The 138356-nt window shown below is 37.7% G+C and overlaps 3 protein-coding genes and 1 non-coding gene across 5 annotated transcripts in view; 1 reads left to right on the top strand and 3 right to left on the bottom strand.

The window, feature by feature from the left end:
- RAB33B (RAB33B, member RAS oncogene family) overlaps positions 1-6158 on the bottom strand; it is a 16093-nt gene extending 9935 nt beyond the window's left edge. Inside the window, exons 1-2 of the mRNA XM_049632196.1 lie at positions 6078-6158; positions 5567-5834 (exon numbers count right to left, since the gene is read on the bottom strand). Coding sequence (XP_049488153.1) covers positions 5567-5815 — 249 coding nt within the window. The 5' untranslated portion in view covers positions 5816-5834; positions 6078-6158. The remainder of the gene's footprint in view (positions 1-5566; positions 5835-6077) is intronic.
- Positions 6159-32868: 26710 nt separating this feature from the next.
- LOC125924083 (U6 spliceosomal RNA) lies at positions 32869-32975 on the bottom strand. Its single transcript, XR_007458268.1, has one exon. It is a non-coding gene; the product is annotated as a U6 spliceosomal RNA (small nuclear RNA).
- Positions 32976-44113: 11138 nt separating this feature from the next.
- On the bottom strand, positions 44114-128133 carry NAA15 (N-alpha-acetyltransferase 15, NatA auxiliary subunit). 2 transcript variants are annotated; one of them, XM_049632165.1, is made up of 20 exons: positions 127774-128133; positions 93503-93587; positions 91459-91563; positions 87938-88095; positions 86994-87128; positions 85388-85541; positions 81955-82074; positions 80256-80351; positions 80003-80109; positions 78104-78176; positions 74920-75089; positions 73543-73695; positions 72849-72977; positions 71544-71757; positions 62189-62382; positions 57676-57784; positions 55679-55777; positions 49860-50003; positions 48400-48497; positions 44114-46918 (listed from the first exon to the last, which is right to left on the bottom strand). In XM_049632165.1, the coding sequence occupies exons 1-20, from the start codon at positions 127825-127827 to the stop codon at positions 46718-46720; spliced, it is 2598 nt and encodes an 865-aa protein (XP_049488122.1). In that variant the 5' UTR covers positions 127828-128133; the 3' UTR covers positions 44114-46717. The 2 variants fall into 2 exon arrangements, with proteins under 2 accessions (XP_049488122.1, XP_049488121.1); XM_049632164.1 differs by having other exon boundaries at positions 49860-50006; positions 127774-128132.
- Positions 128134-131928: 3795 nt separating this feature from the next.
- NDUFC1 (NADH:ubiquinone oxidoreductase subunit C1) lies at positions 131929-136911 on the top strand. The gene is made up of 4 exons (XM_049632200.1): positions 131929-132039; positions 132390-132493; positions 134257-134336; positions 136760-136911. The coding sequence occupies exons 1-3, from the start codon at positions 131973-131975 to the stop codon at positions 134314-134316; spliced, it is 231 nt and encodes a 76-aa protein (XP_049488157.1). The 5' UTR covers positions 131929-131972; the 3' UTR covers positions 134317-134336; positions 136760-136911.
- Positions 136912-138356: the final 1445 nt, after the last annotated feature.

The raw sequence follows: 138356 nt of genomic DNA, 5'->3' as shown, positions 1-138356 counted from the left end.
CTCTGTCTCTCTCTGTCCCAAAAATAAATAAACGTTGAAAAAAAAAATTTTTAAAAAAAAATAAAAAAAAATAAAATAAAAAAAAAAATAAAAGTTGGAATTTTACAATATAGTGGAGAACTACCCAGGGCATCTGAGGCAGAGAACATTAATCTCCCTAAAGTGCAACACTAGTCTGGCATTTTGGCAACAATGTATAAAACAGGTTCACTGAAGACTGGCCATGGGAGATGAGTTGAGCTGCTACAACAGACCAGAGGGATTTTTAAAACTAGGATTTTGAAGAAAGGATGGATTACAGAATCATGCATGTAGAGACCCAGCTGGATTTAGGGAGCAAAAGAAAGGGGACGAGGCTGCGAAGATGAGGAGGGATGCCATCATGACAACCTAGGTGATGTGGGGAGAAACAGGATAAACAGATTTGCCAGGGAAGATGAACTCACTTCAGACATTCTAGGCAAAGGAGAGATTATCCAAATAGCCATGTCTAGAAGACAGTAGGAAATGCACAGTAAGACAGGGAGAGAGGTGGGCTAGACAAAGATTTGGAGGTTATCTCCACGGATGTGACAGCTGACACTGAGAGACTACCAAGGGAGAGAATGTAGATAGAAAACCAGGTCAGGGGGCAAACTGTATCTTATTCTAGATTCACTCTCAATTGCTGCCACATTTATCTTCCTAAAACACCTGGACTTTTTGCCATGCATACAAAATAAAGTCTAGACTCTTTTTTTAAATAATTTTTTTAATGTTTATTAATTTTTGAGAGAGTCTGTGTGCACGCATGCGTTTGGGTTAGGGGCAGTGGTTGGGGGGGGGGGGGGGGGGGGGGGGGGGGGGGGCGGTGGGGAGACAGAGGATCTGCAGGCTCCGTGCTGACAGCAGAGAGCCCGATGCGGGGCTCAAACTCATGAACTCTGAAATCATGACCTGAGCCAAAGTTGGATGCTTACCCGATTGAGCTACCCAGGAGCACCTGAAGTTGACTCTTCAGCTTTCTTTTTCAAACTCTTCACAAACATTGCTACCAATACCTGCATATTCTTCTCACTTGCCACCTTTCCACAAGAACCTCTGATCCCACGGGAGCATCCTGCTAATGGTCCTTATCAGAAAACCCGCCCCCCCGCCCCCAGTGGGACTGCACCTAGCACCCCAAGCACAAAGGATTCCTCCACCCACACCCAAACAATAACTCAGCACTCACCTGGTTTTGCTGGTCACCTTTTTAGGTATATAAATCTTATCCTAATCTAGGACAGTAATTCATTTATGCACTATATCAGGGTCAGCAAACTCTTTCCGTAAAAGGTCAAAACAGTGAGTATCTTAGGTTGTGTGGGGCTAACATCTCTGTCACAACTACTCCTCTCTGCCACTGGAGCACAGAAGCAAGCCCAAAATGCAGACACGAGCATAGCTGTGTTGCAATACTTTGTTTACAAACTCTAAAATCAGAGTTTCACATAATTTTCACCTGTCATAAAACCATATTCTTATGATTTTTCCCCCCAACCATTTAAAAAAGTAAAAATCGGGGTTAAGCGTCCGACTCTTGATTTCAGCTCAGGTCATGATCTCATGGTTCATGGATTCATGCTGCTGGGTTCTGTGCCAACAATGCAGAGTCTGCTTGGGATTCTCTCTCTCCTCTCTGCCCCTCCCCCGCTCTCAACATAAATTTAAAAACTTAAAAAATAATAAAATAAAAAATAAAAAAGTAAAAATCATTCTTAGCTTGCAGGCCACGTAAAAATAGGCAGCAGACCATATCTGGCCCTCAAGCATAATTTGCCAACCCCTACAGTGTATCATAATTCTTGTGACTAACAAAAATGTCATCTTTCATGCAATCACTCATTAAATGTTTGTTGTACCAATGGGGGAGAGGTACTGGTTATTTTCCTTTAGTTAATATTAACATCTTGTATTTAACATGGCAAAATGTCATACCTCTGTAAAGTAAGCCATCCCAATGCTCAAATAGAAACTGCTACCCCCTAGTGAGAAGATGGACCAAATGCAACATGAGGCTTTAATGATTCTGCTGGTGTCTCATTGTAAAATGCTTGTATGAAAGGAATACAGCTAGGTATGATGGGGATACACATTACAAGGATGGAGCATAAGGATTAGGGTTGAGTCTTAATTTAAAAATCAAATGCATTTTTATTTAAGGAATTCAGTTTATAATTTTATTCAACTTCAAAAATTCTGCAAACAAGATTCTGCTCTTCCAACCATACATATATAGTACTTAGGAACAGATTAACAAATATAGACTTTGTTACACTTCACAAAACATTTTAACTGAAAGGGCACTGCCATAAGACACACTCTCTGAAAAATTTCTAGTCCGGAATTAGAAACATTCAACACAATATCTCACTTTTACCAAATAAAAATGTCTAGAATATCATTTTATCAGTAAAGTAACATAAAGCTTTCCAGCTTTCGATTGAAGATGAAAAATGAAAAGACATGTCATTTCAGATCAGGCTAAAAATTTTCCAAAGAGAAAATACGTATGAACATTTCAGCAGCACTTGAGATGTATTGCAGATTAACAAAGAAAAAGCAGGAGCAGCACATGACATAATTCTACATTCACTTCAGTTTTTTTTAAGACACTAAAACAGTTTTTTAAAAAAATGTCCAATATATAACATATGGCTGGCTGCTTTGCAATGTCTGTGTTTCTTAAAGCTTTGGGGAAAAAAATGTCCAATATAGTCCTATCCTTTTCTACTACAGAAATCTCAGAATATTTCTGTAAGGGAGGCACCTGGGTAGCTCAGTTGGTTGGGTGTCCGACTTCAGCTCAGATCATGATCTCAAGGTCTGTGAGTTCGAGCCCCACATTGGGCTCTGTGCTGACAGCTCAGAGCCTGGAGCCTGCTTCAGATTCTGTGTCTTCCTCTCTCTGCACTTCCCCTGCTCATGTTCTGTCTCTGTCTCTCTCAAAAATAAATAAACATTTCAAAAGCATTTTTAAAAAGAGTATTTCTGTAAGAGTCTTTTTCGACCACAAAAGAAATCTTTCAAGTCTTAAAAGTTGGAGGTACAAGTCAATGGCTAAGGCCTTAGAAAGAAGAAAAAGAAACTCAGTTTCCAGGCCTCCACCAACCAAACAGGTTAAGCTGAAGCTCAGGAGGAATAATCCCAGAAAAAAATGTTTTCTCCTTATTCCTCTTTTTTTTTCCTTTAATATATATATATATTTTTTTAAATATGCTTATTTATCCTTGAAAGAGAGAGCATGAGCAGGGAAGGGGCAGAGACAGAGGGGGACAGAGGATCCAAAGCCGGCTCTGTGCTGACAGCAGTGAGCCCCACGTGGGGCTTGAACTCACGAACCATGAGATGAAGAACCATGAGAACCATGAGCCGAAGTTGGACACTTAACCGACTGAGCCACCCAGGCACCCTATCATACTTCTCTTAACCAGAAGAATAAACTCTTGCTCCCAGATTCATCCATTTATGGTTCTGGTTCACTTATGACTGCCAGCACTTACCCCAGTAGTTAAGTATTCAACTTAGACACTGGACATGTTTTGTATTTTTTCAATATAAATACCTCTTAAATTTGCACCTGATTCATCTGAGATGTTAAAGTGCAAATGGCAACCCAAAAGTAGGTAAGGAAGGAAATTCCCAACTCCTCTCCTGCCTCCATTCCCTCTACTTATTTCTTTAAAATCATGCTTTTGGGGGAATTTCTCTCACCTTCTGCATATGCCCTACTTTATCTCTGCTTCACACTCTGGATGCACAGCCACAAAAATGATTGTGCCAAAGAGGAACAATGATGTTAAGCCACCAGAGAAGAATCATCTTAAGATTATCAGTTGTAAATCAGGTGCTTCCTATAGGTTCTCATCTAATCTCATATGGCATTATCCCAATTTTTCAGAAGAGAAAATGGTCTCTGAAAGATTAAGCAACCTAAGGACTACAGTAACCAACCACCCCAGTTCGCCTGAGACTGAGGAGGTTCCTGGGATGTGGGACTTCATTTTAAAACTGGGACAGTCTTGAGCAAACATGGTCACCCTTCTGAGGACACATAGCCCATCCTTACCCTTTCATAGGTTCAGATCTGAGCCGAGCCAGTTGGGCTCCAAAGCCCATGCACTCTCTCCCAGGACTTGTTTTTCCCCAACTAACCTCTCTCTCAAACTTCAGAAGCCCCAATATCTTCCTCACCCCCAGGCTTCTGGGCCCAACCTAATTCTGATGAAAAATATTCAGTCTCTTCTTACCAGGTCTTTTCCTCTGTAATGCATACAGGTCTTTCTTAACTCCCTATTACAGTATACCCAAAGGACCACCACTGGCAACCTGAATGGGATGATAAAAAATTAAAGTAAAAACTAAAAGGCAAAAGGACCTATAGAAGGCTGATTTCTTGGGGCGCCTGGGTGGCGCAGTCGGTTAAGCGTCCGACTTCAGCCAGGTCACGATCTCGCGGTCCGTGAGTTCGAGCCCCGCGTCAGGCTCTGGGCTGATGGCTCAGAGCCTGGAGCCTGTTTCCGATTCTGTGTCTCCCTCTCTCTCTGACCCTCCCCCGTTCATGCTCTGTCTCTCTCTGTCCCAAAAATAAAAAATAAAAAATAAAAAAATAATAAAAATAAAAAAAAAAATAAATAAATAAAAAAAAAAAAAAAGAAGGCTGATTTCTTTTCAATCCAATTTCTCCTTTACATCATTAGCATTTAAACCCCTTTGAGGATGGTGGGGAAGGGCAGTGGTTAGAGAACAAATAAATTGTTCTCTCCTCAAGGATGTGAGGGAAAGAATGAAGACATGAATCTACCCCCCCCCAGGGGGAACGAGGTAAAGATGAACATCTTAATTTAAAGCAAAAAAGTAAATGCAGTATACGGAAGGCAGATCTTTTCCTGGGGTCTGAATTAAGAACTGAGAGAGGGTGGCACCAAGAATGCGCTTTTGGCAAACCATGTAGGAACTGTCATGTATAGAATGTTTCTGCAGGAAAATAGATTTTTCTAAACAAGTCAATGTCATACAGAAACTTCTGTGGCAAAACTGCATGCAAGAGAATACCTAACTACTTCCACAAAGGCAACAAGGTTTTACTTCCACAATGTCTAGGGCACTGCTCAGATGCCTGTTTAATAAATAACATTTATTAAACGACTTTTCCATGCTTGAGAAATTTCATTTTTTCCTTCGGTCTTACTTCACTGACTCCCAACACAGGAGACACTGCCAATGGATACCTTCTACACTCTTGCTTCTCAAGGTATGGTTCATGGACTAGTTTCTGCATCACTTGATTCCGTACCGAATTAGAATCTGCATTTTTAAAAAAACACAAGTTGCCCAGGTAAATCGCGGGGCATTAAAGTTTGCGGAGCACTGCCTTATAAGTTTGTTATAGATAAATCCTTCCAATCCCCAACTCCAATCTCTCCATCGGCTTGAGAAAAAACGGAGCGCACACCTCGCACACGGCCAGCGATCAACCCACAGTGGGGTTGGGAACTGTCACCCCAGGGCGTCCTTCCTCCCTGACAGTCCCCCATCCGCTCACCTTGATGCGCTCCCCATCAATCTCCACCGCTCGTTCTCGGAAATCCACCCCGATAGTAGCCTCGGTGCGGTCCGGGAAGCGCCCGGCGCAGAAGCGGTAGGTCAGGCACGTCTTGCCCACATTGGAGTCACCGATCACGATTATCTTGAAGATACGGGAGCGAGCCGGAGGCAGAAATACTGAAGCCCCTGACACCGCACCGCTGGACGTGAAGCTTGCCTCGAGAGACGACTCCATCTCCGAAGCCATTCTCCGGACCCGCCCCAAACTGAGGCGGAGGAAAGGAGACGCAGAAAGGCTGAGAGATTACGCCACCGCGAGCGAGCGCGCCCAGCCGGCCGGCTCGGCTGCGCAGCGTCGCAGGAGCCACCGCCCTCCAGCCCGGCAACGCGCGTGCGCACCTTCCCGCCCCGGCCCCGCGCAGGTGTGGCGCCCACCAGCCCGGGCTCACTGCTCCTCCCACCTGGCCCACGGCTCCACCCCGCGGTTATGCGGGCCGGGGCCAGTCTACCTGGAAAGGCAGGGGACCGGCCGGGAGCTGGACGGCGGGTGCGGAGGGCCAGCCAAGCGGCCAAGTGAGCGGAGCGGCCAAGCAGAGCGCCCCAGGCCCGACAGCCAGGCTGGCCCGGCCCCGCCACGTCCAAGGCTCCCGCCCTCCGGAGGAAGCCGCGCAATCACTCTGGGGGCGGGGAGAGAAAGACAGCTGAGGAAGGAGGTACCACCAGGCACTCTCTCGCGAGAGGGCCGAAGAGCCGCCTTCAACGGGTGCCTGGTGAGGGGCTGTGAGGTCTTCGGAAGGCTGGGATGGCGAGTTCGGCGTTGTAGTCGACGTCGTTGGGGATTCCCCGGACTTGGAGGTGGAAGCGAGTTCCCTTGGCTTGCAGCTGGGAGGTTGTGGTGTCGGATGTACCCCCTGCCTCCTCCGGACTCTCTGGACCCCGCGAGTTGGGACAGCGACAAGGACTGGAGGGGGTGGGGCGTGAGGCGCCGCCGAGAGGCCGCCCGTCGCGAGATAAGCTTGGGGACGAGCTCCCGGTCGCTTGGGGTATTGCCGCCTTCCGTCGTGGCTGGCGCGTGTTTGGCAGTGAGCAGGTGGGAGTTCGAGGCCGCCTGCCGCCTGGGCACAGAGGACACCCCTTAGGCCAAGTGAGGATATCCACGGGACTCTGGTGCCCTGGGCTCGTTTGGCTAATGCCCCAGGTCCAGAAAGTAGAGCAGATCCCATGCGGGCCACTTGGGGGTATTGAACCGGGAGTCTTCACCAGACGCCCTCTCTAGCGAGAGTAAAACCCATTGTGCCCTAGTTATGTCTTAGTGCCTGCATGTCTGTAAATATTACTGAGTGCACGTAGTTGTCTTCGGCACACTATTTAAGGAAAACATTATTAGATGGGACCACTCAACCTTAAAGAATCTTCTCTGGATTACTGTGAATTCTTCAGAGGAAACCTATCATACATTAACAAACACAAAAGGCCCAAATGTGCGAACTCTGCTTTTTGTGAAAAGTTGTGTTGTTTTGCAAAAACAAGACTGTATTTTTTTCTGTTTGAGCAAATGGTTATGTTCGTTCGTAAAGTCAGGGGCTATGGAGAGGAGGACACGGCAGGATTTAAATAGAGTGAGAGGAATGGTAGAGCACTCCAGAGTTTTAGGAAAGGAGATAAACTGCTTATTCTATTAGATTACATGAAAATGTAGTCAGAAGAAATTAGAGGTAGAACCCGAGTGTGCCCAGAATTAACAGGAATTTGCAAAAGCCTTAATATATAGTAATTTCTGTTGCAGTAGAAAAACTATCCAGTCACTAATATGCCAAGCTATGTTAGCCAGGGAAAAAAGTTTACCCGTCTGCTTGAATGTGTATGCCAGTTACATTTATTCAGTTTCCTGCTAGAGAAATTTTCAGATTCGAATTGTTTATTTGTGAGGTTGTTATCACGAAAATTAATCATTTCCCAAACTATTAGAGGGCCTTGGAATATATTCCTCTCATTTACTCTACCTGTCCCATTCAAAGGAGAGAAGCTGAAGATGTAAGACAAAAAGCAGTTGAAGAATTCAAAGCTGTGGATAATCAGGTAATTTCAAAGGATGAGTAAAAAAAAAAGCAGCAGTATCTTTGCACCCTAAGACCCTTGCTCTTTTATATTCAGACCTTTTCAGTTTAGCTCTCGCTAAACTATCAGAAATCCCTTTTCTTGTTTGTTTTTCCAAATCCTATTCATATTTCAAAAGTTTTATCTCTGTGAAGGTTTTCCTGATTCCTTTGGCTTAGAATGTTCTTTGCTTTATTCTAAAACTAGTACACTTTGGGGGGTATTGCTCATTTGGTCTTTGAAACTTATTTTCACTGTTTAAGTTTTGTAATTATGTGTTGTGTCCTACCAGCCAGATTGTCAGCTCTTGACTACTGACGGAAAGCTCATTGTTATTCAGCAAATGATGAATAAGTTAGTGAAGTGAGAAATTTCTTGCGTGAAGTTTGTCAATTTGAGCCCTTTACCAATTATACACACTTCAATACTACTTAAACAGAAGAAAATACTATAGACACTTGACATTGTTATCAGGAGTTTTGCATTTTCAGCCTGCAGTTTGAGAGACTCTGTGTGACTGAGGTATATACCACTCTTAAGTGAATAATCCCAGACCTTCCAGGTTTGATACTTGGAGATTCTACTATTGGGAAGAGTGGATGGATTTGCAGCCGTATTTTCTGAGAATTCATTTTGTCCTTGGAATTCTTCACTCCTTGCTGTCACGATCACCTGACCTCAAAGTAGAAGGATGTAACTTTTTCTTAATACTTTGCTACATAGCTGAGAAGAGACTAAATTTGAATCTTTAGCAGTCCAACTTAATCTTGAACAGTATAAATGGTTTAGGGTATTTATTTTGATTTATAGATTTATAATTTATTTAAGGTATTTGTTTAGATATATATTTAAAAATACTTTTCTAATAGAAAAAACTGAATGAGTATTAGAAACATAAAATAAGGGGAACCTGAGTGGCTCAGTGGGTTAAGCGTCCAACTCTTGATCTGAGCTCAGGTCTTGATCTCAAGATTGTGAGTTCAAGTCCCATGTTGGGCTGCATGCTGGGCGTGAAGGCCTACTTAAAAAAAAAAAAAAAAAAATAAAAAAAGGACGACGAAGAAAAAGAAGAAACATAAAATAAGGGTAGTCTTCAGCATTGTTTTGTTTTGCTACAGAGATGTCACCTCCCTGTGGCAGAGGCCACTCTTAAACTGATCTTAACCAAGGAATAGCTCCTAGACAGTTTCACTCTTCACTTCAGGCCTGAGCACAGAGGACAAAGGATAGTTTTCTTGCTTGCCTAGTTAAGGGCTTTCAGTCTTGGCACTGTTGACATTTTGAGCCAGGTAATTCTTTGTTATGGGAAGCTGACCTGTGCATTGTGGGATGTTTAGCAGCATCTCTGGCTAGTACCAACTACATGCCAGTGGTATTCCATTCCTAGTTGTAACAACCTAAATCTCTAGACATTACCAAAGCTCTTGGGGGGCAAAATTGTGCCCCCTCCCCACTCATGGAAAAGCATGGCCTATATAAGGGCCCTTCTCACAATTCTGATTACCTGTACATCCTGACTGATAGTATGAGTCATCTCTCTCTTAAAGACATAACTCTAATTCCCCAGAGAAGTACAGCATTGGTCTTATTGGCCTCCACCAGATTACCATGATATTTATGTAATATCATAAAAAAGATATTACAGTATAAGTAGCAGAATTTAACTTTAGTACCTAAATAGTAAATTGCCATTATAATTTTATAGGTTAGCTTACTGAGTTTTAGAATTAAATCCAGAAACACAAAACAGATCAAAAAAGGAAAGGGCTGGTTCTTCGCAATGATCAATAAAATAAATACGGCAAAATAAAAATAGCAAAGGTTTTTAAACCAGAGAGAAGATGTTAGGAAGGAAAAAGGAATTAAACTCAGATTCAAAGGGAATTTTATTTTAAGTAAGCTCTACTCCCAATGTCGGGCTTGAACTCACAACCCAGAGATCAAGAGTCACATGCTCTGCTGACTGAGCCAGCCAGATGTCCCCAAAGGGAATTTTAAATATAAAAGAATACAATGTATAACTCCATGTTCTCATAAAAATATTTTATTGAGCACCTACCACATGAGAGAAAGGCACTATATGAGTTGCAAAAGATACTATGGTTAACAAAAAGACCCAATTTGTGGAAATTATTTAACAGAGTACCAGAGAAGAAGGGGGTTGTCACCTCTAACCCTGCATTGTTCAAGGTTCCACTGTATATCTTACATTATATGTGTTGTAGTATGATAGTACTTGGAGGTAGATTGTGATAAATTAAAGATTCATATGGTAAAACTTAGAACAAAAACTAAAATAATAAAACAAATAAGCATAGCTAAGTAGCCAGCAGAGAAATTAAAATGGAATACCACAGGGGAGCCTGGGTGGCTCAGTTGGTTGAGCGTCTGACTTCAGCTCAGATCATGATCTCATGGTTCATGAGTTTGAGCCCCATGTCAGGTTCTGTGCTGACAGCTAGGAGCCTGGAGCCTGCTTCAGGTTCTGTGTCTCCCTCTCTCTGCCCCTTCCCCACTCATGCTCTGTCTTTCTCTGTCTCTCAAAAATGAATAAACGTTAAAAAAAATTTTTTTTTAATTTTTTAAAAAATGGAATACCACAAATTAGTCCAAAAGAAGACAAAAGGAAAAATAAACAAAATGTAGATTGGGCAAATAGAAAACAATATATCAAAAATTAAATTAATTGTAAATGGTCTAAACACTATGATTAAAAATAAATACAAAAGCAAGGCCTAATTATGTACTACTGACTACAGAAGAAAAAAGGCATCATCAACATAAAGACACAGATAAGTTCAAAGTAAAATGATGGAAAAAGATATACAAACAGAATAAAGCTGGAATATCTACACTAATACCAGATAAAGTTGAATTCAGGAAAAGGAATTTGGCCCATCTTCAGGACAAGAGATAAAGAGGGACACTTCATAATATAAAAAGGTCAATTCATCAAGAAGATACAGCAACAAAGCTTAAAATTACATGAACTAAAAACTGACAAGACGGAAAAGAGAAATAGACAAATCCACAATTATAGCTGGATTTCAACATTTCCTTCTCAGTATTTGATAAACGAGTAGATTTTAAAAATCAGTAATGATAAAGAGGATTTGAATAATATTATCAACCAATCTGACCTAATTGGTATTTAGAATTACATCAAACCATGGCAGAGTACACATTTATTTCAAAATGCACATGGAACATTCACCAAGGTAGGCCACAAACTGGGAGATTTTTTTTTCTTTTAATTCACAGTAAATTTAAAAATAGATGAAAATTGTATTAGGGTTCAGCCAGGAAATAGAAACTACATAGTAATTTGGCCATGTAATGTTCAATAATTATTAACTGCGATGGGTTTGAGATAAGGGATTTAACTAGTAGAAGATAAAGAGAACTCTTAAATATTGTAGGGATATCAGATATAAGAAGTAGTTAACTACCCCTAGGGCTAAGATAGACTCCCCAAAGAACACATACACACCTGCTGATCCCAGCTCCAGGCTGAGATCTAGACCTTGTTATAGCGGAAAAGACCCTGGCTTAATGACTGTTAGAGAATTTGCTATGGTACTGTGCCAGTGAAACATGCTGGTAATCCACCCTTTGGAACTTGCTGAAAGTCCACCTGCTAGGGTGCCAGAGAAAGCTGTTCATGGGTAGGTATCTTGCAGAAGCCACTCTGCTACAAAACTTGAAGGTGGGCCTGGGGAAGCTGCTGGGTACTGGACAAATTGCCCATACTGCAGGAGCCAGGCAAAGGATAGGGGGTGCCAGAGAAGCTATGTGTATTGCAAGTGACAGCCAAGCAAGCAAGCAAGAACAAGGAAGGAAAATTCTTACCAGCACCCTCTACTGACATAGCTTAACACCGTGCCAGCTGGCAAAGGAAAAATGTTTAAAGAGCTTAGTTCCAGTTTTAGAGCAAGCAATGAATCTAGGAGATAGAACAATTCTTAATAAACAGCTTAGAGAAGAAAAATCTGTCATTGTCTTTACAGATGCCAAAAAGATATCTGATTTAAAGTTTAACATCCATATCCAATTTAAAAATCTTTGGTAAATTAGGAATTGAAGGATACTAGTAAAGAATATCAGACATTTTCCAGAAGTATGGCTAGTAAGGTTCTTTGAGGGACCCTCCTGCCAAACAGCTATAATCTGCATGAGAATGCTCTATGAGGCATTATTGGTCCCCAAGAGATTGAGAATATCCTAAGGAATTCCCACTACTATCACATACACACAAACCCTTAGCCCAGGCTGATCAGCAAGCAGATAGAAGAACATGTGTCTATAACAACTGGAATCCAGATACAGAGTCCTAAACTAGCTACCAAGTGGAAAAGCCATACATAGGAGGTGCTCATTTTGAATTAATTTGAAGTCTGTGTTGTTCTCTGGCTATGAGCAGAAAAAAACAAAACCTCTCTGGAAGAAAACATCCCAACTTAGGTCAAGAAGACTTTCAAAATTAAGGTGAAGCAATAAGCTCACAATCAAAGAACTCCAAGCACCAAGAAGCCAAACTATTATGAGTATCTGCAGGAATAACATTCAGTAGATATGTAACTCCAAGGCCATAGATGGTGGAATTGACAGAGTACAGAATATCTATGTTCCATATGTTTCAAAAAGTATAAGATGTAATCACAAAGATGAGCAAGAGACTACCAAGAATGAACAGGTATGCTGGGAGGCATGTAGGAGAGGAGAGACTTTCTAGACATTAAAAATACAGTTGTCAAAATGACAAAACTCAATAGAAAGGTTAGAGAGCAAATTAGATACAGATAAAGAGAGAATTAATAAATGAGAAGATTACCCGAAGAAATAATCTAGAATATACTATAGAGAGACAAGGAACTAAAAATACGGAAGAGATATTTTAAAAAACGGAAACTTGGATGAGAGAGTCTATCACATAACTAATTGGAATCTAAGGAGGATAGAATAAAAGACAAACAATATTTTCCCCCCAAATTCTGTAAAACTTCAAACATACAGAAAAGTGGAGAAATTGTACAGCAAATATTTATATCCAGCATCTACATTCTAGAATTAACATTCTGTTTCATAAACTACATCATTTACCCATTCTCCTTCCCATCCATCAATGCATTTTATATATATATGTTTATTTTTGAGAGAAAGAGAGTGCAAGCAGGGGAGAGGCAGAGTGAGAGGGAGACACAGAATCTGAAGCAGGCTCCAGGCTCTGAGCTCCTGATGCAGGACTTGAACCCAGGAACCATGAGATCATGACCTGAGCTAAAGTCCAGGGCTAAACTGACTGAGCTACCCAGGCCCCCCATGCATTATGTTTTTTTATCCATTTTAGGTAAGTTGGCAGATGTCATACTTAAAGATTTCACTATGTTTACCATTAACTAGTGTTCAAATTGCTTTATAGGTTTTTTTCCCCTAGGTAAAATTTATTTGTTTGTTTATTTTTAATTTGAGAGAGAGAGAGGGGAAGAGGGGCGGAGGGAGAGAGAGAAAGAATCTCAAACAGGCTCTGCACTCAGTGTGGAGCTGGATGCAGGGCTTGATCTCACAACCTTAGGATCATGACCTGAGCCAAAATCAAGGTTCAGATGCTCAGTCAAGTGAGCCACCCAGATGCCCCCCCCCCCCCAGGTACAATTTATGTACAATAAAATGTACAAATCTTAAATGCACCATTCACTGAGTTTTTACAAGTGCATATACTGGTGTAACACAAACTCCTATCAAAAAATACAACATATCCATCACCCCAGAAAGTTCTCTCATGTTCCTTGTCAGTCAAGCCCTGTCCCCTACCTCCCACTGGTAACCACTGTTATACGAGGCAATATTTAAAGAAATAGTACCATGACTTTTGCAGTAATGATGAAAAACATGTACCTAGGGGTTCAAGAATCACAACATAACCAAAACAGGATAAATAAAAAGAAATACATAACACACTGTAAAGAAATTGAAACACACACACACACACACACACACACACACACACACACAAATATCTTAAAAGCAGCCAGAGAGAAAGCCACTTGCCAAAAAAACCCAGCAATTAAAATCACAGGGGCGCCTGGATGGCTTAGTCAGTTAAGCATCTGACTCTTGGTTTTCAACTTAGGTTATGATCTCATGGTTCATGAGTTCAAGCCCCACATCAGGCTCTACACTGACATTGCAGAGTCTCTCTCTTTGTCTCTCTCTCTCTCTGCCTCTCCTGCTCTTGCATGCTGTCTCTCTTACTGTCTCTCTTTCTCTCTCAAAATAAATAAACTAAAAAAAAAAAAAAAAAAGAACAATGAGGGGTGCCTGGGTGGCTCAGTTGGTTAAGTGACTGACTTTGCTCAGGTCACGATCTCACGGTTCTTGGGTTCGAGCCCTGCATGAGGCTCCTCCACACTGACAGTGCAGAGCCTGCTTGGGATTCTCTCTCTCCCCCTCTGTCCCTCCTCACTCCCTACCCTTCCGTCTCAAAATAATACATAAACTTTAAAAAAAGAAAAAAGAAAAATATTTTTTTAAAAAAGAAATGGAAAGGATCATTAATTTTTTTAAAAAAAGTTTTGTTCACCGGGAAGATAAAATAATTCCTTATTTTTTTATTTTTTCATTTTATTAAAAAAATTTTTTTTAACGTTTTTTGAGAGACAGAGAGAGAGCACGAGCAAGGGAGGGCAGAGAGAGAAGGAGTCACAAAATCCAAAGCAGGTTCCAGGCTCTGAACTGTAAACACAGAGCCCAACATGGGGCTCGAACCCATGAACATGAGCTCATGACCTGAGCTGAAATCGAACACTCAACTGACTGAGCCACCTAGGCACCCCTATTTTTTTATTTTATTTTAGAGAGAGTACGCTGAAACTGGGAGAGGGGCAGAGAGAGAGAGAGAGAGAGGGAATCTCAACCAACTCAAGCAGGCTCCACACTCAGCATGGAGCCCGATGCAAGGCTTGATCCCATGACCCCCAGGATCATGACCCAAGCTGAAATCAAGAGTCGGACACTTAACCGACTGAGTCACCCATGCACCCTAAGATAAAATAATTCTAAACCTGTTCGTAACTAATAAAAATGGGCTTGGAATACGTACAGAAAAAAAAAAAAAAAAAAACTACAGAGGGTGGCGAATTTCCATGCAACCTTCTCAGTTTTGATAGGTTAAGCAAATGACAAACCAGTACACTGGCCTAGGCACTGAGTATACTGAAGACAGTGAGGCAAACCATTGCCTTCATGGAAAACCTGTATGCTAGAGGAAGAGAGAAACATTTTAACAAGAATATAGTGCAATTTTGGTTAATGATAAATGAAAGAAGAAAAACAAAGCAAGAAGTGACAGCATGCCTGGAAGAGGTGGTTATCTTATATGGGTGGTAAGGGAAGACTTCTTTGAGAAACTAGTATCTAAGCAGAGACACAAATGAGGTGAGGTAGCAAGTGATGTGTATATATGGGGTAATGGTTTTGCAGGCAAAGGGAACCACAAAGACCCTGAGGCAAAAACAAAGTTCGAGGAATGCAAATACATGTATTTAAAATTTTAAAACCTACTTAGAATCAATATATATATTTTTACATTTCAAGTGAAATGTAGAATTTTTACATTTCAAGAGGCCCACACACCCTCTCCTCTTTATGTTAGAGTTGTCATCAATTACACCGACGTGTGTGGAAAACTCCCTGAAACACTGTTGTAGCTTTCGCTTTCAACGTCAAACATATTTTCAAGAACTCGGGAGGAGAATTCTCTACTGTACTTCTACAGGCAATTTACCATTTCTGGTGCTCTTCCTTCATTGCTGGTGTTTCAAGTTTCCTTCCAGGATACTTATCTTCTGTCTGAAGAATTTCCCGTAGCAATTTTTTTAGAACAGGTCTACTGGCAATGAATTCTTTTAGTTTTCTGCATCTAAGAATGCTATTATTTCCACTGAATTTCTGGAAGATATTTTCACTGGATTATGCTGTTACGTGTTGACCATTATTTTCTTTCAGCACTTTAAAAATGTTGTGCCACTTTCTGCTGGATTGCATGGTTCCTGGTAAGCAATCTGCAGTCAAATTGTTACCCTGCAGATAATACATTGTTCTCTGGCTGCTTTCAAGACTTTGTCTTTATTTTTCAGCATTTCAATTATGATATATTTGGGCAGAGATTTCTTTGTGATCATTGTGTTTGGGCTTTGTTGAACTTCTTGAATCTATATTTATGTCTTTTGTCAAATCTGAATATTTATTCAAAAATTTTCAGCACCTTTTATTATTGTCCCACAAGTCCCTCAGATTCTATTCACTGTTTAGCCAGTATTTTTTTCTCTCTGTTGTTCAGATTGGATAATTTCTATTGATTTATTTGCAAGTCACTGATGCTTTTCTCTGTCATATCCACTCTGCTAATGAGAGTATACATTGAATTCTTAAATTTTTGGCTACTATAGTTTTCAATTCTAAAATAACCACCTGGCTTTTCATTGTATTTTCCATTTCTTTGCTGATACTTTCTATTTTTCCACTGGTTTCAAAAGTGCATTTGATTGCTTATAAGAGAATTTTTTATAATAGTCAAGAACTTTGTAGGTCTGAGGTTTTACCTTAACTTGCAAATTAATAAGTTAAGCCACCATAGTTTCATGGATAATGGCAGAAGACATGAGTCTCCTGGGTCAGAAACAAAGAAGAATCTATTAGCCATAGCAGTAGCAGGAAGCAGAATTTCAACATTTATGCTAGATTCCTAAGTCCCAGTTCCCACAGAGGACAAGGTGATCCTGTACATGAAGTGAGTTGCGTTATAAGAAAGGAACTCTATGGGAAACTCCAACCTGTAATAAGAGGCTAGCAAACCTATCCGACTGTGCCATGAAAAGAGATGATCTTTTTTATCCTGGACAGCAAACAAATTCACCCTTGTCCTCACAGGAAGATATTATCTGTCTTCCAAGGATATTTAAAGTACAAGCATCCCTGAAAAGATAATCCAGGAAAAAACCTGTTAATGCCTTTGCCCAAAAGACTTGTGGAAATACAAGAGATGAATGGAAAATCATCTCCCAACAAATAACTGCTTTAAGGCCTTTTCTCACATAATTCTATCATCTCTCAATCCTCTCAATGTTGGCGTCTTTTTTCCCCATGTAAATTGTGACTTTTCTGGTTCTTAGTATGCATAATAATTGTGGATTGTATCCTGGACATTTTGAATATGCTGTTTTGAGACTCAAGGTCTTGTTTAAATTCTGTCAAGAATATTGATGTTTTTATATTAGCAGACAATCAACCTGGGTAGGTTTAGAGTAGCATTCTGTGGGTAGGAAAGGGCATACTAATATAAATATCTACCAAAAAGAAACAAAAAAACAAAACACCCCACAGTGTTTATTACATTCCAGAATTATAAATCTAGAAATGCCTTTCTCTTCTCCTCTAGAGGGAATTTGCTTACATTTCAAGATAGTGAGTAATCTCTCCTGAGGGAGGAATGATCCAGTAACCAGCAGCCTTGAGAAAAGCTTAAAGACTCCCAAATTCAGAATTATTCTCCTGTAATGCAACCCACTGCATGTACATCTGGCCCTCATCCTATCACCTGCGGGAATTGGGGCATGAAGAATTGACACAAGATATTGCTATAAATGCTATTTGCTGTGAATATCTAATCTTCTATGCCCCTAGCCCAGGAGTTTGGTGACTTCTGTCAGTAAATATGTATGAAACTATGGCAGGCTAACCTGCTAGCTCACTAGAAGAATACACTCTCAGACACTCCCGTTTCTGTCTTAAGAGTGGCAGAATCAAGTTAAAGTAGGCAGAGACCAGATCATGTAGGGCCATAGATCAGGTACTGGATGGACTGTTGATGTCAAGAATAATGACAGGAGTAGCAGTGGAGAGAAGGACAGGACATCACATGTTGAACTCTTTTGTGATAAGAGCGAAGGACTACCAGGGCAGCAGATGACTGAAGAAGAGAGAATGAATGATGTAGCATAATGGTACATGCCTAAGGGTACAGGATTTTAGAAAGGAAGAGAGAAGGTGTGGAATTGCCAATAGGGAGAAAGCAAGACACCTCGCTCATCTGTAGGCCCTTTGGTTAGGGGAGTGAGGGACTAAAACCCACACATAACTTGAAAGTATTGCAGAGGAAGCCATGTTTTCAGGAAATGGCTGAGTTTTTGGTTAGAGTAAGAGGATAAAGGGAATGTTTAAAAAAATGTTAAAGATACAGGGAATTTGATCTCAGCACAATGGAAGAATCAAATAGATTAAAAGAAATGGGAAGTTAGGCTAGATTAGAGCAAAGCATTGTGGGATTAAGAATCTGTATGTGGGGACCCCTGGGTGGGTCAGTTGCTTAGGACACTGACTTTTGATTTCAGCTCAGGTCATGATCTCGCAATTCGGGGGTTCGAGCCCCACATTAGGCTCTGTGCTGAGAGTACAGAGCCTGCTTGGGGTTCTCTCTCTCTCTACCCCTCCCCTGCTCTCTCTCTCTCTCAAAAAAAAAAAACAAAAAAAAAAAAACTTAAAAAGAAAAAAGAATCTGCATATGAACTTGACCTGTTAAAAGAGGCAAATAGGAGGTACCTGGGTGCTCAGTCGGTTAAGCGTCTGACTCTTGATTTCGGCTCCAGTCATGATCTCAACGTTTGGTGGGATCGAGCCCCATGTTGGGCTCTGTGCTGTGACAATGCGGATCCTGCTTGGGATTCTCTCTCTCCTCTCTCTGCCCCCACCTCAAAATAAAGAAATAAAACTTTAAAAAAGAGGTAAATAGACATATGAGATATGATGGGGTTATATCTCATTTTTTTAAGGGAGGTATAATTACAGTTTGTTGAGATTGTTCTTTAAGCAGTTTGTAGATGTAATTTAGTCCCTTGGGATTGTTCTCTTAGGCAGTTTATACTGATAAAGTAGGAAGACGTGATGGGGTGGCGGGAGTGTGGAGGGAGCAGACTTACCAGGAGCACACTGAAGTCTGTGCCTCTAAAATCCAGTTGGGATTTTGGCTGAAAGGATCTGTGGAGCCATTATTTAAATCCAGGAACTTTGGGAACCTTGGAGGCTCCCTTTATAGACAAAATCCTTGGTCTTGCTGCTGGACTATCCTCCAGGGACATGGAAATCCTACTGTAGATGAGAAAGAGCATGATGATATAAAATATCTACCTGCAAAACCCAAGAAAAGCAACATCATTTTAGGTCTTTCCTCAGACTCGAACTTCTCAGAGGGTGCTTATTTGAACACATTATCTGAAATAGTATTTTTCACGGTCACTTTCTGTCCCTTATTATGCTTCCCCCAACTTCTTAGCACTTATCACCCTGTCATATGTTTATTTGTTTAGTATTTCCTTTCGGGAGGGTAGAAAGATCTTTTTTCTTTTTTAACTTTTTTAATGTTTTATTTATTTTTGACAGAGATAGAGCATGACATGGGGAGGCGCAGAGAGAGAGGGAGACAAAATCCAGGCCCTGAGCCCACACAGAGCCCGACATGGGGCTCGAACCCATGAACCACGAGATCATGACCTGAGCCGAAGTCAGATGCTCAACCGACTGAGCCACCCAGGTGCCCCTATAAAGATCTTAAGAACAGATTTTTTTACTTATTTCCAGGACCCAGAATAGTGCCTGGCACACTGTAAGTACCCAATAAATATTTATAGAATGAGTGAATGGAAACATTGAAGAATATTAGGACAATCAAATGAGTTCAGTAATGAGACCAATTATAAAACCACAATAGTATTTCTACAGATAGCAAAAGCCATTTGAAAAATACAGGAAAAGATCATAATTATAAAAAACAAAAAAAAATAAGATATCCAAAAGTAAATAACATTCAAATTTTACTGACAAAAGAACTGAATAAATAAAGAAGTATACCATGTTGTTGAATGGAAAAACATATTGTAAGAATTCCCCCTAAGTTAATCTATGAAGTCAAAACCCTAAAGTTTTAGGGGAAAGGGGGAAGAAGACTTGACAAAAAGATTTTAAATGTCATCAGGAAGAATAAATGCTGTAGAACAGTGAATTAAATTCTGAAGAAAGGTACTGATAAGGGACCTTGCTCTACCAGACACAAAAACGTAGGAAAAGACAAATTGGTGGTATATATCAAAAGCTTTAAAAAAAAAAAAAAAAAGAAAAGGATATACCCTTTAGCCCAGATGTACCATTGCTAGAATTTTTTCCTGAGAAATAGACAATATGGCAAAACTGTTTATTAAAGCAGTGTCTGTAATGCCAAAACAACAGGAACAATCGGTGTTTCACAAGTAGAGAATGGTTCAAACCAATCATGGCTTAAACAAATACCTGTGGAATACCATGGAGCTTTGAGAATTATGTAGAACTACATTAATTGCTATGGAAGGTATTCACCATATATTTCTATGTTTGTTTGTTTTTTAAGCTGATTATAAAACAGTGTATCTAGTAGTATCCTCATTTATGTAAAATTTTTAAGTAATAATTTACATATATAGGTGGAGAAATAGCCTGGATGGAAGGTTATACATCAAAATATTAACAGTAGCTCCCTTGAAATAAGAATTAAGGATTATTAAACAGGTTTTGTTTGTTTTTTGAGTTTGTATACTGAAAAACTAGTTTAGTTCCCCCAAAATGGGATGACATTTAAGTTCTTCACTGTTGCCACCTGGTGGCTACCACAGAGAAGTTTCTTATTTCTTTGCTATCACCTTAAGAAATAATACACGCAACATCATAATTCTAAAATTGTAAAGAAATCTATAGTATCACCTAGTTCTATTCATCATTTTATAGCTAAGGAAATAAAAGCAAAAAATTTAAGCCACTTGACTGAAGTCACACTGTTGGTAAAACTTATTAATAGTAACAAACATTTGTTGAGCCCTTTTTTCTAAGTACTTTATATGGATTATCTCATCTTATTCTCATAGGAACCTATGAGGTAGATCCTATTTTTACTCACATTTATCCCCATCTAACATATGAGGATCCTGAAGCTCAGAGAAAGGTAAGTGACTTACCCAAGTTTGCACAGGCAGGGCAGAGCCAGGCATTGCGAGGTCCACCTCCCTCTCCTGAACCTTCTCTGTTGTGCCATCGTACTGTATGCCAACCCCTCTTCTTTCACTGCTTTTGGTGACAATTCTTGGCATATCCCCAATGTCATGTTCCTCATGGTTGGAAAAAAAGTATAAACATTTACTGAGAGGGAAGCGAAATAACTTTACTCCCCATGCCTTGTAAGAATCCCGTCCAGGTAAAAACAGACTTACTTTGAGTTGTTCCAGGATCCAGACAGTAGAGACTCTTCTGTCAGAGACTTGGGACTATGGATAGGTTTACTTGGGTTCCCCTGCTCCAGTTTTATGCTATGCTCCCTGCTTAAGTTTTTTGATCCCAGAGCTTAGAGTTAACATCACTACATGCACTTATTCATGAACTACTCCCACCCCCCTCTCTCTCTTAGCTCTTGCCCAAATTCTCGGGACAATAGTCTCTGACTTTGCATCTCTATCCTTGTGCCTCAAAACCAAATGGTGTAAGTGCTAATAAATGTAAATCCTGTGCTAGGGGTAAATCTATTGGAAGTGAAATTAGAAATCTGAAACAACTAGTGGCTTTACCCTCTGAAACCCTATGGAAACCCAGAAAGTCTTTCAGAATTGCTCCCAAAATGAAGGCATATCTTTGAATTATCATCTAATTAAAGCTTTTTCTCAGGTACCATCTTGCTTGAAAATAAATTAAATTTTAAAATGTATACAAAGGGGCAGCTGGGTGACTTAGTCGTTTAAGCATCCTACTTCAGCTCAGGTCTCATGATCTCACGGTCTGTGAGTTCGAGCCCCATGTCGGGCTCTGTGCTGACAGCTCAGAACCTGGAGCCTGCTTCAGATTCTGTGTCTCCCTCTCTCTCTCTGCCCCTCCCCTGCTCATGCTCTGTCTCTCTCTGTCTCAAAAATAAATAAAAACATTTTTAGAAATGTATACAAATATTGTAAAAGTGTTATTTTCTTTATTTTCCAGCTTTATATTTTTAGAGGACACTGCAAGCATGAAAATACCTTAGGTGCTAGACAGTCTTGAGTTAAAATTCACATATTAGCTATCACACGTTAGGTATGGCTTGAGTAAATTATTAAATTACATTTTCATTTAAACTTTTTCTTATCTCTAAAATTAAGGATCATAACATCTGCTTCTAGAGTCTTCCTTTCCCCTCTTCCTCCCTTTAAGAAGAAATGATGATTTTTCCTGTCTGAGATTGTCTCCCATATGTCCTGCCTCCTTAAAGATCTTGACTTAGCCTTTTCATAAGTCTCTCCCATTTTAAATAAAACTGAAAAGAAGAAAAAAATTCCTCTGTCTGCATCTCGAGTCAGCTGCCCATCTCTCTCTCCTGCTTTTTAAAGTCAAACTTTCTGAAATACAGTAAAACCTTGGTTTGCAAATATAATTTGTTCCGGAAACATGCTTGTAATCCAAAGGACTCCTATATCAAAGCGAATTTCAAGAACCATTGGCTCAGTTGTGATCATGTGACATTCGGTGTAATGTACTACTTGTATTGCAAGACATTGCTCATTTATCAAGTTAAAATGTATTAGAAATGTTTGCTCGTTTTGTGGAACACTCACAGAACAAGTTACTCGTGATCCAAGGTTTTACTGTACTTCTTTACCATCTTTGCATTGCATCACCTCTCATTCATTCTAGTTTCTCCAAAAGTCCTTAGAAACACCTTACTCCTGCTTTGGTAATTTTCTTCCCTAAATTTTTCCAAGACGTACTTCTTTTATTGTTTTTCTCCTACTTCCCTGATTGCTACCCTTCTTGTCCCTTCCCTTAAAGTTTGTGTAACTCACTTTCTGATCTGGGTTCTTCTTATTCTACAAAATCTCCCTTGGCGATCTTTCCCATGTCCATAGCTTCAATTACCACCCAAATCCGTGTGCCCAGCCCACATCCCCCTCTGCTGGACTCACAGATTACATGACCTAGTGCTTGCTTGATTCCCACTTGGATTTCTACAAGTGCCCCAAAATAAAGATGTCATCTTCCTTCTCCAAACTTATTTCTCCTGCAGTGTTACTTATTTTTTAGTGAATGGTGCCGTCACTTAACCAGGTGTTCATGGATTTTTTTCTTGGTTTCTCCTTCTCCTTCAGCTCCTCCCACTCCCAGTCCAGCTAATCATCATGTCCCATTAATTCTACTATATTGGATTAAATTGTGTCCCTCCCTCAAAAAATACATCTAAGTCCTAACCCCCTGGTAACTATGACCTTATTTGCAATAGGATCTTTGCAATGTGATTAAGTTAAGGATCTCAGACAAGATCATATGACTGGTATCCTTATATGAGAAAGAAGAGGTGGAAGGAAAGGGAGAATTGAGACCCAGACAGAGGGGGAAAGGCCTTGTGCAGGCCCCTGTGATGGTGCAGGGAGCTCCTGGAGTGATGCTGCTCCAGTCCAAGAAACACCAAGGACTGCCAGCCCTATCAACACCTTGACTGCAGCCTCTGGCCCCCGAAACTTTGAAAGAACAAATTTCTGTTGTTTTGAATGTATAAGAGTGTGGTAATTTGTTATGTAGTCCTGGGAAAACGAACATAGCTACCTTCTAAATATCTCTTGAGATCCATCCATGTTTCTCCATCTTCACTGCCCCTATCTTATTCGGGCCACAATTAAATCAATCTTCTGCCTTGTCTCCCTGCTGCTAGTCTCAGCCCATCATTTGCAAATGCATGAAATCTCCCTTACTATTGACAATCTGTGAGTGGTTTGCCAATGACTCCTGGATTGAGCCTGAATGCCTGGTGTCATAGCTTACAGGACTTCCACTTTGGTTTCTGCTTACTTGTGTAGCCTTATTTCTCACCCACCCTCAATTCTACGCTCTAGGCACGGTAATAATTTCTGATATTTATGGGACACTTATTCTGTGCCAGACACAGCTAAATCTCACAACCACTCCACAAGACAGGAACAAGCTTCTTTCAGTGTCTCAGCCTTTTTTTCTCTTGTCTCTGGGACTTTGCACATGCTGTTCTCTGCCTAAAATAATCTTACTTCCTCTTCCCTTGTTCTTTGTCCCCCTCCTCATCTAGCTAATTCACACTTACACCTTAGGTCTCAGCTCATCCAGCACCCCCTCCATGAGGGATTCCCAGACCTTCCTAAATCTGGGTTATGTGTCCCACCCCAATTGCCCATATTTGCATTACACCCTGCACTTCTCGTATCATCATATACAATATAATTGTCTTCTATTTCTTTTTTTTCTTAGTCCATTTGGGCTACCATAAAACATCGCAGACTGGGCGGGGGGAGAGGGAGCAGTGGGTATAAACAACAGACATTTATTCCTAACAGTTCTGGAGCCTGGAAGTCTGATGGCAGTGTGCCAGTGCCGAGGGTGGGTGATGGCCCTCTTTTGGGTTGCAGCCTTCTCTTTGGAACCCCACATGGTGAAAAGGGTAAGCAAGTTCTCTCTTCAGCTTCTTTTGTAAGAGCACTAATCCCATTCATGAGGCCTCTACTCTCATGAGCTAATAACCTCTCAGGTTTCTCTTCGTAATCTATCAGCCTTGAGGGTTAGGATTTCAACATGTGAATTCACATGGAACACATTCAGACCACAGCAACGGGCCTATATCTCACATTGTGTTTTATGCTTCCTGTGGACTGAGGCCATACCCATGTCTTGTAACACCATCCCTGGAGTCTAGCACAGTGCCTGGCACATAAGAGATGCTCAATCAATACATGTTGAGTAAATGAAAGAAACTTGAATAAAGATTGCTAATAGTATTATGCTGGTCTCTAACACCAGCTAGGGTGGAAAGGAATGTACCTCCAGACCAAGTTGCCAACCGTTTCCTTCCTCAAAATCCTGATGCCTCCTAGGCCTTTGCTTGGGCCAGTTCTCAAACCTCATTGCAAAGGATTTCCCTGAGACCTGAGACCTGTAGGGCCAGTGAATCCTCACTTCCCTATCATGCTCAGCCCCTCCCCAATACAAGACTTTCCAGGTGGTCCTCTTCTCCCATTCTGCTCTGCAATCCTACCAGACCCTTCTTGCTCTTTTTCCCTGGGCCCTCTGGCACTCCAGCCTATTTGAAACAAACTCACCTATATTCTCATCCTTGTAACAAAATACTCCTTCTACCTCCTGGCTTTAAACAGAAAGCCTTCTGCTTTCCCTTGAGAAGACTACCTTTTCTACCACCACCTGGGGTGGTTATGTTAACCATACTGGATTGATTATTCTTTTAGAACGCTAGGCTGTAATTCATCGGGTTCCTGAGATTTGAATTTAGTTTTGACCATTTCCAAGTATTGGCTATTACATAATAGAAGAATTAGAGTTTCTAAAAGGATTTGAAAACAGCAGTAAAGATGTTTATTTTGGAAAGATCCTATAACCATGAATTGCTTTAAAAATGTCACTGGACCTAACCATAGCCTCTGAATTTGTCTCACAACTACCAAATTCAAAATGAAAGTACAAAACAAGTGGCACCTGTACCTTGGAGACCTCAGAAACACTACATAGGCTACTGATACTGCTTCTTACCAAACACCGGGTTTCCTCTAGGCTGTAAGATCCATTGCCCATGAGATACAGCTACTGCAGGTAGGGGTGGGGTCTTATCAATTAAATGTCTGACCTAGAGCAGTACTCATATCTTGATTTAATTTCTAATGGCCCAGGACTTTGTGGCAAATGATAAAAATCATTAGCTTTTTCTTTTATAATTTTTCTAATTTCTAACCTGATGCAAACTGTTAGACTTTCCAGCTGTTAGGCTCCAGCAGTAAGGCTCCTATAGTTCAAAATGCAAATTGAAATATCTGGTGATTTATTGAGCACTTTCTGGTCTCTTACTCTGGCTCACTGAGACATCTTCTGACCTAAGACTTGTTTAAAGAGGATTAGTCACTCTGTATGATGACCTTTCTTGTGGTAAGTTAATACATTTAAGCCGGCAGTCTAATTTATTCAGACATTTGTGTGAACTAATCTCCCCTAGCTTTATTACCAGTGGATAAACTTCTAAAACAGAGTTCCTGAACCTGCATTTTAGCCACATTATTCCTGTTGTCTAACATAATATACTATTACTTGAAGCAATCCATTAGCTGGTCATATGTAAAAATCATGTCAAGTCATATGGAAATACAAATTCTTTGTTACCTTACAGGCTGATTTTGATTATGGAAATTATCCACCTTGTGCTAATCAAATTAAGGGCATATATAAAGTGTTCATAACATATTTCTAGTTGAGATAAAACTCATTCATTTAATAAATATTCAGTGAGGGTCACCTGGTTGCTTCAATCAGTTAAGCATTCCACCTTCAGCTCAGGTCATGATCTCAGGTTCATGAGTTTCACACATGAGGGGTGTGAGGTGTTCACGAGCCCCACATTGAGCTCTCTGCTGTCAGCACAGAGCCCACTTCAGATCCTCTTTCTCCCTCTCTCTCTGCCCCTCTCCTGCTTGCACTCTGTCTCAAAAATAAATCAACATCAAAAATAAATGAATAAATAGATAGATAAGTAAATATTCAGTGAGCTTTCCTTTGTGCAAGGCTTTATGGTCAGGGTAGTGAAGACTATAAGAAAAATATATGGTCCCAGGTCCCAACCCAGTTTGGGAGCAAAGATCTCTCTATAAATAAAAATGCCAAGTAAATCAAGAACTAAAAACAAATTTGAGTTGTCACAAACATCAGATGTTCTCATGTGAATAGTAAGATAGGAGTTGAACTTCTAGGAAGGGGGCATCAATCACTGTGGCAAGGGGTGCTTCACAAAGAAAGTGAAAAATATGTTGGGCTATGGAAAGGAATGGGAATTATAGGGTGAATTCCATGCTACATTAATGAAATGAGCAAAAGCTTAGATTTTACAGATTGGTCTATGAGTCAGTTTGGCTGGAAGAGAGTTTTGTCTAGAAGAATTGTGGGAAATCGGATTGCAGAGGTAAGATGAGGCTAGACTATGCCACTAATGTCAGATATGTGTGCCAAGCATGAAGATCCATTTCATGTTGGATGAATTTCTTTTATCTTACATGCCCCTCACATATCAAAAGCGCCCATTCTCATATTTAGACTACAAGCCTAGAACATGGTAGAGCACAGAATCATGGTAACAATCCTGATTTCTAATTTTGGTGGGGCCATGTGTAAAGCTCGCATGGCTCCAAACGTATTTAAGTGTTCAATGAATGCTCCCTTTGAAATCTTAACACTATTCTCAAGTAGTCAAATCATGGAACTACTTACAATTTTCCTGCTTCTTACTGGTAGATTCATTCACTCATGCAACAAATATTTATTAAATACCGACTATGTACAAGGCATTTAGTATACACCATGGCAGGTGTATTTAAAGACGAATAAACTTGACTTCTAACCTTAAAAAGCTTCTCACCTTGAACAACATGGAGGTTAGGAGTGCCAGCCCCGACACAGTCGAAACTCCAGATGTAACTTTTGACTCCCCCAAAACATAACTACTAATAGCCTACAATGTTGACAGGAAGCCTTAATGATAACATAGTTTGTTAACATATATTTTGTATGTCATGGATTATATGCTGTATTCTAACAGTAAAGTAAGCTAGAGAAAAGAAGAAAATCATGAGGAAGAGAAAATACATTTATACTCCTGTACTATAAAAAATCTGTAGGGGTGCCTGGGTGGCTCAATCAGTTAAGCGTCTGACTCATGATTTTGGCTCAGGTCATGACCTCACTGTTCGTGGGTTTGAGCCAAGTGTCGGGCTCTGTGCTGACATCTCAGAGCCTGGAACCTGCCTCGGATTCTGTGTCTCCCTCTCTCTCTGCTCCTCCCCCACTTGTGCTCTGTCTCTCTCTCTCAAAAATAAAATAAACATTTAAAAAAATTTTTTAAATTTTGCATATAAGTGGACATGCACAGTTCAAACCTGTGTTTGTTCAAGGCTCAACTGTAACAGTAAAAACAATAAGGTAAATATTCAAAGTTTAAGATAACACACATATAAAAATGGTTACAAGAAAGATGGAATGTGCTATGAAAGATCAGAGAAAAAAGAAATTCTACTTAGCTGAGAAAAATCTTAAAAAATGGGCAGAACTGGCTTAGTTGGTAATAGAGGAAAGAATATTTCAGAAGAATAGGAAGTATGAGAAAAGGCTTGGCATGGGAAAGCATAGGAATGTTTATAGAATGGTGAAAATCTTTTATTTGTTTGTGCATAGATAAATGTAAAAGTTTTCCAGCTTTTTTTTAATGGATCGTTTCATTTTATTATTTGCCTTTTCAAAATTTTTTTCTAAGTAGGTTTCACGCCCAGCATGGAGTCCCTCTGGTAATAATCAGTTTGTTCTCTATAGTTAAGAGTCTGTTTCTTGGTTAGTCTTTTTTCCCTTTGCTCATTTATTTCTTAAATTCCACATATGGATGAAATCATATTGTATTTATGTTTCTCTGACAGACTTATTTCGCTTAGTATTATACTCTCTAGCTCCGTCCATGCTGTTGCAAATGGCAAGATTTTGCTCTTTTTCATGGTTGAATAATATTCCATTTATATATATACTTACCACAGCTTCTTTATCCATTCATCAACCAATGGACACTGGGACTGCTTTTATAACTTGCTATTGTAAATAATGCTACTATAAACATAGGAATGCATGTATCCCTTTGAATTAGTGTTTTTGAATTTTTGGGGTAGATACCCAGTAGTGTGATTACTGGATCATAAGGTACTTCTATTTTTATCTTTTTGAGGAACCTCCATACTCTTTTCTACAGTGGCTGCACCACTTTGCATTTCCACCAATTCAAGAGGATTCCTTTTTCTCCACATCCTTGCCAATGCTTGTTGTTTCTTGTGTTATTGATTTTAGCCATTCTCACAGGTATGATATCTCATTATAGTTTTGATTTGTATTTCCCTGATATTGAGCATCTTTCCATGTGTCTGTTAGCCATGCATTCTTTGGGGAAATATCTGTTCATGCCTTCCGCCCATTTTTTAATTGGATTATTTGGTTTTTGGGTGTTAAGTTGTATTAGTTCTTTGTATATTTTGGATACTAAACCTTTATTGGATATGTTGTTTGAAAAAATATTTTCCCATTCAGTAAGTTGCCTTTTACTTTTGTCTGTTTCCTTCGCTGTGCAGAAGCTTTTTATTTTGATGTAGTCTCAATAGTTTATTTTTGTTTTTATTTCCTCTGTCTCAGGAGATATATCCAGAAAAATGATGCTATGGCTGATGTCAGACAAATTACTGTTTATGCTGTCTTCTAGGATTTTTATGGTTTCAGGTCTTTTATCCATTTTGAGTTTATTTTTGTGTATGGTGTTAGAAAGTGGTCCAGCTTCATTCTTCTGCATGTTGCTGCCTAGTTTTCCCAACATTCTTTAATGAAGACTGTCTTTTTCCCATTGGATACCCTTTACTGCTTTGTTGAAGATTAATTGATCATGTAGATTTCCAGCTTTTTAATTATGATGTGCCAATATTCTATTTGAGAAAGACTTTGTACAACAAGAAAGGAATGCGGCCCTTTCTTTTGTCTTTCAAAGGTCGTGTTCTCAGTAAGCAGCCAATGTGGTCCTCTTGACCACATAATCTGTAAAGTTAACCGAATGTTCATGAGCAGTAATGAAAGAGTACCCAAGGCACAACATTAATACAGACTAATAACCTTATTTGGTCAGAAAGGTTCATTTAACTGTTTAAAAGAAGTCCAAATGCTTCATAATACTTTCTTCTCTAACAGGAGAAAGCTCAACATTGGTTTTTCTACAGCATCTCTAAAGGGATAGTACTCAAAATATAAAGGAATTAACCATTGATATATGCAACAAAAGTGACTCTCAAAATAATTATGCTGAGTGAAAGAAATCAGATTTTAAAAAGTAAATACTGTATGATGTCACTTATAAACCTCTAGAAAATTCAAACTAATCTATAGCTATAGAAAGCTTTAGTTGGAGGCTGGAAAGGGTAGGAGAGAGGGATTACAGAAAGGCATAAGGAAACTTTCTGGAGTGATGAATATGCTTACTACTTGGTGCTGACAATTTCATGGGTGTGTACATGTACCCATTGTACATTTTAAATACGCAATTATTTTCTCTTAAATACAGAGAAAAACTGAAGATTGATGGTGGGAGGGGTAGGGGGCAGGGAAAATGGGTGATGGGCATTGAAGAGAGCACTTGTTGGGATAAGCACTGGGTGTTGTATGTAAGTGATGAATCATCGGAATCTACTCCCAAAGCCAAGAGGACACTGTATACTCTATGTTAGCTAACTTGACAAAAAAATTATGTTAAAAAAAAAAAACACTTCCCCGGGGGGGCCTGGGTGGGTCAGTCAGTTAAGCGACCAACTCTTGATTTTGGCTTAGGTCATGATCTCATGGTTCTTGAGATTGAGCCCCACATTGGGCTCTGCGCCGAGCCTGCTTGGGCCTCTCTCCCTCTCTCTCTCAAAATAGATAAATAAATAAACTTAAAAAAATGCACTTCCCTTTGAGGACCAACTTCATCCTTTATACCATTTTATGCCAAATCTGAGTAAAAGATTAGTGTAAAGTTTTAATAAGATCTGTGCGTGCATGTGTGTGTGTGTGTGTGTGTGTGTGTGCGTTTTAATTTCTGGACCATATAAGGTAATCATGATAAAGACAAAATAACTTGTATAATTAGTTATACACTATTATAGTTAAAAGAGTAAGTACCTTGCATAATGTAAAATGGCCCACAATATCTTATTCTATAGATTGAAATTACTTAACTTTATTAGAGAACAAATATTAGGGAATATTTAAATTCAGAGTATAAGTAGTTAATGGAATAAATAGTCCTGTTACTACCTCATGTAATAGTATAAAAACAGGCCATTCATTGACAGAGAAAGTTTAATTTTAAACAACATCTTCATTTAGATGTAAACTATAGAGACAACATTGCTACCTAGTTTTTGAATACTGAGTATATTGTTAAAACATTCTGGGATCACCTGGTTAAATGTCTGACTCTCAATTTTGGCTTGGGTCATGATCTCACAGTTCATGAGTTCGAGCCCTGTGTCAGGTTCTCTCTGTCCCTCCCCCATACACTGTCTCTCTCCAAATAGATAAATAAACTGAAAAATAAATAAAATAATCTGGATGGTGTTTAATTTTTTTTTTAATTTTTTTAATGGTCATTTATTTTTGAGAGATAGAGACAAGTGCAAGCAGGGGAGGGGCAGAGAGAGTGAGACACTGTATCCACAGCAGGCTCCAGGCTCTGAGCTGTCAGCACAGAGCCCGATGCAGGACTCGAACCCACGAACCTGGAGATCATGACCTGACCCAAAGTTGGACGCTTAACTGACTGAGCCATGCAGGCACCCCTAATTTCTCTTTTATGGAGCTATTCAAAGAACATATAGAAGGCCCAAATCAGTTACATTACAGCCTCAATCACAGGCAGGTGATTGTGTATCCTATGACCACCTCATCTTAAAGGCTCCCCTGTACTACACACACACACACACACACACACGGAAAACAAAAATAAAACAACTTGGTCTCTGCCCTAAGGAGATTATTCTAGTCAGGGAAACAAACACCTAGGCATTTTAATACACTGTACTGGGTGCTCTGGGGGCAGGGGTACAGAAATGATGTAAGCTCCGAAGAGCAGTGGAGCAGCTGGGGTTTAGGGAACACCAGTGGAAGCAAGTTTATCTGGTGGAAACATTAAATAAGAGGATGACAGTGATGAAATGACGAGGTTGGAAGTAAGGCAATATGAGACTGCAGTGCCCTGCCAACTATTTTATTCTAGAAGCAATGGGAAGCTTCTGAAGGATTTTAAGCCAAAGAATGAAATAATTAGATTTGTATTTTAGAAATAATATTCTGGTTGCAGTATGGAGAATAGATTAAAAGGAGATAAGATTAGAGGCAGGGAGACCAAATAAAAGTTGTTGGAGTAATTCAGGAAGAGATGATATTAAAGTAGGGTTATAAACATGGAAGTGAAGAGAAGTGGGTGCACTTGAAAGATGTCTTGCAGATATAATTCATGTGACTTGCTGAACACTAACTGTGGAGAATTAGGAAGAGCAAAACAATAAAGATGTTGCTGAGTTGACAACTGAGTGGATGGCGGCACCCAAAAAAATGCAGGAGCAGGTTTTGAGGAAAAGACTATAAAATTCAATTTTAGCTCCTGTTGAGCTGGAGGACTCACGGTATACCCAAGAATATATATGCATTTGGCAACTGGATATATGGGGTAATGTTCAGTAGAGAGACCTGGAACTCTTCAGCACTGATATCATGGGAGTAAACAAAAGCACACTTGGATATATTTCAGGAAATGGGCATAGAATGGAAATAGACATGCACATAGAGTGGAAGGAAAATAAACAGAGAAAACAGAAGAAATAGCCAGGAAGGCTCCCTGCCTTCTCAATCCACCTCAGGCAGGCAGCCTGCTAATGATTGCTCCCTTGGGCTGCCACTGTTTTCCATCTATGCATCTATCAAGGCACTCCTCATCTGTCATTGAGTATATTTATCTTTGTCTCACTTTTTACTGAACTGTAAGGATCTTTTTTGTTTCAAGTTTTTATTTAAATTCTAGTTAGGGGCACCTGAGTGGCTCAGTCGGTTGAGCGTCCGATTTCCACTCAGGTCATGATCTTGCGGTTCGTGGGTTTGAGCCTTGCGTCAGGCTCTGTGCCAACAGCTCAGAGCCTGGAGCCTGCTTCGGATTCTGTGTCTCCCTCTCTGTCTCTGTCCCTCTCCCACTCAGTCTCTGTCTGTCCCTCCCTCCCTCAAAATAAACAAACATTAACAATTTTTTAAAAATTGTAGCTAGTTACCATATAGTACAATATTGGTTTCAGGAGTAGAATTTAGTGACTCATCACTTACATATAACACCCAGTGCTCAACACAAGTGTCTTCCTTAATACCCATTACCCATTTAGCCCATCCCCTGCCCACCTCCCTCCAGCAACTGTTTGTTCTCTATAGTTAAGAGTCTCATATAGTTTGCTTCCTTTTTTTTTCTTTCCCTTATGTTCATCTATTTTGTTTCTCAAATTCCACATATAAGTGAAATCATATGGTATTTGTCTTTCTCAGATTTATTTTGCTTAGCATAAAAAATATGGAAGCTTCATGAATTTTCATGTCATCCTTATGCAGAGGCCATGCTAATCTTTCCTGTATCGCTCTGATTTTAGTATATGTGCTGCCAAAGTGAGCACTGAACTGTAAAGATCCTTTTTCTCTTTTTCTTAATATTTATTTATTTTGGGAGGGAGAGAGAGAGAGAGAGAGAGAGAGAATGAGAATGAATCCCAAGCAGGCTCCACGCTATTAACACAGAGCCCCACATGGGGATCAGTGTCACAAACCATGAGATCATGACCTGAGCTGAAAGCACGAGTTGGACGTTTAATGGGCTGTGAACCACCCAGATGCCCCTGAACTGTAAGGATCTTTAATTTTTTTTAATGTTTATGTATTTTTCAGAGAGAGAAAGAGAGACATAGTGTGAGTGGGGGAGGGGCAGAGAGCAAGGGAGACACAGAATCTGAAGCAGGCTCCAGGCCTGCCAACAAAGAGCCCGATGCAGGGCTCAAACCCGTGGACCGCAAGATCATGACCTGACCCAAAGTCGGACGCTTAACTGACTGAGCCACCCAGGCACCCCATGAACTGTAAGGATCTTAAGACAGAGATCATGTCATATTCATCATTAGATTTCCAGGACTTAGTACAGTGGTGGGGTCTTTAATAAGACTTTTATGAAATAATTAATAATGGGAAAATTTTTATTGAGTACTTTTTGCCTTAGGTACTTTATATACAAAGTCTATTATTATAATAACCATGATGTATTAAGACTCAAAAGTTAAATAAATTGCCCAATAAGCTTCCAGGATTCAGAACCAAGTCTGTAAGAGACCATGCTTTTTCCACCGTATCATACTCTCCAAAAGACTGATAGAATGAAAGCTATATTTTTGCAAAAGCAGAAAAGAAGGCATTGCATCTTATGTGAAGCACAAACACTGGCCCTTATGCTAAAGAGGCGCAGTGCTATGGAGAAAAGTCCTTGCGCTCTGTCTTCTGGGATGCCTGCTGCATGCCATGCCTGCTAGAGAGTGGCAAATCAATAGCTGCATGTCTTAAACCATAAGGAAGTCAGGCAGAGATTAGACCATATACTACCACACTCAGCATTTTGCACAGCAGTTCTGGAAGGATCCAGCAATTACCGCCACACCATGAATCTAGAAACATTCCTACAAAGATAAGTTCAGACATTGCCTGGGACCACCAATTTATCAGTTCTGTTTAAAACAACAGGGCCAAAAGCTGAGAAACTATAGCTCCATCCAAACTTCATCCCTGTTCACTGTTCAGAAGACAACCCTCTCACCGATCCATCACCTTCCTCTCATTTCTTGTCTCCCAACTGCTGTGTACCTGACAGCATTCCCTCTTGAGGCCTCATCCTCACCTTTCCCACAATACCCTCCTTCAACCCTATCCAGGGTGGGCTTTGGCAACCTATTTCACTATAAACAAACTCACCTATACCCTCAGCTTTTTAAATGAACATGTCTTCTATTTCCTTGATCTCTTTCTCAAAGATCTTGCTTCCTTTGCTGTTTCCTCAAATTCTACATATCACAAGGCTCAGAATTGGTATTGGTATTTTGTCCCATAGTCCCTTTTAAAACATTTCACTTTCCTGTAAAAACCTTCATTCCTTTGAAGTTCATTCCATCCAATTTTGCCACCTTTTACCTTCTTTTGTCCCTAATATCCCTTAACCCCCAGGTCATTCCCCCACAATAACATTATACCTGGATCATGTTAAGCCTTTAAATCTCAATTTACTTCCTAAGGTATTTCAACATTCCTGTGGATGGTCTGTCAAACACCCAAGAATCACAGTTCCAAGGCCACCTCAACCCATTCCCTTGGCCATGCTCTCTACTTTGTTATAGAGTAGCTCTGACTGATTGCAATACCCTTCTCTTTCCATTCATATTACCTCCAGTATGCCCGATCCAGAATCTCATCAAGAGCTCTATTCCTGTAAGACTGCTTTTTCTTCCAATTTATTCTTGGTCCCATTTCCATATCTGGCCTAAATCTCTTAATTGGTCACATGACCTACTCTCTCACCAATGTTTTCAATCCCCTTCCATTTTTTTTCTTTTCCTTTCCTGGTATTTCTTCCAAATCACATTCTTAGAACAGTGCTATATTCTGCCTGGCATCAGTGCCCTCAATCCCCTTCATCCTTGTCTTTCTCCTCTGTCATCCAACTCACAATTCTGGATCAGTCCTATAATATGCCTGGCCTATAAGCCATTCAGCTGAGATGCTAGAAATAATGATAAAGCCACTATACTTTCATGATTTCCAAACTCAGTTTGGTGGTTAACACCACGATTAATGCCTTTGTTTTTAATCTACTGTCTATTCCAGACTGTCTCCATTCCCTTTAAATCCCTTTTTTACTCCCTCCTACTCCACAAATTACATCAGATATTTTCCTACTTCACAAAAAATATTGAAGCCAGATAGTAAAAAAACCTCTCCTCTCACAGCTATAAATTTATTTATAACCATTCCCTTATTCCCTTAGTTTCTGAGAAAAGGTATTTTTTTTCAAGGCCCACCTTTTGTCTCCTTTGGGGCCTGGTCTGGCTCCATCAATTTTCCCTCTCCTTCTCTACAAGTTCTTTTTCATTCAAATTACAATCATGCTCAGATCTGTCAACTGTCATGACCCTTTGTTTTACCCTTATTTCCTTCTGGTTTCTTCCCTCCATCTCTCCTTTCCACCTTAATCTCCAAAGCATCTTGAAAAAGTGACATTCTCTTGAAGTCTAGGTCTTGATCTCCCATTTGTTTAACTTGTTCCCTGTCTTTAATTCCCACTGCTCTGTGGAAACTGTTATTACCAAGTTGATGAAGGATCTCCTCATGGCAAAATCTAACAAACTTTAGAATTTGTGGGTTTATCATAGTTTTCAAGAATGGTAATGTTTTCCCTCATTTTACCTAGGAGAACTCACTCTTTGGCCTAAAGTAGAATATCGTGGTTGGGATGAAAGGTAAGAACAGATAGACCCTACTTTCTTGGTTTCTAATTATAATACTTTAGCAAGAAAGCTTGGCAGTTTCTGATAATCAATACATCTATAACATACAGCTCTTGGCCACTTCACTACTGGTATCTTATCTTCTAGAGTAGTTTCTTTCGCAGGACGCTGTATTTCACTTAAGGGAGAGACGGATGATAGTTTCTAATTCATGGAATTGGTAAATGATCTTAGACAGTTACCTTCACCATCTTAAAGATGTAGTTCCTCATTGCAAGAGGAAATCCCAATGCCAGCATAACAGGGGTTTGTGGGGAAAAAAAAAAAAAAAAGAACTGTCAGCTTAAAGTATGTTGTATATATCAAAAGGGATATACAAATACTGTATAAAAATGCACAGTTTAGAAAACATCCATAGTTCAACAATTCTTTCTTCTAAAATTCTAAATAGCACAAAGCATTTAACTTCAGTAATAGTTCTCTGGGCAAAACAGTAGGGTCCAGGAACACAGCATAGTTTAGCCTGCCTTTGAACAAAAAACTTGGGTTCAAGTTCCTGCTCTAACATCTACAGGTCTGTAACCTGAACACCTAACTCATCGCTCACTACTACCAGCTGGGTGCCTTTAGCAAGTCATTTAACATCTCTGAGATATACCTTCATCTATAAAGAAGGGATTAATACCTACATACGAGCACTTTGGAAATTACAAAGGGTAGTAATGTTTTAGATATCATTGGAGCCACTTTTCCTCCTAAAAAGTTGTGTCACAATCCCTTAATTCTCTCATCATTCTTGGTAAATCAGTAAAAATACCATGTCATTTTGGAGAGTATACAAACCCAAGAAAACCTTGTTTTAATTGTAGATGCATTTTTATCTAGCCATTTTTTTTAGTAGGGTATAAAATATAATAGTTTTATTGTTTTAACTTTAAAAAAATATCCTATATAGATCCAAAATTAACAAAGACATCAAATCTTAATTAACATTTTGCCACATTTAAGAATGTTTTTTAAGGGGCTCCTGAGTGGTCAGTTGGTTAAGTGTCTGACTTCAGTTCAGGTCACGATCTCATGGTTTGTGAGTTCAAGCCCCACATCGGGCTTTGTGCTGTCAGTACGGAGCCTGGAATCTGCTTCAGATTCTGTGTCTTCCTCTCTTTCTGCCCCTCAGAGTGATCACACTCTGTCTCTCTCTCTCTCTCTCAAAAAATGAATAAACTTTAAAAAAATTTTTTAAATGTTTTTTAAGAAATAAAAATTATAGGCTACCAATGTGCCTCTCCCTCCTATAAAGAGAACCTCTGTCCTGAATTTTGTTTTTGTAATTCCCAAACCTGTTTTTTAAGCCTTTATTTATTTTTTAAGATTTTATTTTTAAAATCTTAAAATATACCCAACATGGGGCTTGAACTCCCAACCCCGATATTAAGAGTCACATGCTCCACTGGCTGAGCTTGCCAGGCACCCTTTGAAACCTTTACTTTAGGGCACATGGGTGGCTCAGTTGGTTGAACGTCTGACTCCTGATTTTGGCTCAGGTCATGAGCTCACATTTCTTGGGGTCGAGCCCCGCATCAGGCTCTGTGCTGACAGTACAGAGCCTACTTGGGATTCTCTCTCGCCCTCTACCCCTCCCCTGCTCACTCTCTCTCTCTCAAAATAAATACACTTTAACAAACCCCTTTACTTTAAATAAATGTATCCATAAACCACACACTATTGTTTTACATCAAAAACTTTACATACAAGAAATGAGGCCATTTAACTTGCCTTTTTTTTTTTTTTTTAAATAACCACCGTTTTGGAGGGTAATTCTTGATTCACTTAATGCTGGCTTATTCATTTTAACTGTACAGCATTCCATTAAATGAATATAGCACAACTTATCCATTCTTATGTCACAGACACTTTATTTCCAAATTTTATTATTATAAACAATACTGTGATGAACATTCTTGCATGTCTCTGGCAAATATGAAGGAATGTTTACAGGGCATATATATGTGTGTATATATATATCCTAGTGGAATTGCTGGTTCATAAGGCTATGCACATGTTTAATTTTAGTAAATAAATACTACCAACTGCCCTCATAAGTTATACCAATTTATACTCCCGAAGACAGTGCCTGAGAGTTCCTATGTTGTTTTCCAACCTCCTTGCCAACATTTGATATTCAGATCTTCTAAAATGTTACCACCTTGACGCAGTGTCTTGATTTTGACCCTGTTGATCCTCCTCTTTGAAAAACTTTGATTCCCCAACAGCATTATTTTCTAATTTTTTCTTTTAACTAATACTATTTCTTGGTCTCTTTTGCTAGCTTCTCTTCCTCTACCCGCTTCTCTTGGCATTTGTGAGTTATCACCTTTGTTTTTTCCCTGCGAGTCTTGTCTAGGCCACACCACTCACAACTAACTCTTCAAGATTGACAAAAGTCAGCTCTCTTCTAAACATCAGACCCATCTGCCTAGCTGCCTACTAATCTTCTGGGATTTACATGTCCTATAAACGCCTATAATTCATTGTGAAATGACCTTTTTCCCCTCAATTTCTTTTTTCCAACTCTGTTTAATGATGCTGTCCAAAGCAAAGTGTTTTACGTCCAAACCCTGGATGGACATCATGAACTTTTACTTTTCCTTGCATTGCCTTCTGCCTTCCAACAAATCAGCTGACCTATGTCCTACCTTCTTAACATCTCTTGTATCCTTGCTCTCCTCCCCATACTTAATGTTGTTGTCCTTACTACTTTTTGCCAAAGGTTACATTCATCAGAAGCAAGCACTTTGGAGTTAGACACACCTGGGCTTGAATGCAGATCTTTGTCACTTATAACCTATGTGACCGTAAGCAACTATGATCAAGTTTTCTGTTAAATGGGAATGATCTCTTCAAGGATTAAATCAGCTAACAAATGCAAAGTGCTTACTACATTGCCTGGCACATAGCAAAAGCTCAATGATGGCTATTATTAGCTCAGCTTGAGTCATATTACTAGTTCTGATGATTGGAAGCAAGCTTCCAATCTTGTTCCCCATCCTCATCATATTAATAGAATTCTCTCACTTATCCTTCCCTATTTCTTCAATAACTCTCCTTTGCTTATACAAAGCCAAATCCAATCTTTTAGTAAGTCATCTAACACTCTTTATTCTGATCCCCAGCCTCATTTCCCATATTCTATTCACACTAGTTTACATGGTCCCTGAATACATGTTTCATGTATCTGAGCCTTTAGGTACATGCTACCTTCTATCTGTCTAGGAAACTGGTTTTTCTCTTTCCAAATTCAAGTGAGCATTCTGTTAAACTTATCTTAGTCCATCCAAACAGAAATGTGTACCAACTCCTAGGAGGGTTATAAACCACTGCTGCACTCATTTCTTGATTTGTCTGTCTCCTTTACTAGCCCGTAAAAAATGTGATAGGCATTCATTAACTACCAGATGGATGGAAGGAAGGACACTGGGACTGGCCTAATATCACATCTCCTAAATAGCTTTAAACAGCAAGCATCAATCTGCCAACTTTGCTAACACTAGTAAAAGTCAAAATGATCATGGAGGATGGAGGTATTACAGGTGTTTTTCTCTACTATGAGAAAAGGGAAAACAATGTAAAGTTCTCACAAGTGTAAAGTAAAATACTAGGGAAAAAAAATTGAGCTGTTAGTACCTAGGAAAAGATGATCAACGATTTTCCTGTACTTTAGTCAACAAATAAGGATAACCAAGTTGAATATTGACAAACAGAAAAGAACATCCTTCTGCAAATGCTGGTATTTGTAATGAACACTTACTATGTGTCAGGTCTTGTGGTAATCACTTTCTATACAGTATGTGTGTTACTTAATCCAACAACTATGAACTAAAAATTCTTATTAACTTTCCTCAGGCACCTGTCCTTGGGAAAAGCTTACGTTTTCAACTACATCACGCTACTGTCGTTACCAAGCTACAATGGATTTATGCCAGAAATTTGGCACTTAGTCACAAGGGTCAGAGGAAAGTAACCATAAAGCATTAAGGCCAGGCTTCTGTGGGAAGAGGCTAAAACAGTTTGCAAAGGTGAGGAAAGATCATCCATTTCTACGCAATCAAGAATGACAGTGAACAGTATCAAAACAACCAGATTCATTTATCAAATCCTCTAACCAGCCAAGAACAAGCTAAACAGAACTGATGATTGTCTATAAAACAATTCCTATTCTATTAAAGAAAAATGCTGGATTAGAAAGATTTGGGATATCTACACAGATGTTATTTCAGATCTCACAGAGCAAGTTTTGGTTTGACACAGGATTGTGTAATATGTAAATCTCCTTTCCAGGTTCTACACTAACAGGCCAACATTTAGCTTTGAATTCTGTCTGTCCTAGAATCATGGCTCCTTTTACATCTGAGATACGTAATTCACTTGTTTATGTAAAATTAGGGGGAAAAAAGACATATGTATTTGACTGCAGGGTAGGCATGTGTGGCTTTCCAGGGAGTAATACCTCGCACCCATTCTTATTTAAAACCCTGCCAAGTCCATGCTTTGCTTTGGTACTCATCCACTCAAAAACTCAAGCATCTATTGATCCATGGCAATTATATTTTAAAAGTTGCTTCAGTGGAAACAAGTAACCATGACATCCAATAAAACCATGACTTTTTTCTCTTTGAATACCAGCATCTCAGGTAGTAGAACAGCAGCATGATTTAAGCAAAGAATGGACTTTGAAAACAATCAGAAAGCTCTGGACAGAAAGTTCAAGAAGTTCTCTCCTTAATGTAAGATGGGGAAAAGTTCATCTTTTTGCACTTACATAGTTGCTTCCCTCTTCAATTTGAGGAAAAAACTCAATACTATAAAATGCTTTAAATTTCATCAAGGACAGTGGGCCCCTTAATGTAAGATGTGGAAAAGTTCATCTTTTTTGCACTTACATAGTTGCTTCCCTCTTCGATCTGAGGAAAAAACTCAATACTATAAAATACTTTAAATTTCATCAAGGACAGTGGGCCTCAACTTTGGATGCACCTCAACCAGGATCCACCTGGGGATGGGGGGTGGTCGGAAGAGAAGCTGACCAGACCATCAGCACCTGGACCGACACCAGATCATTCAAATCTGAATGGTCCTGCCATTGAGAAGGTTGTCTTGCAAATAGCTCTCCTGGGATTCTAATAAACAGGGTTAAACTTAGGTCTTGAAAGGATTCCATTGCCTATCCTAAATAAAGATCAACTGTGGACCACAGCTGTTGGCTGTGAACACTGGCTGTAGGTCGTGTGTCTAAAAATAACCATTGCAGATCCTAACCCAGTGTCTCCTTAGTTGTAAGGATTAAAAGTGGAGATACTAGGCTGTAGACAACAGAGCCTTGTAGGTAGGTGGTTGGTGTGTGCGTCATCTGTCTCCTCATACTATTTGAAAGATGAAAAGCAACTACTGAATGACAATCTCTAGTGACTTAATTCCACTGATGTGATGTTTAGGTGGGTGGCTGGTTGCTAAAGACACGAAGGATGTGAGTAGATTTACTCGCAACTTATGCAACAATGAACAGGCAACTGAAAAAGTTAGAGAATGGTCCCACTCATCTTGGTTCCTACAAGGCCAGTCACAACCATTCCACTGACAAACTATAGGAAAAAAGCAAAAATTAGATGTGAGAGATGTATTCAACCGAAGTAAAAACGTAATGGATCTGTGGTATTTTGAGGAAATTCCTGAGACCAACAGAGAGGCACAGGGGGAAGGATGAATGGGAATACTCTTAAGTCACAGGTAGGGGATAAAAAATTTGTGAGCCTTTGTAGGTGACCTGAAAGTTAACAGTACTTTATTGCTATTTTCTACAATCTGTAGGGCAATATTAATATTCACAGCAAATTTAACAAGGATTTGAATACCTACTATGTACTGTCCTAGTTATTATACCCCCATACTAAAATGTACCCAATGTAAATCCTTAAGATTTCATACATTAGAAATGGATTTACATGAGTCTGAACAAAGCATTAGTCATTTAACTTCATACTGTATTTAGACATTTCTCTCAAGTAAAAAGCATCCTAGCAGGTGAATGAAAAATGCTAAGTGCAATGGAATGCTTGAAATAACAAGTAGGCTCTTGAAATAAAACTTTTAAGTTCTAAACAAAAAATCACAAGTTAAACAGGTGGCTTCTGAGGTCCTCCTCAGTGAACATCTAAACAAATTATGCTAACAGTAAACAATGCTAGCTGAATACAGGTTTCTGAATACTTCTATTACTGTTATTAATGTACAGTAAATTTCTTTATTAAGTTAATGAAGGGAAAAATTAGTATTTCACATTCCAGAGTTCAGAACTTAAAGGATCTGGGAGATATTTACTATTTACTTCTTAAATGGCTCCATTCTTATTTTTAAAGATATCAACCAGCAGTCTGACTACTGGAAAACAAATAAGTAGTTTGAAAGAAAGATGAAAAGTGGTGGCCAATTTAATTATTCATCATTAACGAAGAAAACACCAAAGTTTTGGAAGAGCACTTTAGAAAACCCAGTGCCTATCTCAAGTGTGATGAAGCATCAAGCACTGGTATATGGACCCGATAAACCTGCAGATGAAAGTAAACAAGGGCAAGTTCATGAAACCCCTTCAGGAAACTATAGTAGACTGGAAAGAGATCACAGAATGGTGTGGCGAAAGGCTTCTTGTTTGTTAAGACAACGCACAAGTAACTAGATATAGAAGGGAAATGTAATTATCAGCTGAAAGCAAGCTATGGGACCCAAATCATATTCCAGAAATCCCTTTGCTCCTATGTTGTTTCCAAACAAGAGGATCATTTGTACTTCTTGAGGCCAAGCTGATTTAGCAACAGCAGAATCTTAACATACAGGAAACTTTTCATCACATATTCATCAAGGTCAATTATTTCAGTTAAGAACTGTACCACTTGTGTGAAATAATAGACTGTTAAAATAGACACAAAGGTCTAATATAAAAGCTGTAACAACTACTTCCCAGTCTTGTCGGATTGCCACGTATCAACTTCACTTTCACTAAAGCCACCTCGAAACCAAGTCTATACTGTTTTTGGCGTATAGAACTCTATAAAGAGCACTGAACATTTAAGATAGTAAGCTTGTCTATAGTTGACAATTTCATACAAGTTCTAATTTAAACTACCATTTTTTTTCTTTTGGCTTCAATCCCAAGATGGTGTCCTTTCAAAGACAACTGGATAAACGGAGAGGCTGGAAACTTTAAGACCTGCTTTCCTACCGCATACTGCTCCCTTTCCTCCTGCCCATCTTTATGTTATCATAAAAGAAGCAGGTCTTGAGGGGAGGTAGCAATGTTACATCAGCTGTATAACCTACAGTACACGACAAATACTTTCCTGCTTTATTGAAATATGAACATTTTCTCCAGAATCTCCTGCACACTACCAATTCTTTTGACATCCACCCTGTAGGTTGCATACTAAAAGGTAAAAAAAAGTACAATTCAATAAATAACCTTTTGCAAAAATGTCTTATTGCTATAAATAGTGAGATTTCTAATCTTCCAAATTGGAACAAAACTTAAGGTTTCAGCTCCCTGTGGGGCAGCACAGCCATTTCATGCGACTGTTTTTAATGTAGGTTTGGCAGTGGATTGAATGGCATCAAGAAACCTTGCCTGTAACTTAAAGGAGTGTAGCATGAGCTGAACAGGAAGCCTACCTTCCACTGGACAGGTTGGTCTTTCTTTCCATTCTCTTAGTAAGAGTTATTTCAAAATTTAAGGCTAGTAATTAGTAAGACGTGTGTGTGTGTGTGTGTGTGTGTGTGTGTGTGTGTGTGTGCGTGTGTGTGTCTTGTGTGTGTGTCTTCAACACTTCACTTTTTTACCTGTCCCAAACAGATGCTACACATGGCAACTGAAATATTCCTACAAACTGTGCAGGACAGAGACTTCCCTGAATTTATCGTCACCTACCTGAAACTAGACCATGCTTGTCTGGCCTCTTACAATCATAGCCTTCATCTCACAGCCCTAACAGCAGCACACCGTGGAGTACAAACACCCCTGAAAGACAAAGGCCTCATAAAACCCACAGAAAAGCTATTCACTAATACTGGGACTACTTTTAGCCATGCTAGTAGAGATCACGCTTTATTTTTGTGCATTGTAAATACAGAAAAATGTTGAAAACGTAGGACTCAACTATCTAATTAAAGCTGAGTAAACTAACCTGGTCAGATCTTAATTTTTAAATGAGAAATGACAAGAGTAGTAAATATAAAGAAAAACAAAAATAACTTTACTTTCCTATGTTAATACAGGTCAAGGGACCCTTTCTTCTGAAAAGGGTTGTTAACACCAGTTCTCATCAATAAACATAAGGCACTTGTTTAGAATACAACATCACTGCATTTTTTTTTCCCACTTGTTTTTCTAACCCTGTTTCCCCCCACAGTATCATTTGGAATTAATAGAGTGAATGAGGCAAATGTGGGATGATCCAGTCGATACTACTCAGAGCAAGACAGTACAGTACAATGTTTCGGGGGTGCTGTCTGGACATAAAACGAACCCTGTCAAGGTCCTCTGACACCAGACAATGTATCCACTATCAAGTAAACCTGAAAGAAAATAAAATATTTATTCAATAGTTCCAGTAAAATTGGGTCGGAGTACAATATACATGTTAGGAATTTTAGCTCCTCACGGGTGGAATCTGCATCAAGAGTTCGGAGTATTTACGAATTTTCATTCTAAGACAGTCTACATCAGTTGAACATTGTCAAGACAAATATATGAACTTCATTTCAATATACAGTAGAGTTGAAACATAATTCACACATAAACACCCCCTATCGTATGGCTGGTGCCTCCTCCCAACACCTCAGTAGTGGCAGAGGTAGCACTAGTGTTCTTTCCCAACAATGAGAACTTCGGTTGCCACTCATAGGAGAAGTTGAAAAAAAGTTTGTGGTGGTGGTGGTGGGGTTTTTTTTGTTTGTTGTTTGCCATCTGTGAAGATGTTCCTGAGACAGGGCCAGTTAATAAAACGGAACAAAGCACTGGAGTTCGGCTTGTACTTCTCTTTACATCACTAAATCGCTAGACCGGGACGCAGAATGCAGGCCACGTACTATGAAAGGTTGAGTTTAGCACAACTGTTCAATCAGTAGAAGGATCAGGTCTCCTGAAAATTCCCTTTAGAATATATGCCCTAGAAACTAAAAGTACCACAAAAAGATCAATCATATATACAATTGATTCATTTTACTTAACCTTATTTGCTCAGATCTTGCAAACGCAACGAGGATATTGAGCCTGAGGCCAGTTCTCAGTATACAGGTTTATCATCGTAAGGCTCAGTCTCTCCATCAAAATCGCAGTTCTCAGTTTCCTTTCAAATTAGGAAATTAGGAATTACATTCATAGTACCTGCCACCATCCTCGCCCTCAAGGAAAGGTTCATGCAGGAGCAGCACTACACCTGCATTACGGAGTCCCCTGACACCGGCACTCAGCCCGCAACGAACGCAACCATCTGCGCTCATTTTACAGCACGTTACATTGCCTCTGGCTTGCACCTCTGTTTCCACCTGTGTATTTTCACAGAAGCCCAACACAGATTAGTTGAAATATTCACACAACTGTTTTTCAAAACAATTTATTGCATCATATTTGGTACCTTATGTTTGACAACAAAAAGGAAATTACATCTGTAACTGCAGGAAAAAGAAGCTGGTCTGTTATTGAAAAAAAAAAATCTTGGGCCCTTTAAAAATTACAAAGTCTTGGGCTTGCCTGAAACAACTGAGCAAGAAATATATTCTTAGAAATGTAGGGCTTCAAGTATTACAAACCTGTGACACTGTGGAAAAATTCCAGAGGTATCTAAACTGCAGCACTTTTTTTCTGCATATCGTGAACAAGGCCTGCTGAGGTTTTTAACTATTAGTCTCTTGATCAGTCATAGAATGGTAGTCAGGAGTTCTGCTCTTTAACTTCAAGCCATGGTAGATTTTCTTTTTTCACTCTTGGGTGAAAAAATTCATGCGTGCTAATTAGTTGGTGCCACATCACAGTGCATTTGGTTCTTGCATTACAGTTTTAACAAGTTTGGCCAAAACAATGCTGAAAGGTTTGCATTGCTATTTTAGTTCTTCAAGTTTTAGTTAAAATTGAGATTGTTCCAACTGGTTCCTTCAGTTAAAAACTGTGGTACAAGAACACCAAACTGATCATGTACAGTGAATTTTGGAAACACAACAAGCATATTGAACACCCTCTAGGTTTCTTAGAAATTCTGCTTGGTATCTATATGTCCCAGCTTCTACAACATCAAGCATCTGTTGTAGGTTTCTCTGTAAATAGTGATTCACATTGCATACTTCCTATGGTCAGAATCAACCCCGTAACAAAATCAGTCAGATGCTAAAGCCCCAACAACTCTTTGTGCTCAGTGAAAGAATCCAGTGCTAAAACAGCATTTATGCTGTCTGAGATATAGTAAAATCTCACAAGACAAATTTTAAAGTAATATTTCTGCCACACACCTGCTTTGTTAGCTGTAACAGCCTCCAGATTTTATATAAATTAGTTAAAAAACATGGGTGGGTAGGTAGGAATAGAATAAGGTATCTTTTTTTTTTAATCCCTCAATTTTAGCAGCTTTTAATTTTTTAAGAAACTGAACCTATATCCTGTAATACGTTAGATATTTTATATATACTTTTTCAGCAGGATAAAAAACGTAAAACACTATTTGAAGGCAAGAACATTTACTCTTCTCATTCTGTGTAAGTTAGAGCAATGCAGCAGGTGCGTGACAAAAATATTATACACTAGATATGGTCCAAAGTCATTCCATTTGCTTGTTTAATGATGTTCAGATTTCATTGGCCAGTTCTTCAGTTTCTGCAGAACTATCTCCATTAACTGTGATCTTCATATCCTCTTCATATCCAGGAGGCATGAAAGCCAAAGCATAAGGGAAAAGCTTATGACAATTTGCTCTATAAACTTCAGCAGCTTCTTTACAGTCTCCTAGGCTACCATCACACAAGGCTTCTAATACCTCCATACATGTCTAAAGAAAGAGAAAAGGTAATATTATAACTTGTCCAAAAACAAAAAGAAAGTTTTTTACTGTGAATTTATTAGACATTTCATTATCAACACATTTTCTAAGCAAAAGGCAAATGTACATATTGAAGACACAGAAAGCATTCTATCCCCGCATATTCAATCCCTAAGAAATAGTTTCTTCAGAATCGCAGGGCTTATACAAAGGATGAATTTATAAACAGGGCCAGGACAATGTGGGGCAAGCAAGATATGCAGCGGCTACATTTAAAGCCACACTCACTCTCAGCAAGTGCTTGACCCCAGGTGGCAACTTTGCCTCAACCCAGGCAGGCTCTGTGTATAAATGTCAACTTTTCCACGCTAATGTCAGGTATTGAACTTAAGCTCTTTAGTTTTTTTTGTTTTTTTTTTTCTTTAAGAGGCTTAGAGACAGCTGGTGGTATCAAACATTGCTTTTCAGCTCTGTATTAAAATTAAAGGTTTGTCCACTGAGAGGAAAGGGAGGGTCTCAAACCAAAGGGCATATATGCAAGAAAAATTTGTTCATGAAAATTGGTAACTGTTTGAACCAAACCCCTTGGTAGATATTCTTAGATTTTAAAATGATGCATGTTAACTTACATTCCTCATGTTTTCTTTATCTTTTCACTTGGAAAACATGTAGTTTGCAGATATATAGTAGCCAACAAACTTTGCCAGTCTAGAAATGTTATAATCTAAATGGTGTATTAATTAGCCATCAATAAGTCAAATGTTTCTTTCTTAAAAGTGTTCCTTCATTTGCTATTAAAGGACTATATCAAATGCTTTATCTGGCCAATTATCATAGGAAGTAGTGCTATATCCTTTGTCTTTAGGCTAAACTAAAATCAGTATCTTGCAAAACATATCCATGTATCTTTTATATTTCAAGTTACATTACAAGTTATAAAATGAGTGTTTTGATTTGATCCCTGGTATGTACATCTTAAATATGTCAGAATCTTCACTGAGACTACTGCTTGGTCAGAAATGTAGAGACAGGAATGAACCAAAATCTAAAATTAACTATGGAATATATATATATATATATACACACACACACACACTATATATATATAAATAAAATTTTACTAAATATATAAAACATATATTTATATATTTATAAAATATATATTTTATATATTATTTTATATATATATATATATATATATATATATATATATATATAAAATTTTACTAGAACAGATTCCTAGAAAAAATATTTTAAATAAAGATGTGGAGCTAGTTCTTGAAGGCCAAGTAGCCTACTGTGCATGTGCACACACAGACAATCCTAAATAAATTTAAGATAGGGTTAGTTTCTGATGTGGATTCATAATGGCTTGGTGAATAATATGCATAATTAACAAAAAAACAATTATTTGGTAAATGTATTCTCTTTGTGAAAAGAGAAACAGAAAGTAGTGAGGTATTCTTCAGAGAGATTATGAAAAACTTTACCTGGAGGTTTCTGTTAGTGAGGGATTCATCAAGTGTTGTTGCCAACTCTATAGCTCGCTTCTGACTAGAAGGATCTAAATAATATACCATTTTGGCAGCTAAATGAGAAGAAAAAAGAAAAATTTTTTTATTTTAAAGTACAACCAGCATCTTATCCTCTATTCATTCAAATATCAAATATAACATATATGTGCACACAGAGTGTGGCACTTTATTAGAAAAGTGGGAAAAGCCATTTGAAATAAACCAAAAAAATCATGACAGGATAGATCAGAAATAGCTTAACTGTCTAAACTAGGAGAATGATTAAGGTAAAAAACTATGAAGAAATACAAATATTCTAATGATAGTTGTTTTTGTGTAGTGGGAACATGGATTTTTCCTCTTTCTAAACTGAGCAGGGGTGCTTGGGTGGCTCAGTTGTTTGAGTGTCCCACTTTTTTTTTTTTAGAGAGAGACAGAGAAATAATGGGGGAGAGGCAGAGAGATAGGGAAACACAGAATCTGAAGCAGGCTCCAGGCTCTGAGCTGTCAGCACAGAGTCTGACATGGGGCTTGAACCCACGGACAGCGAGATCATGACCTGAGCCAAAGTTGGACACTTAAGTGACTGAGCCACCCAGGTGCCCCAAGTGTCCCACTCTTGATTTCGGCTCAGGTCATGATCCCAGAGTTGTGGGATTGAGCTTTGTGTCGGGCTCTGCACTAAGCATGGAGACTCTAAGGATTCTTTCTCTCTTGCTCTCTCTCCCTCTGCCCCTCTCCTCACTTGCACTCTCTCGAAACAAACAAACCCCATAATTTGGGGCTGTGGGGAATACTCCATTTAATGTGTGTAGGAGTGGGGGGTTGGGGGTGTGGGAGCGTGGGAAGAGAGAGATATTCAAACTTGATGGCATGAGCCAAAAATCTGAATTCAGAATTCTACAAAGGCATACAAAGCTGCTGGCCTTCTTAGCCAGGTATTCTAAAAGCATCCTACTAAAGCACTACCCATACGATCCCATCAAGTCTAGATTTTGGACTGCTAGCACAGACCTTTGCCTATGAAATGATTTTAGGTGTTTTGCATTGTCCAATTTAATATCTTATAAGCATGAAAAATAGAAGCTGATGGTCACATCCAAGTGAATCTTAAGAGCATGTTGAAGGAGGAGAAAGAAAAAACAAAGCCCCTCCTTCCTTATATGTAATATATAGTTAAATGAAGTTATATTGCTTCTTTGTAAAAAGCCTATGCTGAACCAGAAGAAACTACTGACCTTGATTCACAGTAATAATTTTAAGAGATTTAAAAATTTATAGGAAGCATATTTAAGCTGCCTGTGTTCTTACGATTAAAATGTGACACACACACAATGCCTCTTCCATATGAGAAATGTGTAACCTTGTCATGAATCCATTAAAATAAAAACAAATTATTTTAGAAGGCTAAGATAAAAAGAAAATGAAGTGATTACCTGATAATCTGTGTGGCAATGAATCAGAATTCCTTTTCAGAAAAGTTTCATTAAAATTCTTTGGATTTGTTGCTCCAAAAAGACGATTCATTTCTTGTTTTAATACTGTCCTAACTGTATCAGGTAAATCTTTACTTTCACACACTGCTGAACAAATTAAAAACAAAATTCTATTAGCAGTTAGATACTTTGATATGATTTGCAGAAGTAAAGAAATTACTTGATGAGGCCAATGAAACAAAGCAATTACATGTAAAGACTAAATGAACCTACTTATAATTCAACATGTAAAGAGCTTACCATATAAATGTAAAAAAATGTGTATCAGGAAAATAATCTAATAATTTTTCTAACAGCATTAAAAGACATTTCACTGATAAATGATTCATATCCAGAAAAATAAAACAAAACAAAACAGAAAACAAAACAAAATAACAAAAGATGTAGTTCCATAGTCTTCTAAGCTCTTAGGGGCTGGCCCCCTCAACTTTAAAACAAATCTATATAAAGTAGGGCTCTGATGGCACCCACCTGATAAATAATGTCACAGCAATTATGCAGTACGGAAGACAAGAGGATTTTCTTCACCTTCTCCATATTCTATACCCAAGTAAGGCATTACAAAATTCATTAATTTTAAAAGAAAACCTGACTGACTTCATTGACCTTTATTTGCAAGGGCTACATAAATTTAGTTATCACTATATAATAAACTCCAAAGGACCACCAAAGTATTTTCCTATAATGAATACACTCTGATAATCATATTCCCAGGCCTTGGGATTCAGAGATGGAAAAGCTGAACCCCTAACCTCTCTGACTGAATGTTAGTATGCTTTTTTCATTACTATTTTGGTATAGACAGACAGTTTGAAGCTTTGAGCCAGAAAGACCTGGGTATGGATCTAGGCTTGAACAAGTCACAACCTCTCTGAACTTATTTCTTGATCCGTAAAACCGAGGAGCTATCTAACCTAAAAGGATCACAGTAAGGAAAAGTTACATTTAAAAAAAAAAATTGTTTTAACATTTATTTATTATTGAGAGACAGACAGACACAGAGCGTGAGCAGGGGAGGGGCAGACACAGAATCCGAAGCAGGCTCCAGGCTCTCAGCTGTCTGCACAGAGCACGACGCGGGGCTCGAACTCACAAATTGCAAGATCATGACCTGAGCCGAAGTCTGTCACCTAACCCAACTGAGCCACCCAGGTGCCCCAGAAAAGTTACATTTTTTAAAGTTAATTATATAATAGCTAAATATATAATTCAATAAAGTGCAGTTATTATTTTTGTTATAGATTGAAAATATATTTTCCTCATGGTTAGGAACTATGGTGGTCGCTTAAAATGTGGACAACCACCATTTGTATTGCTGAATATGTATCCTATATACATAAATTACTATGTGAAGCAAAAGTTTCATGGAATACTAACCTTAATTTTGTGCCATGCATTCTGGTATTTTCTACTCTATTCTTTTTTTTTTTAAGAGTGAGAGAGAGTGAGAGAGCGTTGAGTGGGCAGGGGAAAGGGGCAGAGGGGAAGAGGGAGAGAGAGGGAGGGAGGGAGGGAAAGGAGGGGTGAGGGAGGGAGAGGGAGAGGGAGAGGGAGAGGGAGAGGGAGGGAGAGAGAGGGAGAGGGAGGGAGGGAGGGAGGGAGAGAGAGAGAGAGAGAGAGAGAGAGAGAGAGAGAGAGAGAATATCTCAGGCAGGCTGCACCCTCAGCACAGAGCCCAACTGGGGGCTTGATCCCAGGACCCTGGGATCATGATCTGAGCTGAAATCAAAAGTCCAACACTCAACCGAGCCACCCAGGTGCCCCTCTGCTCTATAGTATATTTCTATATTAGGTTTTCAAATGGTAGTAATGGCCCACTAAATTGCTTTTATTGTCTCACTAATGGATCACTACACCAAGTTTAAACACACTGAACTCTTGAGTGGTAAACATCTCTGAAATATTCTACACATAATTAGTAACTGAATAACTGATCGATGTGTCCTTTGTTAAATAGCATTTCTTCTATCATTCTATTGAATTGGGTGGTTCAAATAAATGAGTTATTAAGGAATTTTGCTTAATCTCCATTATGGCTGTACTTGTAACTTGGTTTTGGCAACTTATCAACAGATTTCAAGGAGCGCAGGAGTGCAGAGCAAACAGAAAAGTTGGTAAAATAGATTATAGCCAATCACAATGACTATTATATCAAAAAAACACAGGTTTTCTAAAAAAATGTTATATCCATGGGCCTTACTGGTTTGAATGAAGTGCTTTCGGGACACTATATGCAGATGGGAAAGTAACTGTATAGTTACATTATAGTTGGTTATAAGTGGACGCTAAGCTTTTCGTGTTTTTTATTACCTTCATTAATTTGTTTTCCTCAGATTAAAATAATCCCCCAGAAAAATCGAAATTGCTTTAAGAAAAAAAAAAAGCCCACACAATTAAAAACAAATATATATATTCAGGATGTATAAAGAAGAAATATTTATATAACTCCGAACTTCCACTAATAGCTATTTCCAAAAACATTTCCTCCCCAAGTCACAAAATGTTTGAGGCTGATTGTTAGCTCCCCTACACTATGTAGATTGGCACTATAATTTCCAGGAAGATACTAATTTAAAAAAAAAATTCAACTGCAGTAAGACTCAGCAAGTTGTATGAATTCTGTGTAATGCAATTATTACCTATGTCTTTCAGGAAAGGGGCAACCTCATGCATCCCAGGTCTACTAGGTAAGCTTTTATTACTAAAAATTAGTAGGGGATGAACCAATCTAAAAGTCCTTGGAAAGTGACTAAAATGAACAAAAAAATATTGAGGTCTCAGGAAAATAAAAAATCTGAGACTACTGAATTAGTTTCCTTGTTACCTTATGATGCAATAGTAAGTCTTGTGAATCAAGGAAAAATAATAATTGAGGGAAGGGGAATAAAACTTTTTATGAGAGGCTTCTGAATCCTCTGACATCCTAAAATTAAAATAATGTTTGGTTCATGCTCTGAGCTTATTAGCAGACTGGATTAATTTAGTAATTGTCAATGGTTAAAAGTTGCATTGAAAAAGGGGTAGATTCTTAGCCAAAAGAATTTCTCTGGATTCCTAGGCTAGCTCCCTGTTTTGTTAATAATTTGGGTAGAAAATGCTCATATTCTGTGCAAGATAATGACTACTCACTACTAGGCTCTAAAGCACAACCTACTAAGTGATTACCATTCAAAAGGGTAAAATAGATTAAATAAGAGGATCAACAAAGCTTTTAGGGGAGAAATACATAAGCACAGAAGAAAAATAATCTGCAGATAAAAGGAAGAAATGGGTTTGTACAAATGAGAGAAGAAAAGATGTAAGATTCACTGTAGATCAAGGTGACCAAACAGTGATTCTTTTTAAAAGCATGTAAGGGAATAATAAACAACTGAATCCCTAAGCTCCTTTTACTTAGTACCAAGAAGAAATGTAGTTTAAGTTGCTTTAAGTCCTACAACTTTAAGAAAAAGTGAAAAATTTGAAAAGGGCACATACCAAATCATCCTCATAATTAAAAAGGGGAGAGGAAGATTGACGTATATGGTAAATTAGTTTAGGCAGCAGATACTAATTACACTGGTAGTATAACATCATTCTGAAGATTTGGAAGGGTATTCATAACCCGGCTAAAATGAATATTTACTCAGAGAAGTTTCTATAATAAAATAGGTGTCAAGGCACCGTTTTTTTCCCATATTCCCCAAGAAGGTGTTGTAAGGGTTTCTTTGTAAAGAAGCAGTTAGTAAAATATAACTTGACATGACAAATGTGTTCTTGAAAAATTACTTCAAAGTTAAATCTTATTTTAAAACTACCAAAGCTATCAGTTTTATTAAAGGAAACTTGTGGGGTATATCAAAGATGCCCCTACTCTGGGTGTCTGTGGTTGCACAAATACTTTTACATACTACACAACTGTACCCAAATTCTTGAAGGCCTTTTAAAGACAGTGCATCTTTATCACTCCAAATTATCACTGCTTTAATGCCTAAATTTAGTCAAAATAAGGATTACTTTGTTACTCTTCCAGACAATGTCTGGAAGCTATGGATACAGCTAACAGCTAACTAAATAATTCTAACTCTTACATCAGGACCATTCTGCCTTGTTCTTCTGAAGCATTTTAGTTCCTAATATAACTGTTCTAAGACAACAGTCATATGTTCATCAATCCACATACTTACTATAAGCAAATACATTTAAATATGCCACTTTTAATTCATATTTCAGAGGGAAGTCTCCAAATCCATAAGACTTCTATATATTATTTTACTACTACATTTTAGGAAAGAGTTGATTATACAAGAACAAAGTGTTCATGTTAATTTTGAGAATAATTTTAGTGCACTCCATCCTAAGCAAGAATGGATTTAAGACCATTACTCCTGGCCTTAATTTTCGGACTCATGACTTCAAACAAATTTTAATATGAAAACACTAGAAAGAAATTTCTCTATTTTCTCTAAGAATAGCAATTCCTTCTTCTATTTTATGAGGTGGTTATGTTATTTTTTACTTTCAGAATTAAAAACACTGAAAAACAGTTCAGTGTCTATAACAGGAATCATTTTTTTTTTGACAGGCATAAATATACTTTAAATAAGGATTTACTTTTTCTTAGAAGTCAAAACAAGGTTTGTGTTTTTATTTTTTTAATGTTTATTAATTTTTGAGAGGGAGAGAGACAGAGAACGAGCAGAGGAGGGGCAGAGAAAGAGGGAGAGACAGAATCCGAAGCAGGCTCCAGGCTGTGAGCTGTCAGCACAGAGTCTGACGTGTGGCTCAAACCCACGGACCACAAGATTATGACCTGAGCCAAAGTTGGACTCTTAACTGACTGAGCCACCCAGGCACCCCCAAAACAACTTTCTTCATCAGGAGGACAATTAAACATTTTTCAAAAGACTGACTGGGATGCCTGGTTTAATCTCATTATTCCCAGGTATGTATGGATTCATATGTGGCTGAGTATTTAGCAATGAGACAGGTAACTTAATAGTATTTGCAGACTGTTCTATTAAAAATTCAATTTCCCTTCTCTATTCACTTAAAAATCAAACCACCACCACCACTTGACTACAGGAGTACTTTAAATTTCAAGCTCTTGTGGTAGCAGAAAGAACAGTATGAAAACCTGAGCTGTCATTCCTGCTTCATTACTAATTATTTATGTTACCTTGAATAAGTCATTTAATCTTTTAGGGTCCCATATTTCTCAACTATTATTAAAATGAAAAACAATTAGCATAACGTTCTACCTTTTACTCTCTAAAATTCTATAGTTCTACTTTATGTTAGAAGTAGTATATGGATCTTATTGTGAAAATATCTGAAAAGTACAATGATTGTCTTAAAGTTCTTTTAAACCTGTATTTATTAACAAAAATTTTATGACAAAGAATTCTGAAGACAGATAAATAAGGAGACAGCTAGTCAATTTCAAAGAGATTCTTCAATTTTAGAACAATTTACTAAACGCTTTACATAACGAATATGATTCACAATTTCAACTTACGTGTTAACTTTTTAGAAACAGAAACAAAGGTGATTCTCAAATATCTGGACTAAACAATCCTATTATCAAAATCAAGTAACATTTCTAGCCTTAAAATAAATACCTTCATCACAAAGAAAAGAACCCTGCTTTTCCCCTTAGCTAAGTTAATACCCAACAGCTTTAAAATGATTAAGTTTATGACAAGCTTATATAGATCACTTATACAGTCACTAGCAACTACTATAACCAAATACTTAAGTAATGGAAAACAAAAACATACCAGTACTAAAGAGTCGAATCATACACTCATGAAGCCAGGGATGACTAGAATCAATAGCAAATGCCCTCTTTACTGATTGTAGCATCAAAAGAAATTTTTCTATAAAAAGAAAAAGTAAGATATATTTTGATCATTTGATAAAATAAGATGCCCTCCTTTGGAAGATTAAGATCTTACAAATAGAGAAACTAATTTAGAGTCAACCACATTTGAACTGCAACGTAAGTGAAGCAAATGATTTCCTCAGATTAGCAACATTAGCTAATGATTTCCACACAATATTCTTTTAAGAAAAAAGGTTTTATGAAGTACAAAAAAATTAGATAGCATTCAATAGGAACAAAATTTGAAGCCATTTCACTTCTTAACCTCCTTTAATCAGAATAAAGGGATCTTCTGCACTACTTATAAATCTTGATTGTTTATATTTGAATCTCCTTTCTTGGGTTTTGTGACATGTGAAATGGTTTCCCTCCTATCTGTCCTCTCCTATCAATCCCTGGCTCCTCTTTCTCCTCAAAAGGTACAGTATTTACCAAGTTTATTATTTTCAGTGATTTCTAAGCTCTCTCTATACTATCCCCATACTCACACCCCATGTTTCACCAGCTTTAGTAGTGTTTCCACCTGTTCCATGGAAATTTCACCTGAATACTTACTGAACTTCCAAGTCTCATCTATAACTACCTCCTCTTTGTTACGACTTCCCTAATTTGGTACCGTTCTCCAAATAACAAAATTCAAACCTCCAGGCTCCTCTGACATTTTTCTCTTACCCAACACTCAAAAAGCTAACAACACTGCCATACCCTTTACTACCCATTTCACACAACAATGAAATCCAACAGCTGAAGAGCCCTTCAGAGGTCTTTAGAACACAACCAAGAAGCCAACTGAATGGAATTTAGATTCCCCTTCCTCACTTCAAGCAGAACAACTTTTTTATACTTCGGTATTCCATTTAAGAATATTTGTTAAAAAGGAAGTTATAATTAACTGTTCTTTAAAAGTTTCTAAATTACTTGACTATTTACTAAAGTTTATTTTCTAAATTTTGGAAAACAGAATTATAACAAAACACTGTAATCACTCAATCCATCAAGAGACCTTCTGTTATTTTTTAAATCTATTTCTTCCTGGGCTTTTTTCTATATTACATATTCATGTAAATATCTTAATAAAAATTAAAATCAAACTATAGCTTTTTGTCCTATTTTCAAGCAATGCTATATGAGAACCTTTCCCATTAATTACCTTTGATAAACAGGATTTTTAAATGGAAACTCGATAGGGGCACCATTTTCCATCTCTTTAAGTAGAACGTAAGTTACACTGCTTGGAGCAACAATCTTCTGTCAGAGCTTATTAACCAAGTTCTTTTTCCTTCCCTTAATGATATACTTAGTTTTTTTTCAATGAACCACTTGGATTACAGCAATTCAATTCCACAAAATCAGTATCTATATGTAGTTGAGGCATTCTAAACAAGACAACCAAGACCCTTCATTTATTTTCTATCTGGTTTGGGCAATACAGAAACCTCTACATTATTTACACATACTTGTGTTTTCTTAAAGCATCCTCTTCCTTTCTATCCAGCTCTTCTTTTAGAAATGATTCATCCTTCAAGATACACCTTAAGCGCCACATCTTGTAACAATAGCTAATAAAAACCAACATTTATTCAATGCTTACTGTGTATCAGGCACTAATCTAAGCTCTATGTCATTAACTTTATTCACACAAGTACACGGCAATTACTACATATGACCTTAATCCTAGTTATGGATGTTCATCTATTGTTGATTTTAATGTCCTAGAAGAGATAATAGTATCATTATACCTCCCCACAACATCTTGCACAGGTAGCACGCATTTCTGTGAGGAAGCTGCATTGGCAAAAAATCCTACACTGGTAAAGCTACTGGACTTGGGTGACTATATCTAAGAAATACAGTGATCAATTTTATCAGGGCCACTATCCCCTAATTGCCTACCTTTCCTAAAGTAAATCTCAAAGGCAAAAAGATGCGTTTCTATCTTGTTCTTCACCAAGTTCTTCAACGGTGTTAAAAATTTAATAGCTTCTTCCAATGGAGTTTCAACCTAACAAAAATAAAAGATATTATACAAATGGAAGCAAGATGGAGGGGTATGATGTTATTCTCTCCATTAAAAACACTTTCTGGTTTTTTATTGTTGTTGTTTTGGTAAAAATCACTTACCCATTACCCAGAAATACTGTCATATTTTAACCTCCCATAGTCTAAAGGAAGGGGATTTTGAACTCTAGAACTCTTTGCTGGTTTTTAACCACAGATATTACATTATCTCTAAATAGAAACTATCCAACAAGTAAAGATGAAGATAAAACAGAACCAGGGAAAGACAGACAGTGAGATAAACAGGTAAGATAATTGGGGTGGGGTTGGGGGGATGGGAACCGAGGAGAGATGTTAAATAGGATAAAGAGGGGTAAGAATGAGATGTGGAGAATATTACAGAATGAGTCAACGTTCTTTTTAAACTCAAAGTGAAGTACAATCAAGCTATTAAAAAAAAAAAAAAGATTCCATCTTGCATTGTTCTAATAATACAAATTCTATAGAATTCATCTTTATTCCAATGCCATGCTAATGGGGAGATGGCATGTGAAAATATTTATACTTATAGAACTCTGTCTCTACCACCCTTTAGTAATTATATAAATGTCATATTAATTACATACGTGTAATCATTACTGGGCAGGTATAATGTTTACTACATAATTGTGCTATTGTTACACTTCTAGACTGAGTATTTAGACAAGATTCTTCTCTGTAGACCAAGCTGTGGGTGGGGAACAATACCATATTTATCAGAAAGGCACTGAATATCTGTGCCTGTTTGTCTTGTCTCATGACAGAGGCAGTGACAATTTATCCTTGATGGAATCTGGATTTGCCATACCTGTCTAACGTGCCTCTTCTAATTGTGTTTCACCGACACAGTTTGTGGCTAAGGAAATGATTTCACAGTATTAAAAAGGAAAAAAAAGTTGAACAAAAAAGTGATGTCTATGAGATTTGCTGTATACTACTAGCATGTAAAGCAGCTGGCATTATTCTGAAAGATATGTGCTCTGAACAAGAAATCAATATATGGCATTGTCACTCTAATAGCTGTAGATACCAGGAGACGGGGGAAAGAGGGGCCCTCAGAAGTATGCCTTTCTCACACATTTTTAATATTTTGCTTATCTTATTCCCATGATTCTATGTCCTATTGAGTTGGAATTTGTGATATACAGGGAAGAAATGTCTACCAAGGAAGGTAAAAAACTGGAAACTGAAATTGTAATGGAGCTGTATCAAGCTTGAAATGAAGACTGCTGTACTGATCAGGGCAATTTATCACCAGGGAGATATGGCTGCTGTTAACAAAATGGATACAAGGAATATAGGGCAGCTGAGTCATACAAACATTATACTTACTGAAATCAAGTTTTTGAACTTGGAAAAAGAAAAGGGAAATTCTGCCTGCATTTCTAATAAGTGAGAATACATGCCTCCACAGGAGATCTGGATCTGAAATTCCTACATGTTTCCTTGTGCCTTACTTGCATAGGGAAGATTTTGTTAGGCTAAATCTAAGTGCTTAAACATATGTCCATAACCACAATAAAGCTAACTACATTCTACATTCATATACACAAAATGAAGTATAGGGTTATATACACAAAAGCCTATCAACAGGGATGAGTTCTAAAATCAGTGCTTAAGATCAGGAGAAAAAAAAAAAAAATCAACAGAACTACCCTTGAAAATTCCTAAAGTTGTAAAGACAGACAGACATATATATATCTCATTAATTTGCATTATATATATATGAAAACCATATATTAGGTACCAAAATCCTAATCCCTGTAGCAAAATGTTCTCACTAGGAGAAGATGCACACAGAAACTGACAGGGACTAAACAAATGGTAGTTATACTTCTATCATACTTAGTTAGGGTCCTATGTTCACTGAGTGGAATACTGGATGAAATTGCTAGAAATTATGCATACTCATTTGTTTCTCAAAAAAAAAATTACATCCAGTACCTGCTCTGGCAGCACATATATTAAAAAACTACAAGTCATGAAGATTTGAATTTACTTAAGTTAAAGAAATGTACACTGGGACTGCGTTGTGTTGACGGGCAATATAAGAGATCTGCAAGGGTGGTTTGATCACATGCAATTTTTAAATTTATAAACTGATGTGAAGTCTAATCCACGTTACACTACGTTATATAGGAGTACGTCTCCCTATGCTCCCAGCATAGCAACAAAAAGCTTGAAACTATTATACCTTATACAGCCAGAATATTAAGGACACACTGATAAAGAACATGTGTGTATACAGAAGGAAAAAATAGTCCAGCTGAGGTAAGTACTGACTGAAGGTGAGGAGGGACACAGGATGGGTGGCACATGAGGGAACTCAAAAATAACAATTTATTGCCTCATGATACGCTGGAGAAACTTCAGGTTTATACTCAGTTAACTAAATATTAAACTCACTCACTAAACCTTTTCCTATTTTCCTTACCTGGAATTACCGCTAACTTAACGATGCTTCTACTTCATATCATATATATAAAATCCTGAATGACACTAAATATACCACTTATCACATGAAGAATGATAAAATATAGGATCACAAAAAATCACAATCTATAGACTGTAGATCCACACTTGGCAGGCAGCATTTAAAAGAGTCTACAATGCCATACCTTGTTATGATGGCTTGGTATAATCTGGTGCTGCCACCACACTGGGGATATAAGTGTGGATGCTATTAGAAGGGGGCATCCTGGCGGCAGTTATCCTAGGAAGAGAAGGGTGTTATGTGCCCAACAAGCAAGAGAAGTATATATTAAACAGCACCCCAGATCAGGGTGCCTTCCACTGGGCTCCTTCCAAATAAAGCACTTTCTGTAGGAATTATTTTCTTCTGAGACTCTACAACCCTATATAGCTATTAATAATTAGACTATAACTTGACATCTGGTCCAAAAGCAGCCATGATAAGCTGGACACAAGAAAAACTCAAGTCAAAAATAAAAGGAAAACCCAGTAAGGAGGCCTGGAATGCGAGCATAAGAATTCTGCTCTGTGGGATTACCCTTTATCAGACAAGGACTAAACAAGCCAGACAGATCCTCTCTTTAAAAAGTATAATGTGAGATATGAAGTGTTACAAAGAAAAAAGTCATTAAGGAAAGTCAAGGGAAAGAATGGTGCTGGCAGACAAGTTAGTGGTGGTAGTAATAAAGAAAGCTGAGGTATAAAGATGGAGGGCCCTTAAAGTTGATATTATCCCTGAATAACTGCAACTCTCCATGAGGCCTAAAAGGTCCATTTTCTGTGCTTCCTCCCTATTCTGTATATTTTTCCAATAAGCACCCAACAATAAAAAGTAGTATCTTTGTTCCTAAAATAGTTACACAATTATTTGTGAAAAGATGTCAATATATCCTTTGAAATCCAAGCCAGATTTCTTAAATAGCAACACTGCTATGAGATATTACTGTCCATCTGCTCTGGTATAATCCTAAAACTATTTTCCAACTCTATTTACTAAGTATTATAATTTTTCTTCATTATAGAGCAGTTGATTTTGATTTTTTTAGTTACTAGCGAGGCTAATACTGAACTCTAGGGCAATGCGCTCACTATTATTTACTGCTTTAACATAATAAATTATGCAATTATTTTCACATGGAGTAGGTGAATGTCAAGAGCCAGGAGTACACAGGTACATTACTAATCAAAATGGTTTGTGTGACAGTGAATACCTTGGTTTCAGCTTAATGGTTAAAAATGGCACATGTGATTTTGGCCTGGGGGAAAATATTTGGGAACTTTAAAGACATTAGGTTCAAATAGCAAAGTTCAATAAATAAGGACTGTAAACTGACACATGAATGAGAAATATACATATACACTCACTTTTTAACAAGCTCAATTTGGTCTCTAGATATAAAAAGTTGCATGTTACCACTTGTAACAGATGCTACATTCTCTACACATATAGTTCCTTTCTTTAATCCTCACATCTCTGCCTAGTAGGGATTTTTACTAGTCCCATTTTATAGATGAGAAAATCATCAGAGAGGTTAGACAAAGTGTCCAAACACACAATGAAGTGTACATGCTGATATGTGGACCCAGATCAGAATGACTCAAAAGCCAAAACTTTCCACTATACCATACTAGATTACTCTGGATCAGGATCATTACTACAAGTTTTAAATGTGAAGTATGATCAGAGAGAGAGAGAGAGAGAGAGACAGAGAGAGAGAGAGACAGAGAGAGAGAGAGAGACAGAGACAGAGAGAGAGAGAGAGACAGAGAGAGAGAGGAGGCTAAAAATTAAAATTTTTCACTCAAATAATAATCAAATTGGTTGAATAAGACCATATTAAATGGTAATAGCTGTCATGAAATTTCACTAAATTGTGCTAAACTCTTTATTAAGTACCTTGGCCAGTTTCTCAGGGATAAGTTCTTCTTTGGGACCTCCAATTTCTTCATCATCATCATCCTTTTTCTTTTTCTGATTTCTCTGCTGCTTTTCTTTTTCTGCATTTTTTTTCTCTTCTTCTATCTGGGCTTTCTTTTGAGCTCTTCTTTGTTTATTACGTAGCTTCTTTAGCTCTTTGTCAGACATGTTTGCTGTAGGCAATAAGTGTTAATTAATTAAAAGCATATAAATCAGGTTAGTAATGATCAATCACTAATTTAATATTCTCACTAAAACTCTCATAAAAAATATTACATGTTAGGCGGGCCTGGGTGGCTCAGTCGGTTAAGCCTCTGACTTCAGCTCAGGTCATGATCTCAAGGAACATGAGTTCGAGCCCTGCATCAGGCTCTGTGCTGACAGCTCAGAGCCTGGAGCTTGCTTCAGATTCTGAGTCCCTCTCTCTTTGCCCCCCCCCCCCCCCCCTCTCTCTCTCAAAAATAAATATTAAAAATTTTTTAAAAATATTAAATGTTATGTGTTCATATGCCTATGTGTATCTAGCCCTTTAACAGTTCCACACATGTAGAGAATACTGTAACCTCTTTAAAAATTTTTTTTGAAAACAGGTGGAGACCTGGTGCTGCAACCATGGCAAAACATAAAAAAGTATACAAGTTCATCCAACAATATTAAACTAGTTGCAATTCTAGAAATGTTCATATTTCTATGGCTTTGGACTATGCTTTTTCTTAGTTATGCCCCTCTAACCTTGTCAGTTATTCATTCTCTATTCTGTGCTGCCACTATGACATATATTTTGCTTGTAACAATACTTTGTTTATACAGGTGTTTCTCTTTTAGACTGTGAACTCCTTGGTGGAAGAGACTGTGTCTTCCTCATAATCTTTGTATTCTCAGGGCCTAGCAGAATATACAGAAAACACGCAAGTATTTGTTGACGGAACAATGAATAACTATAAGATAAATTAATAATTTGACACTGAAAATTAACAATAGCTCTTGAGTATAAACTATGGATGTCTCAAAAGACAGCCTGGAAATCACTGATAAATACGTAATAATGAAGTAAAAACTCTATACTATTTAGTCTTCAAGCAGTAAATCTGAATGCTACATGTACAATTGGTATTTACTTGGTAATACTTGTTGATACCAAGAAATGAAAAAAGTCATTCTAAAATATACCACCACTGTGGTGACTTTAAAATATGCCCATAAATTGGGGCGCCTGGGTGGCACAGTCGGTTAAGTGGCCGACTTCGGCTCAGGTCATGAGCTCGCGGTCCGTAAGTTCGAGCCCTGCATCGGGCTCTGTGCTGACAGCTCAGAGCCTGGAGCCTGTTTCAGATTCTGTGTCTCCCTCTCTCTGACCCTCCCCCGTTCATGCTCTGTCTCTCTCTGTGTCAAAAATAAATAAATGTTAAAAAAAAATTTTTTTTAAATATGCCCATAAATTCTTTCCTTCAAAAGGCAGAACCTATTTCCCCGCTTCCCTTAATTGTAGGCTATACTCACTGACGCACTTCTAACACACGGAATGTGCTAGAAATCAAAGTATATGACATCCAAGATCAGAACATAAAAGCACTGTGGACTGCTCCTTGCTTTCTCTTGGACAACTCAGAAGAAACCAACTGCCATGTTGTGAAGATAGCCAAACAACTTTACGGAAAGACCCATGTGGCCAAGAAAAGGCTTCTGGGTATGAGACGAAGCCATCTTGGAAGCAGATTCTCCAACTCAAGTCAACCCCTCAGATGCCCTGGCTGTCTTGACTTCAACCTCCTGAAAGACCCCTACATCTTTCAAAATCATACAGCTAAGTGACTTCTGAATTCCTGAGCCACAGGAACTCTGATATAATAAATGTTTGTTATTTAAAGCTATGTGTAAGCAATAGCAGCAACAGATAACCAAGGCAGATTTTGGTACCTGGAAGGGGGATGCTGCTGCAATAAAAACCTAAAATGTAGAACTGGTTTTGGTTCCATAGAGTGGCAAAAGGTGGAAAGACTTGGAGAAAAGCATTAATGGAAGCTCAAAGAACCCTACCTAGACTATTAACAGAACCAATTTTGAAGAGGCTGCAAGTTGATTTTGAAGAGACATGTTATAGTCATGTAGAGGCAGAAAGTTAAGTAACATTTATAAAATCTATCAAATGAACCAGGTGATCTAGTTAGGGGTATTTCCAGACCAAAAAAAAAAAAAAAAAAAAAAAGGTAGTTAAGGAGGCATCTGATTCCTCTTTCAGCTTGTAATAAAAATGCAAGAAAAAGAAACAAATGGAACAAGGATTTAACGGTTCTGAAAATTCTCAGCCTCTCCAGAAATGGCTACTGAGCAAAGATCAAATTCAGAGAACTGCCAAGAAAGCATGTCAACAGGGAAAGTAGAGTTTGGCTTTAAAATCTTTTAAGACTCAGGGGTGCCGAGGTGGCTCAGTTGGTTAAGCATCCGACTATTGATCTTGGTCCAGGTCCTATGTTGGGCTCCATGCTGGGTATGGAGCCTACTAAAGACAAGGAAGGGAGGGAGATTCCTTTAAGGCTTAGAACTCAGAAAGATGGTGCCTCAGTTACTAGTCACCCCAAAATTTTAAGGGTATGAGTCACAGATCCTCTCAAACAACAGAGCTTCTAAGAAACTTAAGGGTGGTATCCTCTCAGTGCTCAAGGTAGACAAAGATATTTGTGCATGTGGATTCTAATAAGACTCACAAAAGATCCCTAAAAGTTTTAAGAGAATTAGATGGGTAGAAACAGCAAATCTGGACTGAAAGGAATGGAGATAGTGTTAAATGAAAAGACCTCCCAAATTTTGGAAGCAGACTGGAAAACTACTAAGGTGCAAACAAATGTTAACTATCAATTAATTAATTTTTAAAAAGTAATCTATACACCCAACATGGGGCTTGAACCCATGACTCCAAGATCAAGAGTCACAAGCTTTTCCAACTGAGCCAACCAGGCATCCTGCAAATGCTATCTTTTAAGAACAAGAAAAGATGATACAGAAGGTGGAACCAAGAACCCAGAACATAGAACCAAGAGCCATAAGAGAAGTATTCCTACATTGTGAGTCCTAATCCTGTACCCAACTGGACTTGAGAACTAACCAGTCACTCTTGTGTACCTCTCATTCCTCCCTCATCACCCCTTTCTGAATAAGAATATCAACAGTGGGTACCCTATTCCTCTGCCATCAATTTATACTGAATATGTGGTTGATACAGGATTTCATATCAAGAACTATGCTTGAAGAGCTATACTAACTATACTGAAGAACCATATTCAAGAACCCTTATCAGCACCTGCACCTCATTTATATGTAACATTCTGGACTCTGAGCCAATGCTGTAATGGAATGAGACTTTTGAAGGCCTTGGGAGGGGCAAGTGTATTTTGCATTTAAGAATAATATAAATAATTTGTGTCCTGATTGTAGAACATGGCAGTTAAAAATATATCTACAAATTGTTTCATTCTTCTCCCACTCAAATATAGTTTATACTCGGTAATCCACTGCTACCAATTAGAATGTGAAGGAAGTAATGGAATGTTGTGTCGAGAGAACAGAACATTAAAAATGTTGTGGCTTCTTCGTTGCCCTCTCACGGCTAGCTTGATGAACTCAAGAAACTCTCTAGAGAGACTGACATATTATGGCCACCTGCCAAAAGCCATGCAAGTGAGCCATCTAGGAAATGAATCTTCTAGTCTTAGTTAAGCTTTCGGATGACTGTAGCCCCAGCCAACATCTCAACTACAACTTTGTAAGAGACCCTAAGCTGGGCCCACCTAGAGGCTACTAAATTCCTAAACTATAGAAATAATTATTTTAAGCTGCTAAATTTAGGAATATTATGTGGCAATAGATAACCACCATCAGAACAAATACAGACTTGTTTCTCTTTTCCCTAGTAAAGAAGCCCTTACTACTGAAAAAGAAAATTTCAAACAAGGATGAAAACTTACATTCTGGAAACAAAAGACTATAAATGAGCAGCCACAAAAATGCTGACCTTTTAATGACTGGTACAGTAATTGCTACCACTTGCATCCTGACTACACACTAGATACCATCCCTACATTATTTTATTTAATGTCCTTAATAATCTCATGGATTAGAGTCTATTATTTTATGTATAAGAAAACTGAGGTTTCAGAGGAAAAACAATAACTCAAGTAATAATAAAAGGCACAGCAAGGATTTAAATCCACTTCACTCTCATTCCAAGTTCTGGGCTGTTTCTTTCCATTATGCTATACTGGGGGTCAGCAATCATTTTCTATAATGAGCCAGATACTAAATACTTTCAGATCTCTGGTGCAACTAAACTCAGCTCTTGTAGCACAAAATTAGCCATAGAGAATATATAAATGAATAGGCTCAGCTGTGTCCCAATAAAACTTCATTTATCAAATCAAACTGCAGTACGGATCTGCCCACTGGCTAGTTTGTGACCTTATTCTATATTATCTGCCACTGCCTTGAAAGGACCCATGTAGTTAATAATAATAGAGTTGCCATACAAAAATAGGAAAGGAATAACTACATAAGAAATTAATATAGAAATTAATTCAAATCCTATTTCACTTAATGTAGCACTAACTTATCTGGATAAGCATTGTCTAAATTTTACAAGAATTACCTATGACTTATGTTAACATAATAGAGGCTCAGAATTTCAGCTCAAGAGAAACCAGAGAAGAATTCTCCTATGCTAGAATATTGCACTATCTCTTAAATAAAACTGTGTGTAGGGGCACCTCGGTGGCTCAGTGAGTTAAGCATCCAACTTTGGCTCAGGTTATGATCTCATGGTCTGTGAGTTCGAGCCCTATGTCGGGCTCTGTGCTGATAGCTCGGAGCCTGGAGCCAGCTTCAGATTCTATGTTTCCCTTTCTCTTTGCCCCTCCCCTGCTCTCTGTCCCACTGCCTCTCTCTCTCAAAAATAAACATTAAAAAAAAAAAAACTATTTAAAAAATTGTGTGCACGTATGTGTGTGCACATACACATGAATGCATGGCAAATAACATCTGAACCTAGAGTATCCAGCCAAATCAACATTCACACAAGAAAGCAAAATAAATCTGGCCACATAAAGACTGTAGGTTTACTAAAAGATAAAACATAAAAAGTGAAAAATAACTTCTCAACCAAATAAAGGGTAACTACCACATATTTGTTACAAATAGCAAGCTTTACGGTGGATGGACCATGAGAAACATTATGTCTAAAGATAAAGAAGGCAGCAAGCACACTACTGTTTCTGTTAGCAGTTTCTGCCACCCTCACCAGTGCAGTAAAGCAAGAAAAAGATAGGAATAAATTCTGAAAGAAACCAAACTAATGTTTACAGATTAACATAATAGCTTACATAGAAAATTTTTTAAAAATCAACTGAAAAAACAACTAAACCTAATATCAGAGTTCAATAAGGATACCAACTTGACAAAAATTATAATATTCATTTAGAGTACTGTTAACAGATGGGGTGCCTGGGTGGCTCAGTTGGTTGAGCTTCCAACTTCGGCTCAGGTCATGATCTTGTGGTTCATGACTTCGAGCCCCACATTGGGCTCACTGTTCTCAGTGTGCAACCCGTTTCAGATCCTCTCTCCCCCTTTCTCCGCCCCTACCCTGCTTGTACTCTCAAAAATAAATAAACATTAAAAAAATTTTCAGAATACTGTAATGGAAAAAAAGACATGGAGAGATAATGCTAGTAACAAATTCACCAAAGTTATCGGGCAATTAAATAGAAGATACAATGCATTCTAGTATGCAAAGACTTAATAATAATTGTTTAAGATATCCCCACCCCAAACAGTAATCTATACCTTAAATGTGATTCAAATTAAAAATTCCAAAAGAAACTTTCTGGCATCAAGCTAATCATACAGTTCACATATAAGCAAAAATTTGCATGTAAAGGCAAGAAAATTCTAAAGACATAGTATTAGATTAAGAGACAGATAAGAACAGAAAACTGAATACTGATGTCAATATCACAATCTTAACGTCTGTATAGTAAGTTTTGATGTTGTGTTAGAACCAGACACCATATCCACAATTCACTACATCACAGTTTAATATTTTGTTTGTTTATTTGTTTATTTATTTATTTGAAGGAGAGGTTGGGAGACAGAGAGAGAGAGACAGAGAGAGACAGAGAGAATATCTTAAGCAGGCTCCATGCTCAGCACAGAGACATCGCAGGTGGGCCTCGATCCCATGACTCTGATATCATGACCTGAGTTGAAATCAAGAGCCAGACGCTGAACTCACTGAGCCACCCATGCGCCACTTTATTTAGTTTCAAAGATTTTATTTTTAAGTAATCTCCACACCCAACGTGGGGCTTGAACTCATAACCCCAAGATCAAGAGTCGTATGCTCCACAAACTGAGCAGCCAGGGTCACCTAAAGATGGCATTTTAAATAAGCAGAGAATATGACAACTTATCAATAAATATTGTTGAGGAATCAGCAGTCTACTTGCAGGTAATAAGCTACCTTCTACCTCACAACAGTATATAAAAATTAACTCCAGGTGATTAACAAATTGTAAACAGAACAGAACAATTGTTATAAGAAAACACAGAAGATATTTATGAATATATTTTAAATTCTGAAGTAGAAAAGCCTTTTTATGAAAGACCTAGAAGTCACAAAAGATTAAAGAAATCTTATCTCATAAAAACTAATACTTTTACATAATAAAAGATACCCACCATAAAGACCTAAATAAAACAGGAAGAAAATTTCTGCAATATATAAATAAGAATTAAAGTCCTGACTATGTAGAAAACTTCTATAAGCCAAGAAGTTGAAAACTAAAATGGGAAAAGATAATCCAAAAACCAAATAATCCAATGAAGAAATGGGCAAAAGACATGTATAGACACTTCTCCAAAGAAAACATTCAGATGACCAACAGACACATGAAAAAATGCTCAACATCACTCATCATCAGGGAAATACACATCAAAACCACAATGAGATACCACCTCACACCAGTCAGAATAGCTAAAATTAACAACTCAGGCAACAACAGATGTTGGCAAGGATGCAGAGAAAGAGAATCTCTTTAGCGCTGTTGGTAGGAATGCAAACTGGTGCAGCCACTCTGGAAAATAGTATGGAGGTTCCTCAAAAAACTAAAAAATAAACTACCCTACGACCCAGCTATTGCACTACTAGGCATTTACCCATGGGATACAGCTGTGCTGTTTCGAAGAGACACATGCACCCCCATGTTTATAGCAGGACTATCAACAACAGCCAAAGTATGGAAAGAGCCCAAATGTCCATCAATGGATGAATGGATAAAGAAAATGTGGTGTGTACACACACACACAATGGAGTATTACTCAGTAATCAAAAAGAATGAAATCTTGCCATTTGCAACTACGTGGATGGAACTAGAGGGTATTATGCTAAGCAAAATTAGAGAAAGACATGTATCATATGACTTCACTCATATGAGGATTTTAAGATAAATAACAAAAATGTAAAGAATGGATAATTTTCTGTGTTAGCAATAAAATAAAAGATAATCTCACAATACAGTGTGGCAATAAAAACTGACGAACCTCTTAAGAAAGGCAATTTGACACTAGTTCAAATTTTCATACTCTTTAACCGAGTAATTTCCACTTCTAACAATCCATGCTAAATAAACATGTGCAAAATGATGTACAAGGATTTACTATAGCACTGTAACAGTGGGGGGAAAAACACACAAAGGTTCCCACATAGCCCTTAAATGACTGATAATTGTAGTAAGTTTATGCCCAGACGTGGAGCAACACTATGAAAAATAAAAAGTCTAAGTTGCAGAATACCAGGGATAATATGACTCATTTATGAAGCTAAGAAAATAAAACAAATGAAAACCAAACAATCTCAAAGAACTGCTCTGAAACGTGTGTGTAGAGTTTACATACACATAAATGTAATTGTGCACAAAGGAAACGGAACGCTTTAAACGGATAATCTAAAAGAAGATGACCTACAGGTAAGAGAACAGTGAAAGGAAATTTTCGTATTTGTTAGTACATTTCTGAACTGTTTTAACTTTGTATAATTAAGAGTTAATTGTATATTATTTGTATAATTTGAAGAGAAAGGCAGGAGGAGTGAACAGAAAGAAGTCAGTGAACAAAAGAAGTCAGAGGACAATAACTCTCAGAATCAACAGTTAACTGTTCCATAGATTCTTACTGGCATTTTCTAGTTGAAGCAACAAGTAGAGAGAGTCAAGTGAAATCTGTACGAGGGTTTCAATGTGTGATTTTAGAAAGTTCTTAAGGGTTCCTAGGCAATAGGAAGTAAAATTTAACAACAAATTAACAAAATGATTCTCCTTAGCAGGAAGAAGGATACAGAAAACAACCAACCATAACTTCAGAAGAATAAACTCAGGACTGAATAATAACATCCTGACACACTTCTTACACCCCATCTCCTGTAACATTTTTGCCACAAATTAAGTCACAAAATATCTGGATGTACAATTAATTTATATCCTTCTACATGCCTCTTTCATTTTCATTGAAATTCTTCCCCAAATAATTATCTAAGGAATACTATACATCTGACATCATGGCAGAAAAATAGCACTTTAAAAACTGTCCAAATGATAAATCACTAGGCAATTTTACTAGTTTAATTCCAAGCTGGCTTTTAATAATTTTTTTTTTTTTTTTTTTTTTTTTTGAGAGACAGCAAGCAAGCATGCACATGCACTCACAAGTGCACGAGCGGGGAAGGGGCAGAAAGGAAGAGAGAATCTTAAGCAGGCTCCAAGCCCGCACAGAGCCCAATGCAGGGCTCTATCCTATGACCATGAGATCATGACCCAAGCAGTAATCAAGGGATGCTTAACTGACTGAACCACCTAGGTGCCCCATCCAAGCTGGCTTTTAATGTTCAAGCAATATTTGCCTCTCAGTAGGTTAATTATAAATAACTATTAAAAAGAAGAAGAACTAGATACACTGACAGGCAACACTAATGATACAGTTAGCAATTTATAGTATCATAGTTAGCAATTTACAGTACTGGGTAAACCAGTTATTAAATGTTAAACTCATGAGATTCAACTTCTTAAAAGCTAATGACCAGTTACAAATTAAATTCTTGCTTTTCAAAGTATAAACAGTATTTTTCTTTCGTTGCATAGAGAAATTCACAAACGTCCATCATCATTTTCTAAGCATGTATAACATCTTCCCACAGGTGCTTAATAAAAAGCTCAAGAAAAATCTAAACTACACAAAAATATAAATATACATACACATATCACAGCAAACAATAAGAAATCTTTGAATATTATACCTGTATCAGCTTCATGTTCTTTATTCTCATCTGTTAGGGGGTTGTCATGAAGCTTCAAATAGATCTCTATAGCAATTCTTGCTGCTTTGAAGTAAAATGGATGCTGTCGAAGTACATCTTCTAGTTTTAATAAGTCCACATATGATCTAAGGGTAATCTTCCTCATACAGTAAGTATGAAAGTCAAACTGGTCGTCAGTGATTTCTATAAAATGCTAACAAAATCATCTTTTTTATTATATTGAAGTATAACAATGTCAAAAAAAGCTATAGAAATCAAACTTTTAGATTTACTGGTTTCCTATCCATGAAAAAATTAATAAATTAAAAAATATTACATATTACAATCATCCAGTATAAATAAATACTTTCCATATCAAATAAGCAAATACAAGTGACCATCCCCTAGCACAGTATATGGCAAACACCAGGCAATGAATTATTTACTAAATGAAAAGGAAGCACAATCATTTGAAACATATATACTTATTCCTTCTTTAACCATACTTAAATAAAGCTAACATGACAAACATTATTAGTATACATAATGATGCAACAGATTTACACACTAAACATTCAGTTTTTATATTCAGAATGACCTGCGAAGATTATAGTATATAGTATTTGGTAATTTTTCTGAAAATACAAATCTGAGTCCTACGCAATGTTATGTTGGTATGCAAGAGAGAAACCAATTAGTGAAGTAAGTCGAGCAACCACAACCTAGCTCATTTCAACTAAGTTCTGCGGTTCTCGACTTGATAAGAGAAAAAGCATGAAATTATATAAATTATCTTTATCTGTGAAAAACACAAAAAAGGAAAGCCAACCACTAGTGATACAAATGAATCAGAAGTGAAGAGGACTAAGAAAACAATGAATTTATCAAAAAAATGAGGAATGACATAGGCTACAGAAATACCGTAAAAAGACTTCAAAACTTGTACCTTATGAGTATCAAGAGTGTATTGCATCACCAATCAACCCCCAGTTTCTAAGATACCTTAATGAGCTGTGTATTACTGAAGATACAGCAGCAATTTGAAAGAAACATTCAAAAATCAGTAAGAACATAACAAGATGCAAACTCTCCAAATTTTTTACATGAATTCTTGCAGGCAGAGTAGACAATGGGGAAGTCTGCTCATAATATAGTCAGCAACATTTTTATTGAAAAACTGTGAACACTGATATTTAGAAATCACAAGCTGTGAATTACAAAGAGGAAGAAAAGAAAAAACAGTTGCCCCAAACCTTCAACATATAACAGAATAAAATAAGAAACTCACATATATAGGGTACTTACTCTTTCAATCTCATGACATTTCTTAAGTGCTTCACCAAATTTATTCATTGCCTTATAAGCCTGGGCACATTCTGTCTGGAACCACATGCACTGCATTTCATTCAAATTCTCTACTGCTGATGTTCCTTCCTGTATAAAAATTACATGCATTCAAGACCATGTCTTACCAAATACACTATTTCACCATAGAATTTAAGAAGGAAAGTATGGTCTATTGACTTTAATTCTTTCAAAATCACTTTCTGTATTAACCATTTTCAGAATGAGGGAACAGTTATTATAAGAAATTGAAATTATATTTCTAATCACTGGGAAAAAAATGTACCTTTGTAAATAATCAAAAGATCTACATAACTGGGGTTGGAGAGTAACATAAGATACAGAACACTAGTACACAGCAGGTATTCAACTAGTATTAGTTCCTTTCACTCCTAAAAAATTTCATCTGAACACATCTCAATGTAAATCAGAGTTTAAAAACACACTGTACAATAAATAAATAAAAAACAAAAAAGCATTGCACAACCACCTAAAAAGAAAAATGTTTTATACTATTACTGATGTCAGTATTAGTATCAAAGGGAACTTAATAAAATCCTATTTTGATATTAAAAATATTAGAAAAAAATTTTGAAAAATAAGCAAGGTATACAAGTATAGAATGTTTATTCATAAGAACAGTAGCTGTACAAACCCTTGTAAACTTTGAGCACATTTCTTCAGCCTCTTTTATCAGATTGGCTTTTAGCATGTACTTTGCACACTTCGAATTGATAAATCTGTCTGCTGTGTCCAAGGCCTGGGCTTCATCCATCCACCTTGCAGCTTCTCTAATATTTCCAGCATGCTTATAGGGTAGAAAAGCAAAATAAACCAATCAGTATGCTAATTTTACTAGGCACATAATTAGTTACCTATTGACAGGTAACTAAAACACAAGTGAAAAAAAAGGTATTCTTCTGACTGATCTTAGAACCTTAACCAATATACATGCATACATTTTGATACTTTTCTGGCTACACAGAATATAGGCTCCCTGCTAGTAAAAACTTGCTTTATTGTTTACTGTTATACCTCATTGCTTACAACAGTGCCTGGCACATAATGAATACTCAACAACAATGGTTAAATTTAAGAATAAATAATAGTCAAAATCTTTAAGTCAGAACAATATAAAGGTCAAAAAACGCATCATGGTTGAGTATCAGAGAAATTCAGTTAACATACAAGAATACTTATTTAAAAAAATTATTCATCAACACTGAAAAGTAAAAGAAAAAAAAAAAAAAAAAGAAGAAAAAATAGGCAAAGGTGTGGCCAAATTTCTACCCTAAAAGAAACATGGACACATCACTGACTATTACTGGGCATTCCAAGATGCATTCTAATTCACATAACTAGTCCATTTGTCAAAGACACAAAACTAATGAGGATAATAACCTGGCTTTGAGAAGTGCTTTTAAAACATCACTTAATTTCATTATTTTTTGGTAAATAAATTGTGAGTTTACATTCTCTTCCCTAAGAGATTTTATTACTAATTTGTATTTGTATTAAGAACGAGAAGAGCCAATTTTATTTTAAGAGGATGCTAAAACATAGGACCGGAGATTCTCAAGAAGGACCAAGAAGTTAAGAAGACATGTAAAACTATAAAATTTTCAGTTTCATTTCAGATACTGATCATGATCATACTCAAATGTTAATAGAAACAAACATTTCACAGCAAATTAATAACGTTTGAGTATCTATACTCTTACAACTTAAAACCAACAAAATAATTAGATACGCGTATGTGTGAATGCATGAAAATACATAATATGAATAACCACATATCTGAATAACCATATACATGTATGTATATCTATGTGTATATATAGACATAAATAAAGTAGCATGACCATGACAAATCTAAAAGTAATCAGACTGAGGAATGCACTATATTCATTCCAGGTTTTACAAGCCATCAAATATATCATTTTTGTTATATCTTTTAGAATTTACAAACTATAGAAAAAATTCTTTCTAAGACACATTACCTTATAAAAAAAGGGGGGGGGGAGATTTTTACCTTATAGATTTTAGCTTTCACAAGAAAGAGTTCTATCAATGTAGGTGTACTTTCAATAGCGGTATTTATGTATTCCAAAGCAATCGATGGCTGACCAATTTTGTCATAATGTTGTGCCAAGTAGTACTGGACCCAAAGTAATGTAGTTGGTGGTTCCTCTTTTCCATCATCTTTAAAACGCGGGGGAGGTGGGTGGGAGAGGAAAGAAACCAAGATTAGTCATTAACGTATAGTAAGCGAGTACCCACCTCCAAATGGCTTTATCTTTGTTAATAAGGAAAAATACCTTGAACCATTTATTTACGTATCTAGCTATAAAACTATCCTTAAATTTGTAAGATCTTTCAAAGGGACCATGCTTTCTATTCTGTATGATTTCAGCCCCTAGCACAATGCCTTGAATTTAGTAAGAATTTTATATAATAAATATGGCAGATAAACAAGATAAAGATACAAAAAAAATTACCTAAAAAAAGAAACTAAAAGGAGTCAGGGGAGACAATCAGGGCTAGAACTATGAATGTGTATGGACTAGGAAGTTATTTATGAGAGATGGGAAAAAGGTATCAAAAGAAATTTTTCATTAATGTGAGGCTAAAAAAAACGGGCCTGACTGCTTAATATTTCTAGCTAATATACTAAACTCTACATAAGTATACCTGTGATGTGGTTGAGTTTTGGTGATTATGATATTTTCAATATATGTTAATATTATGCTGATATGCAACGATGCATGATTTAGGTTGAATAAAAACTATACCCAAAAGATGAGGTAAGAAAAAATGCTTACTCTACATTTTAGTTCGTAATTCAACTTCTATATACTCACAAGAAAATGTGTAAGTTAAATATACAACCCACACATTAAAAAATGCTTTTTTATTTCATACCAATATCTAAAATCTAAGAACTGTTATTGCTTTCAAAGAAAGCAACAGACTGCTTATTTTTATCCTAGTAAAAGCAGGATGGCTCAGTGGACAAACAATAGGAGTGGAACTCACCAACTCCCGATCTGATAGATCTGCAACTAAAGTGCTGCATATTCTTGGGCATGTCATTGAACCTCTTCCACATTTGTAAAATATGTAGGAAAATGCTGATAATCAAAGGAACATCATGATGATTAACCAATGAAACCATGGTAACGCCTTTTAAAAAGTATTATTAAAATTAATCTGAGACCTAGAAACAATAATCAACCCAATAGCAACAAGCATCCCAGGTCCTATACTGGGATTTCCCACTGTAAGAACCAGGGTTCCTTTGGAAAAACTATTGATTCCAGGTCTGCTATGGACAGTGTGCCAGATGAACTGGAATATCTTGTCACACTAAACTGCAAAAAAGCTATCAACTACTACCATGGTATGTGAAGGCTGGAACCATTTGAAACTGCAATGACTTAAAACATCAAGTATATTTAAACCCATGAATTCATCATACTTTTAAAATGTGCACTGGCATCTTTGAAGGATGCTACTAAATGAATTCATTATTTTGAAAACTGGGAAACAATAACAAAAAGTAGGAGAGGTAGGGGGGAAAAGCAGAATTCATCTTGGTTTTCCTACATAAACTCAAATACTAGATAAACAGGTAACAGATGAAGGGAAATTTCTCTTGTAAGATAATAGAAAATGAATGATAGAATATCACCAGTTTGTAATTCCTGACAATTGCTAACATACAAAATAAACACTAAATACTTCCTGATGGAAGAACATTCCACCACCCATGAAATAATCTTGTTCACCCTTTAAATTTAAAAGGAAATGGGTGCGTGGGTGGCTCAGTTAGTTAAGTCTCTGGCTTTGGCTCAGGTCATGAGCTCATGGCTTCTGAGTTCAAGCCCCCTTGGGGCTCTCTGCTCTGTCAGCAGAGAGCCTGTTTTGAATCCTCTGTCCTCCTCTCTCTCTGCACCCCCCACCGCTCTCTCACGAGCACGCTCTTTCTCAAATAAACATTAAAAAAAAAAAAGAAACTTGGGGCGCCTGGGTGGCTCAGTCGGTTGAACATCCAGCTTCGGCTCAGGTCATGATCTCACGGTTTGTGAGTTCGAGCCCCATGTTGGGTTCTGTGCTGACAGCTCAGAGCCTGGAGCCTGTTTCCGATTCTGTCTCCCTCTCTCTCTGCTCCTCCCCCGCTCGTGCTCTCTCTCTCTCTCTCTCTCTCAAAAATAAACATTAAAAAAAAATTTTTTTTTAACTTAAATAAAAGGAAACAAAAAACAACGAACCAAAAAAAATAAATAAAAGAAAGAAAAACATGACACACACACATCCCCCAAAAACCTGAATCTTGTTAAGCCTGTCTGTTAGAAGCTTTTGCAATGATAGAAATGTTCTGTATTTTCCCTGGGCAATATGGTAGTAGGCACTGGTTTTACATGGTACTGAGCAGCACCTGAAATGTGGCTACTGCAACTCAGGAACTGAATTTTTAATTTTACCAAATTAAAAAAATTTTAATAGTCAAGAACTATCATACTAGACAGTACAGCTCTATATCCAACTACCAATTTACAACAAATCCAGAGGACAGAGGAATAACATCTTAAGTAACACCATGGGAGTTCAGTCAGCAAAATATGGACTGTAGAAAAACCTGAGAAAATATCAAACTTGAAGTATAGATTTCATATGGATCCTCATTCAAACAAACTCCAAAACCAAAAAGGAAAAAAAAAATTTCCAACATAACTAGAAATGTAAGCATGGACTTTTTTGGTATTAAAAAAGTCTTAATGTTCAAGTGTGGTGACGATATTATGGTTATGATCATTAGAATGCTGAAATATTCATCCATAAAATGATGTGATGTTCAGGATTTGCTTCAGAATAACACGGGAATGCAGAGAGGGAAGAAGGTTAAGAATATAGATGAAATATGTTCTCCCACGAGTTAAAAGTTATTGAAACAGGGTGGCTAATAAATGATGAAGGATCATTATAGGACCAGGACTAGTTTTGTAGAAGTTTGAAATTTTACATTTTTTTCAGTAAGATAATTAACCAAATATTTTCACATAATGTGCAAATTAATGCATCTCTATCTTAAAAAGGAAAAAGTTTAAAATATTAAGCTTACTGTCTAAATTATGAATACTGACCTTCTGATTAAGAATTTCACAATACCTTAAAATTTTTAAGATGTTTGTAAAATATAAAAGCTGAGCACTTACCATTAGGATTAAATAACCGGCAGCTTTTTAAAGAGGTTTCATAACCTACTACTAATTCTTCTATGATCGCCACCTAGAGTACAAACACACAAGCACACTTTAATAAAATACCTAAGTGCAGTTACTATTCTTGTACAAAACATGTTATTTACTATTAAAGGGCTAAATCGACATTCCAAATTATGCACACACACCTATGTACACACCCTTTTACAAATCTCTTAACTTTTGGATAAAAATTTAAAAGCAAGTAAACTATACATTTTTGAAGGTGTTCTTTTTTTTAAGGTATTAAGATGTAACTTTCTAAAAACTTAATGGCAACTCCTTTCCCTGCTAGAAAATAATGCATCAAGCTGAGTTAGATATCAAGAAAAGGTTGGACAAAAAGAGGTAATATTGTAGATGACTTATCTTGGTTCATTTTCATCTCAATTCACATAAATAACACTCAAAATTAATATTTGCCCTTCAGGAATCAAGAATTAAAAACTACATGAAAAGAGAAATTCCAAAAGTTTATGATAGCATCAACTCTCAATTTTATAATCCAAGGGAAAGTATCAATAAAAGTGAAACATGGAACAATAGGTGAGATTCTGAAATCCAGGAGAATGAGTGGCTGTCCAGGTCTGGTTTCTCCTGAGTCATGACTATACCACTTGCTCCTGGCTTTGTAACAGATCTGTGAATACTTTTAATTTATTCATTCCCTCCTTCACTTAAGCCATCTATAATGGATTTCTGTTACTACAGAGGCTGTCCTAAGTGACCTCAATTTAACCGACTCAACAGATTAACACCAGCTCTCTCCATTACCTCAGAAAATTTTGAGGACTGAATGGTCACAGCTAGGTTATTCTGGTGTGCCTATGTTCTTCTGCTCCCACAAGGTGAGCTATATGCTAAGAGTTTTGTTCTCCCAAACCTGTTTGAATCAGTTGCATTATCATTATAGAATTTAATTCAATATTATGTAAATTTAAGAAATGAGAACAAAAGAAAAAACTGTTTCAAGCTGAATGGAAAGATTCAAGGATAAATTAGATACTTTTAACCAATTTAAAAGGTTTAAATGACACAACCATAAAGGGGAAAATCATCAAAATATATAGGCTTCTACAATTAAGACTGCTTCACAAGCATCAAGTTTTCACTCTAATGAAACTGAAGACAACAGACCACATGTTATTAATGTGATTTATGCAACTTTTTTTAAAAAGTAAAAGTCATCAAAAAAGCCCATACCTTGGGCCTCTCAATAAAAGACTGGAAAATACGGGCACCTTCCATGCTTTAAGATTAAAGTGTTTAAAAAAAAAAATTAAAGTGTTTATCATGTTTAATTTGTCCCATCTTTCTGATTCTTCAACTGTAACTGATTTCTTTTTATCCAACCAACATGTCTTGATGCCACTGTACTTGCAAGCAATATAATCTAAATTAAGATTAAAACATCCTCTTAACAAGCAATTTGAATATTATTATACATAGCTAAAAGAGTAAGTTAACTTACTGGGACAGCAAACTCTCCTGACAGATTTTTCTACCAAATAAAAAAGGAGAAAGACTACGAAGCTAAACCTTAGTTTAAAAAACCATTTCTGACTTTTACCATTAAGAGGGATTACAGAAAATACTGAAGAAATCACTACCTTACCAACTTTTCATACTTATGCTGACTCAAAGTATATAGCAGAAATAAAAGTCAAAATAAGCAAACAGTAAGTCACTTGACTAAGAAAGGATGAAAAGAGGCACAGGAGCATTTAAACTGGATAGGAAAACAGACACCAGATTAACAAAATGTGGACTATTGTCCACAGATAATCAAGAATCAACTATTCCAAATACTGAGCAAAGAAATGATAGTGAAAAGAAAATGGTATTTTGCTTTACCTTCTCTTTATCTTTGTATAATGACCTCAAAGTATTGAAGACTGGTGGACAACCCTTGCTGAAATTCATCCTTAGAAATTTATCCAAACATTCTTTAAACTTCTCACCTTGAAAGAAAAATATTCTGTTGACTTGCATTTACCCAGAGAACTCTAAAATGCATACTTTAATTTTAATATGCATACTCATGTATCTAAAACCAAAGAAATTGTAATTCCTAACATCATTTTCATTCCTTTGCAATTATTCTCACCAGATAAAAAGTTTAATGGCAGTCTTCTTGGCACCAGTCCCCTGGGGTATTTAGTCCAGGCCTCCTCATAAATTTTTAGTCGTTCTAACATATTAGCTGCAAATTAAAAAAAAATATTTTTATAGAAGATTTTAACTGGTTATATTTTTTCTAGTAAATTATAAATTTCTCAAAGTATAAATTCTTACTAAGCAGAAAATTTGAAGGTGAAAAGAAAATTATTTATAATCTAACCACCTAAATATACCGAAAATAATTTTAGACTATTTCTATTATTTTCATATTTTAAATCCCTATAATCATCTAAAATATAGTTTTCTTTATCCTGTTCTGCTTTAGGTACCTTTCAAAATCTGAGGACTTCTTTACTTTAGTTCTGAGAAAGGCTTGATTATCGTGTTTCCATGGCTTCTCCACTATTCTCTTCAGGTTCTCCTTTATTTTGGAATTTTGGGATCTATCCCCTAATCTTCCATTTCTCCATATTTCTTTTTTTTTTTTAAGATTTTTCTTTCTTTTTTTAAGTAGGCTCCATGCCCAAAGCAGGGCTTGAACTCACAACCCTGAGATGAAGAGTCAGATGCTCCACTGACAGTCAGCCAGGAGCCCCTCTATATTTCTTTCACTCCGAGAGCTCTCCTCTGTTCAAATCTTCCAGTTCACTAATTTCTCCTCAGCTGTGGCCTCTCTTCCATTCAATCTACTAAGATTTTTTATGTCAATTCCCTCTTTTCATCTTAGATTCTTCCATTACTACCTTGTGCTGGCATGAATGATAACCATTCCTGTGATGGTTTTCCAGAGTAGTACAATATTCTTTGTTATAAGGTTCCTTGCATGTATCAATGTATCAGTAATGACTCACTACCGGTCTTAAGGGAAACGGCCTCAAATCAGATTATCTTGGCTAAAGACCCCATTTGTAGAGGACATGTTTCTAGGCTTATCGTCACAAGTGGGTCCCATTCGGGAGAGGCTGATGGGGGTGTTGTGGGGAGAGTCTCTGGATCCAAGTTCATTTTTAATGATGGAAATTTAGTCCCTCTTCCCACACAGGAAACAGTGCCACTCTTTCAGCATGGCTACATTCATGTGCCCTTGGGAGGCCATGGTGCTGTGACCACAGAAGTTATGCATGCTTCTTCTTCCCTTTAGGGTGACATCTCTAAGTAAGGAGATGTTTCTGTCAGTAGAAATTTCCCTTTCAATTTCTTGATGCTGCCATGCCATGTGTGAATTTTTAAGTTGTTTCTGAATTTTTCTCAACTACTTCTATAAATCTGTAGAAGAGAGGTTTCAGAAAATGCTCAGTCTGCCATATTAAGTCAAAGTCTGCAACTGTAATTTTGTATTTAAATTCTGAATCAATTCGTAACCACTATTTTTCTAGTTATGCTTTTCAATGAGTTAATATTTATCAACAAAGGAAGCAATTAAAACAAAAAGGAAGTTTTAGGGGCGCCTGAGTGGCTCAGTCGGTTGAGTGACTTTGGCTCAGGTCATGATCTCACGCTTCATGGGTTCCAGTCCCATGTTGAGCTTTGTGCCAACAGTGTGGAGGATGCTTCGGATTCTCTGTCTCCCTCTCTCTCTCTGCTCTTTCCCTGCTTGTGCTCTCTCTCCCTCAAAAATAAATAAACGTCACAAAAAAAATTTTTTTTAAAGAAAAAGAAAAGGAAGTTTTTTTGAACAATAGTACCTGGTTTGAGTGCCTTTTCCAGGCCCTTGTAATAGGCCCAGTTTTCAGGATTTCTCTCCTGTAATCCTCTATAAACATCGGCTGCATCTTCCAAACGACCTAACTGCAACAGAAGTTCCCCTGATGAAAAACAAATTAAATCAACTAAATGTCTTCGGATTATAACTTTAATCTTCCCTTAAACTTTCTCTTAAAACCTCCTCAATGCTGGGAAATGGATTTGGTGTCCTAAGTTTCCAATTCCTTCAACAAGACTACCATGTTATTTTGTCTCTTTTTCTGAAGTTCATATTTAGAAATGCCATTCTGTCCACATCCTCAATTTATTCAGGTATTCGTCTAACTCCAAGCTACTTCCCCAAATTCACTGAACACAATCACCAAGACACCATCTACTACTTAATTATTCCTGACATTATACAATTTCAACATCTGAACTCATTAGTTCAAACCAAAACTCTAACCTTATGCTCCCTAATCAATTATAAAAGGATTCTGCTCTATCAGCCCAGTCATGGCCACATTCAAAACCCGCTTTTTTTTCATCTCCTCCAACTACCAGACAGGGTACCTATCCCGCTCTAAGCTGAACGGTCTTGTCGGGTTTAGTCTTGCCTCACTAATCCTAGCCTTCAATCTTAAAGAAAAGCCATTCCTTTTTCTTTAGACCTTTCAATGACTCATAGACTCATTGCTTGTTTTCTCTGGGCTGCATAGCAATCTCATCCCTAAATGACACTAGCAGCCCCAAGTATCAAAATCAGTCTCAAAACTAAGGCTCCCTTATTTACCAATTAAGTCCTGGATCATCCCAAATGTTTGTTTGCTGCACACCTTCTCACAAAAGGAAGCAGGTCATTAGATGAAGGGACACAGCACTGGTTTCACTAGAAATCTATGAACCCTGAAATTCTTATCATTAATGGGCTTCCATCCACCAAAGGTTATTATTTTCAAATCACAACTTCACCCTTGCATTCTCTGCTCTCATCAGACAATAAAAATGAACACTTACTCAGTGTTCACTGTGTGCCAGTGACTTAAATGTTTCACATGAATTGGATAATACAATTCTCAAAACTCTATGAAATAGGTTAGTATTATTTTCACTATTTTAAAGCAGAAAGAAGTAAATTTGCTTATGGTCTTTCAGATAGTTAATTGTTGGAATCAGGATTTGAATCCAAGTAATTTGGCTAAAAGAGCCCATATTCTTTACATCTGTATCAGTGGCTCTCAGCCAAGGGCACTTCTGCCACCCAGAAGACGTTTGGTAATATCTGCAGATATTTTTTGGTTACCACAATAAGTGGTGCTACTGGTATTCTGGTAAGTAGAAGCTAGGGATGCTGCTAAACTTTCTGCAACATACAGGATGTTGGTCTCGCTACAGTGCCAAGGTTGACAACTGCTCTACACTAACCAAAAACCTACTTCACTAAGAACAAAAAAAAAAAAAATCCTGCAACTTTTCTTCCCTACACAATACCCATCCAACCTTTCCTTTCCTTAATTTTCTCCCACTTTTTCTTTGCACAGGAACTGGTGGTGTAAGAATTAACAAGGAGACTTTCTGCATAACTATGCCCACTCATCCAATGCAGGAAGTTCCCAAATTATCCAGACCACTAACACAATGTTTTTGTTACTGGAATTTCCAAAAATTAATGTTCTACTCTCGGTTCCTTTCTATTCTTTTTATATACCCTGTCCCCAACATTTGACTCACTGTAAGTGTTCAATACATACTTTCCTGGAATGAAATAATGGCTGTTTCCTATTTCACTTAGGAAAATGGAAACAATTAGAACTTCCAAATGTCCACTATATCTGTATACCTACTTCCCTACATACTCTGTCTTTTCTTGTTACTGTGAACTATTCATGTTGTTATCTAAAGCTAATCCTTCAGTTTACCCACTAGATCGCTCCTCTCTGCTGTATCAAATATTCTGCCTCTACGGGATTATTCTCCAGTGAGCACAAGCACATGCTATTAAAACAAACAAACAAACAAACAAACACTTCCTTTGATCCTGTATTCCATTTCATCTAGCACCACCCCACTTTTGTTCCCCTAGAAAACAAAACTCCTTTTATGAGTCATCAATGCATGCTATCTTTAATTTCTTGACTTCCAATGTCATTTAATTCTACTTGATTTGTGTGGGGTTTTACCACTCTCCTTCCAAATGTTCAGAGAGTGCTTTTGTTAAAATCACCAATGACTTCCAAATTCCTAAAATCCATTGATCAATTCCGAGTCCTCATCTAACTTGATCTGTCAGTCATTCTTTCTCGCTAATACAGTTATCAAAAGGATCAAAATTAAATAATGTACTTAAGAGTATTTTGAAAACTATCCTGTATTTCAATGATGAAACAAAAGGCCAAGCCTTGCACTTACTTGGTCATATAGCTAGTTAGAAGCCAACGAAGGAACCCAAACTAGTTTTTTCCAATTTTGTGATCTTTCCAAAAATCAGAAATCCCCTCTTTTTATAACTAATAGATGGCTAAGGGATGATCAACTCAAATGAAAGATGGCTGTCCTGGATCTGTAGTTCACAAATGAGCTCCAGCAACCTTAGACTTCCATTTTTTCTTGCCAATAGCATTATCCTCTGTTGAAAGTTCATCTGGCAAATAACGGTTATATCTACTATACACAAAAGTATCACTTTTTTAGTGTTCAACTTCAAAAGGAGCCAAAGGAATGTGAAAACAGCACACATCAAGGGCAAAGTGACATTTCAGATGGTAATTCTTAGAAAAGTACTTCTATTTTCAGTTACTTGTTATTCTTTCATTTTCCATAATCTTCCTCAACTTTTAAAACTCTGAGACTCCTTTTGCTCAGCCCTCTAATAAAAGGCAGCATTGGAGATCTTTACTTGGGGATTCCCCCCTCCAATCACAATCCACACACATAAAGTCAAACCTCTGGTTTCAATTCATACTCTATGTCCAGAAAGACATTCAGATAAACCATGAAGACTCCGTGACTGCCCCATATGTACTTTAGTAAAGACTGACTTGCCAATAAATATTACAGTCAATAACACATTCAGTTTTGCTAATAAGCTGTTCCTAAGAAACTTATTCCTCTGTCTTACAAAATTAAGAAATTACCTGTGTTTTGAGCAAGAGCTATTAATATTTTCAAGTAAAAAACATTTTATTTAAAGAAAAATATTGAGCCATTTCATGTAATCACTGTTTTTCACAATTTTTTTTCCAATATCAATAATATCTACTGTTTAAATGTGTATTTTCCCACATTACAAATTACTCAAAGTTCATGAGTAAGACATAGATTTTCTATCAAAAAGTTGAATTATATGCAATTATCAGCAGCAACTAGATTTTTAGCCTTGCTCTTTGTTGTAATTAAATACTAGGATAAGTGTATTCTTTAAAAAAAAAAAAATACCTTTGGTTTCTTCTACAGCAAGTTTATCACAAATCTGCTTTTCATAGGTACAAAGATGTTCCAGGGCTTCTCTATATAGACCTGCTTCCCGAAGAACTTGGTTCTGATATAAAAGGAGTTCACTATATTCATAATCCACTTTATCAGGGGATGTCTATATATGGATATAAGCAATACTAACAGTAAGAATTTTGTTTGCATGTTAGAAAATTGTTTATACACTCAAAATACATATAAGAAGTCAAAGGATAATATCTGATTGCTAAAATTCATTTTTTAAAAATCACTAAATATCTGTCTAGAGAGCAACTAAGTAAATAGTGAAATATTAACTTACAACCCACTGAATAAAGAATCCCTAAGTCCTTATGTATAATAAAAAACAAAAACAAAAACAGGGGAGACAGGAAGGCACTTACTTAACAGTACAATGTCAAATATTTAATAAATCTAGAAAAAATAAGAGAATCACCACTTTGCAACTATCATAAAACAGTTGATTCAGGCAAGAATCAATGAATGTTATAACTACTGGTGAAAGTTTGATGAGGAACAGGCTATTTATAAAATCTCTAACTGTTTACTAAATACAAAGAGGAAAAAAAAATAATTTTTTATAGGTGGCAGACACCATCTTAATGAAGTAATTAAATGGAACAAACAGGGGCGCCTGGGTGGCTCTGGCGGTTAGGCATCCGACTTTGGCTCAGGTCATGATCTCGTGGTTTGTGGGTTCAAGCCCCGTGTTGAGCTCTGTGCTGACAGCTTAGAACGTGGAGCCTGCTTTGGATTCTGTGTCTCCCTCTCTCTCTGCCCTTCTGCCCCCACTCACATTCTCTCTCTCCTTCAAAAATAAATAAACATTAAAAAAAAACAAACATTAAAAAAATAAGAATAAATAAATGGAATAAATAGACATTATGCGCCTCTCAATGTGATGAACTGAGAAGGGCTAAACATCACTTCTGTGGTTTCCTGCCAAAAATGCTTAAATATAAACTATAATGAGGAAACATCAAACAAATCCAAGTTGATAGACATTCTACAAAAGCACCTGCTCTACTTCTTCAAAAATATCAAGGTCATGAAATACAAAGAAAGTCTTCAAAACTTCCAGATTAAATCAGACTAAAGAGAAATGACAACTAAGTGATTCGAGTAACGGGGAGAGAAAATCTTAGGATCTAAAAAGGACAATTAATATATTTTGAATATGGGCTGTGGATTAGATAATAATAGTCTATGTTAAATTTCCTAATTTTTTGGAAATCTATATAGTAGTATGTATACAGTTGGTAACTATAGACTTATTCTTAGGAAATATCACAGTGACGGATTTATGAGTAAAGATCATGGTGTCTGCATTACTCTCAAATGTTTCAGGAAAAAAATTTCAATAGTTACGTAAATATAGAGATTGTAAACGTGTCAAATATTAACAATCAGATAATGTGAGTGAACTCCCATATGGAGTTCTTTGTACTATTGTTGTAACTTTTCTGTAACTTTGAAACTATTTCAAAATAAAAAGTCAGCAAGTCTATGTACACTTCTTTTTATAATTAGAATCAGACCCAGTTTACTAGGTTTGGCTTCTGGTTGTTACCTGTTGAGTTTTCCTAAATTCTTCTAAAATCTTTGCTGCCATTTCATAATCTTCTAATAAATGGTAAGCAATAGCATAACCAATCCATGATGCTCTCTGTGCAGGACGCAGCTGAAGTAACTGATATCTCGTTTCCTTTAAGGGGGAAAAGAAACACCACTTTTTCTTAAGTTTACACTGAAAACGAATTCTTCTTAAAAGGTCATATTAATTTACCCGACAATGCAGAGCAATTTGCAACACAATACTGGAAATAATCATGGAAAATAGCTTTAGACATCCATATTGTGTAGCTTTATAGCTGTAAAAAATTATTTGGTAAGCGGTACAATGAAGCCTCCAAGACAATCTTGTAACTTTTAAAAGTCAAGACCAGATATGTTTTATTATTTCCTGAATTACTTTAAAAGAAAGGGACAGAATGGAAAAGCTAGTACAAAAGAAAAACTTTTTAAAAACTACAGGCCCCACCTACTGAGATCCACAGAAAACAACTGAGCAGGTACTACAAAGACTAAACAGATCTGAATTAATAGACTGATTTAAGGGTTAAAATATAGGTACAAAGACAGAATACTCCTCTCAATGAAGGTAGAAGAAACAAATAAATACACTTTCCAGACAAATGTGAGAACTAAAGGTTGTAGTTACATGTTAATAGGAGACAAAGGCATTGCCTACTTGAGGAACATCAATGTTAATTTTCACTGAATTAACTCCATTCTACACAGTAATCCAACTCTGCCTCAGAGTAAAATAATTTATTGTAAAAATCTGGTTAGTCCAGTCAGAACATATACACGATCACTACTGGGAGGAGATGGGTAAGACTCAATTAAATTGTTTAAGAACAGAAAATTTTGTTTTCAGGAAGTACTCAAAAGTTTTAAATATTTTAACACCACTTTCCCCTTAGAAGAAAAAAAAATTCCTACGTTACTTACCCTGTAACCCTCAAGATCTCTCATTTGAATCTGTAGTAAAGAAAGGTCCCTTAAGATTTGAAGATTGTCTTTATCCCATTTTAATGCATTTCTGTAACACTTAATAGCTTCATCATATTTCTTGTCTGACCTCTGGAGAAGGCCATAAACATGCCAACCTAAAGGATTTAGTTAAGGATACATCCTACAAGTCAAGAAGTAATATTACTCCAATAATATTCCTCAAGAAACTCAGAAAACTATGGCTATTTATAAAATTACAAGCTTTAAAAACAGGAGAGAATATAAAGATAGTAGTTTAATAGAATGGAAAACAACATAGCTTTTTGAGCCAGAGGAAACATTGGCTGTGATCTTGAACAAGTTATTTAGTCTCGTTATGTTTCTTCAATTATAAAATGTAAATAGAAAGTCTATACAGCATAGTTTTGCAACTAAATGGAAAAGACTGGTACAAAATAAACGCTCAATATACGCTAGGGATTATCTTTATTTTTAAAAGAAAAAAGAGGAAATGGGTATACACATAATTATTTTACATCTTGTATATTTTCTTTAGCTAACAAGATCCTTAGTATAGAATGCTTAGTGGAGTACAAAGTTCCTAAAAGTCAACACATAGAAGATAAAAGCCACATATAAGTTAAAATTCATTTAGCAAGTAATTATTAAAATATCTTAATAAGTAGGGTGTGGGTGACCGAAATAGACTGTCTCCTGCATTCAAAACATGTAAAGTCTAGCGGCGCCTGGGTGATTCAGTCAGTTAAGCATCTGACTCTTGATTTCGGCTCGGGTCACTATCTCACAGTTTGTGGGTTTGAGCCCTGCATCAGCCTCTGTGCGCAAACAGTGCAGAACCTGCTTCAGAGCTTCCATCCACCTCTCTCTCTGCCCCTTCCCCACTTGCTCTCACTTGCTCTCTCTCAAATAAACATTAAAAAAAAAAAAAAGAATAAATTTTAAAAATTTAAAGTCTAATAAGGGCACAGATAAGTAAACTGAGTTACAATAGGTTGTAAAAAAATTGCCATAAAAGGGGGAAAATACATAAATAATTCCATTCCCCTCACACAGGTCTTTTTCACTTTAGATTTTGATTACTGCAGTCACCCATCCTACCTTCAGTCTCTCTGTTTTTATTCTCTATCAGAGTAACCTTTCTAAAAGCCATATAATCAAAAGAGAAGAATTCACTTCCCTTTCCAGAAACTTGTAATGTTTCCCTCCCAAATGAAATTCAAATTTTTCAATCGAACAACTTTAATGCCAGGGATCCTCAACAGAGTCAGTAAAATACATAATGTCTAGGATGGCACAAGTAACTGAAAATACATATTTAATATCATAAATTTTATTTGCAAAATCCTTGCTTTCATAATATAAATGACAAAGTAAAGCTTAACACAATCTTCTCAGTTGGTTGGAACATGTTTTTAAAAGCCTAAGACACACCCCTTCATAATCTGGCCCCTATTACCTATTATTTCAGGACTTGATCACCTCTCTTAAGCATTATAGCAATCTCTTAACTGCCTCTAAACCTCACCCCCTAAAAATTTATACCTAAGGAGTTTAACGTTATTAAAAATTTAAAGAAACGTATGGCTGTCAAGAGGAACACAAATAAGGGGCACGTGGGTGGCTCAGCTGGTTAAGTGTCCAACTCCTGATACTGGCTCAGGTAGTGATCTCATGGTAGGTAGTGAGATCAAGGCCTAGGTCGATCAAACCTGCTTGGGATTCTCTCTCTCTCCCTTGCTCTCTGCCCCTCCTTTCCTTGCTTTCTCTCAAAATAAATAAACTTAAAAAAAAAAAAAAAAAAAAAGAGGAACACAAATAAATCATAAGTAAATACATACAGAACACTATGTAATCATTAAAAATGATGAAAAGATATCTACGACAGTTATTAACCAATCCTTTGATTACCCTTTGAGTTTCTGCTTACTCCTGCTTTACTCGATTACTGATTTTTTTTTTTTTTGGGGGGGGGACAGAGAGAGACAGAGCATGAACGGGGAGGGGCATAGAGAGAGGGAGACACAGAATCGGAAACAGGCTCCAGGCTCCGAGCCATCAGCCCAGAGCCCGACGCGGGGCTCGAACTCACAGACCGCGAGATCGTGACCTGGCTGAAGTCGGACGCTTAACCGACTGCGCCACCCAGGCGCCCCGATTACTGATTATTTTTGAACAAGTTGTAATGCTTTATGTAATACTCGAACATGTTTCTGTATATGCTGCTAATAAGTTCCTTTCTTCACTGGACTATAAATTCCTTGAGCAAAATCTCTATCTTTTCTTCATCTGTAGTATGCCAGAGGCCTAGTAACACTTGAGATTTTGCTAAGTGTCTCAGCACTTAAAATTATGTCAGCTTATAAAGAGATAAAGAAATATCTATTAAAAAACTATTTTAAAAAAGAGCAACCCACAGTTTTTTCTCTATCTTCTATCAGACATTTGTACTTGCTCCTAACTTCACACTTCTCTTAAATGTACCTGGTATAGTATCTTAGCATTATCAGGAACTATGTTAAACATAGAATATATCTCATCATGAAATCTTTACAACACCACAATGAGGTAGGTATGGTTATCCTCATTTTACACAAGAGAATATCCTCATTTTACACAAAAGAAAACTAAGCCCTAAGATCACAGAAAGAAACTGAGGTGAAATTCAAATCCAAGAGAAGCATACTCCAAAGCCTGTGCTATTAATCAGTATACTACAGTGCCTTTATTTTCTCTAAATTTATTATGATGATAAAATCTGCAGGGTACTTCTTTATTTGTAGGTGTGGGAAGAGCTTTCATAAAAACAGTCTCCCCTTATCTGTGGGGGATACGTTTTAAGAACCCCAGTAAATGCCTAAAACAACAGATAGTACTGAAACCTACCTATACTATGTTTTTGCCTATACACAAATACCTACAATAAAGCTTAATTTACAAATTAGGCATGGTAAGAGATTAACAACAGTAACTAATAACAAAATAGAACAGAGCTAAAACAATATACCATAACAAAAGTTATGTGAGTGTGGTCTCTCTTGCAAATATTTTACTGTACCATACTTACCCTTTATCTTGTGATGTAAGATGATAAAATGCCTACATGAGATGAAGTGAGGTGAATAACGTAGGCATTGTGATGCCATTACTGACCTGATAGTGCATGAGAATGATAGTGTGCTTCCAGACCACAGCTGACCTCGGGTAACTGAAACTGCAGAAAGGAAAAATGACCATGGCGGGGGGGGGGGGGGGGGGCGGCGGCAGCACTATAGTATTTTAAAAGGCAAGTCCAATCTACCTGAACAGAACTAATGTTAGAAAAAAGGTAGGGTACATAAAAATATTCCATGAAGACAACTGTGGTTATTGAATGTGAAAAAGAAATCATCTCCTCCAGAGTTACACAGTGAGAGGAATCTAAAATTTCTGATTCCCAAATTGCTATCTTAGCTCATGATCCCCCAATCCAATTCTTAAACATATCTCAAAAAGGATACACACATGACTCCTCAAGTCATTTCTCAAACCTCTACGAACCAATTCATAAGCTTCTTCTTTTTTCCCCAAACAGTTCAATGTTAATCCTTTCATAGCCAGGGTTTCTATTAAAGGAAGGAAGGGAAAAAGAAAGAATAATTAAACACAAAGAATAATTAACAAAAAAAGTAATCATAATCTCAAAAACAAATGTTACATTACCCTGAGAATTTAAACCTTCAAGGAGATTGTTTAGAAACTTTCCAGATTTGTACATAATTAAAATATTTAAAAAATTGACAAACCAAGTAAACACATTTCTATTGTCGAGGCATCCCTAGAATTTTTTTTTAGACTAAAAGATACACAAATGCAGGAACATGTGGAAATTCGTGTGCTAACAAGATACCATGACTCTACTGTTCTTCAAGGGAATTCCATGGGGTCACCTCACATAATCATTCAAGTAGAGAAAACTTTACCTTAAAAAACAGACTTTATTTCTGTGAACCCAAGTTACATTAAGATTAAATTCACTGTCCAATGATTAAAACATACACATAAACTGTCTACATTTCTCATTTCCATAAATTTATTTTTAATTGACTCTGGAACACATAAGAAAAACGTCAGACATCTGTCACTCACAATCAAAAAGATTAACAGAGAGTTGAGGGAAATAACTAAGTTTTCAGAAAAAGAAAAGAAAAAAGACATCTAATTTTATAATGTCTGTGTTATGAAGCATACAGGAATAAAAAATATTCGTTATGATTTACCAAACATTTAGGACTGAAATTTGTAACTTATAGAAAAATTAATTAGAAATAAAATGTAAAAATTAAAAGTATTACCCCAAGAAAAAGTCAACATTTATAGAAAAATAAAGATAAAGAAATAGAAGGGGGGGGGAAACTGTGTACAAATCATTATAAATCATGTATAACTTTCAAGGAAAAGGAAGCAAACAAAATATATTTGGCAAGTAGCCAATTAACAAGGTCCTGCATAAGAAATTCTTTGTTGTCAAATATGTAGTCTGTTCATACAAGTTTTACCAAACATCTTAAAGTGCCTTAATTAATGAAACTCTGGGCTGCCATTAAGTCTTAGACAAACCATCATTTTATGTACTGTTAAAACACTTTCAATTAAATTATGGCACCTTATATGCAATCTGATTTCAGATTCATTAACATACAAGGGGAAACTGCATTTTAGAAACAATAAAATTTGGCATTCTGCTGTATTGAAACTCTATCATGACTATAGTACTGAAAGTTACTTTACCAGTATGCATACTTTAGAAAGGTATATGAAACAACGTACTATCCATCTAACAAAAAAACATTTATTTTTAACAAGGACAAAGATATATTAGGTACTTTTATTTCTACTGCTTTCCACCTCCAAACAATTTTATTATAGTAAAAGTATGCAGGAGTAAAGAGAGCCGACTGTACAAATCTGGCCAATGAAAGCTTAGTTTTCCTTTGCATCTTCACAAGTTAAGCCATGCACTTTTCTCTTACCCTACAAACACCTCACTGTCCAATCTTCTATCCTCCCATAGGCAAAAGCTATGTAAATTTTCAGAACGTTCCAATATACAAATATGTCATAATACAAGACAGTTTTGAAAAATTAACATACAATGCTAAATAAAAAGATGCTGGCTCATGAGCAATGGACAAAATGGGCACTTTCTGAATAAGCTTATGTAAGAAATCAAATTTTTCCAACTCAAAAGTTCTAAAGCAAATTTTTTTCTAATAACATCTTAAATAAACTTATTTATTAAACTTACGCATATTTTTCCTCAGCCTTTTCTACAGCACTAATCTTCAAAACAGGAATAAACCAGAAATCAAGTAGACTGTGTTAATTTTTATGACATTAAATTCAAACTATAGTATTAAACATCTTACAAAAGTCAAGGATAAGGTCCATTCTCTCCAAAAACTAGTTAAGGCAGCTGAGTAATAGAACCCAAAAACATGAAGCCACACAAGTTAGCAAAGCCCTATTTACTTACACTTACAAACACAGGGTATTTATACTTACCTCCATGCTCTGCAAATTTGGGATTAGAGAGGATTTGTTTACAGAACTTCAACCCATTTCGATACTGTTTATGTTCATAACATCTCTGTCAAAACAAAAAAGAAAAATTTGAATTTAGCAAGAAGTGCAAACAATTTTAAACTCAATCCTAAAATTTTGATTGCTAAATACAACAGAATCATCAAATGTTACTTCCATATTCTCCTAAATCCCACTAAAATGCCAGTTAAAACAAAAACAAAAAAACCCTGAAGATTCAAATAAATAAAGTAAAACCAAAACAAAGAGACACCATATAGATTAGGAAAAATAAGAAATCATCAGCTCACAAAGGCACCTGGGAGGCTCAGCTGGCTAAGCATCTGACTCCTAATTTTGGTTCAGTCATGATTTCAGGGTTCATGGGATTGAGCCCCGTGTCAGCTCTGTGCTGGGTGTGAAGCCTGCTTAAGATTCTCTCTCTCCCTCTCTCTCTGTCCCTCCCCCCCAAAATAAATAAACATTTTTAAAAAATTTATTAAAAAACCATCAACTCACTCTAAAAAGTCCAAATGTTACAGAAAATGAAAACTGGAAAAAAAAATAAAGGTATGGAAATTATATTTTAAAGCAATATTTTCATTTTACTGAAGGAAAGAAGTTTCTCAAGCCACAAGGGATGAATATATGCATGCAAAATATAAAGAAGAAAGAAAAGACCTATACCATTATAATAAGATCATCATAATAAAATTTCAAAGCCTTGAAAATAAAGAAAACGTCCTTAAAAACTTCCAGAGTGGGAAAAAAAGGCACATAAAAGGATCTGTAATTAGAATGGCACTGAGCTTTTATTCCAAAATAATAATGGAATACTGCTAAAAGCTAGAAAACATCTATACAGCCTTCAAAATTCAGAGTGAAATCCAGTTCCAGTCTAGAATTCTATGCCCAACCAAATTATCAATCAAGTTTATGAGTAAAATGACATTTAAAGGCTTCTCAGAAAACTAAAATTTTACCTCTACACACTCTTCCTTAGGAAGCCATTAAGAGGAATCAAAACAAACAAAAGACAACATGGTACTGGTAAATAAATCTAATGCAGGGGAAAAAGAAAATTAGAGAACGACCACTCCAAAATAAAATAGGAAGCCAAAGTCCACCATGGACTAGGCTTCCAGTAAGGGCAAAAATGGAACTTGTATACTTCATAATATGGAAATTATGATTTATTAGCACATGACAAAAATTCAGGCACATTTGGGGAAAATGAGCAATACATCTACAGAAAACCAGGCAACTGAATAAATCAGACAGGTTTAATTCTAGGAGAAATAAAGGCTTGTCTAAGAGAGAAAGTATGATCTTACTGTAATATTTGGCTTAACAGTAAACAATACATACGTAATTATAAAAACATATTCAGTACTAGTTTATCAAAATACTATGATACAACTATGATGGGGTAATGAGAAAAAGTGGACAAATGTGTGAATGATGAAGTTCTAAGTCCTTCTTTCTATAACCAGAAGTCAACAAATGTCTAAAGGTCATGTAACTATAAACAGTGGTGTATTATAAAGCAACAAGAAAGCAAATACCAGAGAAAATGGCTAGGAGGGTGCTTGATTCAGAAGTGGGAAGGCGGGGGGGAGGTGGGGGACGGACATATTTTTTTCACCATAAATGTTTTAGTATTTTAGTGTTATTTGACTTTCAGGTGTATCAATACGTGGTTTCACTAATAATTTTTTAAACCACTGTATTGCTGCAGGAAAAAACTGCATGTAAAAGGTCAGGTAATATATGCCAGAATTCATGGTTATACATTTAAGCAAATTTTACTCACAACTTTTGAAACCGTATTTACAAAATATGGGAGAAAGACTTAATGCAAATGATGACAAAATCACAGCAGAAAAAATGTGTAAAAACAATGAAAATGTAAAACTTTACATTTGGCATCAAAGATATCAATTACTCACTTTTCCAAAGATGAAATCCAGATGGCCAACCGACACATGAAAAAATGCTCAACATCACTCACCATCAGGGAAATATGAATCAAAACCACAATGAGATACCACCTCACACCTGTCAGAATGGCTAAAATTAACAACTCAGGTAACAACAGATGTTGGCGAGGATGCGGAGAAAGAGGATCTCCTTTGCATTGCTGGTGGGAATGCAAGCTGGTGTAGCCACTCTGGAAAACAGTATGGAGGTTCCTCAAAAAATTAAAAATAGAACTACCCTACAACCCAGGAGTTGCACTACTAGGTATTTATCCAAGGGATACAGGTATGCTGTTTCGAAGGGGCACATGCACCCCCATGTTTATAGCAGCACTATCCACAATAGCCAAAGTATGGCAAGAGCCCAAATGTCCACTGATGGATGAATGGATAAAGAAGATGTGGTGTATATATACACAATGGAGTATTACTCGGCAATCAAAAAGAATGAAATCTTGCCATTGGCAACTCGTGGATGGAACTAGAGGGTATTAATAGCTAAGCAAAATTAGTCAGAGAAAGACAATTATATGACTTCATTCATATGAGGAATTTAAGATACAAGACAGATGAACATAAGGGAAAGGAAGCAAAAATAGTATAAAAACAGGGAGGGGGACAAAAACATAAGAGATTCTTAACTATGGAAAACAAACAAGAGTGCTGCTGGAGGGGTTGTGGGAGGGGGGATGGGCTAAATGGGTACGAAAATTACTCCTGAAATCACTGTTACACTGTATGCTAACTAACTTGGATATAAATTTTAAAAATTAATTAAGTAGGAGTACCTGGGTGGCTTAGTCAGTTAAGCGTCCGACTTCAGCTCGGGTCATGATCTTGCAGCTCGTGAGTTCAAGCCCCACGTCCAGCTCTGTGCTAACAAGCTCAGAGCCTTCAGCCTGCTTCTGATTCTGTGTCTTTCTCTCTCTCTGCCCCTCCTCCACTCACACTGTCTCTGTCTCTCAAAAAATGAATGTCAAAAAAAATTTTTTTAATAAAAAATAAAATTAAAAAAAAAACAATTAAGCTCGATTACAGAATTACTCTATAACTATGTATTCACCATCCCTGCTTTGTTGCTTCTCATCTCAAACCTAATCCATCCAAAACACAACTAAATTTTTCCCCCAGAATCAGTTCTGCATCAAGTCTTCATCATCTCAGTAGATGCTTTCCCCTCAACTCACCCAACCAGATATGAAGCAAAACAAAACAAAACAAAACCGTATTTTATCTTTGGTGCTTTCTTTTTCTCATACCTCCAACCTCCAGTAGGTACCATTAATTCCAATTTCTCTGCAATATCTTCCTAACTGTCTGCCCCTCCCCACAATCAACTATACACTCAGCAGACAGTGATCTGGGGGATGAGAAGGAGAGGAAAGCAGTAGTAGTAACTTAAGGCTATCTTTAACCATAAGTAGTCAAAGAAACATAACTAAGAAAATAAATTTAGCATTCCTATTTACCCTGCAGAAAGCCTAAAAGTAGTTTGGTTTTCTTACAATAATTACAGTTACAGTAAAAAGCTTTAAAGTAAGCTATGATATAAAGACTAGTTAAAAGGGACACTCCTGACTTGTCAACGTTTTCCAGGAACCACATACGTACAAAGAACAGTTTAAAGTGCATTGTTCTTAACCCTCAATTAGCTTTCTGAAAATTTATTTCTGTAAAAATACAGTAACTACTTTTGGCCATGATGGAATAAGTGAGGATGAACTTGCCCTTCTACTAAAAACAAGAAAAGTGGACAAAACATATGAAATAACTTGTCAGACACTGGACAACAGGCAGTGCAGCGTTGTGAACCACAAGAGGGGGGAGAAAACATGACAAACGTAGAAACGCCACTGCTTTATAGATCACAGTACATGGAGAAAGGATCTCAAGCAGAGCACAACAGTCCACACAGAGCTGAAGACAATGAATGAAATTCAATGAGGCCAAGCAGATAGTAAAGCAAACGCTGATGGAACTATTCAGAGAAACAGACTAAAAACGTGCATGGGATCCCTATGCATTGATTGCTGAAAATTATTAAGTGCTAAGTCTTGAATATGTAGAGTGAAACTTCATGAGGTAAATAATGACTAGGAAGTAGGAAGTTCAAGAATTTTCAGGGCTCACATGGTACTGAGAATTCCAAGTCACCAGAATGGAGTCTCCTTCAATGAACAAGCTGCACAATTCAGTAAACACTGCAAAAAATCTACTCAGCAGGAGACAAAAACTAGCCCTAGAGTAAGTGTTCTATAGACCCACCCAACAAAGCCCTAGACTTATATACAAGCACCTACACTGCCTGCTATTAACAAAGTCCTACACTCTGTAAAGACAATTAATTCCAATAAAACAATGTAAAATTCATAATACCCAACACCCAATAAAATATTATTAGATAAACTAAGAAGCAGGAAAACGTGACCTATAACCTGGAGAAATAAAAGAGAGAAATGATGAAATTATGAGGTAAAGATATCAAGACAATGATCACAAATAGGATCAAGAATTTTTAAAAAATGTAAACACTGAAAACAGAAACAGAACACATTAAAAAAAGAACCAAACAGCACTTCTAGAGGTGAAAAATACATACAATGAACACATCTCAGATTACATTAAAGCACTTATGACAATGCAGAAGAAAATAATCAGTGAAATAGAAGACACAGCAATAGAACTACCTAAACTGAAGAATAAGATTAAAAAAATAAATTAGTAGAGCCGCCATGCATCTGTTCCTAAAAATTGTTGAGTACTAAGTCTTAAGTATGTAGGGTGAAACTTCATGAGGACAATGACCCTTCTGTACAAAAGAAAAATAAACTGTGAAAACATCACAAATCTAAACGAAAAAGGTGTAACAATAAAACTTCTAAAAAAAAAAAAATTTTATGTTCAGTTAGCAATCTCCCTTAACCCTCAAACAGGAAAGCTTAAATGTTTGAAGTAGCATTAAAAAAACAAAAACAACAACAACAAAAAAACGCAGGCCAAAGACATATGCAATGCACAGCAAAGATCTTACACCCAGAAAATATAAAGAACTGTAACTCAGTATCAGTAAGAGATAGCTCATTAAAAAATTGGGCAAGGGTCCTGAAGAAAATGCTCTCAAAAGAGGTTATCCTAACAGCCAATAAACACTTGAGATTCTTAATTACATCAAAAACATGTGCCATGCCTTTAAGTTAAATGTGATTAAAATGTTAGATGATATTAACTGATGAATGTATGGAGCAACTGGAACTCTCATAGATTTCTGGTAAGAGAGAAAACTGATTAACTAATTGGTTCAACTGTTTGGCAGAAGGAGTTTTATGGTATAAAAATTATATCTCAATAAAACCAGATTTTAAAAAACACTGGCAATATCTAATCATACAATCACATAACAATTCCAATTTGAGATTCATACTTAACAGAAATAAAAACATGATACTCACCAAAAGAGAGGAAAAATGTGAACAGAACTTATTAGTAGCTGAGATTACAAAAATATATGTGAGAGCAACAAAAAATAATGACCTATCTGAAATAATGGCAAAAAAATAATAGTCTCTTTTAATTTACTTTGTATTAAAAACTGCTTTTACACCTAAGGTTTATATGTACCAAAGCCAACTTAATAAATATGGTACAAAAGGAGGCTAGGTCTTCTCTGCTAAAGTAAACAAATCATAAAGTGTCACCGTGTCATAATCCTAGCATTATATTCATAGGTAACTTTTACATACTAGTTACATTGTGAATGGAAAATTTTACATCAAGGAATTAGTCAAATAATGAAAAGAGCAGTCTTTGGAATCAAATAGTTCTGGTTTTAAACACTGACTTCAGGGATGCCTGGGTGGTTTGGTTGCTTAAGAGTCTGACTCTTGATTTTGGCTCAGGTCATGGTCTCATAGTTTGTGAGTTCGAGTCTGAGTTGGGCTCTGAGCTGGCAGCAAGAACCCTGCTTGGGATTCTCTCTCTCCCCCCCTCCCTCTTCTCTCTGCTCCTGCCACTTGAGCATGTATACTCTGTCTCAAAATAAATAAACATTAAAAAAAATTAAAATATAATTAAAAAAATAAACACTGACTTCAGACAATAAAGCTACTTATTGCAATGAGTGCTTAAATCATGGAGATAACTTGTCAGAAAAAGACACATAAAACGAATAGTACTATAGCTAACATTTACTGAGCATTTGTGGTGTGCCAGGCACTGTGCTAAATGCTTCACAGGGAAAACTCATTTAATCTTAACAATGGTATGAAGTAGGTATTATTTTATTTTTAACCTCATTTTAGATGAGATATCTGAGATCCAGAGAGATTACATAATTTGACTAAGGTCACACGACTACTAAGTGATGGAAAAAAAGATTTAAACCCAGACAATCTGGATTCAGAGCCATTACACCTAGCCATTACAACTACTTTTCTAGGGGCACTTGAGTGGCTCAGTTGGTTAAGCATCTGACTTTGGCTTGGGTCATTATCTCACCATTCTTGAGTTCAAGGCCCATATTGGGATCCACACTGACAGTGTGGAGCCTGCTTGGGGCTCTCTCTCTCCCTCTCTCTGCCTTATCCTCTCTCTCAAAATAAATTTAAAAAAATAAAAATAAAAAAATATACATATATCTACCTTTCTACTACCCTTCAATAGTGTAGAACAGAAAAAAAAAAAAAATAAGAAAAAAGAGGGGCACCTGGGTGGCTCAATCGGTTAAGCTTTGGCCTTCTGCTCAGGTCATGGTCTTGTGGTTTGTGGGTTTGAACCCTGCAAACCCCATGTCAGGCTCTGTGCTGACAGTGGAGAGCCTGGACCCTGCTTCAGATTCTGTGTCTCCCTCTCTCTCTGCCCCTCCCCCTGCTTGCACTCTATCTCTCTCTCAAAAAATAAACATTAAAAACAATTTAAAGGGGCGCCTGGGTGGCTCAGTCAGTTGAGCGTCCGACTTCGGCTCAGGTCACGATCTCGCGGTCTGCGAGTTCGAGCCCCGCGTCGGGCTCTGGGCTGATGGCTCAGAGCCTGGAGCCTGCTTCCGATTCTGTGTTTCCCTCTCTCTCTGCCCCTGCCCCGTTCACGCTGTGTCTCTGTCTCAAAAATAAACGTTAAAAAAAAAAAAAAAAAACAACAATTTAAAAAGAAAAGGTTTTTTTAAAAAGGAAACCACTAACACAAGTAATGCAAAGCCACTATAGAGAGCAGTCAGAAGGAGAGGAAAAAAAAGAAAAAATTAAGCTACATTTCCCATTACGGAGGAAATTGCTAGAAACATTCTGATTTTTTTTAAATGATTATTCTGGCACCTGGGTGGCTCAGTTAAGCGTCCGACTTTGGCTCAGGTCATGATCTCACTGCTCATGGGTGAGCCTACTTCAGATTCTGTGTCTCCCTCTCTCTCTGCCCCCTCCCCCACTTGCTCTCTCTTTCTCTCAAAAATAAACAAAAATTAATAACATTTTATTTATTATTTTAATTTTTTTAACGTTTATTTTTTTTTGAGACAGAGAGCATGAACGGGAGAGGGTCAGAGGGACACAGAATCCGAAACAGGCTCCAGGCTCTGAACTGTCGGCACAGAGCCCGACGTGGGGCTCAAACTCACAAACCATGAGATCATGACCTGAGCCGAAGTCGGACACTCAACCGACGGAGCCACCGAGGCGCCCCGATAACATTTTAAATGATTATTTATTTTTGAGAAAGAGAGAGAGAGAGTGCATGGGGGGAGGGGCAGAGAGGAGGAAGAGAGAGAATCCAAAGTAGGCTCCCCCACATGGGGCCTGATCTCATGAACTGTGAGCTGAAATCAAGAGTCAGCTGCTTAACTGACTGAGCCACCTAGGCGCCCCAAAATTCTGATTTTTTAGTGAGAAGTTTTAATCCAAAACTACAGAACATTCTACTATCCCACAGTATAAATGGGAAGTGTATAAACAATTCATAACAAGCATATAAAAATCATAGAAGTTTATATTCTTACTTGACATGTACAGTGTGACTTTTTTTTTAATTTTCTTAAAGTTTATTTATTTATTTCAAGACAGACAGAGACAGTATGATGGGAGGGGCATAGAGGAAGTGGGGAGAGAATCCCAAACAGGCTCTGTGCTGTGAGCACAGAGCCTGATAAGTGGCTCAAACCCACGAAACCATGAGATCATGACCTGAGCCAAAACCAAGAGTTGGACGCTTAACCGAATAAGCCACCCAGGGGCCCCCAATGTGACTTTACTTTGTATAGCTGAACTTAAAATACTCAGAATTAGAGTTTTTTTCCCCTTGGTCTTACTGGAAATACCTTACATTGTTTACAGCACCACATTTTTCAAAGGGATTTCACACTAACGTATAATTTTCATGATACTCCTGCAAACTAAGCATAAAAGGTTCAATCCTTATTTTACAAGTAAGATTAAGAAAACAAGCAATTTCGAGGTGCCTGGGTAGCTCAGTCAGTTAAGTGTTCGACTCCTGATCTGGGCTCAGGTCATGATCTCACGGTTCATGAGTTTGAGCCTTGCATCAGGCTCCGTGCTGACAGGTGGGAGCCTACTTGAGATTCTCTCTCCTCTCTCTGCCCCTCCCTCACTCATGGAAGGAAATACACGCACATGCATGCTCCCTCTCAAATTAAATCAACTTTAAAAAGAGAACAAGCAATTTACCTAGTTAGTGGCAAAATTTAGACTACATCCTAGACCCTCTAAAGCTCTGAGAGCTCTTTCCATCATATACAGTAACTTTATTAAATTTTAGATCTTTTTAATAAGTTCATTTATTTGAGAGAGACAGAGAGTGCATGCACATGCACAAGGAGGGGAGGGACAGAGAAAGGGAGAGAAAGAGAATCCCAAGCAGGCTCTACACTGTCAGTGCAGGCAGGGCTCGGCTTGAACTCACAAACTGTGTGAGACAATAACCTGAGCTGAAATCAAGGGACACTCAACTGACTGTGCCAACCAGGCACCCCAAATCTTTTAACAGATCTTCTAATCAACAAATTCAAATGTTATGTCACCTTTTGTTTCTTTGCTTACTTATTCTTATAGTCAAATGGGCAATAAAAATGCCAAAAATAGGTAAGAAAAATGAATGCAACACAGAATAATTAACTAATTAGAGAATTCCCCCAAATAATGGAGTTTACCAATGAAAATTAAAAACCAAACTCCACGGGTGCCTGAGTGGTTCAGTAGGTTTAGCGTCCAACTTCAGTTCAGGTCATGACCTCGTGGTCTGTGAGTTCAAGCCCCAAGTCAGGTTCTGTGCTAACAGCTCAGACCCTGGAGCCTGCTTCTGATTCTGTGTCTCCCTCTCTCTGCCCCTCCCTCCCCAAATAAACAAACATCAGAAAGAAAAAAAAAAAAAAAAAACAATAACGAAACTCCACTTTCTTTACATGTGATAATACTATACTACCTAGTTTTTTTATTTTATCACATTTCAGGCCAGTAATTAAGTTTCAACTAATTCTCGATTAATGAAATTTGGCAGTCTTCCATCTTAAAATTATACTCAATGTCATTAAATCAATTTTCTCCTGTCAATGTGACCTGTAAAAATAATTAGAATGGCATACTCTTCCAAAAAACTAAGAATTCATTTCTTCCCACTCAAGAATCAGTGTGTGTTTAAGGAAATGGATCCCAAACTCTTTTTTTCCTAACAGCCCTACTTCTCCAACAGATCACTCATTACAAATGAGAACAGTATTCCTAGTCTAAGGGAAAAAGTAACAACAAATATTCAATTTAGTTTATACCATAAATTTTCTGCTCTTGCCCAAAGATAAACTGTAGTGACAAACAGTTTTAATAAGAAAAATAGGAAATAGTGTATATTTCATTGAACAATTTCCCTCCAAACATGTAAGGCCAAATACATATATAACTCAGCTTTAACACACATTTTTGTCTAATTAAGATGGGGGCACCTGGGTGGCTCAGTCAGTTAAACGTCCGATTTCGGTTCAGGTCATGATCTTACGGTTCCTGAGTTTGAGCCCCACATTGGGCTCTCTGCTGTCAGCACACAGAGCCTGCTTCAGATCCTCTGTTCCCACCCCTCTCTCTTCCTCCCCCACTTGTTTTCTCTGTCTCAAAAATAAATTAACATTTAAAAAAATTCAGGGGCGCCTGGGTGGCTCAGATGGATAAGCATCCGACTTCGGCTCAAGTCATGATCTCGCGGTTTGTGGGTTCGAGCCCCCACACAGAGCTCTGGGCTGACAGCTCAGAGCCTGAAGCCTGCTTCGGATTCTGTGTCTCCCTCTTTCTCTGCCCTTACCCCGCTAGTGTTCTGTCTCTGTCTCTCAAAATTGAATAAAAATGTAAAAAAAAAAAAATATATATATATATATATATGAAAGATGATACTTCTGCCAAGCATAAAGCTAATAAGTAAATATGAAGTAACTATTTTCAGCTGTTGGATGAGAGCCAACACAGGACTAAGATCTCAGAAGGGAAACAAGGTAAACCCCAAAAAAATCCTCTTCTCTGCCTAGAGGCATTTTCCAGACTGTAGAATAGGGAAGGGGAAGCCAAACAGAACATGGCAGTCTCACTGATTTAAGGACAAATTTGAGTTAGAAACTGCTCAAACAGCTGGAATTTATGGGGTTGAGTCCCAGAGAGAACTGTACAAAGATGAAGCTTCAGAAATCTGCACAAATATCTTTAGTCAAATATTAAGCCCAATGAGTGGGCTCATTGCAAGATTCTACTGAAGTTAAGCAAAAGACAACTATCCAGTATCATGAGCTGAACAACTACTGGTACTCATACATGGGTGGGAGTAGGTATTAGAGCTCCTAACATCAATTTAGAAACTTTATTAAATACTCAAAGATTCAGTAGAGACCCAGAAAGACCACACCTTAGGAATAGGCTAATCTAGACCCACTTTTATCAAAGCCTCAAAACAAGCCCTGGAGAAAAGCTGATGCACAAGCAAATTAATGGTCTATCTAAACAAAACTCTTCAAAAGGACAATAGGATCCAGACATTTAATATCCTAGTGTCTATAATTTCCAGTATTATGAGAAACAAAAATTATTAGAAATGTAAAGCTGAAAATTATGATCCACGACCTATAGGAAATAAAAAATCAACAACTACTCAAAAATAATGACGATGGAAGTAGCAAACACGTTAAAACACTATTAGCTATTAGCTATTAGGTAATATTAAGGGATTGAAAGGAAAACATGGACACAATCAAAAAACAAAAACTGGAAAATGGAAACTTAAAGGATGGCACATGGCTGGCTCAGCTAGTATACATACGACTTTTTAAAAAAAATTTGTTAATGTTTATTTATTTATGAGAGAATGTGCATCTGAGCAGGCGGAGGGGCAGAGAGAGAGGGAGAGAGAGAGAATCCCAAGCAGGCTCTGCACTGTCAGCACAGAGCCTTACACTTAACCAACTGAACCACCCAGGCACCCCAAGCATGCAACTCATGATCTCAGGGTTGTGAGTTCAAGCCCCACGGTGGGGGAAGAATTTACTTAAAAAAAAAAAATGGGGTGTCTGGGTGGCTCAGTTTCGTAAGCATTCAACTCTTGATTTCAGCTCAGGTCATGCTGTCAGGATTCATGAAAACAAGCCCCAACCTGGGCTCTGCACTCAGTGTGGAGCCTGCTTGGGATTCTCTTTCCCTCTCTCTCTTCTCCTTCCTTCCCCTGCTCTTACTCATTCGAAATAAATTAACTTTTTAAAAAATTAAATAAAAAAGAAAGAAAGAAAAGAGAGGCATCTGGCTAGCACAGCTGGCAGAGCATGCGACTCTTGCTCTTGGGGTTGTGGGTTCAAGCCCTATGTTGGATATGGAGATTACGAAGATAAAAAAGCTAAAAATACACATATATTAAAAAAGAAAAGAAAAATGGACACTTAAAAAATATGGACATTGTATGGGCACTTGGGTGTCTCAGTTGGTTAAGCATCTAACTCGTGATTTCAGCTCGGGTCATGAGAGCTCAGGTTCATGAGAACGAGCCTTGTCTTGGGCTCTGTGCTGGGCATGCAGCCTGCTCAAGATTCTCTTCCCTCTGCCTCACCTGCACAGGCACGAGTGCTCTCTCTCTTAAAAGGGGGAGGGGGAGCACTGTTGAATAAAAATACCAAAAAATTAAAAGGTAATCATATGAGCTTAAAATATTAGACAATACAGTGAATTTCAAAGCCAGTGCAGTGAACATAAAACCACTGAGAGAACTTAAAGTGACTGCAATGAACCTGAACATCTGTAACACAAATGGTCCAAAATGGAAAATGATGGGGTGGGGAGAACAGGGAGAGAAAAAAGAGAAACTCAATGACCTGAAGTCTAATAGTCTAACACATACATGTAACAGGAGTTTCAAAAGGGGATAAAAAGAGTAAAGGAGGGAAAATATAAAAAACTACAAATTAGATGAAAACTCTAAATCCACAGATCCAAGAATCTCAACAAACCCAAGTAAGATAAACTGAAAAAAAGATGGGAGGAGGGGAACAGAGAGGCATATCACCGTCCAACTGCTGAGAAGTAACAACCAAAGAGAAAGTTATACAACTAGTTAGAAAAAAGCCTGCATTATAAAAGAAGGTCTCCAATTATCTCAGCTTCTACCTTAAGAAATTAGAAAAATAAGAGCAAATTAAATTCAAAGTAAACAAAAAGGAAGTAAAAAAGGTTAAGAGAAGAATCAATGAAACAGAAAAAACAAAAAATAGACAAAATAAGTGAGACCAAAAGCTAGTTCTTTGAGATCAATAAAGTTGATAAAGCTCTAGCCAATCAAAGGCATAATCACAAAAGTGCATAGTACAATGAAACAACTAGAACCCCAGCTTTATAGCCAGGTGAAAAGGGGAGGCTCAGGGAAATAAAATATCAAGAATATCACAGAGGAGGAACTGGGAGAAGGCAACTCCATAAAGTTAGTTATGAACTCCATGGTTCATAACCCCTAAACTGCACATGCATGGGTCTGATCCCATTCACAATACCAAAGACTGAGAACTGAATTAATAGATACACTGTCCAGGACCCAGACTAGTTACGGGGTGAAACATCAGCAAGACAGATCCAAAAATGACTACAAAGATTTTAAAATCTGAACTCATATTAGAACCCCAGCTGAAACAGTTGGGACTTGCAGCCTGAACCTAACCAGATTTGCTAAAATAAAATTAACATTCTCCATAGGATTTCAGCAAGACCCAGAGCCTGACAAGCTGATATTCAAAACGTTCAGGATAAAATCCAAACTTATGTGGCATGTGAAGAAACAGGAAAAATCTCAACTTGCAAGGATAAAGACAATCTGCAGATACCAATGTAGAAAGGAGACATTTAAGATTTTAAATTAGCTACTATAAAAAATACCAGAGGTAGGGCACCTGGGTGGCTCAGTAGGTTGAATGACCGACCGACTTGATTTCAGCTCAGGTTTATCCCAGGGTCATGGGATCAAGCCCAGCACTGAGCTCCATGCTCAGCATGGAGCCTGCTAAGACTGTCTCTCTAAAAATAATAAAGAATAATAAATAAGTATACCAGAGGAAGCAATTACTGAACACCGTACAACACATGTTTTGGTAGGAGGAAAAAAACTCATCATGGGAGCTCAATAACAGAATGGAGACAACAGGAAAGATTCAGTGTACTGGTAAACCAATCAATAAAATTTATCCCATCTCAAGAACAGAGAGAAGAAATTAAAAAAAAAAATGAACACAGCCTTAGGCAACTGTGCCAGAGGAATCCCAGAAGTGGATCCTCTCTGGCCCAGCACAGCTGATCAGCACCATGACTGAGGTGAGGCACTATGGTACCATGAGATCATAGAAATGAAACCGACAATGTTAAGAAACAGAACTTTTGTTGTAATACTGAAAATTATTCCATTGCTCTGCCTAGAAAAGTGATCTCTAACTTCACTGATAAGAATATGAAGGAGGTTAAGAAATCTCTAAAAGAGCTGGCTGTTTATATAACTATGTAAGGTTATCTACTGCAGAAAGAAACTTCATCTTTTTCCAAATCCTTGTTACAGAAAAAAACAGTTCCTTAGAAGTGGGAACTACAACAGAGCAAATTAAGAAACTAGGCAAATACTGTACATACAATTTAGATTTGGCATTAAGATTACATGATGTTCTTTGGTTCTCTCTCTCTCTCTCTATATATATATATATATATCCTTCTATTACTTTCCTTCAGCTAATCCAAAAAACCTTTCATTCTTTGAAATTGATTAAAAAGAATGAATCCTCAAATTAAGCTAAATGATAAAAGCCAAATCTGGCTTTAAAAGTCAACCATGTTGAAATGATGCCTGGTATTTTTTCAGAATAATCCAGGGGATGGGGGTCACAGATGAAAAAGAATGAACCAAAAGTTGGTAACTGTCAAAATTAGGACATAGGTTCATAATATTTTATTTTCGTATGTGTGAAATTTTTCACAATTAAAAAGTTAAAAAGAAAATGAGTCTTATGTATGCCAAAATCAAATCAAGAAGCATTTATTGACCAGCACTTAGTACCAGTGTACTGGAGCTACTTTAGAAGTTCGACTTCCGTCGAGCAGAAAGGTATAGAGAAAGAGCACATAAAGCCTTAAGAGTCAGAGGTTAAAGTTGTAGCCATTTAACATTTCAGTTAATCAATACTAAATAAAAATTAAAATTCTTCAGCAAAGCTCCTCAGTCACAATATCAACACCTCAAGTGTTCAACAGCCACACGTGAATAGTGGAACATCCTGGAAACTCAGATACAGAACATTTCCATCATCACCAAAAATTCTATTGGACAACACTGGTTTAGAGTTCAAATCTTAGCAACCACTTAATAAACAGCTTTGTATCACTGGCCTAACTATAGCCTCAACGAAATCATCAACCATCCTGCAGGGTGCAGGTGAGAGTTAAACACAAACATATGGGGCAACTGTGTGGCTCAGTCAGTTAAGCCTCCGACTGCAGTTCAGGTCATGATCTCGTAGTCCATGGGCTCAAGCCCCACTTGGGGCTCTGTACTGACAGTTCAGAACCTGGAGCCTGCTTCAGATTCTATGTCTCCCTCGCTCTCTGCCCCTCCCCCACTCACACTCTGTCTCTCTCTCAAAAATAAACATTAAAAAAAATTTTAATGCAAATATATATAAAGAACCTGAGTAAGCATTCAATAAAAATATTTAAAAAGGGGCACCTAGCTGGCTCAGTCAGTGGAGCATGTGACCCTTGATCTTGGGGTTGTGGGTTCAAGCCCCATGGTGGGGGTAGAATTGACTTAAAAAAAAATTGGGGCTGGGGGCACCTGGGTGGCTCAGTAAGTTAAGCATCTGACTTGATTTCAGCTCAGGTCATGATCTCATGGTTCCTGGGATCAAGCCCCTGCATCTGCTGTCAGTGCAGAGCCTGCCTGTGATCCTCTCTCCCTCTCTCTCTCTGCCCCTCCTCCACTTGCTCGCATTCTCTCTCAAAACAAATAAACTTAAAAAACAGATTTTCTTTTAAAGTTAAATAAAGCACTATGATATCAGTTACAGCTTACAATATTTAGACCCAACCCAGCTTCACTGAATGCAGAGAAATATGAAAGCAGAAACTGAATTAAACTATTTAATCAAGGGGATCAAAAGGTCTTTCTGAGATGATGCAAATGTTCTACATCTTGAAAGGGGCTTGGGTTTCAAGGGTATATGCATTTGTCAAAACGAGCAGAAAAGTACCCTCAAGACACCTAAAAGAACAGTACAATCAAGACCTGGGCATTTTACTGCAAATTATATTTTAATTAAAAAAAAATTTTTTTAGGGGTGCCTGGGTGGCTCAGTCGGTTAAGAGTCTGACTTCAGCTCAGGTCATGATCTCCTGGTTCGTGAGTTCGAGCCCCACATTGGGCTCTATGCTGACAGCTCAGAGCCTGGAACCTGCTTCAGATTCTAGGTCTCCCTCTCTCTCTCTGCCCCTCCCCTGCTCACCATCTGTCTGTCTGTCTGTCTCTCTCTCTCTCAAAAATAAACATTAAAAAATTTAAAAAGAAAATATTTTTTTAAAAATTTTTAAAGGAAACACAGAATCTCTACTTTTATCCTCCATTTCCTAAAATTATTTTAGTTGGAACTTCAATTTGTAGACAATATGTCGTCCTTTATATATCATATAATTTCTGGACAACTACAACAACCATGAAAACAAATTCTAAGGATAACCTTTCTCCTCCTAGTTTTATACTGTTTTTTAAAAAATGTTTCTCTTACTTATACAAAAAACAAAAACAAGACCCACTGAGATAAGACTCAACAAGTCAAGGCTATTTTATAGTCTCTTAGTTGGAAGAGACCTTAAACATCATCTGGTGTGAATGGTCACACAGCTCATGTCTACTGCCAGCTCACTCTTTATTAAAATGTTTTTAGATATACCAAGGCAAACACTAGCTCCTTCTAACTTCTGTTTATTCATTTTAGGTCTGTAAGAATTCAGTTTTCCCTTTCAAGCTAAACATCTTTGTTCTTTTAGCTGTTCCTTACCTGAAAGTTTTAAGTACTTTAACAATCAGGGCCACTCTGTGAGGTTGATAAAATACCATTTCCATACTTACATATTTTTTCAAAACCAGCAAAATTTCAAAAACAAAAATTGGATAATTTAAATGAGGTTGCTAAATTTTATTTTTTCTCAGTAAACCATTTTTAAAAATCTGTCTCTAATATTTCACCAAACAAAAGGTATTTCAGTATTTTAAAAGTAACAAGTACATAGTCTCAAAATAAAACAAAGAAAGGTCTGTGGGAATTTTATACCAATATTCTTATGGCATATCAACCTGAGGGAGTCACTGGTCTGTATCTTTTGGACCCATTTTTAAATTAGATATGGTCTTACTAGCAGAATTCAATGTGACCATCACCATCTGCTTTCTGGACACTACACCACTGTTAATGCACTGTAAAATGTGTTTTTATCTTTTTTTTTTTTTAACATTAAATGATGTCACTTGAGGAAAAAAAAAGTTGAAGGAAGACTAAGGATTCCTGCTTAATATGAGGACCTCTGATAAAGAAATGCTATAAGCTATGAACTCTAATGCTAAGGATAGAAAAAAATTTAATAAAACTTAAGATATACATACACATATATATACGATTGATAATCAGTTATGTAACAGAACCTTGTAATTACTTCAATGATAAATACTCCCAGAAGAGTTTGAAAAAACAATGGAGTGGCTATGAGAACACAGAAACAAATATAACCAATTACTCAATTATAAAACATAAGTTGCAAATTTTTTTAAAGCACCATTATCAAGCATAGCACGTAAAACCAAAAATTAACTCTTTATAGAATGTCTGCTCCCTAATTTCTAAACATTCCAAAAATCCTCATAAAAACCATACAGGCGAACAAACAGCAAACAAAATCACCCAAAGCCAGCACTATAAGATGAAACTAAAAAATTCCAATTTACATATAAGTGCATAAACATCCGATACAAGAAGTTCCAATGGGAACTGTCCAAAAGATTAATACCACAGGGTCTAAGTGGTGACTGAATATCTCTATTAACTAGGATTCACCCTCAGAAGGTGGCCCCATCCTGAAGGGAAGTATTTAGAGACATGACAGATGAAGAGCAATGGCTACTGGGAGTCAAAAGAAGAGACTTAAGAGAGTCTGTTAAGACCATCTCTTTGACTATGGTGTTGGGAAAAATGGAGAGCAACATGCAAAAGCTTCTGCACAGCAAAGGAAACTCAACAAAACTAAAAGGCAAACTACTGAGTGGGAGAAGATATTTGGAAATGACATAATCCAATAAAGGGTTAGTATTTATCTAAAGAACTTACAAAATATATAAAGAACTTACAAAACTCAACACCCAAAACACAAATAATCCAATTAAAAAATGGGCAGAAGACATGAACAGACATTTTTCCAAAGAAGATATACATATGGCCACCAGACACATAAAAAGATGCTCATCATCACTTACCATCAGGGAAATGCAAATCAAAACTACAATGAGGTATCACCTTACAACAGTCAGATCAGCTAAAACCAACAACACAACACAAGAAACAACAGGTGTTGGCAAGGATGTGGAGAAAGGGAAACCCTTTTGCACTTACGGTAGGAATGCAAACTGATACAGCCACTGTGGAACACAATCTGGAGCTTCCTCAAAAAGTTAAAAATAGGGGTGGCCTGGCTAGCTCAGTTGGTAAAGCATGCGACTCTTGATCTCAGGGTTGTGGGGTCGAGCCCTACACTGGGTATAAAATTATTTAAAAATAAAATCTTAAAAAAAAAAAAAGTTACAAACAGAATTACCTTACAACCCAGCAATTGCACGACTAGGTATTTATCCAAAGAATACAAAAATACTAATTCAAAGGGATGCATGCACCCTGATGCAGTGTATCTATGATAGCCAAATTATGAAAACAGCCCAAGTGCCCATCAATTGATGAGTGGATAAAGGATATGTGATATATACACACAATGGGATATTGCTCAGCCATAAAAAAGAATCAATCTTGCCATTTGCAATGACATGGATGGAGCTAGAGAGGTTTTTGTTTTGTTTTGTTTTGTTTTTGAGAGAGAAGCAGGGGGCACAAGTAAGCAAGTGGCAGAGAGAGAGAGAAGGAGAATCCCAAGGGGGGCAGAGACAGAGAAGGAGGGCTCATACTAACCCAAAGCCGGGCACAAGCTCACCTGAAGCAGGGCTCGAACTCACAAACTGTGAGATCATGACCGGAGCCGAAGTCAGTCAGCCTACTGACTGAGCCATCCTGAGCCATCCAGGAGCCCCTGAGAGCTAGAGAGTATTATTATGCTAAGCGAAAAAAGTCAGTAAGAAAAAGATAAATACTATATGATTTCACTCATGTGTCGACTTTAAGAAACAAAACAGAGGGGAAAAAGAGAAGAGAGAGGCAAACCAAGAAACAGAGTCTTAACTATAGAGAACAAACCGATGGCTATCAGAAGGAAGGTGAGTAGGGAGATGGGATAAACAGCTGGTGGGGATTAAGGAGTGCACTTGTGTGATGAGCACTGACTGGGTGATATATCCAAGTGTTGAATCATTATACTGTACAACCAAAACTAATTTACATTGTATTTAAAAAAATTTTTTTAATGTTTATTTAACTTTCAGAGACAGAGAGAGACAGAACATGAGTGGGAGAGGAGCAGAGAGAGAGGGACACACAGAATCCAAAGCAGGCTCCTGGCTCTGAGCTGTCAGCATAGAGCCCGACACGGCGCTCGAACCCACGAACCATGAGATCACGACCTGAGCCTAAGTCGGACACCTAACCAACTGAGCCACCCAGGCGCCTCTTACATTGTATTTTAACTAACAGGAATTTAAATAAAAACTTAAAAAACAAAAAAGACCAAAGTAGCAGTTTAAGCAAGGCATGGCTTTCAAGGAGAAGGAGCCACCTTAGAAGGAATTGACATTTGAAGGTTGGATAGAGAAAGAAGCCACTGAAGATGAGGACCCTACTAAAATATTGATAGAACAACTGGAAAGGGCAGGGGAGAGACATATTTATTTAAAAAACAATTCACTGTAGCAACAAGAGGGTGCTCTCTTGAACTAAGAGATTGAGAAGTCACTCAAACCTCACTCCAAAAGTAAAACTATGTATACTATTGGCCTAGTAAAATCCATCACAAATAACCTGAACAGAAAAAAGAACCCAGCACTTATACCAAGTTATGTATACAGAATAAAAAAAGTAAAAAACCCTGTGGCAGATGAAAACACACCAAAAAGCCTAGTGATAAAAAAAAGGAAACATGTAATATAAGATTCCATGGCAAATTAAAAATAAATAATACTGTACATCTTACAGCATAATTAAATATGCCAGATGAAAATATAAAAGAACACCTCAAATCAGATGTTCAAATTTTTAAATAATGGACAAACAGGAAAATATAAAACAGGTACAGACTGATCTAAAGAAACAGGAAAAACACAACCACATCTCAGAAATGAAGACTAAACTTCAAGATATATGATCTAGGGGTACCTGGGTGGCTCAGTCGGTTAAGTGTCTGACTTTAGCTCAAGTCATGATCTCGCAGTTCTTGAGTTTGAACCCCACATCGGTCCCATTGCTGTCAGCCTGTCAGCACAGAACCTACTTCGAATCCTCTGGCCTTCTCTCTCTGCCCCTCTCTTGCTTGTGCTCTCCCAACCTGAAACCATGTACCAGGGAAAATATATCCAGAAGAGTCAACACAGGGACATAATCCAAGTAAAATAATTCAATTTTACAGATAAAGAAAAACCACTCAGATCTCTAAAAAGAAAGGCTAAATCATCTACAAAGAAATTATGGTGGTACCAGCAACATACAAGTAAGATAAGAGCAGGGCGATATTTTCAAAAAACCAAAGATGATGTGTGCCAAAGAATTTAAATCCAGCCAAACTGCCCTTCAAATATCAAGGCTAGAGAAAAAGTTTAACCATGTAAGAACTTAAGAGATTTCCACAAGCACTGCTCAGGAATTTCTAGTGTATATAAGCTTCATCCAATCAATAGATTGAGAAAACTTCAACTAAAGGTCTGCTGGTGAATATAAACTATATTTAATCATATAACTAAATCTAAAACAAAGGTATTGATGAGGGTGAAAGAACAGTACATAAAATGACATACACTCACCAAGCAAAAATAACTTTAAAATGTCAAAGGAAAAAGAGACATGAAAAAAAAAAAAACCAGTAAAGTAGAATAAGCTCATTCACTGTCTCACACATAAGAAAATAAGACTCAACGGATTCATTTTTTTCAAGTCCTATTACTTTTTTTTTTTTTAAGATTTTACTTTTTTTTTTTTTTTTTTTTATTTTTTTTTTTTTCTGTGACAGAGAGAGACAGAGCATGAACAGGGGAGGGGCAGAGAGAGAGGGAGACACAGAATCTGAAACAGGCTCCAGGCTCTGAGCTGTCAGCACAGAGCCCGACGCAGGGCTCGAACTCACGGAGTGTGAGATCATGACCTGAGCCGAAGTCGGACGCTTAACCGACCAAGCCACCCAGGCGCCCCTAAGATTTTACTTTTAAGTCATCTCTACACTCAACGTGGGGCTTGAACTTACAACCCTGAGATCAAGAATCACACACTTTACTGACTTAGCCAGCTAGACTCCCCTCAATGGATTTAATTTAAAGCTAACAAAACAGGGGCTCCTGGTGGCTCAGTGGGTTGAGCATCCAACTTTGGCTCAGGTCATGATCTCACAGTTCGAGAGTTTGAGCCCCACATCAGGCTTGCTGCTGTCAGTGTAGAGCCTGCTTTAAATCTCTCTGTCCCTCCCCTGCTCATGCTCGCTCTCTCAAAAATACATAAACATAAAAAAAAATAATGAAAATAAAAATAAACCTAACAAATCAAATAGTAGAAGCCTAATAAGTAAGACAAAAAGGAAAAAGAGGACAAGGGGAATCTTCAAAGGTATAAATATAAAGTTAACTGACCAAAACAAAAATATAAAACTTCCTAAATACCAAAAAAAATACAAAATAAAAACATCAAACAGTTTATAAGACACATGATAAGGACAACATAAAACAAAGATGAAATAAATGAAAAAACAGAAGTTCTTAATAGACTAAACCTACAACAAAGCAAGTACTAATTCACATGCTTTACTGTCTGCCAGGTACTTTTATATGTATCTCACTACCTGACCAGTGAGGTATGTCAGAAAAGTACTGTTCTATCCTTTTACTCAGATTTGCAAACTGAGTCTTAAAAAGGGTAAGGGATAAAACAGAGCCAGGATTCAAACCCAGAATCTTTCTATTGTTTTTTCCACACCAGGCTCCCTCCACTGAATATCAAAATTGTTTCAAAACACAAATTGAAGGGGCACCTGGGTGGCTCAGTCTGTTGAGCATCCCACTTTGGCTCAGGTCATGGGTTCGAGCCCTATGTTGGGCTCTGTGCTGACAGCTCAGAGCCTGGAGCCTGTTTCAGATTCTGTGTCTCCCTCTCTCTTTGCCCCTTTCCTGCTCATGCTGTCCCCCTCTCTCTCAAAAATAAACATTTTTTAAGAATTTAAAAAACACACACAAATTGAAAAAATGTGTAATATTTTATTTCCTGTTTTTAAAATATTGGGATATTTTAAAATCCCTGGGTGCCTCGGTTGAGCTTCTGACTTCAGCTCAGGTCATGATTTTGCAGTTCCCAAGTTCAAGCCCCACACAGAGGTCTGCTGACCTCTTCAGAGCCTGGAGCCTGCTTTGGATTCTGTCTCCCTCTCTACCTGCCCCTCCCTCGCTCAAGCTTTTTCTCTCTCTCTCAAAAATAAATAAACATAGGGGCGCCTGGGTGGCTCAGTCGGCTAAGCATCCAACCTCAGCCCAGGTCACAATCTCACAGTTCCTGAGTTCAAGCCCCAAGTCAGGCTCTGTGCTTTCAGTTTGGAGCCCGGAGGCTGCTTCGGATTCTGTGTCTCCCTCTCTCTCTGCCCCTCCCCCCCCCTCAAAAAATGAACAAACTTTAAAAAAATTTTTGAACATAAAAAAATTTTAATAAATAAAATATCGTCTCCCCCCAAAAAATCTTGAAAATGAATTAGCCTGGGGTGCCTGGTTGGTTCAGTCAGTTAAGCATACGACTCTTGATTTCAACTCAGGTCATGATCTCACGGTTAGTGAGACGGAACCCCTTGTCCAGCTGGGCGCTGACAGCAGAACCTGCTTGGGATTCTCCCTCTCTCTCTCTGCCCCTCCCCCACTCATGCTTGCAAGCTCACTCTCTCCAATTAAATGAATACAGTAAAACCTTGGATTAAGAGTAACCTGTTCTGTGAGTGTTCTGCAAGACGAGCAAACATTTCTAATAAATTTTAACTTGATAAATGAGCGATGTCTTGCAATACGAGTACGCGATGCCAAATGTCACATGATCACAACTGAACCAATGGTCCCCTCCCTCCCTCTCCCTTTCATTGCAGGATTGTGGGTGATCGTCTCCCATGCTTGGATACTTGGTCTCAGGCCATGATGTTCAGCAGAAATCAATGATTTTTCAGAATGTCGGAAGGTGCCCACAACAGGCACTAGTGTAGTTTTTGTCACTTCAAAGCACCTACGGACAGTCCTTTGCTTTCCCATAGAAGAATAAGCTTGGGAGTGCTTTGCTTCATTCTAGGTCAGGCTGTCGGCAGATATAGACCCTTTCCTCTGCTGCCTTATTGCCAGTTACATTAAACACAGTATAACAGTATATGACGAGAGTTTATTAAAACTATACCGTAGTCAACATGTGTGCAAGCATACACAATGGCCCCCATGCAGAAAAAGATTCCATTGAGCCAAGAGATAGCAGTGATTCCATTAGTGATGGCAGTGAAAGTTGTCCTACACAACAGCCCTCTTGTTTCTTGTCTCCCTCACACTAGTTACATAGGTTTTCAAAGGTTAAGTGCAGGTTAATTTATTTTTCTTTGTATTTTGCATTTTATTATTTTGTATTATATTACAGTATTGTAATAATTTTTATAGGAATATTTTGGGGTTGTGGAACAAATCATCTAAGTTTCCATTATTTCTTATGGGCAAATGCACTTTGATATGCAAGTGCTTTGGATTACAAGCATGCTTCTGGAATAATTTATGCTTGCAAACCAAGGTTTTCCTGTAAACACTTTTTAAAAATAAAATGAATTAGCCTGAAACTTTTGATAATCTGGAACAAAGCTTCTCCTTAACAAAGAAAATACTGAAGTAAGTTTGTCTTCTTAGTGGCAACTAAGATGGCAAAGAATGTGACACTAGCTCAGACACTAAATGCAAGAAGTTTTTGCTTATTAGTAAACAGTCACATGCCAGAGGGAAAGAAGTTACCCAAACTTAGGCTGTGTGATCACTGTAGCACTAGGTTAGACAGTGCATATAGTCAGTTCTGCTATAATGCTTGCTATGAAAATACATGTTTGTTACAACATGATTAAACATATTAAGGAATATTTTGAACATACTACATTTCAAATTTCATGACTGTTTTTCAGTGGGATTTTGTCTACCAGGAGTACTAGGTGAACAAAGAAAACTGCACCCAGCTGAAATAAGCCACACAGGCATGTACAGGACAGACATACACCTCAAACATCTACCAGCTACAACAGTTCTGGCTGTTAGGCACACACATCCATATCTGGTATTACAACTTTCCCTCAGACTGCAGACAACTTTCCTTCCATTACTTCAAAATAATTCATAAGCTGCTCCTTCTTTTTAACATTTTTTTAAGTTTACTGATTTGAGAGTGAGTGAGTGGGGGGGGGGGGGGGAGAGAGAGAGAGAGAGAGAGAGAGAGAAGGAAAAGAGAGAGAGAATCCCAAGCAGGCTACACACTCACAGTGCTGGCTTGAACTCACAAACCTCGACATCATGACCTGAGCCAAAACCCAAAAGGAAGCTTAACTGACTGGGCTACCCAGGCACCTCTGCAATCCTGACACTTCCCAAAAATCAAACTTCTGGTCTTTTCCAAGACAAAGGGCAGCAATTACTCTATATTATTTATGTATTTGTTAACTATTTAACATACAAAAATTCTGCTATCATTTAAATTCAGTTCTATTTGCTTTTTCCACTAATGAAAAAAACTTTTTAAGTTTATTATTCATTTTTGAGAGAGAGAGGAGGGGCAGAGAGAGAGTGGCAGAGCCCAACACGGAGCTCAATCTCACAGATCTCACAAACTGTGAGATCAAGACCTGAGCTGAAACCAAGAGTTGGACGCCCAACCAACTGAGCCCCCAGACACTCCTTCACTAATGAAATTTTCGACTGTTGTGCTAACCTCATTTTTTCCATAAGCCCTGTGATTTTTATTGCATGATTTTGCATAGTGCAGTGACTTTTAGGAACCCATTTGTCCTAATACAGCACAAATAACTGTATATAAAGCAACTGAAATCTACTTTTAACAATGTAATTATAAGTATCGTCTATACTTAACCACAATTTCCTCAAAGGAGAGATGCAACATTTGTATCAACTAATGTGTAAGAAAAGCCTAGCATAGGGGCGCCTGGGTGGCTCAGTCGGTTAAGCGGCCGACTTCGGCTCAGGTCATGATCTTGCGGTCCATGAGTTCGAGCCCCGCGTCGGGCTCTGTGCTGACAGCTCAGAGCCTGGAGCCTGTTTCAGATTCTGTGTCTCCCTCTCTCTGACCCTCCCCCGTTTATGCTCTGTCTCTCTCTCTCTGTCTCAAAAATAAATAAACGTTAAAAAAAAAAAAGTAAAAAAAAGAAAAGCCTAGCATAAAATGTGGCTCAAAATAGATATTCAATAGGGGCCCCTGGGTCGCTCAGTTGGTTGAGTGTCCAACTCTTGATTTCAGCTCAGGTCATGGTCCCAGGGTCGTGGGATCAAGTCCGCTGCAGTCCGTGCAGAGCATAGGGCCTGCTTGGGATTCTCTCTCTCCCTCTGCCCCTCTCCCCACTGCTCATGCCTGCGGTTGCTCTTGCAGGCTCGCTCTCTCTCTCAAATTAAAAAAAATTCAATAATGCTAGTTTACTTCATTTCCCCTCTTGAAGATTCTGACTCTGTTCCAAAGCACTGATAATCAAAGACAATCTTGTAATCTCCAATGAGATCTCTCTGAAAAATAGAGTACCATATAAGTGGAAGCCATTAGAATAAGGAAAAAAATTTTTTTTAAACTGGAACAACCAACCTTAAAAGCTTTTTCCTAGGTCTATACTTTCAAAGCAAACTTTCATTTCTCCTTCTATATACAAGATCTAGATAAAACAACTCTTACAGATGACACACAAGAATGTCTAAATAATCTCCTACATGATGAAATCAAATGGAATCTTCTTCTTCTTCTTCTTCTTCTTTTTTTTTTTTTAAGTTTATTTTGAGAGAGCAGGGAGGGACAGAGAGAGGGGGAGAGAGAGAATACCAAGCAGGCTTCCACCAACAGCCTGCAGTCCTGCAGGGAGTCCTGCAGGGCCCCACAAACCGAACCGTGATATTATGACTGGAGCCAAAGAGTTGGATGCTCTACCTACCAAGCCACCCAGGCGCCCCTCAAATGGAATCTTTAAGATTATAAATATCACTGGCTAGGGGCCCCTGGCTGGCTCAGTGGGTAGAGCATGTGACTCTTGATCTCAGGGTCGTTGAGTTCAAGCTCCAAGTTGGACCTAGAGCTTACTTTAAAAAAATAAAAAAATAAAAAATCACTGGCTTGAAATAAAATTATGATGTTACAATTTCCCCAGTGGGCTTTGGTAGAAATTTCAAATTATCTCAAATGAAAATGTGTTCCTATTATATAAAGCAAGGAAATTTTCAGTGGAATACAGCATAACAGGTAACAAAAACATTAACCTCTCCATCACTTAATTCTACACTACAATTTTTATTTTACTTTAAATAGCCCAAAAAGATTGCTTTTATTAAATTAAAATCTTGAGGAATTATTTTAATTCCAAATTAAGTAGTAAACAGTGTAATTCCTATCTTACCTAAGGGGGGAAAAACATATGCAACAAGTTAAACTAGTTTTTTGAAACCAGTTTTTTGAAAGTTACAACTTCAATAAAAGTTTGTACAGTATGCATTGTAAAACAGCTTAGGAGTTAGGTGTAAAGCTGACATTCCAGGGAAATTCTCAAAAGACTTCAATCACAACATAAAATTCCCTCCTCTCCAAACCCTAGTATTTATATTCAAAACATCACTCTTTTAAACCTCTTCAGTTGCTTTTCTTACCATCAGTGCTGGCAACTGACATTTTTTTCAGAACTATTTTTCACTAAGAATCTTAAATTTTTCTCTCTATAAATAGACAACAAAGTTGTATTTACACGTGAATACTGATGGTTGCCGAGGCTCAATGATTACTTATGTGGCTTGCTCTGCCATACCAGCTTCCCAGCATACCTTTCCAATTCCAAAAATTCAACCTGATCTTTTACATTTTCTGAAAAACACAAAGCAACTCTAAAACTCTAAACTACAAAATTTTTCCTTCTAACATTTTATATCCCTGTTTTATAATATCATATGCACTGGTCCTCACCCCCAAATCTGTGTTGGAATCAGTTGTAGAGTTTTATGAAACTACAGATGACTGAGCCTTACTATCTGATTCAGCAGGCTCCTCACGACAAACATCCTCATTTAATCCAGATGCCATTTTTCCTCCAATGCTAAAACAACCAAAAGAAAAACAATAAAATTTCCTCTTATTATGTTTCTGTGACTGGAGAAAGGGCATGTAAACAAACTAATAGTATGATTCATTCGTAAATGAAACTTCTAAGGTCTTACCGGGTAATACAGGTTCTGCCTGATATCCTACCATTACCTCATGTAACAATGTATTCTACAATGCCAAGGCCCAGTAACTCCCTTTCTCAAAAATCTTTATGTAAGAACACAATCCAAAGAGGTTTCTCTCGTCACTGTTTTAACATTCATTTTGTGCAACAAATACTAATTCAATATCTACTTTGATACATTACTCAAACAAATGGGGGTATGGTAATTAACAGAAAAAAGTCCCTATCAACACAGAACCTACATTTTAATTACAGAAGACATATGACAGGGGTACCTGGGTGGCTCAGCTGGTTAAGTGTCTAACTCTTGATTTCGGCTCAGATCATGATCTCAGTTTGTGAGTTCAAGCCCTGCGTCGGGCTCTGCACTGACAGGGTGAAGCCTACTTGGGGTTATCTCTCTCTACCCCTCCCCACTCTCTCAAAATACATAAATAAACATTAAAAAAAAAAAAAGACATGATAAAACAAATTACTTGCACATATGCCATAGGTGAGAAAGTGATATAGACAGAAGTAAGGAAGAAAATAAGATTGAGTTGAGAAGGACTTCTGGGTAAGGAAGGCCTCTATACAACATTTAGAGAACATGGGAACAGAATTCTAAGAGAAGAATTGTGCCATGCAGGTATACAGGAAAGAAAATTCTGAACAAACAGTCCTTTGCATATGATCCCTTATATAACCTAGCTTTTTATGTCCAAAAACACTTTTATGAACAAAGAAGATATATTTGAATCAATGCTCTGTGAGAACTACATTGTCAGAAGCACAAGTATTAAAGGAAATAATGCACACTAAACAAAGAGATCCCTACAGCTAAAACAGGTTGGCCAGTAGTTCTCCAGTCCTCCAACCACACAGGGCACCATGTCTACCTCTGTGGAAACTGTCTTTTAACCAGTACTTCAAAGTAATAGTTGGCATAGCAATTCTACTATCATCAAATAACTAAGTTATTGTAATCCCCAGTAATGACCCAGGTCGGCAAGCCTTCAAAATACCTACAGAATCGAACATTCAATTCAGTTCCCTATTAAGCTTTTGTATGTTTTTCTGAACATGTAGAGTTGTCTACTAGCATTAAAAACTAAACTGGGGTCAATGCTTTTTTTTTTTCTTTAAGTTTATTTCTTTATTTTGAAGGGGGAGGGGGCATGTGCAGGGGAGGGGCAGAGAGAGGGGGAGAGAATCCAAGCAGGCTCCACACTGTCAGCAAAGAAGAGCCCAACTCAGGGCTCGACTTCAGGAACCTGAGCCACCAGAGGCGCCACAATCTTTTTTTGTTTCAAACCAGAGTACTCTATTCTCCAAGTACTACAAGTACTTTAACCCACTCTCTTACCCTCCCCCCAAAAAAAAATCGCTTTGAGACATTTCAGGTTTCTCACGCAATAAACCATTTAAAAAAATATATGCTTTGTCAACTTAAATAAAAACATACCTTTATCTGTTTATTCATACTACATTCTATTCCATAAAGGATTTAGGGCAGAAATATAAAGGAAAACAAAGCACTGAGTTTGCTACATTATCAAAGGTTTTTTCCTAAGATTTTTAGACTTTTTAAAAAGTATTTTGTGTATTTTATAAGAGCATAGTATATTTACATTATAGCAAAATTGCATTTCCTTTTCTAGTACACTTTCAAGGGGAAATTTATTCCAGCTTAAACATCTGATTACCTACTGTGTACAAAAGAAAAAGGACTTCTTAGCAGGTAAAACTTTATTTCCATTTCTTTGTTTTTTGTTTGTTACATTCTGACACATGCAGTACAGGCAAAAGCATATTAAAACCAATTTCAAGGTGACTGTCCACATTCGGTTGCAAAACTAGAACTGTCACGTAGAAATTTAAGTCAACTGACCTTCCATGTACATATGGAAATTTACTTAACAACTCCTAATCTTAATTTCATCTGCAACTAAATCCAACCTAAGTGTCATTAAGTTATGTAAAAAGAGCACTTTTTTAAAGGCAATAAATCATATGAAATAATTTACCTACGATGTGTGGGTATCTACAATATATCTAGCGACTTACGACAATTATTACAAAACCTTTATTAACAAACTCTCTTTCCCTACACAACCCCACCCCCCAACAAATGGATAAACAATAGGCAGGTAGGTATGGGTATAAAAGCCCTAAAATAACAAACAGATTCTTGAATCTAACACTTAACTGTTAATCTTAATCTCAGCCCGCTTCCTTAATAAAAACCGACCCACCTTGAGAAGTTTTGAGAATGAAGAAGGACCCACAGAGTGCACTATCCAAAATGGTAACCATATACCACCACATATGGCTATTTGAACTTAAACTTAAGTTAACTACATTTAAAATTTCAGTTCCTCAATCGCACTAGCCATATTTCAAATGTACAATAGCCACATGTGGCTAATAGCTATCATATTGGACACAGCAGATACAGAACATTTCCATCATCACAGAAAGTTCTATTGTGCAGTACAAATGGTAAGTTTTCAGTAAATCACAAATAATATCACCATGCTATACTGACTTCTCTTACCACTTTTCTAGGGAAGAAAAATTCTTTCTCTAGACTTTTACCTAACAACATAAATCATTCAGGCAAAATCCAAAAATAGATTAAGGATGTACAATATTTTAAGTACTCCAAACTTAGGTTTTTTGCCCTTACAGCTCACATTAACATCTGAAGAGAGGAAAGCAGCAGCAACAGTCACCAACCTGGCCAACACTTGATTGCAAGGTATTAGGGTGTATTCAATTTGTCCAAACAGGCTAAAATCCAAAAAGGTGTAGGGGCACCCAGATGGCTCAGTCAGTTGAGCCTCGGACTTCAGCTCAGATGGTAATCTCATGGTTTGTGAGTTGGAGCCCTACATCAGGCTCACTCCTGTCAGGCTGTCAGCACAGAGCCCACTTCAGATCCTGCTCCCTCTCTCTGCCCCTCCCCCACTTGCACTAACCTAAAAATAAATATTTAAAATAATAAAATAAAAATAAAAATGTGTGAATTTCATCCTACCCTGGCAACCTCATTTTTCCTACCCTTAACCTAGATCCTACAAGAGTGGTGTAAAGATCTGGTAACACCCCCAAGCTATTTAGATAAACAGCATCAAGAGGGGGCAAAGTCACAATTTTCTAACGACTTTCAAGTTTTCCAGATTGTTAATACAGTGTATAATTACAACAACAAAAAATTCACACACAAAAATACAAACACAAAAACACCAGTTTTTTCTGGTAAACACAAAAAACTCTTCTTTAAACTAACCTCTTACAGGGGCACCAGGGTGGCTCAGTCGGCTGAGCATCTGACTCTTGGTTTCAGCTCAGGTCATGATCTCACGGTTCATGAGATCAAGCTCTGAGTCTGAGTCAGGCTCCACGGTGAGCACCAAGCCTGCTTGGGATTCTCTTTCTTGCTTACTCTTCCCCCCCCCCCCTTCCTGTGTGTACTCTCTAAATAAATAAATAAATTTCAAAAAAAATAAACTAAACTCCAACATAATATAGATCCCATTAAATTCACTCCCTAACCTTTCTCCAAATTATAGACAAGACACATTTGCAGACATTGACCAACTTATGACAATTCTTTAGCAGAAAACAGTTAAGTAATATATGAAAAAAAGGGGCCAAATATGCAACAAAACTGAATTTTAGAGATCAACTAAACTAGAACAAGCCAGGCAAATCTATTACAGAAACTTTTTGCAAACTGATGTGTATAAGAAGTTTCCTTTGAAAAACTGAGGCAAAAACATACTTCATTATTTTGAAATTGAGGTTTCAAATATTTAAAAACTAACTTCATTTTCTACACAAATTTACTATAAGCAAGTATGGTACAACTAACAAAGTAGCAGCTCAAAAACTGAATACTGTTGGAATGATTTAACAATTACCAACCTAGCAACACTTATTGCACTCATTAGAGTATGCCCAACTTTTCAGATGGGGGTGGGGGGGGGGAGAGGGGAGCTTAAAATCAAAAGAGCTAATACACCATAAAAACCGAGGAAGCAAAAGCAGTTTTGAAAGAGCGAATACTAACTATACTTTTGTTTAGTAATGTTTTCTTCATTCCTAATGTAATAGAATAAGGACATTATATACCCTTTTCTTTAGTAATTTTCACATTTCTTCTGCATATACCTTATCACAATAAATCCTTTAGCACTTTGATTTTAGCAATGAACTTAAAGGTTTTGCCCAACTATCCCAACCAGAAAAAAAACTGTAAAATGCTTATTCAAAAATTGCTATTCTATGAATGGTTAAACTGTGGTACATCTATATCACAGAATTCTACTCAACAAAAAGGAACAGACTAGTATGGATACATCCAACAACTTGGATGAACCTCAAGGGAATTATGTTGCATTAGAAAAAAGGCTAATCCTAAAAAGTTATATATTGTATGATTCTTTTCAGTAAGTGTTCTTCAAATGACTAAACTATAGAAATAGAGAATAGAATAGTAGTGGTTGCCAGAGTCTGGGGGTAGAGGGGATGGGAAGGAGGTGGAGGATGTGGTTCTAAAAGGGCAACAAGGATCCTTGTGCAGATGAACTGTTGTTCTGCATATTGACTGTAGTGGTGGTTATGTAATTACACTGTGATAACACCGCACATAACTAAATACAACACACAAATTAGTACTAGTAAACTGGAGAAATCTGAATAAGACTGGTAGAGTGCATCAATGTTACCATATTGAACTACAATTTTGTAAGACATTAGCACTGGGGAAACTAGGGAAAGGGTACAAGGGATCTTTGTGTTATTCCTTCGACTACATGTGAATCTAGTTATATCAAAATTAAAAGTTTGCTTTTTTAAAAACTGCTACCCTAACAGCTAGGATAATTTGAATATGAACTGTATATTCCACAGTATTAGGGAATGGTTGTTAACAGTATTATGGTTATTCAGGGCAATGTCCTTACTCTCAAAAAAATCTTGCTGGAGCATTTAGGATGAAATATGTCTGCAACTTACTTTGGGAAGAGAGAAAAAGCACATCTGGCAAAATGTTACACATTAAGTAAAGAGTTTATGACTGTTCCTTGTATTCTCTAAACTTTTCTTCTTGAGTTTTTTTTTTTTTTTCCAAAACAGGTTTGAGGAGAAAGATTTGAGACAAATTTTTATCCTAAAACTGTTACAGTTGAACCTACACACCAGTTAGTCTTTTAAAAAATGTAAAAGTAAATAAATTGTTTTGTTAAAACTATGTTATAATCCCATCTACCCTCATTATTCGTAAAACAAAACAAAAAAAATGGCAATAAGGATTTCGAGGCAAAAGTTATGTGGTATTGGATATGACTTTCTGATAAATGTTTCAACAAAAATTGACTAACTCCATAAGGTATACGCATATTTTTGTAAAATCAAAGTTAGTTCGGGGCGCCTGGGTGGCTCAGTCAGTTAAACATCCAACTTCAGCTCAGGTCATGATCTCACAGTTTGTGACTTCAAGCCCCATATCGGGCTCTGTGGTGACAGCTCAGATCCTGGAGCCTGCTTTGGATTCTATGTCTCCCTCTCTCTCTGCCCTGCCCCTCCCCCGCTCGGGTGTGTGTGTGTGTGTGTGTGTGTGTGTGTGTGTGTGTGTGTGTAAAGAAAATCATTTAAAAAAATAAAATTAAAAATCAAAGTTAATTCAACATGGATTACTCCTATTTCTAGAAAACTAGATCCCCAGAGTTCTGTTTTTCAAACAAGTGATGTAAACTGAAATTGCAAGAAAAAAAAAGCTAACACTTTCATGCACACTGTTTTAAATTTTGCAAACAGTTAATCCTTTCACAAACAAAAGTCTGCATGAAGGGGCAACCCACACACTACATGCCAAACAAAAAATGTGCCACAATGTATTAATTATAGTGCCAAGGCTACAAGATATATTTTACAATGTAAACAGTCCTTCCAAACATAACTGCATTTTAAAGGTATCAAAAAAAGAAACTGCACACATTTGAAATATAGGGAATAAGTGAATTCGAACTACCGTCAAAAAGATCCATCTCAAAAGCTCTTATGTTGTCTTTGCTAAAATTTTGCATCAGTGTTAATACACTTCAGTCCCTAAAAAAAGCCGCATCTAGAACATCTGAACTAAAAAGTGCATAAACTTTTCACTTCCAGCTAGACCGCCCCCTCGCAATGGGCCCCACCTCCCGAGTAGGGTACGGGGTGGGGCTGTTTCCCGCTCGGAAACTAAGAAATAAATGCCCCTTCCCAGCTCCATCCAGAAAGGAGGGAAAAAGGGAGGCCGAGAATCTGCAAACTCAAGTATGAAACTGACTACAAGAAGGGAGTCGTTTAGAAAGCTTCCTTTCCTTTGCTGAACCCCTTCCTTCCCACCTTCCAGGTCATTCAGTGACCCCGGGCCGGGCGGGGACAGGTGAATATCAGGAGAGGAAGAGGGAGGGACGGACGATGGAGAGAGAGCCGCGCTTGGGCAATGAATGAGCTGTGCCGCATCCGCACCACCTGTTCCTTCCAAGGGAGCCACCCTGATCTGCCGGCAGCGTTCCCGCACCACCACCCCCCCCCCCTGCCCCGGCCGCGACTCCTGCCTGTGTTGCCCGCTTCCCTGCTAAAGACCGGGCCTGTCCTCCCTTCACTTGGGGCGGGTGAAAACCTGCAGTCTAGAAGCTAGGAGAACAGGGCCTAGTCCGGAACCACAGCCTCCGAAGCGTGGAAACAGGAGGAGGAAGCCCGTGGCCGGGGGCGCGCGGGGTGAAGTGGGAACCACAGGGAAGGGACGAGGGGGTGCATTCGGCTTGACTACGAGTACGAAGGCGGGGTTCCTGGCGGAGGTGGCTCGGTGCCCGCCGGGCCGAGGTTAGGGGTGACAGGCCCGTGTACCGGCTAAATCCTCCCCACTGCTTGCCCGGAGTCCCACACTTACCAAAATCCGCTTGAAGAGCGCGTTCTCCTTGGGCGGGAGGCTCACGGCCGGCATCGTTCCGGCTCCTCCCGCTGCTCCCGCCACCGCCCGGCTCGGTCAGTCTGTTTGTCCGACCGCCGCCGCCGCCGTCCCTTGGCTGCTTCAGCCTTAACTGCCCTGATCCACCGCCGCCACCAGGCCTCGAATGTCACCGCGTCGCCCAACCCGACACCCCCTTCCCCTCGTTGTCTTTTTTTCCTTTCTCACTTAATGCTACCGCCGCCTCCCCCCCCCCCCCACGGGTCTCCGTCGGCGGTTCACGTGGTAACTGAACAGACCGACAGAGGTAGCCAAAATGGCGGACGCGGAGGGCTTTCCCACCCGGGTCACATCTCCTAGCACGCAGGCGCGATGACCTCCTTTCCCCACCTCCTCTGTCCTAGAGATTGCTGGGAAACCTGGAGGCCGGTCGGTGGGCGGAGGCCGCGAGGGTCGCGGCAGGTCCCGCCCATCCCTTCCCTCAGAATGTCTTGGAGGCGCAGAGGGCTGGTTGGCTACGTTTTACGGCCGCCTCCAACTCAGAAATAGCCTTTCTGTTCTCTCTTGCTAGAGTAGTCTTTCATTCACTGGGTAGATTTTCTCAGCCTGAATGATCACATCATGAAGTGCTAAAATGCAGGCGTTCAAGAAGTTCTGCGTTTGATCGTGAAGTGCCTAATTAAGAAGCAGAGGCGGAAAGGAAAGAAGGCTTCACCCCAGGGGGACTTAGAAACAGATATGGAAAGGAGAGGCTTAATGGTGTGTGAAAACCGTGAGAGAGCTTTACCAATTAAATGGGCATGGCTGGAGTATCGGTGATTTAGTTTATTACTTAAGGTGAGCCTGGAAAGATAGCTATATCCGAAGCGCCATATTTGTACTGCCAAAGAAGCATCTGAAAGTTAAAGTGTTTTATTTAGTTGGTGATTCCATACAGTAAAGAGTTAATGACTGGGTCTCCTTGGGGTAGGGAGAGTTCAGGGACATTGACTCCACTGGAGCTGGCTTAAAGCTAGTGCTTAATACTGTGTTCAATTCCCCATCACCAGAAATCTTCAAATCTTGAAAACCGGAATATCAGGCAAGGATACTAGAGAACTGCTGCACTAGGCAAGATCGGACTAGATACCGAATGTGGCCTGTTCCGCTTAAGTGTATATAAGGGAGGAGGAGGAGGAGGATGGTTAGTTCGTTCATCTTACCTCCAGTATTTGCATATCGCTATTGCCAAAGTGCCTCTTCCCAAAAAATTTGCCATAAGTAAATAAATAAATAAATAGCCTCCCGGTTTTAATACTACGAAAGGGATATGTAGAGTGAAAATTCTCCCACTTCATATACTTAAGATGTTCTCTATTGACACTTGTATGTCTTAATCATTAAGTGTTTGAAATTTATAGAAATACAACATTTAAAAAGTCTATATATTTGTCACTCAGATTTAACAAATGTTAACATTTTGTCATTGCTTCTGATTGTTTTTTAAATAAAAATTCACAGGTACGTCAGGAACCACATCCCTCTCCAGATCCTAAATTTGTTGTATAATATTCTCATGCATGGGGGCGCCTAGGTGGCTCAGTTGGTTAAGCATCCAACTCTTGGTTTTGGTTCAGGTCATGATCTCACAGTTCCTGAGTTGGAGCCCCAATCAGGCTCGGTGCTGACAGTGCAGAGCCTGCTTGGGATTCTCTCTGCCCCTCCCCCGCCAAAAGTAAACAAAAAAATATTCTCATGCATCATAAATCAATAAACATATATGTAGTGATCTTCTATTTTATATTGTTTTCAACTCTTGCTCTTCTTTAACCCTCCTTGGGAATAAGAAGTGTGAGTCGAGTAAGATGTTGTCCAGAGGAAAAATCTGGGACTAGAGCATTGTTTTTCTAGCTGCTAACTCAAATCCTGTCACCTTTTTCCTGGGTCATAAATAAGGTTTTAGCATTCAAGTTCCGGAAATTCTTACATGGATTTCATGTAGCAAATGAAATATTGCTACATGCTATTGGTAGCATATTTCTACCAAAATATCATAGCTACTAGCTCCTGGCTGGAATTGCTTCATCAGGATTTTTCTCAAGATGGAGTTTCACCTACCGCTGCCTACTCCAAGTGTAGGGTTCCATCAGCTCTAACATGCTGAGAGGAATGTGCTTATACTTCATCACTTTCCCAAAATATACACTAGTAAAAGGATACAGGGACTAAAAGAACAAAACGGCCTTTTTCCAACAGCAGTACTGAAATTAGTAATTTGCTTACTGGGTTCTGTATGCTCTGACTAAACATAACTTCTGTTTCAACTTGTTGGATACTAGCAAAACCTGTGTCCGGACAAGCTTCCAAGGGATGATGTAGAAAGAATACCACTGTCAGGTTGCTGAGTGGACAAGAAGTTGAGAACCAACAACTGACTCAGCATATTAGTTGGGTGGTTTGCTTACTTGAGCATGAGTCCAGGAGGCTCAAACTAGGTTACAAACTATAATGTGACTCACAGATTAGCAATCTAGTTAGCCATCAGTTACATGTAAAAAAGAACCTAAAAGCATAGTACAATTATTTTACTCTTTGGTCAATAATTTTTGGTTAAATTTTCCCCCCAATAACATTGTTAAAGAAAATATACAGAGATGGGGCACCTGGCTGGGTCAGTCAATAACCAGCATGTAGTTAGTAAATAAGAGCATGTGGCTCTTGATCTCAGGGTGGTGATTTCAAGCCCCACGTCGGGCATAGAGCTTACTTTAAAAAAGGGAGGAAAGAAAGAAAAGATTTGCTGACATTCATTGTGCTTTTATTTTTTTTTTATTTTATTTTATTTTTATTTATTTTTGGGACAGAGAGAGACAGAGCATGAACGGGGGAGGGTCAGAGAGAGAGGGAGACACAGAATCGTAAACAGGCTCCAGGTTCCGAGCCATCAGCCCAGAGCCTGACGCGGGGCTCGAACTCACGGACCGCGAGATCAGCCCAGAGCCTGACGCGGGGCTCGAACTCACGGACCGCGAGATCGTGACCTGGCTGAAGTCGGACGCTTAACCGACTGCGCCACCCAGGCGCCCCTCATTGTGCTTTTAGATGGCCTTAAGTTTAAAGGATTAAAGTGTTAAAATTTATTATTTCTTTTACCTACATACATATTTTTCACAGTCTTTTAGACATCAGATTGAATTGACAATTGAATGCACAAAATCTGGCTCAATCGTGAAAGATATTTGTTGTCAATACAATGTCTTTGGTAGCCAAAAACAAGTTGTTTACAACTACCAAACACTTTCTAAGCTTCTCAAGGACCCTATAGGTTTTATGTTATAGCTGTAAAACTCAGGCATGCAGATATTAATTTGCCTAAAAATCAACAGCTACAATATGGTCTACAGGAATGGCAATTTGAACTTGACACTATGAACACTGTTCTACAGCTCATGGCCCCAGGAGACTATCCAAGTCTGTTAAGGTGGGCTAAGGAGGCTCACTAGATCTGGGGCCTGAACACCTTAGTCTGAATCCCAACCTCCTCTGGCGGTGGGATCCTGAGCCTGAGCCAATCAGGGGACTTCCAAAATAGGAAGGTTCTCCCCACAGCGTTGTGAGGCTTTACTACAACAGTGTGTGTGAACAGACTTTTAGGAACTGTTGAGAGGTCTTTTCAAATATATTTCACCTTGGATGAGTAGCTTGCCTTCCTCGAGCTTCATCTGTAAACTGAGGATAATAAGGCGTATCAAGCGGTCATTGTGAAGATGAAACGAGACAATGCATGTAAACCATATGATGCATAGTGCAGTGTCTGGAACACAGAATTCAATCAAAGTGCTAATTATTACTCAACAAGACACTTCATTTTCAGTTTTCTGGCTCATGTAGCAAGATTTTAGTAAATCTCTTGAGTATCCCTGGCACAGGGGCCTGAAATAAACTCTCAAAGGACAGAGAAGTGGATAAACTTCCCTTTGCCCCCTTTTAATCATTTCCTCTCTAACCTCATTTTACAGACAGAAGGCTGAGACCAGGAGTGCTAGAGTACTTGGCTACCACCGCGGTTCTCCAGAGTTAACACCTCGACGCAGCCTTGCGGCGCGGCGAGTCCCGCACTTTGTTCCGCCAGGGGGCGCTCGGCCAGGCGCCGACTCCGGGGGAGACGGGACGGGGGGGAAGGCGGAGCCCGGCCCGGCAAGATGGCGCCGCCCGCGTTGTTGCGCCCGTTTTCCAAGCTGCTGGCTCCGGCCAGGATCCCAAGTGGCTGTGAGTGTCCATCCTCGCTCAGGCCGACCTGACCCCCCCCCCCTCCCGCCCCCGTTTGCCATTCCCAGAGTGAACCCAGCCCGCAGGAGCAGGGGGCGGCTGCGGTCTGGACTCGTCCCGCAGTGACCTTCGCCGGCCTGCGTCCTGGATCTCAGCCCTGACTGAGGCTCCCCATCACTCGCCGCCCACCCTCCTCTTAATGCCACCCGACAACTCTGAACCTATTTCCTGGGCTGTTTAAGCGGGGGAAGGTAGCAGTGAAGGGAGAATTAAAAGCAATAAAACGTAAATGTTAGGGTTTTTACTACAAGGCAATACGTTATAGATTTACAGACTCTGACCCCTTTCAGCTTCAGCGCGATCAAAATTCTACGTGCGGGAGCCGGCACATGACGGACCTGACTGGCTGAAAGTTGGACTGACCTTGGGCACCTCCGTCTTCTTGTGGATCTATGTGAGTTTTTACTCCCTTAATGTCACGAGACCCCAACACAGTGGGGAGGAGAAATGTCACTGTGAGATTGTTGCCGAGCAAATCTCCCATCCAGTAGGATGTTTATATAATTGCTAATTACATATTTCTTCATGAGGGAAGTCCCAAAGACTTAAAAGAAATATTAAAGATTTTCAGCGGTATTGAGAAAATATGATGAAGCTGAAACTTCTGTCATTCATCCTTAAGTAGCATGATTTTGTGATGAATGGTAGTTTTACGAAATATTAATTGCGCTTTATTTCCTAACGAGGATGGAGGCTGGTTGGGTTTTATGAAGGCACTTTTTTTCAGATGCCATAGGGACAAATCAATGAATAAGCTATACAAATTAAATCCCACTAGACTTCCCAAACATAAGATTTTAATCGATATTTGCATAAGTACATTGTTGGAAATTGTATTTAGTGTGTTGCAGCTCCCCCCCCCCTTTTTTTGTTTTTACACTATGCCTTTACATGTAAAAACTCATTTAATCTTTACAGCAACACTATGTGGTAGGTAGTTTGCTGAACCCTGGTTCTCCCTGACTTAAGAGTCACACTATAGACCAAGGTGAGATACTGCCTCTCTGTAATTTTTTTAAAGTTGACTCAAAGTATCTGTGCTACATCAGTATTTAAAATGTTTTATTTTGTAGCTAATGAGTTTCTGGCTTCTTCCACTGCTTTCCACCTCCAACTCTTAGGTCTCTTAATTTGGGTTTTCTCATTAAAATGGCTTATTAAGGGTCGCCTGGGTGTCTCACTCAGTTAAGCATCCGACTCTTGATATCAGCTTAGGTCTTGATCTCAGAGTCGTGCGTTCAAGCCCTGCATTGGGCTCTGGAGCCAACTTAAAAAAAAACAAAAAACAAAAACAAAAACAAAACAAAACAAAACAAACAAAAAAATATATATATATATAGAATAGTTTGTTGACATGGGAAGGAGTAAGAGATGTTGAAAGTCATTTACAACTTAACAACGACAGTAACTAATCCTTTTTGCAATAATATTTGTTACAATGAAATTTTAAAGTTTTCCCCAAAAAGCTCGATTGCTGCTGAGAACTCTGATTGAAATTGGATCTTTGACTGCAACAAATGTCACCCTGTATCAACCATTGTTTTGATATTATGTTGCATTCTGTTAGACAGTGGTTTTAAGAAAGTGTCTATCTCCTGTGACATCTAATTAATACACATATAGTTGAGGGATGGAGTTGATCATTCACTGAAGTATCAAACTTCTACGGTTAGAAGTATAACACACCCACCAACCAACCTGGACCTCATTTAAGAACTCAGTTCTGGTTGGTTGTGTTGGTTTAGCTCCTCTATGGTAAGTTATTTATTATATTAATTACCCCCTGAATGAAATAACTTATTTGGCAGAAGTTGAATTTAAGCTTGTAAGGGCTGCTGTCTTCAAATTTAGCATGCCAGATTGAAGTCAACAAGTATATGCCATTCATAGTTTTTGGGCTTTTGTATCTCTTAGTCTTTCATTTTTAACTAGAATAGTTGTAATTCTTTTTTGCTTTTCCAACCTGTGTAGAAAAACAAATCCAGGCCCCAGTGCCCCATGCCTTCCCCAAACCCTAGAATAGTTGTAAATTCTTTTAACCTATTCTTATTTCTCTTGTATACCTCTTATATACCAAATATAAGTATCATTAATTAGCCTCTTCTTTTAAGTTGCCAGGAAGATTACATTTCTAATTTTAATTGTTACCTACTCTAGCTCATCAAACAACATAATGAAGATGTTTTAGAGTATAAAAGAAGAAATGGGTTGGAATAAACTATTGAAATACTAATACAGTAAGTATGCAATTTTATAGGATTAATAAATTATGCAAGTTAATTTGGCCTCTTTTTAAATAATGTATTTTGGTTTTTTTTTAATTGGGTTGATACTTTTTTTAAGTATTTAAGATTTTTTTTAATGTTTGTTTTGAGAGAGAGAGTGTGCACACGCACGAGAGAGCACACAGGGGAGGGGCAGAGAGCAAGGGAGAGAGAGAATCCCAAGTAGGTTCTGTGCTGTCAACACAGAACCCGATGCAGAGCTGTCTCACAAACTGTGAGATCATGACCTGAGCCAAAATCAAGAGTCAGGTACTTGACCAACTGAGCCACCCAGGTGCCCCTATTCTTTTTTGTTTATTTTATTTTAGTAATCTCTACATCCAAGGTGAGGCTCGAACTCACAACCCCAAGATCAAGGGTCAGATCCTCCTCTAACTGAGCCAGCCAGGCGTCCCTGTTGGGTTTACATTTTTTAGCACCTATATTCCTGTCTGTGACACATTTTTGAATTTTAATACCTTACCTCAAGTGTCTCTCAGCATAATCATTTTTAATCACTATGCTTTGACTATGTTCAAAGAACATTGTGGTGGAGAATGAAACCAAAATCATATTTTTTATTACATCATAGTCCTGAAGACACAAGTTACCACTATTCTTGTATATGTTTCTTTTTTTTTTTTAATTTTTATCTATTTTGAGAGAGAACAGGCATGCAAGTAGGGGAGGGACAGAGAGAGGGGGGAGAGAGAGAATCCCAAGGAGGCAGTGCAGAGCCTGATGCGGGGCTTGATCTCATGAACCGTGAGATCATGACGTGAGCCCTAATCAAGAATCTGACACTTAACTAACTGAGCCACCCAGGTGCCCCTTGTGTACATCTTATCTATTTGTCATATACAACACTTGAGTGTAAATTCCATGAGAACGGAGACCTTGTCTATTTTATTAATCATGATGTACTCAGCGAATTGCCCAGTGCCTGGGCCTACTGGGAATTTAATATTTGTAGAATGGATGAATATATATGGGCAGTAGACTGGTGAATCTTTTACCATATGACCATTTCATTATGATTGTCATTACAACTAACACCCAATTGGACAGTTCCTGATAAAATCTGTCTATGAGCAAGATACTATACTCTGCATGCTCTGTGATTTAAAAAAAAAAAGGGGGTGAGTTTATTTTATATGTCAATATATATATGTATATACATAGTATATTTCTGAAAATCCTTTTAAAGAAATTCTGTATTAATCCTTTTATAAAATGAAAACTCACAAATCTCAACTTTCATGGATTAGGTTGATCAAAGTAAGTAACATATTCGCTTGATAATAAAATAGTAAATACTAGCATACACTTTTTAAAAATATTTAACAACTCTCAAACTCAGCTCTTTAGGGTTTGATAATCCAAATTTTTCACTTTTTTTCCTATTGGTATCACCTTGCTATCACTACTTTAGTCAGCCAATCAAGAGATAAGAATAAAATAGATACTTTTTTTCTTTTTTTTTTCTTTTTTTTTTTTAATACTTATTTAGTTTTTGAGACAGAGAGAGACAGAGCATGAACGGGGGAGGGTCAGAGAAAGAGGGAGACACAGAATCTGAAGCAGGCTCCAGGCTCTTGAGTGGTCAGCACAGAGCCCGACGCGGGGCTCGAACTCACAGACCATGAGATCATGACCTGAGCCGAAGTCGGACGCTCAACCGACTGAGCCACCCAGGCGCCCCAGAATAAAATAGATATTTAAATCAAGATGCTTTTGCTACTTTCTTATAGGTCACATAAAATATTTTTTGCTAGGGGCGCCTGGGTGGCTCAGTCGGTTAAGCGTCTGACTTTGGCTCAGGTTATGATATCATGGTTCATGAGTTTGAGCCCCTCATTGGGCTCTGTGTTGACAGCTCGGAGCCTGGAGCCTGCTTCGGATTCTGTGTCTCCCTCTCTCTCTGGCCCTTCCCCTCTCGAGCTCTGTCTCTCTCTCTCAAAAATAAATAAACATTAAAAATATATTATATTGGGGCGCCTGGGTGGCTCAGTCGGTTAAGCGTCCGACTTCAGCTCAGGTCATGATCTCGCGGTCCGTGAGTTCGAGCCCCGCGTCGGGCTCTGTGCTGACTGCTCAGAGCCTGGAGCCTGTTTCAGATTCTGTGTCTCCCTCTCTCTCTGACCCTCCCCCGTTCATGCTCTGTCTCTCTCTGTCTCAAAAATAAATAAACGCTAAAAAAAATAAAAATAAATATATATGTATATATATATTTTTTTTTTGCTAAAACTTAAGTAAAATGAAGGGTTGATATTCTTTGTGGATTTGTTTTCTAGACTTTCCAAGATGCTCTAAGGTGAATTATTCAGAATGGTCTAATTTTAATATTATTTCTACTGGTTAATGCTATAGTTTTCATTTTTTTCTCTTCATTATAGGTATGCTTCATATAGTGATTTTACCAGTTCCTTTGGATTCACCAATCTGTTGAGTTGTAAACGTGAGAGAAAAAGTTATATGTGAATGTATGTCAAATCAGCATTTGTTTGCATCATTAAATGAAAAAATAAAAAAACTTCTGTGTTCCTCAGATTATATATGTTGTGACAATATGTCGAAAATGTCAGTTCTAGGGTATGTTATTAGAAATATTTTTATGTGGAAAGTACCATCTGATAACAGGGCCAGTGGTAATTAAGAACACATTGGTAAGAAAACTTACTTATTAAGGAGATAGATTAAAAAATTACTGCTGAAGGATTTATTCCTTATATCAACTTTTAAAAAAATAATGTGTATTTATTTTTGAGAAGGAGAGAGAGACAGAGAATCCGAAGTAGGCTCCAGGCTCCGAACTGTCAGCACAGAGCCCATTGTGGGGCTTGAATCCCCGAACCGTGAGATCATGACCTGAACTGAAGTCTGGCACTTAACCGACTGAGCCACCCAGGCACCCTTCCTTGTATCAACTTGTAATTTCAAAAATTCTTGAGTGTCAGATTGATAGAACTACTTTATTACTCAACACAGAAGAGCCGAAATACTGTTTTCTTCTGGAAGAGCCATTCTGGTAGGGTTTGTTCTGACTCTATTTCCTTAAATTTGAATGATTGTCATTTGGGTGACTTCTGTACTCTCCAGTTATGACAATGCAGTTTGTTGTATCTTTTTATAATATGACTTAGCAAACTCCTGACTGTTTAAGCAAAGGAGGAAGGGGAGAGAGATTTATTAGGCACAAAATAAGATACATTTCATTTATCCCTCATCAAAACCCTTTCTTGTGGGAAAAACAAAAACAAAAAACACCTTTTTTTGTGTATCAGTTAATGATTTATCAGTTGAAATTTATATATATGCCACTTCATTAACTTGTGATTTAAACAGTGTGCCATACATTTAAAAATTCATTTTTCATGTCTCTATATTGATGTTAAATGGAGAGACTTACTGTGTTATAATTACTTTTGTGTATGTTTTAGGCTGTTGCCAACATTTATTCTTGGGAATTCATGGCCTAATATCTTTGGAAATCACTTCTGAACATAAATTCAGAGTTAACATTATTTCAGATTAGTTATTTGATGCAATCAATAAAAGACCAGATACAATAGTTACTATCAACTCCTGGTAGTTTGGAGTCCTAGCTGATAGAGCTGGAAAGGACCTTTAGGGGTTATATAGACAAATCTCGTAATTTTACAGATGCAGACACCAGAGGTGAAGAGAGATATATTCAGTGGCACTGTAGCAGATAGAATAATGGATCCCCAAAGATGACTATTGCCTACTCTTTGGAATCTGTATTAATGTAAGGTTATATGGCAAAGAGGAATTAAGATTACAGATGGAATTAAGTTTGCTAATCAGCTGACACTTAGAGAGGGAAATTATCCTGGATTAGTTGGTTGGGCCCAATGAAATCACAAGTTTCCTTATCAACGGGGCAGGGGCGGGGGGGGGGGGGGGGAGGCACAGGAGTGTGTCAGTGATGTGATATGAGAAAGACTCAGCTGACCATTCCTAGCTTTGGGG

Source organism: Panthera uncia, chromosome B1 (genome assembly GCF_023721935.1).
Source record: "Panthera uncia isolate 11264 chromosome B1, Puncia_PCG_1.0, whole genome shotgun sequence".
NCBI lineage: Eukaryota > Metazoa > Chordata > Mammalia > Carnivora > Felidae > Panthera > Panthera uncia.
The sequence above is the reverse complement of the archived record's forward strand: the minus strand, read 5'-3'. Positions and strand labels throughout refer to the sequence as shown.

Bases quoted from the DNA above. Each gene is read 5' to 3' on its own strand.
- NAA15 (XM_049632164.1), bottom strand. From the start codon at position 127,827: ATGCCGGCCGTGAGCCTCCCGCCCAAGGAGAACGCGCTCTTCAAGCGG. The intron at 93,588-127,773 runs GTAAGTGTGGGA...TTGTTTTGACAG, and splicing joins CGCTCTTCAAGCGGATTTTG to AGATGTTATGAACATAAACA. The intron at 75,090-78,103 runs GTAAGTGCTCAG...CGCGTTTTAAAG, and splicing joins CCGGTTATTTAATCCTAATG to ATGATGGAAAAGAGGAACCA.
- NDUFC1 (XM_049632200.1), top strand. From the start codon at position 131,973: ATGGCGCCGCCCGCGTTGTTGCGCCCGTTTTCCAAGCTGCTGGCTCCG. The intron at 132,040-132,389 runs GTGAGTGTCCAT...GACCCCTTTCAG, and splicing joins GGCCAGGATCCCAAGTGGCT to CTTCAGCGCGATCAAAATTC. The intron at 132,494-134,256 runs GTGAGTTTTTAC...TACCTACTCTAG, and splicing joins CCGTCTTCTTGTGGATCTAT to CTCATCAAACAACATAATGA.